We start from the raw sequence: 144,179 nt of genomic DNA on the forward strand, positions 1-144,179 counted from the left end.
ATCTAAAGGCTATCTAGGATTCTGCTCAAAATAAATTTAGTCCTGTTTCAGGAGAAAGTGTCCTCGTTACAAAGGCTGGAGCCTGGACCAGCACTGCGGCTCACTGTCCCAACAGAGCAGCGGGTGGCACATCCAGCCCCATCCCAGCGCTGTGAAAGTGGGGTTTTACTGGGGTGGGAAGTGGAGGGAGCTTTTCACCATCCCTGGGCACTTGCACCTTCACTGAGTGCAAGGACTTTTGTCTCCCAGGAGTGTCAGGATCTTATTTGTGATACGCTGCGAAACAGAACGTGAAAGAGAACGTGATTTTATGGACCCAGATTTCTGCAAAAATTGCACACATATTAAAGCCAACGGGAAAGATTTTGCAGGAACAGATTTTCATTTATTGCACTGACATAGAGAGTTACGGATGTGGAATTTCAGACAGATGAAAAAACGTATTATATTCCTCTCTAATGTAATCCCAAAGTCTAAGCATATCAGGAGTTCTGTGTTCCCCGCTGACGCCCAGACCAGCACCAGGATTTATCAAAAGTGTCTCTGCTCAAGGACCGATCCATCTGCTGCCCTGGCCAACACCAGCGTGACAGAGCAGCACCACAAGCCAGTAGCCTCCTCACTCACCTCGCTAGCCACAAAACGAAAAGTCTCCAAACCTACTAAGCTCTAACCTGGTTTGTTGTGCAATCACAACTGAATTACGTGTATAGCCAGGATGTTTCCAAATAGCTACATACTGTATGGCTTATATGTAGGTCCAGAAGAAAGGCTAAGAAAACAATGAAACAATAATAAACAGGACTAGCAGGTAGTCTGGATGCTTCCAGCAACATTTGTAAGTGAATTAACATGCTCTTTCACAGCACACCGGTAAACACTCCCTGTAGCAGAAAGAAAAGCTGCTTTTTAAGCTACCTTGTCTTTGACAAAGAAAATTTTCTGTGTACTCCTACACTAATCTAGGTGACATGATATATCTTTCTCCGAAATACTGCACAGCAATCTTATTTAGAAGGGGGAGAACAAATAAGTCATTTGCTAAATCTGAGAAGGGTTTGTAGCGTTTCCTTCCGCAGCAGGAGGACACACATTGCATTAAGACTTTTTCAAGTAGGTATTGTTTCACTGTGAGAGGTTACCGAAACTCAGAGTTTCAGAGAAAACGGACTTGATAATAATTAAATACATTCCAAGTAGGAATAAGCTTATCTCCTCTAAGAAATATAATAGTGTATTTAATTTCCCAGTTCTCAGGTTCCTTTCCAGACTATAATATGTATACTCCTTTTAAGAAGTCTCCGCTGGTTTGGGTTTTACTGTCTTTAATCAAGAAAATCCACCGCTGTATCAATTAAGACCTGAAGAATTAGCACTTAGTGTCATAAAAGTATGTATTTTAATTTCTTCTACAATGCATAAATTGATTACATAAGGCAATCTGCTCCCCTCAGCTTCTGCCCCTCTCCTGCCCCCTCCATCCTCCCATCTGAGTAATGTGGTTCAGAGCAGAAAAGGTTAGGATTTCAATACCTGTGTGAATGAGGTCTTTTTTAGTGTGATACAAGGTCTCCTTTTTTCGTGATTTGAAAAATCAGAATAGGTTTTTTCACGTCTCTTCCTTCACCACGGTCGGCTCTTCTTAGTGCAAAATGTGATCTATCCACGTTTGAATTATCTTTATTATTGATAACAAAAGCTTTTTAAAGGGAAGTTGAAAGAATGCAGAGATCCTTGACTGCTACTGGTGCTCTAAGCACAGATTTTCTGGAATTTCCCATAAAATGCCGGAGGGGGTTTACCTGTAAATGGTGTAAATGAATGAATGCCTGTATCTGCTGGCCAAATGGGTTGAAGTGAAGCTGCTTCATACATCTTTTTCACATCGGTCATTATGGTTTGGAGACTCCCTTTTGTTGCCACGTGCAGACCTAATATCTATTTTGCTAGTTGTTTTTCCTGTGCAAAGGTGGCAGTGAACACACAGAGATGGTATAAAATGGCATACCTGCCCTCACTCAAAAAGAAGTTGCTTTACATCGGCTGAAGATTTACTGACGAATGGCTTCTCCGCTGGTTTGGGGGAGGCTGGGTGGTTGATAACAACCAGAAAAAGAACTAGTTGTTACTTGTTTTGCTCTCCATTTTATCAGCATAATAATGCTTGTACTGTTCAAGGCTTCTCTTTCAGTCCTTTGCTGTCAATACATTTCAAACCCAGCATCTAGCGGTACAAGCCAATTAAATCCTAAATTCACTTGTCAGAGCATTCCCTCTATGTGTCTGCCATGTTCTGGAGCCAAGTTCTTCAGTTTCTTGGGTTTAGTCCAAGAGGAAACATTAACAATAAATAACTATGAAGATCTGTATGCTGGGAATTAAAACAATATCTATTAAAGGCACTCCACGAAAATGATCTCGAAATGCATGATGTGAAAATTAAATAAAACCTGTGAGAATATTAAAGCTCCAAAGAAATAAATGGAATGACTGCTGAGAAAAACAGAAAATGAGGTGCACAGTGTTTTTAAACTGTTCAGATTTTTGGCAACTTGCACAGTGAGTAAATGCTTTAAATCAGAAAAAATTCCAAACAACTTTCAATTGCCTTTAAGCATATTTTGGACTCAGTTCTCGGTGTGGACAAATGTCATAGAGGAGAAGAAATCTGGCTCAAAACTATGAAGTATGAGTATCGAAAAAACTTAAATATGCACAATATGTGACTTTCTATTATATTTTTAACAACATTTCAAGGTTGGATACATAATTCATGGCATTTTGGATATCTTGAGAGAAAGTACAGTGTTGTAAAATTTCTGGATCAGCATCTCTTGGCTTGGGAACGGACCCTACCTCTGAAACTTTTTCAGCTCCCTTAAAACTGTTCTGAATGTAAAATCTCCAATGCTGCAATTCAAAGCCCACAGGAATAAAATAAAACCCCTTCCCCTTCTTCCAGAATGTGCTCTGAATCTGCCCGCATTGTGTAAGGGAAGGGATTCGTTCTTTATCTGGAAGTGGCTATTTAGAAATATGAGGCAACAAAGCAGCATCCATTTCTGTAATTTCCTCCTTCAGAAAGAAGCAAACATCTCCTTGCAGAAGGGACCACACGCTTTCGGGGTCTTTTTTTGTTATTGTTATTGGTGGGTTTTTCCATCGCAGCGGCCGTCGCAATGGAAGGTGGGGTGGCAGGCAGCACGACCGGAGGGCACCTTTGGTTCAGCATCACGTCAAGCCCCATTTTTAAGGTGAGGTGTGGACAACCACTGCCTTACTCACGTCCTAAAGCCATGGCCAACTCCCACGCTTCCCTCGGGCATGACTCACTTGGGGTTCACAGTGCTGGTACCTCCCTCTGAGACTTCTCGAACCATCTAGAAGGAAATAAACCTCAGTGCTAGTGAACTGTGGGGTTCCCCCCCACACACACACACACCTTGGGTGGTTTGGATCCGTTCCTTTTTTCCTGTTGGAAATGAAAATTGAGTTGTATAATTCTATACATCTCCCAGTCACCGCAGCGCTGAGGTCAACCTGCGCTAAACCACCAGTGGCCTCTCCAGGCTGACCCAGCCAACAATCACCCCAAAGCCAACTGAAAACGGAGCCCCGCGCAACCACTTGAGCTGCAATCCCTTTCATCCCTGCTGAAAGGATTTCGGCACGGTGTCACTCGGTGCCTCCCGGACCCGTCAGGGTCTGCGGTTGTGCCGGGGCTGGCCGGCTCCCCGGGGCACTTCACCCCAATCCCCCCCAGCCTCTGAAAGCGCAGCATCCCCATGCCCGGGGTGCCCGCTGCTCGCCTCCCCGCGGGGGCCACCGGGGTTGCTCTTCATCATGGTCTGCTCGACAGTTGTCTCTCGACTGGAGAGACTCAGGGAGGCCCTTCAGCGCAAGACCTGGCCGCGGGATAAAAGCCACATGGTAAATAATAGGTGTTATTCTCCATCCTCTGCACACAGAGTTTAAGGCGGAAAAGAAAAGAAGAAAGGGAGAGCGAGTGCTGTGAAAATAAGTAGTGTACTGAGTGCTTAAGACTTAAAAAAAAACCACTGCTAGAAAAGAAAATAAAGAGTAGGTAATGTCCTCACCCTCAGCAATGAAATATTCCTTTAATAACTATTTTCCTTAGCTACTTTTACTGCAGTTTCAGAGCCTTGTGGTCTTGTTGTTTTTCATATATTGCTGGTGGACTAAGATGAAACGGGGCCAGTCGAGTCCACCCAAATCCTGTTCCTTCCTCCACATAATCCCAGAAGCAAGTCAGGGTCTCGGAGGACTTCTGGGCCACCATATCACTCCCTTGGTGCTCCCTGTTCTCCCCAATAGACTGATTTACAGCTGAGTGATGTTATAAACATCTGCCCGGGAGATTCTTTAATCCAGACCTTGAGGGCAACCGAACCCCCTGGATCTACAGTTCTTTGCAACGTGCCTTCTCTTTTTCTTGTACCGTGATGATAAGTAGCCGCAACATTCTCCAGGGCTCAGTCCTGCGTGTTGTCCCCTTGCGAAGGAGGTCACCAAGAGAACAAGCCAGTATGGGGCAAGAAGGAGATCACCCGTACCAAGATGGCTTGCGTGACTCTCTTCTAAATAACCTTCTCCTAGAAGTACTGTTAGCACTAGGCAGTGCCAAATTAAGAGCAATGCGAAATCTTTGCAAATGGTGACTAAATGATGGAGACAATAACAATGTAAATAACTTGGTAATTTACATAGCTGGTTTATAAATAAACCAGAGTCAATATATATTCCTGCTGGTCTCTAAAGAAATTAGACCGGTAAATTTCTGTGAATCACAATAAGGAACATATTTTGTGCATTTAAAATAAATCTCAAAGCTGCATGATGAAGTACTTTTAATTATTGTAGAGTGGTACAGGCAGCAGCTTTATATATTATATCTCTCCAATCAATAACAAAAGAGGTGCTTTGCAGGAACTGACGCTGTACTTTTGCAAGAAAATAAGTTGTACTTCAAAAGAAAAAGTCGAATGGTAACCTTAATTTGTCCTTGCAAGTCATTTTATTTGACATGTATCTTAAAATTCAGTTGGTTACCTGATGAAGGATCACAGTGCTTAGAAGAACGCAATACACCTTAAACTGGGTAAAAGTTTGGTGTGTTTTGCATTTTAGTTGTAGCTGATATGGAAAAAAAAATGCAGAAATACTTTTATATGACTTTATAAGCAGCATGTATGAAAGCAGAGATAATTTCTCTAAAAATTCTTTTTATTTAAAAAAAATATGAAAGGAACTCTGCAAGGTGGGTACTTGAGAAAGGTATTTTATTTTAAAAGAAATGAAAAAATGCTCACAGTAGGCAAAATCCCCAAATGGAGCCTGTAGCCCGTTGCATTCAGCGGGTAGCCTGGATTGTTAGCATAATAGTAAAACTCCAACAGTGACACTTGAAGCAAAACTTTATGCATTTTTAAAGACAGCTAAAAAAAACCCTGAATTTGATTCTTGCGTTCTTGTTTTCAGACATGCCACTGGAAAAATAAGCCAATATGTAGTCTTAGTAACTAATGTTAGCAGCCCAGACTTTGAGCAAGTCCGTGCAGCACAAACACTTGAGAGATATTGCTCCTGTTCAAGGACACTGCAGACCTGTTTTTCAGAAAACCCACCTTGCTTATAGGTGGTTTCATGTTTAGACAATGACATCTGTCCTTCTGTGGCCCTTTAGGATCATTCTTTTGCTTTGCAGTCATTCCTAAAGCAGGTTTCGTACTCCTCCTTACCTGAGCAAGTAGTGATTATGCTATTGGAAAGCAATAGCATCCTTTGAAAACTGTTTGGTGGCCGAGAAGCTCACAGGAGCACCTTGTTAATGTTACTGGTGACTGCGTTCAGGGGAATCATAGAATCATAAAATGTGTTGGGTTGGAAGGGACCTTTAAAGACCATCTCACCCAACCCCCCTGCTGTAAGCAGGTACATCTTTAACTAGATCAGGTTGCTCAGAGCCCCATCAAGCCTGGCCTTGAATGTGTCCAGGGATGGGGCCTCCACCACCTCTCTGGGCAACCTGTTCCAGTGTCTCACCACCCTCATTGTAAAGAACTTCTTCCTAATGTCTCATCTAAACCTACCCTGCTCTAGTTTACAACCATTGCCCCTCGTCCTATCGCTACAGGGAACTGGATGTATGCTTGGGGGTACCAGCAGAACTTCATCCAGACTGGCAAGACAGTGGCTCATCTCCAGACCTGGAGCTATGGTGCTAAACTGCATTAGTTTTCCTTCTCTTAGCAATGCAGGCCTTTTTCGCAGGAGAGCCTACAGCTGCTTGCAGCCAGCAGCAGAGCCCACAGCCAGAAGTGCTTGCTTAGCTCCTGATATCGATGTGTATTTTGTTGTCCTGGAAATGGCCACTATTAGCGATTCATCGTGCCATTTCACACCTTGGGTCTCTCTCAAGCTCCAGCTGTGGTTGTGGGTTACTTCAAACTCATTTAAATCAGTCATTGGCTCAAGACAGCTTCAAAGACATTTTCTCCATTTAACCACCATCGAATATTTTGGCACTTACTTTCTAATTTTTGTCATGTTTAGCACATCTGGCAGAGTTGTTGCCCTCATAACAGCTGACGTTTCGATGGCACCTCTGCACGAAGGTGTCCAGCAAACCTTGTGGAGAGTGTCCAGCTGCCCCCAGGGCAGCAGTTATCAGTGGTTCCCCAACGGCACCAGGCAGCCTCCAGCCTGCGCTGCAGGAAAGCTGGGGATGGACAGAATGAAATATGCAATTTCAAATTGACCCCAGGGCTAACATTACCCTGGGAGGGAGTTCTTGGTAATTTTAATGACCACAGCAACTCAGGAAAAAGCCTCTCTATTAGATCTCATTCCGGTGTAGCATCTTCTCAATGCTGCACTGAATAGCAAACGGCTGTGAGGAGGTGTCCTCTGCCCAGCACCTCTGTCCCAGCCCTGCCCCTGCTGTCCCTCTCCTCCCACAGGGCTCTGCGTGCCCTGACACAGTCCTTCTGGGGATGGGAAAGGGGTCGCCAATGGAAAAAGGGTCATAGGTGGCTCAAATATTCAGATACTTGCTCTGATTTTCTCTCCGTTGCCTGCATCTATATTAAATGCCTGCCCAGGTAGCTCTGCCAGGCAGGGGGGTGTGATTTCTCATCGGAGGGAGGGCAGCAAGGCAACACTTTCCCCAGGAACAGCTTGGGTTTTCACTGCAGCAGGCAAGGGCATTGATTTCAGAAGACATATAGGGACATCCACAGGAGCACCTTCCCAGCCTGGTGCATGAATCCTCACCCTCTGATAGAGACAGATACGCTGCTTCCAAGCGAAAGAGAATTATCTCCTGAACAACGGCGCTCGCTGCAGCTCTCTCTGCCTACGCAGCCTGCCAGCCAAACTCCTCGCAGAATAACTCTGTTTGGTTGACAAGAGCCGCTGTGATCGCAGTCCAAGGCGACACCTTTGCAGTTCGCAGGAAGCCGTGGGTTAAAGTACAGTTGACCTTCAAAACCCACCAGCACAGGCAGTGCTCGGCTGAAGTGAAATGCAAGGCTAATTTATGAATGGGGCAACTCATCAGCAGCATTTTAATGAATAAACGATGTGCCCATTCATTATTTTTCCATTTCCAAGTGTTAATAAACAGCCCAGTGATAATTAACTGAAATTCTACCTTTATGGAAAAGTGGCACTTCATAAATATCAAATTGTGCTATTATTGTACATATCTGCCGGGTTTCCATGAATATATAAATTCGGCAATTACCTCTGGAACTGTTTGCTAAAACGTAAAAGCAGGTTAGTGAAGAAGAGGAAAGTCATACAGCAATTAAAATTTGAGAAACAAACAAAACGTCCTCCTGATTCAAAAATTCAATGACAGCAAACAGGGCAATGCAATCAGGAAGGAAAGCCCTGTCCTAATCAGCGAAGGTGATTTTTCACATAACTGGAGATGTGACTGAGCGGGCGGCGCTGAAACCTGCCTGCAATCAGCCGAGCCAGGCTTTAAGGCACCGAGCATCCAAAATTCCTGCCCACGGAAGCGGAGCCTGGAGTCGCACAACTACATCAGAAGGTCAGCTCTCTTTTAGAGAACAAACAGAAGCCCCCGAATTTTTGAGCCTTCCTAGAAAATTACCCAGCAAAAGAAAAAGAAAAAAATAAGAAAAACAGAATTGACCTTTACCAGGGCTGGGTCTTGCACGTCGCTGGGAGAGGTGTGAGCTGCTTCCCCCATCTCAATGAGATGCTAATTCCCCTGCTCTCTTTCTGCGGGGAGACACCAGGCCCTGCTGGAGCAGGAAGCTGTGGGAGCAGGGTGGAAGTGGGGAGCAGGACCCTCCCGAGTGACCAGGAAAAAGGAGGAGGCGAATTTTCCTCTGAATTTTTTATGAATTGCAGGGCAGAAGGGAAAGAGCTCAGGTCTCATCGGATTGTGACTGCCGTCCCGGTCTGTAGGCTCTTGAAAACTAAGCAAGAGTAGAAGCTTGGAACAAGATTTCAGAAGAAAATAGGGAATACAGAACGCGGTGCTGATTACCAGAAAGACAAGTACAGCCACCTGTGCTGTTCAGCCGGCGTTGAACCAGAGATGTGTTTGGGCAGGAGCACATTGGCAGCTCTGGAGCCAGAGATCCCCTACGCATTGTCGGAGGCTGTGGCATCCCTGACTTCGTTTGTCTGAGCCTGCTGCAGCACGGTGCCTGGCTAACCCCCTGGTGTGACACCGAGACGCCATGGCCAGGTCCTTGGTTTGATTGGTTCAGCATCTCCATCGTCGGGTGGGGTGGTGGGGGACATCTACAAAGCTAGTGACTTGTGGCCAGTGACACCAGGGCAGAGGGGTGGCACAGGCAGGTTGGACTAGAGGGTTGGTGCTAGAATTTAACATGTGTTGCTCCCTCACGTTGCAGAGGTGCCATGCCCTCCCTCGGGACAGTGCTCCTTTAGCGAAGGGAAAACCTGGACTCTCCCACTGGTGGACGAGTGGAGGTGCCCGAGGGACAAGGAATAGCAGGGGAAGAGGGATTTCTGGTTTTTCAGACACGCAGCATGGCTTACAGTGCTATTTCAAGCTGCAAACCCAAATTCTGACGCTGGGGCAGGGGGATGTGAGCATGGGGACTCCCTCCTGCTTCGTACTTAGATGCACAAACTGAGCAGGACCGTGCTGCGGTCAGAGGGGTAGTGCTGAGCCCTCGCCTGTGCACAGCGGTTTTTCCACCGGCCTGGGCGACGAGTAGATTATCTTGCCCACAGCAGGTGACAGTGTTGGTTCATGGCTCAGCCAGCCGCGGTTGCTTAGCTATGCAGCTGCCATCCCCCAGCTTCCCACATCTCCATACAGTTCCTGAAGCCAAGACTACTCCAGCAAGGGAATGCACTGGGCCTAGAAAGGCAACTTCCTTTGATGAGGACCTTTCAAACCTCTTTGACCTGACCTCACTGACAAAAGAGCCCTTCAAAGAAGATGAACTGTTTCATGTGGCAGCAATTTCTCATGTCAATCAAAAAGATTTTTTTCTTACAGCAACAACTCTCTATCCTTTCCCCACAAAATTATTCATTTTAATACAGCTATCCTCCTCTCTACAGCGAACACCCTTGGGTAGCATCTTCCAGTGTCTCACAGACACACTCTTCAATTCAAATTTTCATATTTTATTTTCTTTGAAAAGGGGGGGAAAGGGAAGGAATTGAGAGCTTTCTTTGATTAAGATTCTTCTTTTGCATTTTTAAAACACACATCTTCTAAAGAGCAAGTTCCTGCATGAGATCTGGTGGTCTTCTGAATATCTTTTAAGAAATAGATGCTTAACTTCCTTTCTTTTTTTTTTTTTAAATGATAGAATGTTTGACCTGTTGGCCTCAAATTTTTAACTCTGTTTTCTGCCTCAAAATATTGCTGCAGCGGTATTTGGACTTCTCCGACATTGGGAGATACAAGTCAAACAAATATTTCTGAAGTTGAAGTAACTGTTAAACTTCAACGTGGATCCCTAGCCTTGAACCATATTTTAGCCAGGAAGCAGATAATATGGATGCACAACTCAGAAGAAGCCATAAAAGGTGCTTAAAATGGCCTACAATAGATTTTCAGCACATAAAATTGTCCTGCATTGAAAGTCCATTCTCTCACATTCCCCCCATCTCAGAGGGAGCCTCAGCCTCCTCTGTGACTCTGGTAACCTCTACATCTTTGGGAAGGAGAGGTTTCCTTCCCAATGATATGAAGCATCTGTCCTGGTCTTCAAGCAGGAAATACAAAAGCAATGCTCTAGTAGATTAGTTTAGAAGAAAAGCCTTAGTCTGTTTAGAGGTTTGGAACACCTCAAGAGCTTCAGCAGAGATGGATGGATTGTCAGGGAGTCAATGAGGTGGTCAAATACACACACATGAGTTAGTCATATTGTCAGCGCTCCAGGACTTCCCTCGCGGTTCCACGCTTCGCCATATGGCCGTCATTACCCCCAACGTGTGATATGCATATATGTTGAACATGTTCATAAACAAAACTATACGTAATGCCCGCAGTTAGGACTGTATAGCCAGTTCCACTTTTTCACCTGCTTCTAATTTTGTTCCTCTTGACCTCCTCCTTCGTAACTGCTAGTGCTTTCTCAATCCCGTAATTATTTATTTATCCATTTATTTGGAAAATGAGTTGGCTTAGGCATTTTTTAAACTTTAAAAAAACCCAATGCTTTTTAAAATGAGACCAAACCTGTCAAAACAAGCAGAAACTGGACGTTTTTTGAGAAAGAGGATGTGTAGGAGAGCAAAATGTGCTTCCTGTCAGCTGGTGGAAATTAGCTGTGATTTGAAAAAATGGTAAGATTTTTAAAAAAAAGTCCTTTTTTTTTTTTTTGCATGCTCTCTGCATTTAATAATGTGCTGTGATCACAGCCTAGCGGTTCTGTGGGAATGCCTAGTGTAGGAGTATGTAAATCACACCCTGCTTTTCTCAATGGTTATTGGAGTTGTATGGAAAGCTTTCCGCTGAGCTGCCAGAGAGACGCCTGTCACTGCCAGTGTCCAAGTTTCGTCCATGCAACTCGGGAAATTTATCCCTATAACTCAGGAAATTTTACATTAAATGAGGCAGAAAGTTCGGTCTCAGATTGTGCCTCCTGAGCAGCCCCAGGTGCCCTGGTGGTAACAGACCTGGGTACGTGGCAGAATAAGTCTATTCCTGTAATTTTAGAGAAATAAAAAAGAATCAATAGGAATTATCTTAAAAGATTATTAACGTAGCAAAATTAAAGGTTCAAAGGCAGGGGGAAAGGGTAAAAACGGCAGCTGAACTTTAATTCTGGTCTCTGAATTAGGCTTTTAATTACGCCATCAAGCAGTCCTGTGCAGAATCCCAGGTCGCTGTGAACGCTGAAACCTGCTGATTATTTCTCGCACCGTATCTGCCTCAGTTTTCCTCAGACACCGTGGCATGAAAGAGTGGGAGCCTCCCAACTCTGCAAGTCCCACTTAAAATAGGGAATACAGCTACGAGCCAAGGCTCGGACTGAGCCGTACAGGCAGCTGCAGTTTTTATAGACAGCAGCATTACTTTTTCCACGGCGTACCCATCGCTGAGAGAAACTGAGGCTGAGTTTCAGTTGTTGGTCTTTATTTATGCGGTCTTTATATTATATGCCAGAACATCGCTAACCTGAATATTTCTTTAAAGTGAAAATGAGCATTTGAAAGAGGCTATAGCCGAGACCTTTGGTCAGAGCTGTTTGTTGTACCTCTTCTTTGGAGAAGTTGATACGGGAGAGAGATTCCGATCCAGTTTTCCAGTTTTGCAAGGAAAAAAAAGCTTTAAATCTGTACCGCCTCAAATTCCACCCATCCCATCCCTCATGATGTCTTTAATCCACTGATGGTTGATGTAAACAAGTTTTACTGACTACAGCTCTCAGATACGTGAGTTTATTAGAAACTGTGAAAAGCGGCATCTGCAAAGGGAAGAGGAATCCAAGGAAATGCTGTGCTGGAGATTTCCTCGGGGAGGAGCTCAGCGGCAGGAGCAGTTATCCGTGGGGTTTGGTTGCCAGCTGGCCAAGCAGGAGGTGCTCACTGGCCAGCCAGTCGGCACCCTCATCCCTCGGGACCAGCCGGGACGCACAACGCTGCTCGGGCGGCACAGGGCATGTCAGAGAGATGACAGTGCTGGGGGAGGTGGAGGACGAGGGGACGCGGGGAGGATGCTGTGGGAGGGTATCAAGGCCATAGGGAACACAGAGAGGATTTGGGATGGTTGGTGGGGAGGAGGAGGGGAATAGGAATATAGGACACAGTTTCATAGTAAACTAGGCTTCGTTAATGATGCGGCTCTCAGAACTGCTTGTTTTCTAACTTGCAAAGAGTCTGTCAAGTGCCGCCTTTTTTTCTCTCTTAGACTTTTCTCCTCATTACTGTGTTCTTTTCTTTATTGCCATCCCATGCTGTGACTTTGATTCTCTGCTCTGAGTCACAACATATCCACTGCTGCTTTACATTTTGAAATGCCTTCACACCAGCGTTAATGTAAGAATGCGTTTTGGCATAATAATTGTATCCACTTATTGGCCACATAATCAATAGCATGGAGTTGGTAGAACCTTTGCTGCCATTTAAATCAAATCATTAACCAAAGCAATAAAAACCTAAATGTATAGCTCTGTAAACGGTCCTAACCGTTGCTCTATATTAAAGGGAAAAAAGTGACTCGAGTTTGGTTTTTTTTTTTTCCTCCCGGTCATATGTAAAGCTGCCAAATAAGATGATTTCATCCTTTTGTTCATGTCTTGAGCAACCCCAGGATTAGGCACACATTATGGGCAGTGTCAGGCTGGGCTTGCCCCGGGGGGCGGCAGGCAGCAGCGGAGGGGACCGCAGGACATGTCACGCCTGGGTTGCCCCGGCAGAGTGATCCGGGAGCCGCAGTCGCACGTTACACCCCGCGGACGTCTCCGGGAGCCTTGCGCTCACACTCGAAGCAAAAATCAAGTTGTCAAAGGCCGTGTGTGTGCTGCTAAATAAAGCGGGGGCCAGGGAGCAAGCTTGACTGCTGGCCATCCAGGCTACTTAGCTATTAGCTGTTAGCTCGCACCTCGGAGTGGTCTGGGTACGTGCCGGCTCTTCTCCCTCGAGGAGTGCTGGAATGCGGCTGGCCGTGCGCCCGGCTGGGTCTACCAGGGAGGGTGCACCAGGTTTGGTGCTCTCTGTCCTGTGGGTGTCCAGGATGCTCTCTCCGATGCTGTCCCCATGCACAGAGCCTGCAAGGGCTTCCTGCGAGGAAAACATCACCATGATGGGCTGCAGACCCTCGTGATTTATTCCCAAATACAGCAATGACACAACTAGAATGCCACATTTATATCTAGACCTGTGGTAACATCCCACAGGGCCCAAGGGACAGCTGTGCAGCTGGTAAGGCTCTGCCGTTCTGAGCCGCAGAGGTGGAGAACGGCTCCTGGACCTGTTTGATTTAACAGTACAGATACAGCTGCTGAGAGCAGGAGTGTGGACACCTTAGATGGAGGATACTGCTGCAAGGGTGCATGAGCTGGTACGAGGTGATGCAAGGAGGCCTCTCATCCCGTTTGCAAAGGTGTCTGAGCTTTATATTTTTTTTTAAGCTAAATCAGCCTCTCAGTATTGAATTTAATGTCTTAAATGAACTTAATTTTCAGACTGTTAATGCTCAGCATTAGGGAACCTAAGACCTTTTGTAGAACCTTTTGCCAGACATCTAGAAACTGTGCAGCCTCAACTCATCGCTTACTTTTGAAACTCCTGGCCTGAATTTCTGGCTAGCAGGCTCTCTTCTGTTCCTATATGATACATCATTATGATATGTAAGAATTTCTTACTGCTGTACTTTTTCCAAGAGCCTGACTCAGTTCTCGCTCATTCCAGTTTAAGGGAGAGTTACTCCCACTAATGGTAAAGGAGTTTCAGCGATGTAAAGTTTCAGTGCCAACGCACATGAAAGCAGAAGCAGAGGGCCAGAGTTTTAGGGGTGGAGAAGAAATCAGACTGGAGCTGGTACTCACCTCCCTGCACTCCCTGTCAAACTGATGGCAAGGCAGCGCAATGTTATTTTTCACTCTTTGTGGGGTGTATTGGCTACGGTGGACGTGTGCACATCCTTAAAAGCACCTCCGTGCTGCTGAGTCTACTTGTTTGTGTGGAGCGCGACAGGAAGGCTGTGTTTTTAAAAGGCTGATTAGAGGTATTTGAGGAAAGAGAAGACAATGCATTGCTTTGGTCCCTTTAAGTCTTCTTTTTATATAACAGAGACAAAATTCTTTCTTTTACCACAGCCATCCTTGCACTGTGAGCATTGTACCCACAGTTCAGGCTGTGTGGTCCCACCCCCTCAACTGAGATCTTGTCCTGATTATGAGCTCTCCCTCCTCCTCCCCTCCTTTCCCCACCTCCAGGGTCAGCTGGGCAAAAGTTACGCCACAGCCCAGAAGAAAGGAAAAGAGGAGGAGAAGTCCCCAGAGATGAGCTGCCTCACTCAGGGCAGTTCATGGCAACATCCCAGGCAGAGCAGCTCCCAAATGCCCCTCTCAGGTGCCTCTGTCACTTCTCGTCTCTTGGCCTCTCAGCCCAGGGCTGCACGAGTTTTTCACAATTCAGCTGGGGCTTTTACAGTCAAAGGGTGAAATCTATAACTCTACTGTTAATTTAACGTACAACGTAGTTGTAACCTGCAAGTGTAATGGAGAAGTTCAAAGGCTAGACCCTGATCTGAAACATTTTATAGGTGTGCTTTTAAAACCATAAACAAGACCGTAAGCGGTCCTCCCCTACCGGTTCACAGATCTTTTAAAAATCTGACTGCAGCATCTGCCGGCAATGTTGTCTACATATATGTAAGCTTTGTTTTTCATGCATATTCATGTGGTAGGTCATTTATACACAGCATAAACAATAACAGACCAAGGACTATGTCTGATGGACCCCAACAGGACTAGGCTGAAAAGAAGATTTAGTGCTTCTAGTAACAATATTTTGTTGGCAATTTGACAGCTTTGACCTAAGCCAAGTGACAGCGTTAGGTGATACACAGTATGCTGACAACTTATTACATAAAGTATCATGGTTGGCTGTCAAAAGCTTTCTTGGAATCCAGAAATATAGCTCTGGCCAATTTTTATGGCAGTGAAAATGTGTTCAGTAATTTCTACCAAGGCAGTTGTTGAGTGGGGAGGCTGAAAGACAGGACTGATGGAGAGTTATTTGATAACAACAACAACAACTTGTCCACCTGCAATCGGGCAGGTTTATCCACATGGTTTTGTAACCTTCTTGGCAGTGACTCAGTCATTATGACACAGTCCAGACAATTCCCTTTTTTCTCTGGGGAAAAACATAATCCCAGCAAAAGTAACAGGCTACCTATTTCATTTTTAATCTAAAAATGAATTGGGAAGGAGTAGCAGTGCATGGGGAAAATAAAGCAATGCCACTTAGATTCTGTGCCTCCGAAATACAGGGCGTCTCATTTTAAGCCTTGAAACTGCGAGGACTCTGAAGGCCGGCGGGCATTGCCCACCCTTGTATGGCCCTGGGAAGCTCAAGGGCACTGGCAGAGCCAAGGCTTTGGCTCCACAGGTCTCCTTTTTCAGTAATGATTTGGAAATACAACATCACAGTTCTTCATATATCTTCATATAGCTGAAGCTTTGCTTGCAATAAAAAAGGGATGATTATTAGACGCGAGGAGAAGGATTAATACGACAGGAATGGTCACTTACGGGCAGCTAAAGCCCTCAGTGGCTTTCCGGAGCATCCCTCCCTTTGCCCCTGTTAAGGGAAGGGATCAGCACAGGCCCAGGTAGCTGGAATGACATGCGGTGTTTCGAGAGGGGCAATAGCATCACCTCATCAGCTGAGATATCCCTCCTACCAGGTCTGTTCAGGGCTGGGCTGCTTCTTTTCGATCTGGCTTTTGCTACAGCGGTTGCATTCTCTGGGTTACAGGGGTTCCCATATACTTTTTAAATGCAAATCAAGTACAGCACGATAGACACACGCTCTTATTTAGAAATCGTAATCTTGTTTTGACCAACACAGCAATTGCTCTTGTGAGAATATTAGCCTAGGGAGTTAATTTAAATTAGCGCAATTTAGGCTGGGGAAAAATCCCAGGCGGGCCCACTGCCCAGGGATGCACGGATGGGCAGCTGGGCTGGCCACCAGCTTTGGCCCCTTGAGTTTGATAACTCTGCTTCGACCTGGCTTGTGGGATGCGGTAGGGAAGCAAAGCCGTGCAAGCCCCGACTGAAGGGAAGGCACCGCAGGCATCGGCTTTACAAAATGAACTGGTATGACGAGTGAAGCAACCACAGGCAACCGTTTTTTACCGCCTGCACGTGATCCGACACACAGACCCCTTCTTCTGGCGTGTCTGGCACAGTCTTAATTAAGCAAGTTGGGAGCTGGAGTTGAAAATACGGTATCACATTTCCCATAATGTGCGAATTGATGGTTTCCTACAGTCAGGGGCGACAAAAATCTTCCCTTCCTCCCAGTTCAAAGTAACTGTTGAATATACAGATGGGCCGTATCTACACCTTTCCCCTCACAGCAAAAAGTGCTTTAGATGATTAAGAATTTAAACTGTATTGTGAGCGAGAATCTTGGCCGTTTTAAGGAATAAGGGTTTCCTTAGAAACCGGGAGAAGTAGTTTAGGAGCAGACGTTTATGAGGGCGAATATGTACACCATCAATTAACACCTTGTTTCTTTCACAAGTTCAGTTATATTTACAACACTGCTAGGAAGCAGTGAAAGCAGACAGTTTTGTATGTGCATCAGGGCTGTGAAAGATAGACTCCGCGCTACCAGACAAACAGGGATTCACACCATATGGCTGGTTCAGGAGTTTTGACCGATTTAGAGCAAACACATAGTAATTTCCCACCGGCGCTGGGTTCGGATGAATATTAATACGGATCAGAAATGACAAACAGCGAAATGGACAAAGATTGTCCCCCGATTACATCCCCCACCCCAAATCTGATGCTCACTTTTAAAGCCGTTTCTTGGCAAAGCCAGCAGTTTGCACCTGATTTCCGTGGTACTTTACTTACGTCGGGTCTCCGTAGAACCCCACCAAGTGTTTCCAGCTCCAAGCGGCAGATAATCGGCTGCGATCTGATATCCGGAAGAGTTCATAGGCTGAGCGTGTTTAAAAAGCAGCCAAACAAGCCAAGAGCTCAACAGCTAACAATGTTGAGGAGGCTGTAGACACCGAGCTTGGCACCAACAAACGCTGCTGTCATTCCTACCTTTAGTGCCGGTTATATCCAGAGCCGGTTTTATATCAAGCATGGTGCCGGAATACCAGCACATTGCACATACGTATCCTGAGAGGCTGCTAATACATTACAAATCACACAGCAGTTCAGCTGACAAGCAGAAGAGTAAACTATTGTGGACCCAGCTGGCATAAAATTAACCCTGGTTTTATCTTGCTTTCACTGAAGGAGATTTATTCCCATTCTTTGCAAGAAGATAATTTAGAAGATAGTTTATAATTGCCTACGAGAGTCTCCTCAATTCAATTTCTGACCAGCTTGTGTGGTGGAAATAATGAATAATTACGTTTGAGACAAAACTTGAGTTCCATATTTGGCGCTAAAACTGGACATTTTGAGTCACAGTCCTCCACCTCTTTTTGCTTCAGAGATGCAGCGCTGCATCCAGCTCCGTGGAAAGCAAAGGTGCCGCCGCTTAAAGCACCATTCCCCAGCTACTGGAAGAAAGTCCTTTTGGAGTGGGTGGCTGAATGGGGTTGTATCCCAACAGCCGGGTGGATCCGATCTAAGTGCTCACCACCTGCGGAAACAGCAGTGTAAGCCCCAGCTACGCTCAGGGTACGTCGATCCTCTCTATGGACAGATTCTGTTTTCAGCTGACATACTCTAACCGTGTGAGTGGAAATTTTTCATTCAATGGCTTATTTCAGGATGGCTGAGCTGGGAGAATTCAATTAAAAATGACTCAGCTGATTCGGAGGACAGGTTAGTAGAATGACTGTTTTCCTATGTTAAAAAAATTCATTTATTTGAGGAACCCTCTCATGCAAATGCTCTGGAGTGGTGCCTTCAAATTTGGCAGGATGCATGACTTTCCTGTACAAGATTTGTTTTTTGCATTTATTCTGAATATTCTCATGCATGGGTCTTTTAGAAGCTGCAATTAATACATGCCCTCTAATATACAAGTCTGTTTTTTTAAATTGAATTATTAAGCATGTTGACATGTTTTTTTTCTTGTGACTTCTTAATTTTCATTTTCATTCCTTGTCTATTTGGATTTTGGGTACCACTGAGTTGGCGTATTCATGTTGTATGTATTTTACGTCCAAAGAGAATATATGAAGGAGCATTAAGTTATGAATTCAAAAGCCCAATTTTCCCTTGCCCACCCAACGTACATAACAAATTGGGTGAAGACAATCAACTATCTATCTCAGCAACTATGTGCAGTTTAATTTCCTCTCATTTGTTTGGCATGCTTTATTTTCTATATGTTGTTGTATTTTTGAAATGTCATTCACATTCTTGTCCAAAGGCAAATTTTCTGATTCTCCCATGGCTTGGAAGATGCTCCTCATGGGGTATATCTTCCTGTTCCAAATACAAACTTAATTTTTGCAACACCGTTGGCACCAAAGAGGACTGAAAAGACTACCACAGCCTGGAAACCATCTCCACTGCTTCATTACTACCCACTGCTTCCACAGCAGAAGAGGCAGAAGTCATCCAGAGACTCGCCTTTATCTTTTAGCACAAGGTTGTTTCAAAATCTGTTGGCTAATTGTAGCATCAGGCTTGTGGCAAAAAATGCAGCTGTGTAAGTAAGGCTTACTGCAGATAACTACAAGGAGTTAAAATTCAGGGTTTTTCAAGCAATCTCAGATGTTGCATAACCTGCTTTTTAGAGTTTGTTTATCCCGCCTTTGAAATAGTCTCATTCAATGGTTGTGCAACAAGACGACTCTCTATCCGTTAACAAAAGAAGAAAATGTAACAGACCTAAAACCCACATCCTCAGAAAAAATATCTGCACCGGCTTTAGATGCCAAAATGAAAGGCAATTCTAAGAGACCAACATTTACAATAACGTACGGGAGAAAAAAAAAAATAAAACAATGACCAGGCTATGGTTTCTTTTGAGCTACTGCAAATTTATTCCTTAAGAATAAATGCACGTAGAGGGCCTCCTCCTGGATGGGATCTATGTGACTGCATCTGCCGACCCTTTGCAAACAGGAGACCTCCGCTCGCGAAAAATACAGTGGGCTTAAAAACCTGAGCAGCCTATCGCAGTCAGGCTGAGACAGGCTCCGTGAACCGCAGGACTCGCTTTTCATTAGCGAGGCCGTTGTTCACCTCCTGAACGTTTCCATCAGCCCGCTGGCAGATGTGCTCCCGAACAAGCCCGCACGCTCGGCCCCGCCATGGCTTCCAGCATCGTTTGGCAGCGCCGCGGCAGAAGCCAGACAAAGATAAATGGAAGTGCGAGGGCTATATTTACCCAGCATTTAAACATACTGTATGCTGGAGATTGAAGGGCCTGCTGGTAGGTGACACTGCGGGTTTCAGTTGGGAGCACGTCTAGCAGAGCCCTTATGCCTCATTCAGGTCATGCAGCTCCCGTGGCTTTAAGGGGTGGGGTTTTTTGCCTGAAAAATAGGGGGTTTTGTGAGTAAAATCCAGACAATAGTGAACTTTGATCCCTTATCAAATGGCAAAGCAGGAACATTGCTCTCCTGGAAATGTTCTTCCACTATTCAAAGATCATCCAAATCTAAATAGGAAATAAATATGAAAAGGAACATGCACGGGAAGCACAGATCCAGCAAAAAAAGAGTTGCTTTAAGAATATGTTGATTTTGCTTCATAAGCCAAAGACATGGCGCAAGAATAGAAGTATTACATTAATTTTTCCATCATTTGCCATTCAAATAACATCTCCATTTGGCATACCTTTAGACATTAGTCTTACACTTCATAGATCGATAATATTAAAGCTGGAAGAGCATGTAGCTGCAAGAAGTATCTGTAACAAAACAGGTTTTCACTGGGATACGCCTTTTTCACATAATACCCACAAAACTGGAGTAAACTTAATGATATTTTGAAGACTGTCAATCCATTTTTGTCGTAGGATGACTTTGGAATTTTAGGTTGAAGACTGGCATAAAGGAGATATCAAGAGATATTACAAGATATGCCTTTAATAAACAATCTTTTACTACACAGATATAATGAAATCACCACACTTACCATGTCTCCTTTCAAGAAATCCTTTGATTCTGTTGTGAGTCACTGACGGAGAATAGACACTGTGAACGGCAATAAACACTGCGGTATAAAATAAGAAATAAATTTTCATTGTAAAAGATTATTTTAACCAGCTCTCCTTGGCTGGTGAATGGAATATTTATGGCACCAAGGCAGGCAAAATCTTGATGTGAGTGCTCTGCGAGTGCAACGGATGAAGGACTGTTAATGTTACTAGCATCTCTGGTGGGCGTTAAATACAGAAAGGCACGTGGGTCATGAATGTTAGTTGTATAAGTAGGGCCTCAGCACCTTGAAGAGACGTGTCCGTTGTTCCACCACAGCAGACGAGGTGGGATTCAGCTGCCTGGATGTTCCTTGCAGGAACCGTAAGGTTTGTGGGAACTCTGGCCATAGTCATGGGGTGTTGTTTTTTTCCCAGAAGCCAGTTCTGATGCTCAGAGGATGCTGTCCTGATGAGACTGAATCCCTGAAGAGATGTGGGGGGGATGAATATGGAGAGGACTAGCTGCTCCCCCAACGTATCCTGGGGGTTACGGCCCCTTCGACTCCTGCCATTCCTCCTGGCCCACAAAACTGTGCCTGCCTTATTGTAGTGCAAAATAATTCAGCAGAAATAAAAGTAAAATACTTCAACCAGATGAAATTTAAATAGTATAAAATTGTGATTTGTGAAGCAAAACTGCTGAATGAGTAAAAGAAAAAGAAGCATGAAAGATTTCGTATCATTTTTTCCATTTCAAAAGGCTCGCCTGTAGAATGACCCATCCAGCATTCTTCAGGCTTTAATTACTTAAAAGCAGGGAGAAAGTTAGGATTTTGGCGCAGGATAAATATTCCAGACTTGAACAGAAGATGTTGCTTTAATGACCTGGACACTATCCAGGAAGTACGCAAAGGCTAGCAGGCACTTCTGACAGCTAATATATCTGATAAAAAAGAGCATTCTGGCCAATTAAAGAACTGGGGTAGAAATAATGGTTTGTCACCAAGTGTGTAACTGAGGCCAATTGGTCCAGATTAACCAATGGGTTATCCTTTGTAAATGAATTTAAAGGTCACGATGAGCTGTCTTGGTGGGTAAAAGATAAAAATGTTAAATTAATATGGTGGCAAAAGATTTTCAAATGTGAGACGCGAAGATAAAAATTAGATTTGCAAATCATGCAAAATCACCTGGAGTGGACTAAGCAAATTACTCTTATGGCAGAAGGTCATTAAGAAAAAAGTGTGAATAAAAGTATGAATTTCCATCCGCCGTAGAAAGCAGAAGCTTTAAGTATTCATAGGCAAATGTTCTCCTGAAGGACTTTATTATAAACTAACAGCTGGGAGCGTATCCATCTGTACACGGGAAGATATAGGGCTGTTTTAGGGCAATCTAGTTTCTACCTCCTACAATAAAACAGCTGGTTATGTTATTGATAGCCGACCTATGCAATACTACTTGACCATGAAGAGATTATCTCTAATCTAGCTGTAAATTTCCATCGTGCTGACCGTCCTGGGGACAAGTCCCACCAAGGTGGATTTTTCCAGCATGCTTTTCTCTACAATCTTCCATTGCACAGAGACGTAAAGGTTGACACTGACTAGACGGAGAAGATGGTCACACAAGACCTATAGGAAGCTCTAGGATGTCCATGGGGATGGAGCTTTGGCATCCCTGGCGTGGCTATGGCAGCCCGTGACAGAGCAGAGTCACCAAGGTTATGTTGCCCCAGTATCTCAAGCTAAAAACAGGCACCTTGGGAGAGAGAACTGAAGCCAAAAGTTTGCACTCAGTGCTTGGGGCAGTGATTATCTGTTCCTCCCAGCCATGCTCTTGACCTTCTCTTTGCTCAGTCCTGCTCTATCCCCACAAACTGAAGTAGGTGGAGATGTGAGTGGCCACTAATGGGATGAAAGGACTTTTACACTATAAATGACCATCCAGCTTCCCAAATGCAAGACAGCCTATTTAGACACTGTGTCGTGTCCAATTGAGAGCTGAAGCCGCTCCGAACTGGACTGTCCCAGCAGAGGCAAGGTAAGATGGCCTGTCTTCATGCCTGCCCCATGCACGAGGGATGTGGAGGCAGCCTCGTGGCTCTGGCTCTCACTTGCCAGACCCGGGGCACACATCAGAGCACCCAGCTAGGTGGCTGCTGCTCGCCGCCAGCGAGCTGGCTGCTCCTCGTGAGCACCTCTGCCCCATCCATCTCCAGAAACTCTTGTTGTGCTGTTAATATCAGAGAGAGCCTGTCCACAAACCACTTCTGATTTTACGTGCATCACACCCAGCAACTGTATTCAAATGGCTCTGTTTGCTGCTACTTGAGAGTTAAGATTTCCAAAATAAGGCAATAAATATCCACAGTAGCTCTTGCTTATTTTTACAAGCACCTGCAGTGTGGAGGCCCCACATCATCACTGCAGTTCATAAAAATGTACGTGTTTATAACAGGCCAAGTCCAGCCAGCCCCACAGGGAGGCCTTTTGGCGCTCATCATCTCCCAGCTGTGCTTGGCACTTCCTTCCCACCTAGAGGGGATAACCCCCAGCCCCCACAACCAGGGGGGATGCCACTTCTGGGTTCCTCTTTCAAGCACATTAATAACGTGGGAAGGAGCCTTCCTGCCCCCCACGCTGCCCAGGCTGACCTGCTGGGGACAGGCTGGTGGGCACTTTCCTTGTCTTCCAGGGCTTCTGGTGAGGAGATGAGGAGCAGTGACAGCCTGAGTGCAGAAGCAAAGAGCAGGACCAAGGAGGCTGCAGCTGGCTGCCCCTTCCTTCCTGGCACGGTGCAAATATTTGGTTTTTACCTCCATTCTTCCAGACCCAGGTCTGATTGTGTGTGCGAACTGTTCTTCTGGCAAGATCTGGGTGGCTTTGAAGCCACAGAAGACAGGAACAGCTCAGAGAGAGCTCAAGCACTATTAAAAAGCCTAAAACTCCATTCCTGCACATAGCATTGAGGTGCTGGTGCCAGGCCATGAGATTTTGGGACTTCAGAAATGGGTTATTACAAGCATATAACCCGTGATCATAAATGGTATTTATTTGTCTTTATGTGAGTACCTAAAATACCCCAAACACACATAAAGCAGCTATTTATTTCTCCGAGGAGCATTTAAAATGCTTGTTCTTCCATGGATTACCCAGGTAAGTGAATGAACTCAAACCACTAAACAGCTGATTCTGAGCCAAATTTTCAATGGATATTAAAAAAGATGTACACATACCTAGGAAAGTGTGCGTTGCCACACGAGGTAAATGCATGCAAATGAAGATATCTGAGTACAATGGCCATAAAGCGTTGATGAAAGGTATTTTATTGACACTGAAGTAACCTTGTTGAATTGCAAATTTTGGCTTCATTTCCTTTTCTGTAACCAGTGCAAAAGCAAAGAAAGGATCTGATTTCCTGGAAGCAGGGTTGTCTTATCAGTTAATATATAGTCCCACCTTTTACATTGGGTTAATATATTTGTATGTCCTTGGCTGGAATAATTTGGGACAAAAAGGAGGAGATATCTTGATTTTTCAGAGAGAAGCAGCTATTTTGAGAACGAATTCTAGGGAAGTATTCTGGCGTTTCTTTAAAGAGAAAATGCAAAACCAAATCATGTCTAGTCACAGCATTAGCAAATTGCCCTTCTAGTAAAAGGAATTACAGTACTGAAACTTTTAGTATATCATTTCCTATAGGTTTTCCTACAGGTTCCACCTAGGTCTGCCTCTGTCTGGTGGTGTCTGTACAGCTGTGGTGGAGCTAGAAAGCTCTTCTGATACCTGCTGACGAGGTTGGTTCCAAGGCTGTGCTCATGTGGTGCCATTTCAGGTCCCATTGATTCCCAGTTCAATGCAGGCTCCCCAGTTCCCTACTCACTTTTGAAGACTCACTTAGGAAGCTTCTGAAACTTCAACCTTAAAGTCTCTTTGCTGACACCCTGAGAAAGTGAGGGAGCGTATGCAAGTACCCATGTAAAATAAAAATATACGTCTTTAATATTTGAAATTTCAATGGAACCGCTGTACTGTTTAGAGATAGCACTGTCCGTTCAAGTGCTAGAGTGAGAAGCATCTCATCTTAAACCCACAGAGCTGGGAAAATCTCCTTCTGAAATCACAGTATTTCTTTCATGAGATGCAAAAATCTGAGGAAATAAAGCTCAGTTGAACTTTTCCTCCACTCTTGGTAAATAACATGTAAAATAGAAAAAAAAAACCCTACGCAAACAACAAGCAGAGCCTTCCCGACCCAGCTGACTTCACTAGTTGGTGCCTTGTTTTTTTCTCTTTCCTTAGCTGTCATTGCATCTCGCCCCCTGTAAGCAGCTCAGTCTCATTAAAAGCCATGTGGTGAAACTAGCCACATCATTATACTCGCTTAGATGGAGTTCTTGTAGCCAGCACTTACCGTTCATAATAACTGCCACTTAGGATTGGTGAACCCCCTATCGGCACCTTCCTGGTGGTTTGGTGGGGTGGGGTGGGCTTTTTTTTTGCGTGTGTCTTACTTTGGAATTTACATGTCTTCAGAACAACTAAAATTCACAAGAACAAACTAATTAATGGATTCCAGTTTTGACAGCTACAAGAAGACAGATGAGAAAGTAACATGCTTCTGGCAGCGTGTTATCAATTGGGAGGCACCAGTGCATTGCCTCTATGTGGTACAGTGAGCTGGAACCGACACTGACAGATGACACAGCCCTTGACAGTGAAGCCTGTACGAGCTGACAGCTCCACTTGCACTCAGGCAGGTCCGGGCTCGGCGCTGGAACTGAACCAGCTTGATGTGCAGAATATGCTTGCTTTTATCTTCCCTCCGGCTCTACAGTGGGCCGGCTGAGCGGTGCTGCCAGGTGGATCCCGGGACCTGCCTTAGAAAGTCACAACGCTAACAGGTGCTATAGATTTTACCAGTAAAAGTAAACTAAAACAATTAAAAAGTATTACCTTCCGACTGGTGCTTTGCACTCCTTTTTGGAAGCAGGGTGGCTCCCTGGGACTATGGGATCCTGGTTTCCTATGGACCGGGGGGTGTCTCCTGGTTGGATTCTCAAGTGCCTACTAAGGGCTTGCTCCGAGCGAGCCTCTGCCGCAGCTGGGCACCCCGAGCCTCCCTCTGCCACGTGGATTTGCTGGTGTGGAAGAAGGGCTGGAGGCACACGCCCACCTTTCTTTCAGGGGGACCTCTCTTCTTTGGGGAGCTGCCTGCTTCACAGAACCAAAGGAGCTTGTGTCTTTGGGCCTATTAACTTGTCAAATTTGGTCAAAATTAGGTCAAGGCTTTAAGTGGAGATGGTGCTGAGGGGTGGAGAGAGGATGCAGACGAATATGCAAATACAGAGCATAGACCTAATACGCAACATAGACCAAATTTCCTTTGAAAACAAGGGTAATATAGCAAGGGTAGAGTTTCTTCACACTATACATTCAAGACATATAGCTACAATCTGAAGATTAAATTGACTGTGAGCATAGAGGCCTGGCAGCCTTGTCTAATTCTTCCCTAAGGGGACACTGATGCTAGAGGCACCTGCGTAACTGCTCCTTGCCGTGGTGAATTACAACCCTACAGCAAGTAACCCTTCACAGATTGCTATGATAGATCTTTGCTCCAATCCTCCTCTCTTAGTGTCCAGAGATGGTCTCAGGAAGAGATCGTACACTTTTAAAAGGAACAGAATACTGGAATCGATATACTCTCATGGATTTAAGAGAATACTGTCTTAATGAAGAAACAATCTGGTCAAATTAGCTTAAATCAGCCTAGATCTTCAAGAAGCTTCCTTTCCTTCACCTCTACAGCTGTATTTTTTTTCAGATCACATTAGGGAGGAACTGAGAGCCCTATTAAGGGGAAAAACCAAGTTTTATGGCTCCGGCGAGAGGATTTATTGCGACCAACACATCTCCCTCCCTTGCTCCTTACAGCTCCATGCGGCCCTTCTGCCTGCTTCCCTCCTGCTCATTATGGTCTCCTTTGGCCCCCCAGAGCAGCTGCCAGTGCTCCCTTGGCCTAACGCTGGGGTGACACAAGCAATAATCCCGGCAGAAGCCAGAATGGCACTGGGCATACTTGTCCTCATTCAGCAGCTGTCAACAGGAGCTATTTGAAAGATCGATGGGGGTTTATATGGCTTTGTGTGTGCACATGTGTCTCGGAATACAGCGCTTAACTAGGAGGAACATAATTCCACTCGCTTCACTGGGACTATCCGTATCCTTAATATTATGCTCATGTTTTAGGGACTTCGCTGAATCAGGACCTAAATTTGTGAAATTTGTGTTGTTTGCATGTTTGTCTGGATTTTTTTGTGCTGGGGCTACCCATGCATGCTGTCGTTTGAGCTACTCAAGAGCTTGGCAGTACTATGTAGCAGGAGCTACATTTCACAGTCTGTTTTCGACTGTTTTAAAGTGTCAGAGGAGACAAAAGTTCATTAAAAATTGGTCTATAAAAAGACAACTGGGCAACTTTTGGAAGTGTTTTTCTCTGTGAAGATCTATGAGGACAAAATTAAGGGTTTTTTTCCATATATTGATACTTTTACTTGCTGTTACACATCTATGCGATGTATAAATAATAGATCTACTGGAATTCTTCAGAAAAATTTGTTTAATGAGGATCAAGATTAACAGGGCTTCCCTTTAAGTCAAGAAGAAAGAATTTATATTCCTTTTTCCAGGTAGCCTTTGTGCATCACATTGCCTTTCCCTAGGAACCAAACAAAATCCACTGTCTGAGTGGCTCCAGCTTCTCAGGTGGCTCATATCATTGAAAAAACAGAAAAGCATGTAAGCACCATCATTATTTATCTTATGTTACTGCTTAGATACTCTTATTCCAACTTTACAGTCAAGGAACAGTGAGGCAAAGAGAAGCAATTGCCTAAAGCAATATTGTGGTCCTGTGTTGAGCCTTGTGAGCCTGTGTTTCCTCTGAAGCAATGGAAAGCCACGTTCTCATCTCCATGTGGTCCCTCTTTCTCCTCTGGAGGCAATCTGCCTGGGTAACCGCGTGACAGCTCACAGGCACCAGCTCAGTCAAGGCCACGCGTTGCATTGCAGGCACCGCCTGTCCGAGTCAGGCTGATGTTATGTTTTGAGGAATCCACAACAATTTATTGCCATTTAGACAATTATTCTCTCACCTGATGACCCCTCCCCACCTGGGAAGGGAAATTGGGGACAAAAAAACATGGAAAACCAAGGGCTGAAATATAAACAGATTTAATAGAATCAGACTAAATAATTAACATCAATAATACTAAAGAACCAATATTGATCCCAATACCAATTAAAATATACAAGGATTATAGTCAGCCCATTCTCTCAGCAGGAAGCTGTGCACTCCCAGCAGTGGGCAGCAAATGTCGGACACTGCGAGCACTGCGGCTTTGGGAGGAAGGGAAGGGCTCAGGGTGCCAGGGCAAGAAGTTCTCTGGATTGCCGCCATCGAGGAAGAGAGAGCTCCTCGGCAAACTTTCTAATTTATATAGAATGTGACGTTCATGGTATGAAATAATCCTGTTGGCCAGCTTGGGTCAAGTGCCTGGGTCTCGCTCTTCCTCCTCCTCCCCGCACCTGGCAAGGGTCGAAACACTGAGACCTTGAAACATGCATGCCATACCTGGCTTAAAAGTAAATATTTTCACAAATTCAGACACTAGAGTCTTCTAAAAGTGCATTTTTTCCAAGCATTAGAAGAGAAGTTAGTCCTGTGTTGCTCAAACCAGTATAGCTGGTCATGCAGGGGTGAAAGGCTTTAACATTGAAGCAGCAAGCTATACTGATGTTTGAGGAGACAGCTATCACCAAGTTCTTGTTTTCAAAATCTTACACCTACCTGAAAAGTTACCTTCTAGGAAGAAATTCAAATATCTCTTCTTAGCCTAAACCAGTTTGTAATTAACAGAATATAGAAAAACAGTGATTTCCTCTGGAAAATTCTTTTCATAGGCAAAAACATTGTATTTCCTGGATCCAGATGTTTAAACATCTATGTTGCACCAGATAATTTTTTACAGAAAAAGCTTATAGAAAAGATGAGCTAAGGACATGTGACCAGAGTTTGTTCTTTCTTATTTCACACCGATGAAAAGAAATTTTATATAAGCAAATAGAAAAACGTCACTGGTGTTCTTAATTTTTAAGTATTAAAAACAACCTCTGGGGATAAAAATATCTGATAGATACTGCTCCTGATTTAAGATAAGTCTTCCCAAGCACAGAATAAACATGCAGTGGGAGGTGCTCAACAGCATTATAACTGAGTGCCCTGGATGGTCTTCTGCAAAGGTCAATAGAAATAGCTATTTAGAAACCAGGCCCTCACTTCAATCCCTCTAATATGAAATTGAGCAGCGAATTGACTACCCTTCAGAATGCACCTTGCAGCAAGAATCTAGGGTGTTTGACTATTCTGAACCGAAGGTATTGTCCTTCAGGGTTTTTTTTCTTTGCTTTTTTTTTTGCTTCTGTGTTGGCTGCAAGAGTCACGTCCTTATACACTTACAAAACAAAGCAGGATCACTCAACAGGCAATTTGTGAACTCTGCCTATCTAGGTTAGGTGCTGAATCCAAATTCAAACTAGATCCAGATGAAATATTTATGAGTATGCACAGATAGATATTTACACAGAGAGACATGGATATAGACAAATTCAGATTATCTGTTTTTCTCCCCCATGATCAGGCTGTTCCTGGATTGCTCGCTTAGATATATTTTAAATGGCTTGCATTTATATTCATGGTGTTGCACGTATCTGTGTTCTTGCTGTTTTAGATAGATTTTAAAATATCATACTGAAATTTTACAGAGCCTGATAAAGTTGAATAGCAAACTTTCTTCAACAGAATGAAATTGTACTATCTAACATCATACAAGGCTGTCCAAGACATTCTTTAACTTCTTTAAATACAACATAGAGCATGCAATTCTTTTTCTTTGATATTTTTTGAGCAGGTTCTCTTCAAAAACCTCCATCATTTATATCCGCAACCCAAGAACACATGCAATACTTGTTTACAGCCTGGCTTACCAAGAGAATCTCTAGCAGAGGCAGATATGGTGAGACAAATTTTCTGGTGGTGTAAGTGGGGAAGCTCACTGACCACATGAAGGCTCTGGCAATTCATACTACTAGAGTCTGACTTTTCTGGCGTATCCACATTATGGAGATTAACAAAACATACTTAAAATTTCAGCTGAGTATGTACTGTGATACCGTCAGCATGAAAAAAAGCACATTCTACGCAAGGAAATATGAGCTTAAATTTTTTCTTTACATTTTCACTCCTTTGACTCCTTCCTGCATTCAGATAGGTAAATATAGTGTCTCTGACTGTTTCTTGTTTCTGTTTAGGAGCCATACATGGAAGAGAAATCCACCAAGGGCTGTTTTGATAAAAACAAAACAATATCTCTGGCTGAGAAAGCCCCTGAGATGCAAATTTGTGGTTGCTAGGAGAGTATTTTTGGGAAATATCACTATGTGCTTTCTCTATTCTCATGCTTTTCAGTAGCTACCTGCCCCTGGACACTGCTGAAAACAGGGTCTTGGGCTAGATGGACCTTATATTGGTTACAGTCAAAGAGGCCAGGAGAAGGTGTAAACTCTCACACGTTTAAATTTTCAAAGTTCTCCTATAAGTAGAAATTCTCGCTGGTACTCAGAGTGCATTAGATTCTGATAATGACATTTGCTCTTTTCTAGATGGGCCTGGGTCTTTTCCTCAGAAGTATATATTTGTGTTCCTTTCTCAGAATTCACGATAAGTAATCAGACAAACCCTATTCAAAATATCCTGCTCAGAATATCCTCTTGTCCCTGCCTCTTATATCCAGGAATGACTAGTGCTTTGCTTTTTGTCACAAAATCATACCTGGCCATATAAGAAATGGCGTTCCATTCTGCAGATGGATTTTGTGCTGTAACTCTGGAAGACAGAAATGGGGGGAGTTGAAAGTGGTGAGGGCAGCAAAGGGGAAAGAGTTTTACTCCTTTGAGAGCATTAAACGCTATGTAAGGAACTGGAACATTAATTTATTTTTTTAATGGTCATTTTTCACAGTAGATTAAGTGAGGAGGAGATTATCCAGTGGCTGAGTAACAGGGCTGAGATTCAGAGCGTGCAGCTTCAGTTTCTGCACTATCCCAGCAACTTCTGGCAGGTCTATAGGAGTCTGTCCATATTACTAGATGAATGGGGACCAAAAAAGAATTTTTCACTCTGGGCCCCAGTTATGCACCCTGCTAATTGTTATCCCACTCCTGGCTTTGATTTGGATCACCGCAAACAACTCATTCACAGACAAGGCACAGGTTCCTTCCCCATTGAATTCACTCTCAGGTCTGTTCCTGAAAGGCTGTATGGAGGAGATTGCATCAGGTCTGGCTTCTCCTGACTGGCAGTTTTCCAGCACTATTTCACCCACTTTGCACCCTCACATCACCCTCCAGGACATGCAACGCTAAGCCCTCAGTTTTGTAAAAACCAGTGTGTTGCAGCACAGGTTTCATATTATTCCAACAGTTCAAATGGAAGAAATAGATGGAGGGTGTCATAATTACACCTAAAATCTACAGAGGCACCACTTGGCCCCGAATTGATCTGGGTGTTATTTGGATGATCTGAAGAGAGATGAAAGGAGTATCTCCTTCTGCTTTCTTCCCTGAGAAGTCTGAGTCAGCAGCTGTCTTTAACAATATTTTTTAAGCAGTTAGATTAACAGCTGGAAACTCTAAACACTACTGCAAGCTTAGAAATAATAAAAATGAAGCTAGTATTTTGATAAAGTAGTTCTGGTAGGAAAGAACAAGATCTTCCGTTACTCTTCCTGAATGCGATGCCTTTAAAGGATGGCTCATTGGAAATGTATATAGCAATCCTGTTTCAAGACATGCTCAGTAATTTCCTTAATTAGCCATCCATGTTTACTGTACTTGTCCCTTATAATATGTGCAGTGTTATATTTGCTATCTGTAATCTCTTTGTTGATTTTGATTCTTCTGAAGCGCATTTTTCCCTCCAGTGAAAAATACCAACAGGGCTTTCATTCAAGAAAATATGCTCGGCATCTGAAAGTTTGGGATATGTGGGAGTCACATCCTTTTTGTACGGTTTCATTGAGTAGAGTGGGAGTTTAACTCCTGACCGTGTCCTGCAAAAGGAGGTTGAAGTTATGGAGGTTGCAACATAGGTGCTTCGTGGGGGAGAAGAAAAGGTTAAAAGGTTTTATGGGAAAGCCCAGCAGCTGCTGCTCTCCTGGAGGAAGGCAGACGGGAGGAAGGAGAAGGAGCTCTACCTGTGGTTGCAGCGATGTGTCCCGGAATGGCAGAGCATCGCTGTCACCACCGCACAGGGACTAGTGCAGCTGTACAGCAGCTTCAACTTTGGTACAACCGCACCTAGAACTTTGGTGCTGCATAGGGAGGACTCCCTGGAGGCACCTTCTGAGGCTGAAGGCCTCCACAGGGTTAACAGGGTTAACATTTTCAACTGTTAAGGATTGGGCATAGTATCTCCATGTTAAACTTTTACATAGCTCCCCTTTAATTTTCCAGTACAGTTCTGACTTTAGAGTCAGATTAAAAGCTCAAGATGATGATTAGAAAGTATTGGGTGCTGGAGTGGAAAGAAAAAAAACAAACCAGTATTCTGATTTTGTTGCCTTCTTAATTCTGGTTCATCTGCGGGCCACAGGGCCTCCTCTGCTCCCCGCCGTCTGTAGCTGGTCTCCTTTGACAACCTTGCACGCTGGTTATGAACACTTTGCACATTAAATACATTTTCTCACAATCACAAGCCACCATCTCCCTCTCTTGGCTACATTTGTTTATCTGAGGCTATATGGCACAGACATAAGAGCAGTAGAAATGTAGGAAATGTTGAGGCTGCAGCACCAGAGAGTGCTTCCTAGGTCCTGAGCTGGCTTAGCATCCAACCAAGGTCTGGACTGCACGGAAGCAAGAGAACTATGATGTTCTCCAGCAGGGTCGCTGAGGGCACCTGCCCTGTGGTAAAGGCACAGCTACAGGGGTGATTTACTCTTTTTGTACCTGAGGAATTGCCAGAGATCATTACAGACTTTTTACTCTGCAGAAGGAATATAAAAGAAGGCAGGAACCAGTATCTGGCTCACTGACAAAAAGATTTCAGGCCAAATGACTCATCTCTGGAGGAGTCAGACAAAGCTTTTCAGAGGACATGACTTACAAGGGAATTCAGTAGCTGGGATTTATTTATTTTTCAGGGCTTGTTGAGCTTTTTTTAGCTCTTAAACAGTAAATCTGCATACACAAAGAACACAGACTTCAGACTCATGAGGTTTGAGGACAGACTTCATAAATGGTCACTTGTGATTTATCCACAGAGGAAGAGAAAGCAGGTTTTTAGAATCTTATTGTTGTCCAGATCATAAGACCCTGATGCTTGTTTATGTGAAGATGGCAAGCTGAGCATATGCCTCTGGTTACAAACACATCATTTGTGAAAGCATCCATCCTGAAAGACAGGAGTTTGCTTCTTATGAGAACTGCCGCCTTTTTCCCTCGGTTCTTCAGTTGAAGCTTTGCCAAAGAGGTCAAGTAGACAGCGGTCTCACAAAACTGAGAGTCACCTAATGTACTTAGTGTATTCGTAACTCTGATGGTTTCTAAATATACTGCTAGAGAAGGACCAGAGTGTTCAGGAAAAGACTACACTGATAAAAATCCAGTACAAATAGCCAGACACAGAGTTAAGATGTAATACAATGGACTGCCTGGAGCATAACCCTAAAGTTGCACTACCTTGAAATTCTTCGTATTCTGTGCAATGGTTTATTCCTTAAGTCCTTCAAGCATTTACCGCAGCATAAACTATGTGTGTCAGAATAAACTCACAACTTACTCTGGATATCACTGAAAATTAACTGGTGTGTTTGCCTGAAATCAGGGATATTATCATACGTGGTAATTCTAATGAAATGTTTACTTTTGCCATAATAAGTGGTTACACCATGCAATTTTCAAGAAGAACCTCCCCAATGAATTAAAAGGATATGAAATTGCTTAACGTATATTGATATTTTTTCTGTTTGAGAAGTCACGTAACAGGTTTGTTGGGTAGTTTATTCTATAACACTTTGCATCTTCAGAACAACCTCTTTTACATGGGACAGAGAATGATTTGGTATCTGCTTGTGATAAAATTACAGGCTGCATATCATAGCTGCTTCACTAAAATATGACTTGAAATAGTTGGAATTAAACTCTAAAAACAACAGTTCCAGACTGACAGTTTTCGGGTACTTTGCAAGTCCATTTTTAATTAACCAATTCTGCAGTAGTTAATATAACTGCAAACAAAACACATTTACAGAAAGCTTTTGTGTTTAGAATTTTAAATCCACCAGTAAAAACCTTGCCAGAGCATTGAATTTAAAAAAAAAAAAAAAGTAAGTTGCATTTTTCTGCTCTATGAGGGTTAATTGGGGTTTCCTTGTTACAATGAAGGGTAATACAGAAGGTGATCTAAAGAAACTTCTTACAATCCACTGTACCAGTACTTACAGATGGCACTTTCACCGCTACTACTGGCCTAATTTACTCATTTCACTGGGTTTACACAGTATTTCTATGTTTATCTGTTGCAGAAGTGAAGAACAGTCATAAATAATGTAGGAAGTCTCCTGATTATAAAGAAAACCATGCGTAAGAAATTAAAAAAAAAAATTTTACCAGTGGACTACAGCTGCATTTTACAATTACCAGGAATTGCAATGGCTTGATGAGCTAAATCAGGTAGCTTGTCTAAGCACAACAAAGTGAGCTGGAAAAATCAAATTCTTTCTGCAAATAGTTCTTGTACTGGGACCAGATCTCATAGTCTACTACAAGGTAGAAACAGCAGCAGCAGAAGAGGATGGGTGGGGAGATGCGAGGAAGGTGCTAGATGCCCAAGAAGCTGAGGTATATAAAAATGGTCCTTTGCACGCTATTCTCCTGGCAGCAGCAGCCTGCAGCACTAGGCAGACACCTATGCCGCCTCTGTCTAAAGCCAGTTCTGCTCAAAGAGCTCCAGTTTTGTCAGAGCTGGGATTTTCAGCATTTCTGGGTTTGGAGACCTGAGGAAGGATTCAGATCAATATCAATAGACTTTTGTTTAGAGCTGCTGACATGGGTTTTAGTGGCAACCTGCTTGCACTAAGCCTCCAGCTGCGGGTCCAGAGGGCTGCAAGTTGCTCACAGCCCTGTAATACCCTTGATACCCCCTTAGATACCACAGAACTTCTCAAATAACACCAAGTGCCTGTAGTTAGGAAATTTAACAGAGCCTCACGTGTCTACACAGAGATTTCTACAGGTGATCAAGGTTTGTATTATTCCTTTGTAACGTGTGGAGATCTACTCTTTACAGTCAATGGAGACCTGAGTTTGTTCTCCATGGTACACTGACGGTATTGACAGGGTCTCTTACTGAGACAATTCTGGTTTAAATTCTGGGTTTTTTTGTTCTCATCGAAACCGGCTATTTTTTTTATTGCTGTCTAAATTGTCGTTATGTCCAAGATTTATACAGTTTGAGATTAAATAACCCATTAAGTCAGCTTTAAAGTCTGGTTTGATGGTGGCAGAAACAGCACATTCACCTGCAGCACACTGGCATCATGGTAACAACGTGACATACTTACTACAGAAGAATACAAAGAGCAAACTATGAATTAAATGTTAGTGTCCACGTTTTCTTCCTGCTGATGTGTAAAACGGACTGCTCCGGAAACCAGTATTGCTTTTAACTGAGCCTTCGCTGTTCTTCATTACAAGACAGCAAGCTCCTCTCAGCCTATCAGAACATGGGACCAACAGGACATGTAGAAAATGTTCTTTGCACTTGGTCATCTGTACGTGGCTCCAGCCAATTCTTTTCGTTCCTTAGCTCTATCAACACCAAATTGCATTAGAAATTTTTTAAAAAATATATTTGTCAAAAGTGCATTATTAAGGGATTTCTTAATTTCCTTCTGATGTTGTACCTGAGAAGACAAAAAGGAAAATGCGAAACAGTCTATTTCATCTAGGTACTGACTACAGATTAAAGAAAAAGCAGGAAGAAATAAAAAATGATACTGGACTAGGCTGGACTTGAATGATCTTGGCTGGGGGAAAAAGAAATGACCGTGGACAAACTTGGAAAGCTTAAAGACAGCGTACAATTTATCTAAGTAACTTTATTCACTTGGATTAAGCCTGCAAAGCTTGGTGCTTAAATAGGGTATATAGTCCCAAATTTGGGTGTTGTAATGGGCATTTATCCTTGGGTGAATAAAAATGAGGCAGAATTTGTGCCTCCTATTGCAAATACCTAAATATGAAAAGTTGGGTTCTAAATATTTGCCTTTCTGGCTCAGAACAATTACCAGACATTATATTTTAAGGAGTACACTTTATAGCTTGCAAATAACAGTCATGTGTTTTAATGTATTTAATTTTACTGGCTTGGCTTTCACATATTTTAAGAGCTCTCTACCTCTCCTTGGCAACATAAGAAATTTATCTTGCCAGAGGGATATAAAGGGTCTGTAAATGAAAATCAGGGCTCAGTTATTCCATTTCTGAACATCAAGGTCTCAGGTATTAGGCTGTTTGAGATGATTGTTACCTACCCTACCTTAATGTGAAAGTGGAATCATGCAATGAAAAATGTGCTGGGATGGGTGAAATATTCCCCCCTTCTGTTGTTGTGTTCTGTTTCCTTGCAGTTAAGAGAAGCATAAAATGTGCAATTGAATCCTGTTTGGTTGATATTAAGATAATAATTCCACGCACATACCCATACAAACAATGCTGCAATGAAAACTGAATACATTCCTGCAGCCTGTGAACACCCACAGTAAATAGCACTACTCTAAATTAACTAATAAAACTTTTCTAATTACGCATGGTAGAAAGGGTAAAGGAGAGTGATAGCAGGAAATTCCTTTTGCCTCATGCTACGGGTTTGGAAATGTGGTGACATCATTCCTATTGCCAGGCACTAGAGGAGATTATAATGGGATATAATTGTTGCTTGCTCGTTTGATTGAACTCCAAAACTATATCAAATAACACTTAATTATACACATAGAATATCATTACAGAAGAGAACTCAGAACTGAGAGCTCAGTGTAAGCAGAAGCATTTAATAATTATACAACTCCTGTAGATGCAAATAGATAACTTGCTGCTAATTAGCCTGGAATTTTACGCTCATAATATCCTAAGTAAATCTAGTGAAAATTAGTCAGGAGCCTGAACATACAGTTTTACTATAGCTCCATCTGGTACGTGCCCTCTGATTACCCAGCACGTTGGCTAGCCGTTTGAGGGACACATTTGATATCTGGCCAAGTTTAAAGGTCTGCTGGAGGTAAAACAATGCCCACCCTTTTACAAGGGGATCATTGTTGCTCAACAATAAAGCTCTCTGGCTTATTTGAATGTCAACAATTCAGAAAAGTTGATGTTTTGAGCCATCAAATAAAATGTTTTTGTGAAACAGTTTATTATTTCAGTGGTAATTATTTGAATCATTCATGGTAAAGGATGTTTGCTAATGAGAGCTTGGCTGCTGTAAATTCCAGGGAGACTGAATGCTCTTTGTGCTGACAAAAAGGCCCAAATCACTGGAGAGCGACTGACTGGACAAATCATTCATCTATGCAAATGCCAGCTGAAATGGTCAGATGCATTTATTACCCTCCTCATTATAGTAAACAAGGCAGGAATCGTGACTGGCAGTTATCAACTTGCCCTGAAGTGTGATTTGTTCTCTTACCACTATTTAAATGAGAGGAAGAAAGGCATGCCACCAGGGACTTTGTTGGTTTATAAAAGAGTAAATGTCACATAGCCCGGTGCTTAAAGACTTTTGATTGACAAATGTTTTATTTGACATATCAAACAATAATGGTTTTCATATCAAATAGTCCATATTTGTTAGCAGAAATTTAACCCTTGGAAGAGCGAGAACTGATTTTTCAGCCTGCTCTGAATCCAGATGGAAAGTTAGAAGTGAAAAGAAAGTCTAACTGGGTGGACCGGAAAGACTCACGCAGTACTGTAAAAAGATGGTTTTTAATGGAGGCTTCAAATGAACTGCTGTCTTAGTTGCATCAAGGAAGCATCTCACATTGGGAAGGCTAACTAGTGTATAGCAGAAGGAAATAAACCAGTGATTTTTTCCTAAAGGAAATACAATAGCAGTTTGAGACATGTAACCAGGACCTGCTTCATCCTCAAACTATGTTCCTGGGACATTTATGCTTGCATTTAGACAGGATATAGCCTGATTTGTTTGAGGAATGTACGGGTTCGATAACCAGAAATATTACTGAAAAAAATAAAACCAAACACAAAAGAAGCAAACCAGAACACAAATTAGAATTCATTTTAACAAGTACAGGTTTTCGTGTTGGGGATATGTCATTATTGAATATGAACCCATTATTATATAGGTGACTCTAAGACCCTGTATAAATATTTACAAAATCATATGTCCTCTGGTGTTAAACAAGAAATAAATTACATATGATTAAATGATGCTCCACATCATTTGCTGATGATGTCTTTTCACCTCTGTTAGTTGGTGCAAGGACCAGATTGAAAAAGCATGTATGCTCCATCCAAATGTGAATGTACACTTTGATTGTTTGCGAATGATCTCTTTCAGCTTTACAGAAGCAGGAGGACAAACTCTGAGTCAGATCCTTTAAACTATTTCCATCCAGATCAGTAAACTGGTTCTCAAGAATGAGATCCTGAAACTGAGGAAAAATGAGAGATTGTTAGGTATCGTAAGAGGAGAATAAAGCTCTTTGATGATGACTTTCAGGGAGGGGGGTGGGGAGCGATCCCACCTGCTTATATCTTCTAACCTATGCATACCGTTGAACTGAGATTCTGCAATCCAGGTAGCCTGGCAGAGAAATACTAAGTGGAAAAGAAGCTAGAAAAAGCGTATTGGAAAGATGCTTTGGGTTATCTCGTAAATACAGTGTGATTTTAATAATAGTATGAATATGAATAATACTGCTTATTAGCTAGCATGATAGAGGGAGGAATTTAAAACAAACAATGTCTATATAATGCTTTATGGCTCTTGCGAATCAAATGTTAACTGATTCATTTTCTCATTAGCTCTGTGAAGTAGTATCATTAATCCTCCTTTGTGATGGGAGAGCATCTGCATACGTAGATAGGTGATAGATATCTAAGGTCACTCAGCTGGCTGCAGCAGACCTAGGTGTTACTACCTAGACCATCTGATTTCCACTTGTGTGCGTAGCTATTACTGTATGCCAGGACTATGCACAGAGACACTTCCTACACGCTGAAAATGGATCACCACAGCATTTGCTTGTACTGCATACCTCTGCTATCAACATTTAAAGGTCCCTGCCTGTTAACATCATAAAAAAAGCACTTCTTGTCATTGTAGCTATCACTACTGTCATTAGAAATATAGGATTTTCCATTCTGATCTGAAATAAAAATTCTTAATTCCAGTATCCAGTGTGTGGAGGCAGGTTAGCCTGGCGCTTCAGAGTAATATCCTTGGCCAGTTGGGCTGTGCTGCCTTGCATATGGAAGGAATAATTCTCCATAGATATCCTGGAACCACAAGGACATCTGGTGAGATACACACCTTGCAGACAGAGGACTACAAATATTCTTGCTGATCACAAAATAATCCAACAGTAGTATTTGATTTTGTGACATCATACAAAGATATCAGAAGATAATTACTGCAAATATAGGAAAGAAAATATTCCCTTTTTTCTAACATAGCTTCTATGATTAGATTTAAGTGCCCTCTTGCGTTTCGTTCCTAATGTAGTCAGAATACACATATGAAAAATAAAAAGTCATTTGTTACCAGCATCCTCTTTATAGGCATTTTGAGATTACCCTTCTGTCTTGGGATCTGGCCAGCTCTTATTTATGGGAGTCTCTGCTGTGTCCCCATATTCCCCTTTTATCATCCTCATGCTCCTGATTTCTTCCTCAGTCTCTCAGAAGATGCCGTGCTTAAATGCTCCCATCGGTCTGCCATCAATCTCCTTCAGACCTGCCACGTCATTCCAGAGCTGTTGCTTCTGCAGGTCTTGAGGGTGCTGTCACAAGGGGCTGATTTAACGCAGTGGAAGAGGCAGACAAATGGTTAGCTGCAGAGACAGGACAGGCCAACGGAGCTTTGTAAAAGCTATAAATAGCATTCTTGGTTTCGAGGATTTTGCAACTGAAGAAGGCAAGGTGCTAATGAGGCAGGGAGGAGCACCTGCTCTTCGATGACATTGCTGGCCTCCACCTTCTCCACTGGAGAAAAAGTTAAAGGAGTTGATTAATATAGTTCAGGAAGGTTTCAGGATTAATTTTCAGGAATGTGAAGTAATCAACATTTTCTCAAGCAGTTAGTATGTTCAGTCAATAACAATGCCACCTTCAGGACTAACTATGTGCCCAGAATAAGTGATCATCAGGAAGACAGGGCCAGGACAACACTCAGTCTAAAGGGTTATAATAATAGGAGAGGGAAAAATCTCTCCAACAACACTGAATATCTTTCATTAATGCATACTGGAAGCTAACAGTAGGCAGCAAAAAAAACTGTTTCATTTTGCCTGTAATTCCAAGTAACTTGGTGTCCCCTGCGTGGAGGTGAGCGGGCTGCAAACACATAAGCAGTTTTCTGTGTATCCCAAGCCTCCTTAATCCGTGCAGGAGCTGCAGATGTCACTGCAGCTTCAGGCTTGGACTGATGATCCTTAGCTATGCCCTCCAAACAGTAAGGAAAGCTTTTGGTGCCAGGAAGCAAAGAAATCAATAGATTAAAAAAAACCCCAAACACGGCTCTTCTGGTGAAACTGCTGTATTTAAAAGCTAAGAATGAAATTGCGCTGCCATGAAAAACATATTCCAATGTTCTTAGCAACTGCACACTGTTACCTTGTTTTTAGATGAACTAATTAATTACAGTACCAGCAACTCACTGGCAAATCTCAGACATGATATGTTGGAGGAAAAAGCTCCAGGAAGAACTGACCTACCTACGATCTTCCTTAAGCGACTTTATAATGGAGTAATTCCAGTCACTTCAAAGGAGTTACCCTCATTCAGAAGTGTATAAATCAGTGCAAAAGTAGGCCAAATATTTTATATATATTTGTTGTCAAAAACTATTTAGCAGTCATAGTTATGTGAAATCATTGGCAGATGTGCTGAATAGCCAGAAACCGAAGGGGGAATGGAACAAATAAAACAAACTATGATGACATTTCTACATTAAAAAAAAAATGTTCCTTACACAGTCTGATCTGTATCCAATACCAAGATATTAATACCAGTCTTTTCATTATTCAGAAGTCTTTCAGCAACTGCATCCGAATTAACATAACCATCTATTTCCATGTGAGCAGGAATTCATGCTAATTGTACCTTAATTCCCCGGATGAATAATTGAGGTATCAGATGCAACAGCTCGAAAACCTAAATCTTGTTTAGTGCTAAAGTAACAAGGTCTAAGCCTTAAGTTAATCAAGAAAACTATACATAGGTCTTCATTAACATACCGGGAATCAATCCACAGCTGATAAAATCACAAACCATGCAGGTTTAACAGTATGCGACTCTATCATACTTAACTCAGTCTGAACACATCTGAGTCTTTAAAGTTTCACAGCGTTGGTAATTTCATAGCTAGGAACCATCATGTCCCATTATGCTATGAGTCCTCTTTCCAAAGCAATAATGATGTGTGGATGTGGAAAAGGGATTATTTTAAAATGATACCTAGTTTTACTTGTTTGGGATCAGCTAGCATTTACTCCTGCTTCACTGTATTTCTCCCTGGCAATGCTGCCCAGAAAACTTATATGTAGATGTCCGGCCCATCATGATTCATCTGCACACTGGTATGACAATATGTTGCTTGATATTGCTGCCTATTCACCCTCTCTCTGTAAATATTATCTAGATTACAAACCCGCTTCATCAACTATGTAAACCAGCCAAATTCTTGCAAGAAAATATGATAATTTCAAAAGCTAAAATATGCAAAATAGAAGGGAGCTAGCTAAATAAACTAAGACCTAAGAGTTGGAGAACTATGTGTAACTAACAGCACACTTGTTTCTGACTAGCTGTCAGACAGAAATAGAGCATTCAGCTCACTAAGGTAGAAAATTCCAGTATAATTAGTAGGCAAGAATGAAAAAAACCCCGAGATTCTTGGCTTTTATATTCTGATTGTTTGAATGCCAACACAGTACCCATGCATACTTCAGAAATGACTTAGTCCAGTGGTTTCTATTGCTGTAGCAAATTCATCACCAAACAGAGAATGCTTGGGTCAGACATACGGCTGTATTATTTTATATTTGCACTGTATCATACTTACGGGACTTTCACAAATTAAGGAGATCAAAAGCACTTCCTGCCAATGGGGCAGCGTGTGTGTGTGTGTGTGTGTGTGTGTGTGTGTGTGTGTGTGTGTGTGTGTGTGTGACTTTGAGCTGTTGGTATAGCAAGGAAAGGCAGGTGGCTACAAGCTTCTAGTCAGAAGCTGAAGCTCATTAAGTCTGTCCTGAAATTGGCTGCTAAAAGCTTATATATTTAGGGAAGCAACAGTCTCTTTTCTTACACATTACCTGCTGGAAACAAAAAGCTGAAAGAACACAACTAGTGACTTCTTGCCAGTTTTACACACCCACCCTAGCAATGAGTCCTCCTTCTCAATCCATTTTCTCTGTTTGCTCAACTTTCTGGAAAAATGCTTGAATGTCAAACTCAGTTGGATGACCTGAAGTCATTTATCCTCAACTCTGGGAGGCCTGAACTTCTGCTGATGAATAGACCTCATCTCTTTGAGAAGATAGGTTTCTTTTTTGTGCCCTTGCTTGCTGAAGAGGACTCATTAGGTTAACCAAGAGGTCATTAGGTCATTAACTGTCCAAGTTGTGGTAGATTTCCCATGACTTTTTAGGGCTTGTATACATTCAGAGCTCCCAGACTTTCCTTCGCTAAAATTCAGGAATAATTTGTTTTAAAAGAAGGCAGTGAAATAAGATGCTGAATTCTAATGCATATTCTGAACTCTTCCACCACAAAATAAGCTTTGCAATGTGTTTTGTATATTTCGTCTCCTTTCATTTGTTTGTGGTTTTTTGGTTGGTTGGTTGTTGGGCTGTTTGGTTTTGGTTTTGGTTTTTTTTTAATAAAACACAGCAAGCAGTAAAACCTCCTCAATTTTTCATGGGTAAATTTTCTTATATTGTCTTTTAATACATCACTTTTACTTTTTATACTTGTATGATATCTTTAGCAGTGATACTAAGCATATGGTTTTACTGTTGGCGTATTTATATGGCTGAAAGCAGCTTTTCTGCATGCAGTGGATGCACCTGCTATTTCTGAAAGAAAACTTTTGTACATCTGATCCATCACATTGGATGTCTAAGACATGAGTTGCAAAGCACCGCCATCAACTTCTCCATTCATTGACATTGATAACAATGCTCACATTGATCTGATTGGAACAACGATATGAGCTTCACAGTACTTCTTATAGTTTTCCAGGTTTCTCACTCTTGGGTGGAATCATCTTACTGTTTAGCATCTGTAACTCTTCAGCGCTGCTGAGCTCTGATTTGACTCATCATGCCATTGAAAAATGCGGCAGCAGTGGATGAGCCACAGGCAGCTTTGTAGCCATGGAGCACAACTGACCTATAAAAATATCTCTGGTCATATGAAAATATTATAAAGGGTTTAAAATAGTTATGTGATGTTTGATGAGAGGCTAACAATGTCTTTTTGTGAGGCTAAATGACACATCTGTATTGAAATCAATATGGCTCAGATCTGCAAACTCTGGAGTACTGCACTGCAGCTGTATCTATTCCCTTGGTTTTTGTGCTAAAAAAATGCACAGTGTGGACATTACACACATCTATCTCAAAACTACCAGTCATCTGCTCCTTGTTGCTAGTCAGTTCATACTGCCATTATGCAAGAAAATATGAAATGGCTGATACATTTCTAAAGAAAAAGTACTGGCATGATAAAGGAGACTTGAACTGATTAACAATTACTACCAATAAATATCATAAGCCTGATAAAATAGTCATGCTAATTGTTAGAACTTTCCTTTCATCATGAAATTACAGTAAGACCTTGTTCAAATGTACCTTGCAGCCCTCTAGTTGTTATGAAGAAGGAATCAATTGTCCCTGTTCCTTGAGCGTACACGCCTGTGATACTCTTCTGCACTCCTAGCAGGCTGCAAGGAAAGCCGAGAGACTAGAAGCAGCCAACAGTGCACCAGGAGCACTTAGCTTTAGAAATCTGACATTCAGAAGGTTAACGCAACAGGTCCGGTTTGAAGAAGGTAGGTGCTTTGCCAGAATTGCCTCTGGGAAAGTTTTTATGGCATAGACACCTAGAGCATTTACTTGTCTGCTGGAACAGAAAAATGGCGGTAGCCCAAGGGCTAAGGGAATTTCCTACTTATTCTTTCAATTGTTATTCAGATGTCAATGTTACTGTATATCTTGCTAAGATGTTATACAGGTTTTACATTCCCACTCTTAAATTTCAATTGAATGCAGTAACAAGCTGTGCAGTGTCAACACAAAAGCTTAATAAGATTGTATCTATCTCTGTCTCTTTAGATCCCTATATGAAGCCTATTTCTGGTTAAAATTAGCATATTATCCTTACTGGATCCTACTGCTGCTGACAAAGGATTCTGATTTAAAACTTGTCTGAAGGTTCTTGCACAACAACCTCCTTGTATACAGTAGATTACACTATCTCAGATTCCCTAATCCTCATTAAAAACCTCACGAAGACCTCAGTCAGCACATCCTTCCCAGGCTTTAGGATTATTGCTCATATTTCTGCAGAAAGACAAAAAGGAGAGAGGAAAGATTTTTAACCATGATATGCCCAGGTAATACGGTATTTTAATAAACTGGGCTTTTCTCATTCTTTATGCTTTTTCCTTAAAGCTTAATTACATATCATGCGGAGTGCTTCCACAGTAAGGGCAGTGCTTAGCCATTCAAACGCTGAAACTGTTATTGTTCTATAATTTGATAATGTATACTAGGTACTTCACAGGAGACATAACAAGGCATTGCCCTTGCCCCAGCAAGTCTATAGCCTAAATTGCGTGTGATCTACCGAGAACCAGTGCCAAACAGCACAGACACAGATGAAATACCGCAGTAGTTTAATCGTGTATAAAATTTAAGCACATACTTGTACTGTGGCACATTCTTCTCTTTATCTTTTAATAAAAATACAGGAAAATAAAGATAAAATGCAGCAAATATGATTACCTATCCAACATGCCGTTTTCATAGAGCATAGCAGAGAGGGGATGCTATGCAAAATATTGTTACATGGGAAAAAAACCTCATATGGAATAACAAATTTCCCCTGAAAAAAATAAGAGTTCGAGCTGCCAAAGAAACCAATGACTTGTTAGGCCCGGCTCATGGAAACACCTACAAATATGTTTAAATTTACTCAGTGAGGAGTTTCATTGACTTAGTATACTTTCTCTTCCACTTCAAAGAATATATGTAATTTCACATATCAAAAAGCAGTAATGCCAGTCCAAGAGGCAGTGAGATGTTTCCCATGCTGGGTTAATATCCTGGGATGCAGAGGAAGCCAGAGAGAACAACTCACACCAACGGCAACAGTGTTATGCATATGCATTCAGCGCTGCTTTGCAGTTAACACTTGGCTAAGTTTGTTGTATTAAAAATAACTCACAGATTAAAATGATGTCATTATTTTTGGGGTTCAATTTAACATGTTAAAATACAAAGCTTTGCAAAGTGATAACAAAATTCAGATCAGTTTCCTGCTGGGAACAGGAACTGGTGACTGGTTTTTTGCATGATTTATTTATTTAAAAAAATGTTTTCTCAACTGATATGTTAGAAATAGCAACACAGGCCTCTCTTTTTTTTGCAAACTTAACTAGTGTTACCCTGTTTTCAGGAGAAGCTGTTGACTAACTCCTTACCCAAGGTTCAGGTAAGCTTCATTGCTTAATCACCAGATTCTTCATTCTCACTAAAAATTGCTTTGCTATGTGTGCTTTTTTCAACAACCACCTTGCCTGGAAAAGTGGATCTGGACATCTTCTGGGAGCGTAGAACATAAAAGAGCCTTGGAGCTCCCAACCACCAGACACAATAGCTGTTGTGGTGGGATCTTTACCTCCTCCTATGTAAAGTTTCCCTCTGGACATTTTTATCAGCCACCACAATGGCACCTTGTGGTGACAAGTGAGTTAAAGTACCTGACTGTGGATCCAAGACCCAGCCACATGTCTTGGGAGTCAAAAGTAATTGAAATGTCACTGGTCGTATAATTCCCTTGCATGCCTTTGGTAGACACAGACATAACTTAATCACATTTAACCACACCAGTTATATGGCCTTCCCATTCTTCATACTTAATTTTGAAATTACAATATTCCTACTGAGTTCAGTAAGATTTCCCCCTAATGAGCAAGCCATAGCACTGCTTATCATAAGGACCAAAAGCTGAAGGAGAAGCAGGATGCTGTTAAGACATGAATTTGGTGATTACAAAGTTTGATTAACACACAGAAGATAAATCTCACTGTTATTTTACAAATGGAAGGTTTCCTGTACTGTTGTACCAGTGTATTTCATTCCAACACAAAGGACCCTTTTTGGAACATATTCTAGCCCTAGCTTTGTTGCTGATGTGTATGTAGAAATGGGTATAAAGTGTTTATGTGGCATAGCTCACTGGAAATTATCCGCCAGCTCCAGATGCGGATAACTGTTGAATAAAAACAGATCATCAATTGATTTTTACAAAGGCTGTGGAATGATAATCTGACAGTAATTTGGAGCACATCTTGAATGCACACAGCCTGGATTTGAGACAGCAGCCTAGACAAAAAGGACACTGTCATCCAATGTCATCTGTCCCCTTCAATAAATACTAGCATCTCCCCGTAGTTTTAAAAATGCTACCTGCTGTCGGACAACCTCTGTGAATAACGATGAAGTTGGTTCTGTAATTTGTCTAGCCTGGTATGGATGCGTTCAGAAATAGCACATCATATTTGCCATCTGAAAGCTTGGGGATAGTCTACACTAAGCGGAGAGAGGTGTACCTCCAAAGAGCAGTTATCTCTTGTGTATCTTAGGCACCTGTCATAGGAGTGAATGAGACATGGCTGGAGGCAGCCATGTCTCCCCGTGGGTTATAGAATAAGCCTAGCAGACTAGATCAAACATACAACCTTTACGAAGCTAAATTTAAGTGATAATTCCAGCATTTGTGAACTGGAGGGTGAATGGAGAGAAAAACTTTTCTTATCCTTCTATCTTCTGCACTGACACGGAACTCAATATAGTCTTAAAATAAACACTGTATAGGAATGATTTGGTCAAACATAGACTTCTGTACAGATACCTGAACTAGCTGCCTGCTTTCCCTTTGTAGCCAATAGATAGAAATGGATGTTCTTAGGTTCCTGTTCCTAGGTGATACATTTCATGCTAAAGTAGAAGTCTTAAATGGGTTAGATAAATTGTGCCTTCAAAGTGTCCCCTTCTCTTAATTGACCAGAAAGGGAGCATAGTATATGTACAAAAACCAAAATGAAAATAATAAAATAAACAAATCACAAAAATTTAGCTTCATATCTAACCCATTTTCTGACTCATCAAACTTATTCATAGTCTTATTTCTGATTTTATTTTTTTTGTATTATGAATTCAAATTTTGGGGTGGACACTGTCTGTGAAGGTAAGTATTGAAAGCACCTTTATAAGCACTCTGTAGCTACCCCCTGACTGTAGGGTAGGTGTGAGGCTAAGTGCCGCACAAAGGCACGCTACGCTGCTGCCACTGGAACCTGAAAAGCCTACCTTCCTCCTCTGTACAAGAAATGCCTTAAAAGTTGGGGCTAAAATTGCTATTTTAAAATAGGACAGTGGCTTCTAAAATATGTATTTCTGTATATTTCTGTGCGTGCAGGTACATGAATCGCCTACAAACCGGTCACCCTGGCATGTCTGCTTCTGGAAAGCAGGGTTGTGTAGCAGCCTGCCTGCCACTACAGTTAGCAACACAGAAGCACTCTATCCTAAATTTACAGATTTCTATACTTGGCATTTATGATAAATGTATAGAATTTATATTAAAGCATTATATCAAAAGTACCTTAGATGTCAAGTATTTTGAATCTTTTCTGTTTTTTTAGAATTATTTTTGACCACGTAGTCAAAGTCAGCATCACTATTTTCTACTGTAACTGAACGGTCCCAGGTACCATCTTAATGTGGAGCATCCATCGCCGGAGACAGGATGAGGCCAGACGGACTGACAGCAATTTTGTCGATCACCTCAGGAGCTGGAATCGGAAGTGGCAGTTGGGAGAGAAGGCACAAGTGCTTGGGCATGCGTAGCAAATTAGAGGATATGGAAGCAAAACATGACACTTCCTCAGCAATATGCCAGTTAGGGACCCAAGAGGCACCACAATTCGCTGGAGCAAGTGCTCATTAAGAGCAATTAAAATCAAGGCTGCCCTTATGACACGCCAGGGACTCGAAAGCCCCACGTTAAAAGCATGATCCGGTTGGGCCAGGGCTTAGGGTGAGACATAAGGAGGAGCTAAAAAGTGTTGTGAGGAACCAGGCCGGGGCTTGCCAAAGGGCAGGCGGCCTTCCACGGCCGCTGAGGGAGAACGAAACAAGCCAGAGGGGGCTTGAGCCACAAACAGTACCGGAACAATAACGGAACAGCAACACACACACCCCCCCCGCCCCCCGCTTTACTTTTTGCAAGTAAAATAAAGAACGGGCCACCGGGCCGAGCCCAGGCCTCCCGCCGGGGCCCGCCTGCCGCCGCCCTCAGCACGGCAACGGCAACGGCAACGGCAACGGCAACGGCCACCCCGCGCGGAGGCGCGGGCACGCGCAGCTGGCGGCCCCGGCCCCGGCCCCGCCCCCGCGGCCGCCCGCCGCCGCCGCCGCGCCTCTTCCTCCGCCGCTCCGCCCCCGCCGCCGTGCGGGGCTTCCGGCGGGCGCCTGGTACGGCGGCGGCGGCCCGAGCTGCTCCGCCCTCCGGACGGGGTAGGGTGGCGGCTCCGCGCCGGCGGGGGAGGGCCGGATCGCGCCGCGCCGCTCGACCGGGGCCCCTCCCCTCGGGCCGCGGCCGCGGGAGGGGGACAGGGCGGCAGGTGGCGGGCCCCCACCTTCGGCGCCCCCGCCCGGCCTGGCAGCGCCGCCGGCCCGCCGGTTATCGCGGCGGCGGGGCCGGCGCGGGTGTCGGTCGGAGGAAGTGGCCCGGCGGTGGTTGGCGGGGCCAGGGCGGGCTGTCGGCGCGTCGGGGAGGGAGGGGAGCCGGCGGGCAGCGGCGGCAGCGGGGCGAGGGTGTCCCCTGGGCCTCGGCGAGACCCTGGGTGGAGCGCAGGTGCCCGAGGGGTGCGACGGGATAGGGAGGAGAGGGAGCGGGGCGGGAGGAGCAGGGATGGAGGCGGAGGGAGCTGGGGCACCGCGGGCGGTGCAGAGCCCCGGGAGCGCCGGGCCCGCCTCGGTAGGCGGGAACCGCCCCGCGGTCCCTGTGGTGTTACACGGGGTACGTGTACCTGGTTACCCCATTGCCCGACCACAACACGACAGAAGCAGGGTGGGAGCTTAACTAGCAATATTTATTTTTATTATTTTTATTTTTTTTTTAGGTATGTACTTTGGGGTGCTTCACTTCGTGTGAGTTGTTGTCAGTGCAGGCTGATGAAGGGACAGTGGGAGGTAACGGCCGCTGGTGCAGTGAGGAGGCAGCTGACCAGCAAGTAAATACTAGACAAAATATGACCATATGGAGAGGTAGTACAACGTTGTGAAGCGAAAAATGAGCAGACAAATGCACTTAAGTTGCATATCGAAAGTAGTATTGAATAGGGATATATGTATGTATTTTTTTGGGGGTATGAGGAGGACGGTTTCACTATAGCTGGAAGGGCAGTTGTACAAAATGAAGTGGTGTAATGCTGGTGCCTTCAGGCTTTGCATAAAATGAGTCATTTCTAAAAGGGGCTACCTGATGATGATTTACCCATGTTGAGAAACAGTTTCTTGTTACGTGTGAACGCAATCTCTAGAAGGCCGGGTGGTCACCTGGAGCGTGTAATAGATGCCTGAGGAACTTTTGTCTCCATTACACCATTATGCCAAAACATGCGATGCGTTCTGGTCCTAGCAGGAAGGAACAGGCAATCAGTGAAGTAACCTGAAATTCTTGGATTTTGCATGTTTTGGTGCTCATGACAGCAACACAAGCAAGATTTTAAGTAGATAGAATTGTCATAATGTTCCTTTTTTTTTTTTTTTTTGAAACTATAAATTTTTAAGTTGCAAATACGTAAAATAGCTATCTTCTTAGTGCCAGAACACATTACAGGAATAAACACAGCAAGTAGGACCTGAGTTTAAAGCATACTGAAAGAGCTTATTAATTTTTAATTAATATTAGCTTCTAGTTTCAACAAGTTGAGTGTAGATGTTGGTATAATCTAGGTAATTAACAGCGAGAGATGCTAACCTGGGGTAAAAATACTCTGTTTTAGCCTCTAATGTAAGGATCCAGTATTCCCTCTGTGCATTAATGTACAAAGATAATTAAGAGATTTTCCATTTACCATCTTTTATCTAAGACGCATATGTTAAATTGCATTAATCTTTCTTCAGAGACAATACAATCTATTCTTTTTGTCATTTATATGTTCTTTGTAATTTGTCAATGTTGCTGTTTCTTTTATAGTCAAATGAAAGAAAACTCTGCACAGTACTCCCAAATGTGAGATTAGCAAAGCAGGCGTAAAGAGGAATTACTACCTCTCTGGCTTTAAAAATCAAACCTGGTGTATACATGACTTGTATATACAACATTTGCTTCTCTTGAAATAGTACAAACTCATGTCTAACATACACAATGCCAGGGATGGCTCAGGGACGAAATATGCCATCTTTCATTTTTTTCTGTGTGTAACAGCTGTTACTGGTTACGTTTTTACATAACGACCTTCACTTTGCAGCCCCTCCAAACCCCCAGTATTTTTCTGTATGTTTCCCACCTTTTCTCAGCAGTCTGGCTGGTGAATAACTAAGTACAAAATGAATATGTACAATAATCATTAACAGGAGGGGTTGCTTGGAAGCTGGAAAATAGATCTGTGTACATAAACTCCCAGTAAAAAGAGGCAAAATAGACTGAAGAGATCTAGAGCTTTTGAATGCTTTAAGTTTAATTAGTGCCTGTTCCAATGATATCTGTAGAGAAACCATAAGACATTTTCCTTTATCAAGGTTTGTTGTGTTTGAAAGAAGGAAATAGTGAATTACAGTCTTAGAAGGCTTTCTGTATGTATGAGAAGAAGGGGTTAATCATAATAGAAAAAGGGAATTTGCTTATGTAAGTGAAATAGTTGTCAATTAAATAATGATCAGAATAGGAGAGATTGTAAATAATGTGATGGGCTCTAATGTATTTTCAAAGAAGGTAGCCCCTCTCTCTCTCTTAGGCAAGTTTTATTCCAGGTCCAGTCCAGTCTGGTTCTCTGGAGTCCTGTCGGTCTTGTAAAACTAGAGGTGACATTTCCATGGCCCTTCAAGCTGGTCTGACTTGGGGCTCTTGCAGTTTTACTCTCCCCTTAAGTCAGCACTGACTTCATGTTGGTTCGAGGAGATGACCAGACTGAAAACTACACTTGCTTGCGGGAGTGGTTGGTGTCTGGCTGGAGGAGCCCCAGGACTCATCTGGCTCCTCAGCAGCACTGTCTGGAGAGGTAGCTGTGAAGCAGAGAGGGACAGGCCTGTGCAAGGCAGAGCTCAGGCAGCGCCAAGAGAGTTTGGGGAGTGGGATCTCGTCTGGAAGTGCAAATTGGGCATGTAGGCATAGGATAGCACCTGACAATGTCACTGTAGTGTGTTGCCTTATGTTTCTAACCAAACCGTTGTGCCATCTGTGGTGACCGCTGAGGGTCCTGATATTTAATAGAGGCATTTCAATCTATGTAATGGTATCTTGACAGAAAAAATATTATGATATGAAAGAAACCAAATAGAAGAAGTAGAAGGCTGCTGCTTGGGAGGATACGTTTAAAAGAAACCTTCATTAAGCTTCAGTTTGGCATAATTATGCCTGTACAAAAGAAAATGAATAATACGCAACAGGCCAAAGATGCTGACAGAGATTGGAAGGTGTAGTTGCATAGGCCCAAATGGATCTCTTAAAAATAATCAAGCAGTTTGGGGGAGAGGGGACTTTTCCACATAAACTTTGCATGTACATGAACTGCTCTGCTCCAGGGCTGTTTATCCTCATGCTTTGCATAGGCCTGAGTCTGGATTTTCATCTTTTTTTTGCAAAGTTAAATCCCTTTAATTGGAAATCGGGTTGACCTGTGGTAGTTCCTGAAAAAAACCTCTCTATATCATCTGGTCCTACTGATCTGCATTTAATGTAATTCTTTCACTAGCTTATTATCCTTCAACCTCCTGAGCAATTTTTCATTTGTCTTTTAACTACACACAATTCCTGATGCTTCTTTTAAAATGCCAAAAGAAGACTTTCTATTTCTGTTGCAGTCCTAATGCTTATTTATCCTTCTTTTATAATAGTTTTCTGTTTCCTTTTACTTGTTATAAACTACTAAATCCTATATTGCTTTTAACTCTTGAGAAGTAATTTTCTTCCACTTGTATTGCTTTTTTAGACAAATATGTTTTTCTGGAAACTGTATGCTTTGCCTTGTTTCTTCCTACTTCATAACTTTTGAGCTTGTTGACTGATGTCAGACAAAGTGGCATCAGTCTCAAGGATATCAAATATTTACAGGTTATATGAAAATCATCACGTTGGTAGCGGGGGAAGGACCCTAATTAATGTTTCTGCTGATGGAAAACCTGCAGCATGATTGCAAGTTATCTGCTCTGTTAGACCCGACTTAAACTGAGCAGACAATTCATGTATGGCTCTGAACCAGCCGGCGGTTATGCTGCCCTTTGACAAGCTGATAGGGAGCACAGCTGGGTTTTGCAGCAGCTCCGGGCTCTGGCCAGAAGCAGAGTGAAGTTTGCAGTGCAGATGTGAAGATGTGCAGGATGCGTAAATAATTTGCACCTGATCTTGAAGTACCCCAACTGAACGATTCTTAAAATTGAGCTCTGTAAAGCCATAATTTCCATGGAACAGCCTTCAAACCATGTTAATCAGTGAAATTTTGAGTTAGAAGCTGGTGTATCTGCTGGTTGGCACACGATTCCAGGGCTTGACAGCAGTAAGTTTGTTGAAGTTTAACGTCTGTTGGCATATTCTGTAAATGGTTTTTTTTATGTTTTAAGAGGGGAAAAATCCAGAAGGAGAATGTATTTGTAAGCTTCACTTACATCTTACAGCAGCTCCATGCTAAAAAGATAAAATACCAATTTTCAGTTTGGAGTTGGTTTTTTGGGTGTTTTTTTTTAAGGAGGAGAGATTGGGGGTTGTGCTGCTTTTTCCCCAGTGCCTTTTCTAAAACTTTGTTCAACAGGATGTTTGGGGGAAATGTGACATTATTGGGTTTTGGCATTCCAGGAGAGCTTGAAGTGGATCCAGCCTATCGTCTTATGCATTCCCTTCTGCACTGAGTGTCAGGAGTAATTCATGTTGTTGACAGCTATGTCAACATGTGAAACTGAGTGAAGGACAGGAACTAAACAAAAAGCTAATAATAGAAGAGGCAAGAAAGTGAGAAGTGAACACTTCGTTAGTAAACTTTCTCGCTGTCACGAGTAAGAGGGTCAAATAGTGGAGCCTGTCCTTATCTGTTACTGCAAGCTCCTTCTTGCTGGCAACGTTCAAGCGAAAGAGCTGTTTGTACACCTCTGTGCGTTTTGTAAGTATTGGAAACAAGCAATCTACCCAAGAAACACGCACAGTGGATACAAGAGTTACTTCGATTCATCTCTATTTTTTTAATTATTTACCCTACTTTAAGCTTATGCTTCCAAAAACTCTATAAAGTATAATCTCACTTGTACCCATTGCAAACATTAAATATATGGTTTGTCTCCCAGGCAATGTAAGGCATGATGTTAGTTGTTGTTTCATGCAGCTTCTGCAATAGAAGAGTAATTTCTGTTGGTTCAGTGATTACTATACCATGTATCCCATGATTAACAGGCAACTCTAGTACAGGCTGTTGAAGAAACATTTATTCTATTTTGAGACATGCTTAGTCATCCCTGTTTTGGCCTCTAACAGGTTACGGGCGTTGCTCCTTATTCTTTCCTAGTAAATCCCATGGACGGGCTAATCCAAAGGTCAATTTGTGAGAAACAGTCTCTGGTACTGGAGGATGGGAATTCTGGAGTGCTATGTTACTGCCCAAGTGTCTTGTGTATCGCTAGCAGAAATCGGAGAATATGTTCCATGTTTCCTTGTGTGTTGGTAAATCTAACAGTTTACATCATGCAGGTATGGAGCGGCTGCTAAATATGGGACAAGCATATGTAAGAGGATCTTTATTAGTAGGGAATATGATACAGCCCTTCTGTGTCCTAAAGGCAACATTCAGATATAAATATTTGTTCACCGTTGTAAATAGAAAACTTTAGTAAAGAGGCTTACCTTTAATTTGTATTTTTCTAATCATTAAGCCTGCTTGTTTATTTGTGTTACTTGTTTATTGGTGTAGGCAGTGTAAAACACATTCATAACCTTAATTACCTTAATTATTAGCATGTTTTGCGTTGATTTTTTCAGGTGGTCTTGTGTGCATCTCTAGTACATTTTGCGTCTAACTGAATTGTTACATAAATGAAAATATTTTCTCTTGTCAGAAATAAAATGCTTTCTATGGGGACTTCTGCTTCCGGTGCTGGGACTCTTCAGAAGGCTTACTTTGTTGCTTGGCTTAAAGGAAGATGATGTTGTTAATGAATTATGAGCATCCTTCAGGAGGCTGGTGACCCTTCTGTCATTGGTGAATGCTGTCATGGACAACTTCAAAGGGTAAAGACAATATTTTTGTGAGATGGTTTCAAGCTAGTGCTGTGATACAGGAAGCGGTGGGTTAAGTTTTTGGTTTAGATTAACTGCCCAAAACTCTTTACACTCTTAAGACCATTCACAAATCATGGGAAGAAATTAAAGGAAACAATTTGTTGGAGTAGCTGTCCAATTTCTATATGAGCTGTCTTTGAAGGGCGTATTTACTTTTCAGCTCATAACGTAGTATAGATATACTTGAGCTGGCTTGAAGTGAACTAATTTGGGTCCTGGGAGATGTCTTGTTGCAGAATACAAGCAGTGAAGTAACTTGGGTTTTGTTGAGCTGTGTACTGCTGCAGCATGACCTGAATACTTTGTTTACAGCCAGTTTGTTTTTTTTGAAATACAGTGCAAGTATTTCAAAACTATACTACAAATAATTTTATCTGTACCTTCAGATACTTTACCGTTGTTTACTGCAAGGGCTAGATTTCATTTTATACTTGATTTCATTTCCATAAGTCAGTACAAGATTTTTTCTTGTTGTAAATCCCTGAAAATAATGCTTAATTTAATCATTAGTCTTTTTGTTGTTTGAGGGCTAGTTTTGGCTAATGTTTCTTCATAGTCATCTTTTTTTTTTTTTAAAAACGTAGTAAATGGGAAGCTACACTTAGTAGCTTCCAACTAAATAAAATGTAATAGTTTATTAATGTGTCTTAAATGTAATAGTTTATTAATGTTTTAGTGGCAGTATTTTGTTTAAGATGATATTTGAAAGTGTATAGTTTGCTTTCTAATGTCTTATCTGTTCACTATGTTTATGCATTCTGTGTTGTCAGCTCTTTTCCAAAACACCACAAGCAGTTAATGCACTTTATAAAGGACTCCTGACCTTTTGCATCTTCCTAAGTCATATCTAGATGTCACCAGTGTTTCCCATGTTAACAGTTCTGAGCATGTTTTACTATATGTGCCTTCGGCGCCGAGCTAGGACAGCGACGAGAGGAGAAATGAACAGCCGGAGGGCTATTGAATCAAACACCAGAGCCTTACCTATCAATGTTGAAATAGTTCAGTACGCCAAAGAAGTGTTGGATTTCAGCTCTCACTATGGTAGTGAAAACAGCATGTCATACACCATGTGGAATTTAGCAGGTATTCCAAACGTGTACCCGAGTTCTGGTGACTTCACTCAGACAGCTGTCTTTCGAACTTACGGGACCTGGTGGGATCATTGCCCTAGCGCTCGGCTGCCGTTCAAGAGGACGCCACCCACCTTCTGTAGCCAGGACTACGTGGAACTAGCTTTTGAGGAACCAGTTTATCCCACTGCAGTGCACATTCTGGAAACCTATCATCCTGGAGCTGTAGTTAGGATTTTGGCATGTTCTGCAAATCCTTACTCACAAAATCCACCAGCTGAAGTAAGGTAATTTTTTTTTCTCGTTTATGCTTTCCTGTAAGATGTTGAATACTACAAATAATGCTGTTTAGCGAACTTCTTCATATTTCTCTATTTTATATCTGACCCACTAACATTTTCTTTATTTCTGTATGTTTTTAAAGCTGTGGTGACATGTTTTTATAGCAGCTTCAGAGATGTAGATTTTTTTGGTAGGAATTAATGCAAATCCTAATATCAGATGTGATGCGTGTAATGATAGTTTTTGTGTTAGAATTTTTATGAGCGATAATTATTACATATGTACAAAAATCACTTGTGAAATGGCAGTTCTTCTGAGTTCTTCTGCAATAAGAAAGGCAAATCGTTTAGAAGAGGCAGTGGATTCATGGTTGCTGTATCATCCTGCTTCAAGTAGCCATAAACTCTTTCTTCGCTCTGCATGCCTTAGGTTTTATGCATAGTACAATCAGGCACTATAACTATTCATGTGGAAATGAGGCTAAAAACAGAAGCACAGAACAGTCAGACAAAAGGTAATACCATTTGTATTCCTGTAGGACGTTGAATACTACAAATAATGCTTTTTCGCGAACTTCGTATTTCTCTGTTTTATATCTGACCCACTAACATTTTCTTTATTTTTGTGTGTTGTCTTTATTTCTGTGTGTAACAAAAGGTAATACCATTTGTCTGATCTTTATTTTTGGCTAGATAAAAGGGTGTGAGCTGCACTTCATTTTTACACTTGCTTCATGGACTAAAAGAAGCTGATTTCATCCTGTTGGTTTTCCTCATAGCAGGAACTCCTGATGAAATTCCAGTTGGGGGGACGGGAGTATGGGGACCTGGGGAATGGTGAGATAATAAAGAAGAACACTCTGTATAGTAAGATAGTATGCTGCGGGGCAATACAAGGATATAATTATGAGTAATAAGCTAGTGATATTTTATGAAAATGTCTGTTCAGATTTTGGTTTGTAAAACAATACACTTCTTTTAGTTTTGTGTAAAGACCAAGAAGTGTTGAAGGAAAGCTCAAGAAATGTTAACTGAAGGAGTTATTTAGTCAGGTGCGTTTAAAAAAAAAAAAATTATTCAAAGAGCTAAAAGAAGATGGAAGTGAAAATATTAATGTAAAACTTTCTGGGATGTGCTTTATGATGCCTCTTGGGGTGTGGTCAGAGTGAGAACTCAGACTTTGCCTTCTTCATAAAAATGGACGAAGTTTCAATGTTAGAAGTGTTGTAAGGACTTTTTTTTCTGAACACCAATGTAGAAAGGGCAGGTCTTTAGAAAGGTTCCTTTTCACCAGCACTTACTTTGATATAAAAACCACCATTTGACCATCAAAAATGGTGAAGGAAAAAGTCTATTGAGACTTGTTTAAATGTTATACTTAGTGGATTACACTAGTCCAGCTGAGTAATCTTTTTTCTTCCTCCTTGTTTAGTATTTAAAACACCAGCTCATCCAAGACTTTGCTGTGTGCAAAAGCTTCTAACTTAAAAGAGGCTCTGTAAGCAGTCCATGCTCAAGAGAACTTTATATATTCTTGTAGAAAAATGGCTATAGCCCACATAGTTGGACAATGTGTTGCTCTGTTGCTCACTTTATGCTTCACTTGCATGAAAGAACCACTTATGCACGTGGTCAGAATACGGTCTTTAGTCATGTTCTTCTGGTGCATTGAATACTGCTATCAGTTAACAGCTTTGTATGACACTGTCTTTTATGCCAATTATATATGCCAATTTATTTTTCTTTATTTTAACCAACTTCCAGCAATTTGAGGATTCTCTGTTCTCTCATATCTTTTTCTGCTTTAAACACAGAAGACATTACATCACTCTCCTCTGCATAAAACAATTTTTAAAAATCATAAATGTCAGAGAAACTGCTGTCTTTGCACATGGAGGCTTTTTGTGCTTTTCATCAGTGCAACTCACACCTTGACTGGTGAGAAGCATTTGGTAATTTCTTAAACTATGGTAGTATCCATGTACGAATTTCTTATATGCATTGTCTGAGTGCAGAAAATCCACGCAAAAATAAATAGCCTGAGATTAAGGGAATATTGTAGCAGATAGTCTCAGTTTTTATATGGCAAAGAAATCCCATTGTGTTGTATTGTGCTACGATTACTATACTGGTGTAGCCTTGAGATTTTGTACTGTGGTGCACATTCTGTGTACTTAGGGTTTGGTGACAACGATGAGTCCCTCTTTGTCCAGTGGAAGAGGCGGAGCTCCACACAGGCGTGATGGGGACACTGCACCTGACACTGGCATGAGCTGAACCCAACTAAGAGAATTTTATTTGTTTCTCATAGTGTATTAGATTGATGGACAAAGATACAGCTAGCTTCTGTGATGAGGAAAATGTTTTCTTTCCTGGTTTTTTTTCCCTCCTCATTTACCCAGAAGGCTTACTCTTGGTGATTCCCTAATGGCTGCTTTGGTGTCAGCCCTTTTGAAACATTCTGATACTCGTAATAGCTGCTGTCAGAGAGGAAGAGTTTGTGTATTTTTAAATGGGAGCTTTCAAGTCAGAAATAACTTTTTCAGAAGTTTTTCAACTTTCTTCTTTTACGAAAATATCTTTGCTTCTTAAATTTGGAATATAAAAGAAAAAATTGGTCCATGTTCTTCTTCTGTCATGGTCTTTTTTTAACTTGACAGTTTCTCTTATCTCATGTACGTTATAGTGACACCACATATTCATATGCTTTTATAAAAGCTCAAAAACAGAGATTCCTAACTAGTCTGGGATGGGTGGCTGTGCTTGGGGTGGTGTTTCACAGCATATGTCCTTACTGCTATGTGATGATGACTTTTTTAGTAGATTGGAGATTGTTTTGTGATTCTTTTTTTTCTTGTTTTCCATAGATAAAGTACAACACTGATGAGGTTGTTTCTTGCAAGTGAGATACCATGATCATTTGACTGGCTGGGAGCAGTTCCAAAAGTACCAGTGGCAGCATTCTGCCTTTTGTATTCCCGCTACTTATTTCCATTTAATATAATTTCTTTAATGTTGTTTAGAATTTTGTTAGATGCTCTTTTGAGCAAAATTCCAAGTTTGCTTTGTAGGTGAACGGCTTTGCTCAGTATTTCCTAGCTTAGCTGTGTTTGCTGCATGCAAGTTTCCTTACTCTTTCTGAAGGTCTTGAAGCCTGTAGAGGCAGAAGCTGCTGCAACCAGAGGAGCAGGCTAAGGAAGATGGACGAAGTAGAAGGCTCCTTCTCCTTCCATTAGGAAGTTCATTGTATTTAGGCAATAGGCGCTCTCTCTGAAAGTCTAATCCAGGTGGGAATGTTGCAGATTTGTTTGCTGGCAGACAAGAATTGGGATCCGAATGTTTGATGAAAAAAAAATAAAAAATCCCCCGTTCTGATAAAAGGAGTGAAACCAGAAAGGCAGTGTACTGAATGTAAAATATCGTGAGTCTCTCGCTTGTAGAGAGCGGCATTCAGATGGTTCTTTTGCTTTACCTTTTGTTCCCTGTGAATCTCAGATGAAGGCACCCAAAATGCTGCTGATACCATCAACACATTAGAGTGTGATAAGGGACCTTCAGGGCTGAATCTCACCTATGTGTAACACACAACTTAAGTTCTAGCCATTTGCATCCTTACTTATAACTTGTTTTGACATCTTCAGGGAAACAGCTTTTTCTTGTCCGGATGACTGTCATAGAGGAATGAATTCTGGGTTCGTGGGACACAGTCATTTTTGAGAAACTCATGAAAAGTTCATGTGGACAGGGCAGTTATTTGAAATATCTTTTGCTATTTAAAATGCCCTGAGCATTCTTGGAGTCCTGTCTGCTCTCTGTGCTATTTCAGAATTGAACTCTCAAAGTAGGAATGAAAATCTGCAGCATACTCCCTCATAGTAGTTAGACTGCTGTGAATTTACCACCTTGATCTGAATGGTTCTAAAACTGTCCTCATGATCACTCTTCCCTGCCTTTTGTATTTACGAACTCTCAGCTGTGGCCAGGGGTGCACTTTCCAGGTTATGTTGAACCTAGGGTGCTGAAGCATCCCTGGCATGTTAGCAGGCAGGAGGTGCTTTCTTGTAAGTAATCTACAGATTATTTACAGACGCTTGCTCAGATAAGAGCGGATGGGATGTATCACATATCGCAACTTTTGCAACAATTATAATTACCAGTTCAGCAAGGGTGTGGTCATATCATTTTCTGAGTTTCCTTACGTTCTCCTTGTTGGCCTATCTGAAACTTTCTCTTCTTTTGACCTTTAATACAGCTAGAATTTTCTTGGGACAGGGCATTTAAGTTTGGTGCTTGAATAGCACCTAGTGCTTTATTCACTTTCTACACCAATCTCGATTTTACAATGCAAGAAATCTCAGCAGATTGCAGGCAAAGTTTAATCTTGTCTTGCTGGAGAGAAATCTGATTACTTTTCCTAGGAACCACTTTTCCAAAGAATTTTTCTTGTTATATATTTTCTTCAGAAGTAACCAGGTCTACTCAGGCATCATCTTAGCCATTAAAAAGGTTTCCAACAGCATTAGGTGAGCAAAAAATTAAACAAGCATTAAATAGGTGTTCTCATCTGTCACAAACCTTGCAAGCATGTTTCTCAGCCTAAAAATCACTAGACTGTATTTTCCTTCATGGTGAGGGAATGAGAATGGGAATTTATTCTTTTCACCACATAGGCATATGGAGTCTTTAGTATTAGAAATTTGAGCAGAATGAGTTCCTGGATATCTTCATGAGGTAGAGAGAAATCTAATGGCAAAACCGAATCCATTAAAGCTGAATGGAAAAACTTAACCTGAAGTGCTGATTTTCTTCAATCGTTAGAGAATATAATAAAGATGTTGCTGCCTTGCATGGCAGCGTAAAGACTGAGGCTTTCTAGCAGGTTTCTGGTGAAACTGTATCTTGAGGACAAATTATAGGTATTTGTTGGGATTCAGTTTCTCTTTGTTTTGGGTTAAATAGGTATCAAACATCGTAAGCTTGGAACAAATGCAGGCAACCTTATTAGGGAAGCTGATTTTGGTATGCACCCTCAAATCAGGACTGGCTGTCAAAATGCCTTACTTCTGAAGGATTTTGAAATGGATGGCCATAACAAAAAAATACTTCAGAACAGAAGAAATCTTACTGAAGCCTGTTGGAAATTCAGATTTTTTTGATCCATTTCCAACTGTTGGAGTCTTCATTCCCATTTGGATTACATGTAGCCTATTTAAATGTCAAAGTGCTGATTGTAGATGAAGAGACCACTTCCAATTGCAGTAATGGGTATATTATGAGTATGCCTACACTCAGGAAGAATATACCAGCCCTGACTCAGAGCAATTGCTATGGCTTGTTCTTTTGTGTGGTGCCACCACGGGAGAGAAGAACATCAAATCAACCTGGTAGACTTGAGGTTTTCCAGTTAAACCAACAGTGAACTCCTTTAAAGTTAGATTGGTGGGCTGTTGATGAAAATAAAACAGTGTGACAAGGACAGTGAAAAATAGTCACCAGTCCTGTTGTTCATAAGCACTTGGCATGTAATGTGGAGTTTCACAAGACTGTAAAAAGTTGTGCTCCGTGTCTTTCCTTTACTCTGCTCCAGTTTATTACAAAGACTGGGAACTAGAGACACTTCTTGCTGGAGGTTATTACTCTGCAATTTGATGAAGCTAGACCTCCCGTTGCATTACTTTTTTCCGGAGCTCTGCTACTGCTAGATAATCCTCTCTCCAGGGCACCAAAGGAGAAGTCAATAACTGAGACATGTTCTGTTAAATGTTGATGGTCCAGTGTGTGCTAAATTAGTGAAAAAATAGGCTTGAATTTCCTTAGGGATAGTTTGAGTGGGTACATGAAAGTGTCTAAGCAAAATGTCAGATGGTGATCTGGATGTGTTCGAGAAAGGTCATGTGCATTGCCAACATTATTTGCTCGGGGAATCGACCTGCGTGAGAGAGTGTGACAGTGGGACTACACCTGTTACTTTTTGCCATGAGTTGACATTCGTTTCCTAAATGATTGAAATCATCTCTTAGTAATAAGTCTCTCTTGAAAAATTGTTAACCTTGGAGAAGAGTTGTCTGCTCTCCCACATTGGTACTTTCTGATGTGCCATATATTCACTAGTCCTGCATATTTGTTTTTGGTTCATGACTTTCTCTTTTCCTTTGACAGAAGACTTCTGCAAGCCTCCCATTCTACTGTAAGGTATTTGTGGAGAGTGGCATGATGTAAGATAGGAAAATTTATCTGTTCCCTTGTGAAAAGGAAGTTTCAGCTGATACAGATTAATTTTCCTATCCTTGAAACAGTAGCAAATATCAAGCTTCTAAGCCTTACTTATACCATGTGCTGTGTTTAACGGAAGTCCTTACATATGTTTTACTTTTTGTCACAGTGGACAAAGTTTAAGCATTTGGTTCTGGAAAATAAAGCATGTTTGATTAATATTTTTTTTTTTTTAATTAATTCCCCCCCTACCCCCCATGTGTTGTGCAGCATATGTCGGTGTTGAGCAATACTTGTAACTTCAGAGTAGTGGTATCTGGTAGGGAAAGCTGAGATGCTAAGGAGGAGATACAGCGTTTCTGAGACCCATGTGACAAGATAAGTACCCTGACAGAAATCCTTGAAGCTGGGATTAGGGTGATTGGAATGAGATTGTGTAGATGTGAAGGTGTCTGAGTTTTGCACATGGGATGCAGAGACCGCTGTAAGCATGTTGTCAAGGGGTGTAGCAGCAGTGGCTGCTGGAGGCTTCCTTCTTTAGGAATTAACTAGACTTGAGGGAGGAGAAGATGAACATCAGTGACTGAAGGACTTCTAAAATTCATTCACGGGATGAGGACCAATGCAGATATAAAGAGAGAGCATCTTTCTGTTTTCAGGCCTTTTGACAAATTTGTGAGCACTCGAGACCTAATGAATATAAGATTTGGTTCTCTAGATTACTCAGTTGGCAGCAGGTTTCACTGGAGAAGTCTTGAGGTCTGTGTGTGAAAGTAAGGATATGTGTATGGAAGTTTTGTGCATGGCCTGAGCTGCCTCCTGTCACTGGACCAAAGAGGAGAAAAACTTTTCAGTTTAGCAGTTTGGAAATTCTCATGCTTTTTTGCAAAGGACCCTTTCAAAAATGACTTGAACATTCTATATTTGCTTTGGTAATTTGACAGTTAATTACTTTTAAAAGGAATAGTTTGCTTGCCTGGACAGATAAACAAAGGAAAGTTTAGATTATTTTTTTAATAATTTGCAATGCTGCAATTTGAACAGGTCTAATGTTAAAGAGTCTGAGCTGTGGGTTTTTTCTTTTTTGTTTTGTTGTGAAAACCTTCTGTGGGAAATACAAGAGGTGAGCTGACTGTATATTTGGGTTACATGGCAAGACTGTTCCCTGCATACTTACACTAACATGCCATCATTGTGAAGGCATCTGTAATCCATTTGTTAAATTACCTGTGAGATGTTAGAATAACTTGTGCGTGAATAACACTACTCTAACACAAGTGTGTGGCGATGAATATACAGCCTGTTTTGTTGGTTAGCAACGCAGAGAAAATATGCTAAGGTCATGAATTAGTCTACACTCTTAAATTCATCCTTAGGATATTTACCAAATCTAGGGAAAACATAACAATTTTCCTTGTCTTTTCAGCCATGTTTCTACTTGTTAAATACTTCTGGCAGAGAAGCCTCTTACTGCGTTCAGGAATTGCTTTAGTAACTTTGATTTTAATCCCTGTACTGTCTGTGTGTGCAATTTTTCATTCACAGATGGGAAATCCTTTGGTCCGAGGCACCTACAAAGGTGAATGGTCCTCAGGCTCGGCAATTCACACCTTGTATCAAACAGATAAACTTTCCAACAAACTTAATCCGGCTGGAAGTGAACAGCTCTCTTCTGGACTATTACACTGAATTGGATGCAGTAGTACTACATGGTGTGAAAGAGAGACCTGTGCTTTCACTTAAGACTTCGATGATTGATATGAACGATATTGATGAAGACGAGGATGAAGAAAAGTATGGTTGTGGAATGGACACCCTTAATAAACAGTTCAGCATTGTTAACCTCAGGGAATGGCCGACTAACGGATATTTTGATAAACTGCCTTATGAGGTAAGAAAAGCACGTTTATACTCAGTGTCTTTGTCTTGCTCATTAAGGGTGCAAAGGTGCTTTATAGGGTACCGGTCAAGATTCTTGTTTTTCCCAGTTAGAGTTCCTTGTATTCTTTTGTGCATCTCCTGCAGTTATTGCATAGCTATGCCTGAATTATTTAAGTGTGTCTACTTCCATGGATGGATATTAGCAAGCCATTTTGAAGGTATTTGCAGTTGTTGTGCTTTTGTTTCTGAAGAATCTGCCCACTCACACACGGTTTTTGCACCAGTTATTCTGGGCTTGAATTTCCAGCTCTTGAACTTAGAAGCTTCTGGTGGTTTTCCAGTAGTTTTAGTCCTCGTGCTTGACGAAGAAGGTATCTAAAAGAGATATGAAAAGATTGAATCGAGATCTGGAAGTGGAAATAGTTTGTAATAGGCTAAAAGCTTCTTTTCCTGTTATCTCTCTTACAAAATCCCAGAACTTTGTTCTTGAAACTGCCATGATATTTTCATATTACTATGAAATAAACTTCTTCCATCCAGCTAAGTTCTGAATCATGGTGCAGGTAAAAAGTGTTCTAGCTGTACTTCTGTACACTGTCTTGTTGTGATGTTTGCTATTTTTTATTCTATCATTAGCACAGAAAATGGTTGTGAAGAAACTTCTTTCAGATCCCCTGGCAACGGGGCAGTTGCAAGTGTGTTCAGTGTCAGTGTAGATAAATATTTTCTTTCCAGTAATTTCCATTATAATGAGATTGTGAAGTATGATTGCTGAATATTGTGTGCAGGCCAGGCAATTGTCAGTGGGGTGTAGCTGTTTATGGAGGCTAGTACCCTACTTAGAGTCAGAATTGACAAACAAAATAATTGTCTTCACCTTTCCTGAAATAAACTGGGTTTGCACGTAGGGGAAAGGAGTTTTTACTTACCATTCAGACCTCTGGACTTGGGCAGAGGCATGATATTGTTCCTGCTCTTCAGTGCACAGCAGTCTGGCAAAAGAAGCAAACGTTTGTTTACTGCGGTAACTCATCAAATGTGCGGAGTGCTTGTGGCTCCAATCAGACTTGCTTTTGAAAGCAAAGGGAGGATGGTGAGAGCTGCTGTCACTTGCAGAAATACGTGATCTAATCAAATAGTGTTTTGGTTTTGTCATGTCTGTTGGCTCTAAGTACTCCAGTTCGGCATATGAGGGCTGTGGTTGGGTGACTGATTACCCTAGCAACCTGCAGAAGTTTGCTGTGCTTGTAAAGAGGAAAGAGAGAGGAAGAGAATTTAACAGTTCTCTCCATCTTTCTCCTGTGTATTTATCTTCTCTTTTAAGTCTTCAGTTCTTGAGTTTGGGTTGTTGGGTGTTCTTTTATTTTTGTTTTTGCTGCATTGGAATAATAAATGAGGATACTGTGTTAGCTGTAGTTTTGCACCCCCCCGCCCTGAGTCTATATAGTGTTTAATATATTTTACTGTTGGTGCTTGTATATCAGTACTGAAGTAAAGAAAGTACTTTGCATATGCAAAGGTTGATTCCAGAATATCTTAAAACATATAACTGTTTCTGAAAGTTTGAAAATGTGTTGGTTTTAGTCATTCAAAGAAATTAATTGTAGAGAAAACTTGATTTAAGTCTAGGAAGTCTTGCTTGAAAAGGCTGGATAAATTGATTTATAGTATAGTAGACTACCAGAGAGATTGATTAATCTCTCTTCTGTTCCGCATGATTATATGTATTAAGATTATAATTCAGGAAGTGTTTGTGTTGTCTGTTACTCTTAAGAACTTGTGCCTCCGTGTACTTTATTGTGCTTTTCTGCTTTCCTGTTTACCAGCTTCTTTTTTTATCCATTTTTAAACATGTTTGGTTTCATAAATGCATTTATGTGGTCTATCAATACCAAGCATGTTTTTTTTTTTCTTCTGCTTTGATTTAAAGAAACTGAAAATATGGGTGGAATATTTATCAGAAAACTACAAAAGACTATTTCTGGACTGGTTTTGTGACAGTAGAAATGCCAGTCTCCTCCTTTCTTGGTCCAGCTGGAAGGTTTGGGTACCAGAACAACAAAAATGTTGTACTTTGTAGTATGACAATTTTTTATCGCATCAGATACAGGAACAGTACTCTGCATGCTGTCTTCAAGACTGACAAGTGTCAGATTTTTCTGTGTAGTGTTCGAACCTTGTAATGATGAAGTAAGGCACTTGCTGATTCCTTCCAGTTTTGATTGATACATTGCATGAAAAGTTGTATCTTTGATACTTTTGTGTTGATGGTGAACGCGTAACTGTCCTAAGGCTCCGTACATATGTCTGTTCTTTATTTGAGCTGTTTTGGGTTTTTTCATACTACCCTCTAAAATTAACAAAATACACAAGCTGAATGGTCATCTTTGCTAATCTTGAAATAGGCAGCAATTCTTCCAGCCTTTGTTTTGCCTTCATTGTCTTTCTGAAACTTCTATAGACTATCCTTTCATAGACTGTGTTGTTTCTCAAAATGACATTAGGAACGGCTTGCTGCAGTGTGAGCTCTAAAACCATTTTAAGAGTCTAGATTGCTCTTGCCAATAAAAGAGAAAAATGCTCAACTCCTGGAGCACAAACTTCCTTAGAAGAAAGTGTGAAATCTTGGATGAACTAGGTGAGACAATTTTCCTTCCCTGCTCATGGATGGTGTTAACCAGCCCTTAGTAGCTGTGAAGTACTTGTACTATCATCTGTTCTCCAGAATTACCTTAAAATTGAGGAAGGATTTTCTAGGAGACACTTCATGTCCTTGTCTTTCTTCCCAACTACCTTTGACTAACTTGTGCTGCTTGTGAAGTGAAAGGAGTAAGGCTTTAGTCTTAGTTAGCTTTACAGGAATGCTTGAGACCTGAGGGCCTGAACAAGTTAAAAGCCTTTGAGAAAGGTGAGGAATACCTGCCACAGCATACCTGTTGTGCAGTTTGAGACTCACCGAGATGTGCCAGGTACGAAGAACCTAACTTTTGTTCTCCAGAGAGGAGAGTCAGGAGAAATCCTGCATACTGCAGTCAAAAAGATATTTTTAATATAAATTTTGCTATAAAAAGATATAAATGACATCTTTTTCATTCCTTGAAGCCAATTTTTCCTGAAGCTGCCTACAAGATTTATGAGCTGTTCACGTCTACTGGGGAAGTGAATTTCACCGCTAAATGTGGATTTGGCACCTATGTTCCAGGAAAACGGGTCTTGAATGTAAGATCTACATACCTTAAATGGTACTTAGATAGAAGAGTCGGAGCAATAAGCAGAAGCATTTTTAAGTGTCCTACACTTTTACCCTCAGCAAACTTAAATCTTTCCAGAACAAATCATAGAATGGTTTGGGTTGGAAGAGACCTTAAAGATCATCTTGTTCCAACTGGCTGCCATGGGCAGGGATACCTTCCACGAGACCAGGTTGCTCACAGCCCCATCCAGCCTAGCATTGAACACCTCCAGGGATGGGGCATCCACAACTTTCCTGGGCAACCTGTTCCAGTGCCTCATCACCCTCACAGTAAGTAATTTCTTCCTAATATCTAATCTAAATCTACCCTCTTTCAGTTTAAAACCGGTACCCCTCATCCTATCATTACACTCCCTGATAAAGAGTCCCTCCCCATCTCTCCTGTAGGGCCCCCTTTAAGTACTGGAAGGCTGCTACAAGGTCTTCCTGGATCCTTCTCTTCGGCAGGCTGAACAACCCCAACTCTCTCAGCCTGTCTTCATAGGAGAGGTGCTCCAGCCCTCTGAGCATATTTAAGTCCCTCCTCTGGACTGGCTTCAACAGGTCCATGTCTGTCTTATGTTGGGGGCCCCAGAGCTGGATGCAGTACTCCAGGTGGGGTCTCTCTCACCAGAGAGGAGTAGAGGGGCAGAATCACCTCCCTTGACCTGCTGGCCACGCTGCTTTTGGTGCAGCCCAGGATGTGGTTGGCTTTCTGGTCTGCGAGTGCACATTGCTGGCTCATGTTGAGCTTCTCATCAACGAACACCCCCAAATCGTTCTCTCAGGGCTGCTCTCAATCCATTTGCCACCCAGCCTGTATTTGCGTTTGGGATTGCCATGACGCATGTGCAGGGCCTTGCAGTTGGCCTTGTTGGCCTGGTCCATGATCTTTCCAGGCACAGAGGTGAGACTGGCCACCCTGTAGTTTCCTGTGTCTTCCTTTTTTCCCTTTTCAAAAATGGGGGTTACCTTTTCCAGTGAGCAGGAACTTCACCAGACTGCCACGACTTCTCAAATGTGAAGGATGGTGGCTTAGTAACACATCTGCCAGTTCCCTTGGGACCTGCAGATGCATCTCATCAGGGGACCTGATACACTTTCAGGTTCTTCAGATGGTCTTGAATCTGATCTTTTCCTACAGTGGGGGGTCCTTCATTTTCCCAGTCCCTGCCTTTGCCTTCTGCGACTAGAGCGATGGAGCTAGAGGCTTGCTGGTGAAGACCGAGGCAAAAAAGTCACTGAATACCTCCGCTTTCTCCATATCCCAGGTAATCAGGTCTCCCGTTTCCTTATGGAGAGGGACCACATTTTCCCTAGTCTTCCTACCTTCCCTGCCTCTCCTCCTGTAGAGGCTTTTCTTATTGCCTTTGACGTCCCTGGCCAGGTTTAACTCTGTCTGGGCTTCAGCTTTCCTAACCTGATCCCTGGCTGGACAATTTCTCTGTATTCCTCCCAGGCTACCTGCCCTTGCTTCCACCCTCTGTAGGCTTCCTTTTTGTGTTAGAGTTTGTTCAGGAACTCCTTATTCATCTATGCAGGCCTCCTGGCGTTTATGCCTGACTTCCTCTTTGTTGGGATGCAATTGCTCCAAAGATTTGTAGGTTTTCAGATAATCTGCAAAATTTTACGCCTCTCTTTGGAAAGAGAAACTCATGAGGGTCTTGGAAATCTGTCTTAACAGCTAATAACCACATGGCACCAGATTCCCTTCAGTTAAGGGCCAATATACTGCCAGCTGGTATAGCTATTGACCAGGGCTCTGAGCAACGGCACGTGGAAAAGATCTCTCCAGCTTTAGTCCTCTTGGTGTCTCGATTATTTGATTGTGCAGCCTGTCAGTAAGATCCTTTTTGGTTCTTTGGATCAAGAAGGCGCTTAAAACCTTTACAGCCTTTCATTGCTGAGAAGTTCAGAGCTTGTAGCCTGGTGATGGAAAGACCATTCTGCCAAAGCACGTTATGCGAGTAGGATAAAAAAAAAAGGGAGACTTAAATGGTTGTGTTTTGTGAAACGGTTGCAAGACCAACTTTTCACATGTTCAACCTGCATTATTTAATGTGTACACATTTGTTTGTGCGAGCTATAGGATTATGGAACTAGGGACTGTGTTTTCTTTGAGCACTGTCAAAAGCCCTAGAACACCACTTTCCAGCCTTCTCTCTTTCCCTTTTTGTGCACGTATCCTTTGCCCTTTATCTGAGAATGCCTTAGTATCAATTCTAATTGAGTCTAAGCTGTGGCAGCAGAATGAAGTATTTTCAAGTTATTCATTTGCGTGTCTCTCAATGATCAGTTTGTGTAGGCCAATGTATTTTCATATTGGAGGGACTCAGACTGAAGAACTGAAAGAGGAAATTTGTAAAAAGTGCAAATATTCTAGGTTTGACCAGTATCCAAGCATTATTTTCTGACTAAATCAAGCTCTGCATTATTGTGCTGTAGCCACAGAAAATATTTTATTGGGTACAAATGGTTATTGCTTGCTGTTATTCAGCAAAAAAGCTTTAAAAAGCTGGAAAAACTTTTGGCTAGTTAAGTACTATTAGGAGCTACACCATTGGTAAATTTTTGCCTCATGTATTGAAGAGTGATGGAGATCCTGTCTATAAGTGAATTTTGCAGTGGATGAGATGTCTGGGTTTTTCGGATGTTGTATTTTTTAGTTGATAATTCAAAATATAGGCATATATGTAAGATGCTGCAGTTGGGGACTATGATCATGATAAAACACAGATGGGTCAGGTATGAATCAGGCTCTTTTTGTGTGCAAGGAGCACGCAATGAAATTGCATACTGCTGTTTGTTGAATTGTTGTGGAGAATTATGATTTGGAAACCTCCAGGTTTTGGAGGTTTTTACTGTTGTGGGTGTTGATTTCATCACATCTCTAAAGCTGACAAATGTGCCACGTTTGCCTTGGAAATGGGAGAGAAAGCACTTCTGTACTTTTGGTCCATCATAGCCTAAAAAAGTGATCAGTGTTGTATAAATCACATTTTGTTTTCCTCTTTGTGTTCCTTTGCATTGGTTTTCCAGTAAGCTTTCTTTGTACTGATGGATTTATAAGAAAGTGTGAAACAATAATGGCTGCCATAATTTTTCATAAATTCAGAGTAAAAACAGTTAGTGGGAAATGGTGTTACAAAATTCATTTTCAAAGCAGATTCTCAATTCTGCAGCATTCTTGGAATGACCATGAACACGGCACAGCGCAATACAGCGCATCACGTCACATACTCATTATGTATCAAATTGGACTTTATGCTAGGATACACATACATAAAAAGCGGATTTCTGATGGACACCAGACTCCAGACTAACAGTGATTAATGGTTATTAGCCTGCAGGTTTGGGACCTGTTATCTTTGTTTAATCAAAAGCCAGAAAAAAAAGTACTGTATATCTTAATGTCATAGTAGTGACACTTCATAATATCTAGAATGAAAAAATATAATGAAGTAGCATAATCTGAATAAAAACTAAAGTATTATTTTTTCTGATTAAGATATTCATGTGGTAAAAGATTTCATCTCAGGCACGGAAAGATTGCAACATCCTGTACGTTACAAAGTATTCATTGAAGTCATCAGTTAGCGTAAAGGGACATTGTTGAGGCATTTGTAAATTCATTCACCATTATTTTACTGCTCAAAAGTTGCAACATAACTTTGTTTTCCATTGAACAAAATTTGTGTTACTTTGTTTTTATCAGATATTATTATGCCACATTAATTGCAGACTTAATTTTAGCTAACTGTGCAGCCTTTGCTGAGCTCTCCGCTTTTGAAAACTTACTAAATGAGTGTGGGAAAAATCTGAGGGAAAAGACATTCATAAAATACATATTTAGGTGGCTTACAGAGTGTGTAATGGCTGAAAGATTGCAAAATAGTTTGAAGCCGTCTTTCAGAATATTGAAAATTATTTAAAGTGAATTGATGGCCTTAGAAAAATAGGTATATGTTTAGGTTAGAATGACAAGCAAAACTTTACTAAGCAATTTCTAAGCTGAAGTATGGGTCTGAGCCAAGCAAAAATCAAGATATTAATTTGGGATTATATTTCTTAGCTCCTAGTTAGTTCGCTGTCTCTCAGATACCAAAATACCAACAAACTAAATGTCACGAGCAAACTTTGTTGATTATAATATATTAACTGCAGATTTATATATTTTTTTTATATATATATATATATATATATATATATATATATCACTCTCTCTAATATCTATATCTGTTGCACTGAAATGCCTGTGCAGATCCTCTGCATCAAGCTAAGGTCAGAGTTCCAGGCACCTGTGGAGACAAAAAGCTTGGGCTGTTTTTAGGGGGAAGGAGAAGGGAAGAGGGAAGACTTGAAATCAAGTTTGAGAGAAACCAGAGTATATGCAAACACTGTATTTTGGCATTGAAGTTAAATTTTTTTTTGAAGAGTCGTAGATGGTGTTTGAAATCCAAATACTAAATCTGGAGCTGAGTAGGAAGTAACATTTTTCATTTTGCAGGAAGTTGGATTGTTTTCTCATTTCTTCCCTTCCAAAAATGAAGGGGGGAGGAGGGGAGGCGGAAGCTAGCTGCATAAACTGGTATGTTGGAAGTACAATCTGTTTGGATCTCACAAAAAACTTCATTTTCATTTTATGTCAAGCATTTTGTTCTCATTTTTGGCGGTTTTGTCTTATGAATCCTTACAAGACATTCAAATGAAACATTATGGTATATTGAAAGGGCCACAGGATTCTCTTCATTTTAAGCTGGTTTGTGGGTTGTTGTTTTTTTTTTTTAATTTACACTGATTCATTTCAGTGAGCTATTGTTTCCCCCTCCGCTTGAAAACACTTAGTCAATTTTAGTTACATAACTTGAGTGAGTGCTTATAGCTGTAAAAAAACAGCTAGTAAAGTAAACATTAATTTTTAGATTTAATTTTTCAAGTGCATTTTTTCTCTGTTTCTAAGCTAAAGGAGATTTTTTTTTGAGCATTTTTGCTATTTCCTAAAGTGAGTATTTATGCGTCTGTGTGTGGTGATCTTCCTTCTGAAAGGAAAACAGAGCATGATAGGAGACAGGCTATTGCTTAATTTCTGAGCATGAGTCATTATGAAAACATATATATTGGTGCTAGTTCAGAAGGGCTGTTCATTATTCTCAAACCGAGATGATTCAATCTGGTAAAAGTAAAAAGGGGTTTTGCCTTTGAGTTTGACTCTGGCATAGAACGAAAGTGCTCTCAAAGTATCACAGCAAGAAAGAGACTACTTCATAAAAGAAGGTCTGAATATGTTGAATTTTTTTACTAGTTGCATAGTCCAGCATGGATGGGAGAGGATATAAGGTAGAAGACAAAACACTGATTTTTAAAGCAGGAAGCAGATGAATAAATCTGAAATCAATTCAAGGTGTGGGGAAACTGGGACATGGTACGGTTTTTCCATGGTACGGTCTTAAAAACCAAATCCGGAGAAGAAAGAGGATGCCAATTCAGTGTTCTGATAAACGGCAATGCAGACATTGTGAAGGGAAATATGTAAACATAGTGTTTACATATGTATCGCTGTTTAAATTAGCATGGGTAAAGAAACTTCTAATTTGAAAGCTTCCTGTCACTTTCATATGCTGATCTGCTTTTTCCTTGTTTAATATGTTGTCACATTGTGAAAGCAGTGCAGTCCTATTTAATAGTTAATCGATGATTTATTCGAGAAGTTACTTTTAAGTAAAATAATTTACTTTTCTTTGAAGTTAGAACATCTTTTCTTATTCCTCTGCAGTTTTCCCTTAACATTTCAAGTGTTATATGACCATCTGTGACTTTTTTCTGTTTTTAATATAGCTCATCCAGTTGATTTTGAGTCACCTTACAGTACCAGACCTGTGTAGACTAGCGCAAACTTGTAAGCTACTATATCAACATTGCTGTGATCCTCTACAGTACATTCATCTCAGTTTACAACCTTACTGGGCAAGGATTAATGACACATCTCTGGAATACCTACAGTCTCGCTGCACTCTCATCCAGTGGCTGAATTTATCTTGGACTGGAAACAGGGGAGCCATCTCTGTTTCTGGATTTAGCAGGTCAGTGCTAAACGTTCAGAAGTATTTTGACAAGCTCTGTTTGCAGAGCCTCTGCACCAGTAGTTTCAGTAAGTATTTGAAACCTTATTAAAAGACAAGAAATATCTTTGACTTACTATAAAGGGTGTGATTGTTATGATGTAGGAAAAAAACAAACAGCTAAAACAGTACGAGATAGTAGATATAACAGCAGAAGTCCATTTCGGTATGTAGAGCCTACGTGTGCCAAGCTGCCTGTGACTGAAAGGCTTCTTCCAAGGGGAGCAGCGTTTTGCTTTCTCCTGTGCTTCTAAAAGACTCCACTAGAACCAAGCTGTCAAAAGTCCGTCTCACGAAGAAAATGTTTGCGGTTGTTCTTTGTACAGATGAGTCATCAGTAGGACTGTATTAGAATGGCTGCGGTAATAAACTGATTACAGTGCATGCTTACAAGGTATGGGCCCTAAGTAATCACTGGAGTGCAATGTAAATGCAAATATTTTCATAAAAATGATTTAAAACATTAGCCTTGTTGGGAAACAGGGGGTTTGCGTGTGCATCTTCCACTGAGCTGAAAATATGACTGTGCTGTAGGTCATTAAAATAGCAAATTTGCAGGGATTCTTCTCTGTATAACAGCCGTGTTCTCTGCTTTCTTAACATATCATTTCTTGCTTCCTTGCTCGTTTGCATTAGTTAAACAGCATCTATCAATGCATTTCATTTAAGCAAAAATTGCTGCTTCAACTAAGAGGTAATTAGCAATGGCAGGTGAAAGCAGAACTTCACTGATAAGACACAGAAATGTTTAATATATCTTAAAAAAATTGTCTTAACTCTCATTTGTTTTCTGAATAAAGAGGTTAAATCAAGTATTCGAACATTTTCTTTCCTTTGGTGCCTGGGTGCCTTCCCTGGGGAAATAAAATAATTTGAAGAAATAGCTTGTCAAGATGAGAATGTCGCTTTCTCTTTTCCTGGCTTTCCAGTATAATCCAAGAGCTCTATGCTCTTCCATGCTTGTTGGTAGAAAAAGGAGATAGACATCAGCTGGTTGTTGAATGGGGTACAAGTCCTTCTCCTAAATTTGGATTTTGTATTGGATACATTCTGCAGAGGATAAATATGCAAGCTTTAATTGAGAATTCAACTCTGAAATCATGAAGTGCTTGCTTTCTGATGCTTAGCTATTAAATCTGTCTTTTGAAAACTTCAAGTATGTGCATCTTCATGGCAAATTTTTTTAATTTTCTTTTGAACATACAGTACTACTAAAAATTCTTGTTGTTTTGAAAGAAATTAATGTCCAAATTCAGAGAATTATAAACTTTGCGGTTCTGGCATTTCTGACTTCCAGTTAGTTGAAAACGGCTTTATTGATAATGACTTTTTTCTTTACTTCAGTGCTGAACTGAAGCAGCATTTATGTGTGGTCAGTGCTTCTAAAATAATAAATATTCATTGTTTGACTATTAATAATCTGTGAATAAACATAGTCAATTTATATTCATTATTACAGGTGATATTTATTTGTAACAGAGGGAAAAGTATTCTTGGACATTGATACAATTTTGAAGTTACCTGTATTTCTAGGAAAAAGTATTTCTTGGAAGTGATGCCTGCAGTCTGGGAATGGAAGATGCAGTTCAATCAAAAATTTTTGAAACAAAGTTGTAAACTAAATAATTTTCAGGTGTGACTTTTGCTCAAAATTTTCACTCTGAATCAAAAACTCTGCACTGTAAGTAGGTCTGGTTTTCAAAGTTTTGTTTTCGTAACACAGAAATAATTTTGCAACTCCTTGTTCTGTAGAAGTTTCTTTTCTAGTAGAATTTCCAAACACAAATTTTCCTTTTGACATTCTTCATCAGCAGGTTTGTCAAATTTGCTGGCCTCCAGGAAAGGAAAATTTCCTGCTGCTTTGCTATGGAAGTATCTATTAATACGGAAGACTAATTAGAACAACACTTGCTTTTCAAAAGCATTAACATAACTTTCTTCAAATAAGTAGCTTCCTGTTAAGAGATACTGTTCCTCAAAGGAGAAATCTGTCAAGTAATGTTTTAGTTTTACTGCCCTGGCTGTTATTAAGAAACCGCCACCATGTGGATGTTGTAGCAGCCAGGACATGTAGTCATGAACTCCCACAATTTTTCCTTTTGGACTTCTAGATGTTCCTCATGCAGCCTGACTTTTGGGAGATACTATGCAAAACAGAGTTGCCCAAGAATGGAGGTACCTTGCCTTCCCTAGGAGTTTTATTTCACACTTACATTTTCCTTCTAGTTTACTCTTCAGAATATGAGTGTTGCAGAGGAGGTCCTCAGTTGGCTGAGGAAGTGCATTGCTGCTTTTATCAGTTACCTGCTGATGTTAACTGTTACTAAAAACTTAATCAGATTTTCAGACTGTAGTTGCCTTTTGCACAAATTAAATGCTTAGGTATTTCTGTCCATCTGTATACGTAACAGTAGAAGACACGTACCACTACATTTATTAGTGTAAAATCTTCTCTTGCTGCCTACTGCGTGAATGTTTCTGAATCAGTTTGTTGGTTTTTCTTTATCCTGCTCGCTTTGGCTCCCTCTCTGGTCTTGGTGTTCTCTCTTTCTGCAACAGATTATTTTTTTTTTTTTTAAATAAGACAGTGAGGTGTGCCTACAGAGTACCTAGCTGCATCTTTTTTATTTAACTGGTGAAAAAGTCTTCTTGCAACTTGAGGTTGAGTTCAAACGAGCCTAAATTGATTATTCCTATACTTCAAGTTTATAAATTTTGTGATAAGTTGCTGCATGAGCGACCAGGAATGGCTGTCAAGGCAACTACTTGGAGGTGTTGAGAATTCTGCCTAGAAGTTAGAACAATTTGAAGGACTCCCTTATGCTGTTTTTTAAAAGGCCAGCATATATTTGTCAATTAGCAAGGATTTGCTAAATGAAATTTGTCAATAACTTCACAAACGCTACAAATTGCTGCACTGTAGAAACAGCAAAATGCTAGAACCAAAATACTTTATCCTCAGCGATAACAGCATTTCACTTTTACAGGGCCTGGTTTTTTTGTTTTGTTTTCTTTATTTTTGCATTTCTCAGCATTTGGTGTTAAAGTTGGCACTGTTGAATTCAAAACTTAGAGTTAGTTTCATTCTTAGAACTATACAGTTTAGGTTATGATTTCCGCAAGTCAGGGCATGTTTAAATGCTACTCTTGCTTAAATTTCATTCTGGCAAATGTCTTCAATGTTTTTGTCTGTGGTTTCTTACAACGATCTTAAGAGAAGCAGCTTGTGTAGATTTGTGTTGCTTTAAAAGGTTCATGTAGACATGATTATAAGAAATAATTGAAAATATTTTTTTTCTTCAAAAATGTATTAAAGTAGAATATTTTTAAAAAGAGTAATTTTAAGAAATGTGACTGAAGGCAAATACTGTATTACCATGAGAAGATAGAACGCTTCAGGCATATGAACATCCTGAGGCAAAGCTGAAGGTATTTTAACTTATTGATAACATCTACTCCTTAGGGCTAAAAATGGCTATCATAAATTTTTCATTTCAGCATATAATATAGATTAACTAAACTTTATCATTTAGATTGAACTAAAAGTATACGGAAAAGTGAAAGACAAATGAAATGAGTACCTGAGCAGTCTCAAGTGTCTGGAATGCAAAGTGACAGGGAATAATAAACAAAGATTTCACAGCAAGCATTGCTTAAGCCGCACTGCATTTCTCTTGGCGTGAGAGGTAGGGTGAATTTCTTCATGCCAGGGGAATATCAGTGTAGGAGGAGAAGACCTACATAGGAAAAGGGAGGCAAGTTGACTGGAGATATGCTAAATATTGAGATGCTGAATAAATGCTCTGAGGTTTAAACAGCTCAAGGACGATGACAGTTTAAAAACAGAGTTCTGCATGCAGATTTCTGTGTGACACTTTCTCTGATAACGTCGTTAGATTGTTTAAACTCGTTTGCTTTAAATATGAGGTATTAGGATTTTTATTTACTTCTAACATTTTATACTGTGAAAATGAATAAATGGTGTTTTATTTTCAGGTTAGTGATGCGGTGTTTGCATGTCAAGCACATCCAGGAATATTTCTTTAACAATTTTGTTGCTGTTACCATTTGAAGGCTTTAGTTGCTGTGTAGTAGAGGTGTATTTTGACAATGTTTAACTTGGTGAGGCTTTGCTACGAATCAAACTAGCAGGAAGGTCAGAGGAATTACCGAAACACGAATCAAATAGTCACAGAGAATAGGAGTAATGCGTGACTTGACAGGGATTCTCAATTTAAAAATCACGTCTTTCTCTCTCTTAATTTCCAGTTTTTAGTAAAACCTCGGGTAGCAGTAACTGACATTAAGTAGTAATGTTTGGTTTGCATGTTTTTATTGAAATAGCATTATCTGTGTTGAGAAAAGCACAAAATTAGATACTTAATAGTCTCCTTACTCGCATGTAATGTTTTAAGGTTTGCTGACAAAAAAAAAGAATTAAGAAGCTAGAGTAGAAAATAACATTATAACAATTAGAATGTCTTAGAGGAAGGGAAGGTGACTTCATTTTAAAAACAAAATTATGTTAGTCGGTCTCTTTCATGCGTGCATACTCGGATGCACCAAGACATCCGATATGTGTCCAAACCAATTTATCCAGCGTGTAGTGTCGCCATTCTGTGCCACCTCCATCCTTCGTCTCCTAATGTGCGTGTCCTGAGAAACTGCACATACATATGTTCAAGGCTCTTGATGATCTGCTAATCTAACTTCCACTAACACACACCATTCTGTCAGCCCCCATGTTGCCATTTGTTCTTTCTCGTGCTTCTACACCTGTGTGTTCCCATTCGTTCTCCAGTCATATCAATCTTAACGTTATCTTTTATTACAATTATCTGTACTATATGCTGCTGCTGTTGTGTAACACAGCAGTCCTGAAAGGAAAAATGTCATTGTGAGTATAAAAATATCTGGACATAACTCTTAAGAAATACGTTAAAATGCAATTCCACAAGCCAAATATCATTTTTTAAATTAAATAAGTAAATTTATCAAAGTTCTTTTATATCCTCAGATCTTTGCTGTAGGGCGGGTGTAGCATGATATGATCCAGAGTCAACTAGGCATTTGTAATTTTTTAATACTAATTGCACTATCGGTGCAGAGACCATGATCCCAGAAGTTGGTGTCTGCTGATGAATAGAAGTATCAATGGCTGTCATGCAAATACGCAGTCACCACGACTTTGGAAACCACCTAGAAAGAGAATAACTCACTGACTGAAAGGAGGAGGAATGTGCTTCAGTGTTTGGGGGTAGAAAATGGAAAAGTAGGTGAAGTTTTACATAGAACATTAGGGGTTTATTTTATTCAAATATGTAAGCCTTCTGTGTAAAATAAGTAAACTGTCTCCTTAATTATGAAGACTGAAGGGAAAATAGAAGATTTTAGAGCAGTAGACAATAGAAGCTACCAGGGATATAGGAGTGGTACCTCTGGTATGCCTTTGGATTAAACGTAAGACTGTAACTGCAAGACAGGTTGGGATTTTGAAGATCTCTGCCAAGTCTGTGTGAGTAATAATATTGATAGAAATACAGTAAGAAAGAAAAGACCTCAAGATCTTGGAAGTGAAATGAGGAAGAATAAAATCCAAGTACTTCATTTGGGGAGGCTTTTTTTTTTTTTTTTGGACGTTATTCTTGTCTGGTGGCAGGCTCTGGAAAGCAGGAGACCTGAGTAGACAGAGGGAGTCTGTAACTGACTTGAAGCAAACTGCAACGGTTGTTTTAATGAAATACTGGTTATAGGAAGACGGTACCATGGAGGGCTAGGCGAATGGGGCAATGTTGTATCTGTCAAGTAATGGAGGTAGCATCTCTGATTTGGATGGTAGCATATGCTAACACTACAAGGGAAAGCGCTGAATTAAAATAAAAATCTGTCCAACCCTGTGTTGTTTGTAAATGGAAGTTGCTTCTCCTCCCTAGCCCGCCACACTCTTTGGCCAGCAAATTCAGTGGTTTATATGTCAGTGACTACAAAATGAGCACCAAAGAATTCCATTGAAAATAGATTTGGTAATGTCAGCATGATTGAAACCTGTTGGGATAATTGTACTAAAGGAATATAAAACTAGGTAGCTATTAGTGTTTAGGAAAGATGAGTAGATGAGAGAGAACTGGACTGTGATCCCTGCTTCTTGTAGACTTCAGTAACTTTGGGTTATCAAGTAAGTGGGGTTCATTATGCTACCAGTGAAGGGTATGTTTTGGATCCAGTGCAGTTCCATTAGAAACCAGTGAAGCAAATGTGATACCTCAGTACCCTCGTACGTGTCTAAAGGTATTTTGAGGATTTTGTTTGGGAGGTTCTTATGCAGCCAGTTCTGACATGTTGGGTGCTTTCTCTTGTGCCTTGATATTTTAATTTTGGATCTTCTTTGTCTGAGGGGGTACGCTTATGATACAGACACAAATTATAAGATTGGAAGTTGTTAATAGACTAAGTGACCCCACCATCATGATGGGTTTACAGCATGAGTAAATAGCATCCTAACTGCTAATAGATATACAAGGGTTTCACTAGGACCAACTTACTTCCTAATGAGGTTTCCCTGGAGCCTCCTCTTCTCCAGGCTGAACAATGTACGTGTTCACATTATTCTAGGTTGTTTAGTCAGTCATATTTCATAACAAACACGAAGGGATGAAGGGAAGTCACTTCAGAAATTACGTGTATAAAATATTGATAATAAAAACAAAACTAAAGGGATGGATGACTGCAGAAAGGAGGAGAGACTAAAAACAGGAACCAGTCAGTCCTCAGTGATTAAAGGAGAGGTATGTGAAGAAATGTTGATTTGGGTAGAAAGTGCTTTTTTGGGGGTTGTTTGTTTTCAAATGAGCTAAGTCAGAGCCAGGCATCCAGTGTCTGTTAAGTCTCAGAAGTATGAAGGCAATGCCACCTTTTTTCTGAAATCATGAGAATCCATGTTCTGTCTTGCCGTATAGCTTTGGAGATCCATGTGGAAAGACGTTCGCAAAAACTTCTGTCCTGAGCAGCCCGTTAAGTGCAAACAAAGACTGGGGTGCCTCAGTCGTTCAGAGAACTCTGCAGTTCTGCCTAATGTTCTCATCCCGGTGCTGGTTGGTACCTTCCTCAAATTCCTCTTTCTGTTCATCTTTCTACTTCATACCTGTCAGCTCGTTTTTGTCCCTGGCTGCACGTCCCTTGTCCCCCTTGCCTTTCTGTTTAATGTCTCCTGAATAACCTTTTCCAAAAAAGCCGCAAAGCCATGACTTGCAATGCTCATTGTTATCGCTGCGTTTGCTCTGCCTGTGTGTTTCAAGTGTAATGAATTTAAATAGAACATTATGAGGATGATAACTCCTCAAGCTGGTGAGCCTGGAGTTTTTCTGCAAGTCTAGGGGGTTAAATGAGCCTTTCCTTGACCTGGTAATGTTAACTTTTAATAGTCCTAGAAGGAGAAAAGCGTTAATCTGTACCAACATTTATAACAGCCAAGACCGGTTAAATTATATGGCAGTTAACCTAACATCCATTATTGTAATGGAGTAATTCATAAAATATTTATCTGTTAGCAAATTAAAAGCTAGAGGTATAATAAGTGGCGATTGACAAGGTTTTATGGAAAATATCACCATTCAAACAAACCTGATAATTTGTTGATGGAAGCAGCTGTGTGAATGTATTGTTAAAGCACTCATTAAATAGAGGAATTGGCTAATTGGCAATCAGCAATGAATCCATGTCTCTACTCTGATTTCCAGGGGATTTCTATCCTACGTTTCTCCATGGCAGTGTTGAACTCTATTACTAGCCTAAAATAGCAGTCTAATGTTTGAATATCTGATGTTAGTTTTTGGGAATTTGTCATTTCAGCTCTGACACTTCCATAAGAAGACTTGCCAGTACAGGTGGATTTACTGTGTCCAGTATGAAAACAGCAAATAAACGCTTGGTGTTTATAAACTCTGATTTTACAAGCTAAAATAGATTCTAAAGAGAGACTGCAGAGTTAGACAAAAATAGTGGAAGAGTAGATTTCAAGGCAGTACTTAGCAGAACCCCTGTGAATCTGGGATTTATGTCTCCCCTTTCATGTCTCAGACCCTCTCTGTTTCTGTTTGCATAGCCTCATAGAAATGTTGGATGTTAGCGACCTCTGAATGTCGTCTGCTCCAAGCTCCCACTTGAAGTGCCAGTGTCCCCAGTGCTAGACCAGGTCAGTCAAGGTTTTAGGTGACTCCTGGAAACCTCCAGGGTTGGAGATGCCACCCTGGAATCTCCTTTCCCCTGCATATTACATAGGATCTGCACAATCAAACCAAGGCCACGTAACGTGCAAGATGAAAGGAGTAAAGAAAGGTGATGATGAATGGCAAGTATGACTTGAGTGAGTAATGAAAAAATAAGGAAAAGAGAAGGTTTGAAAAATTGGATCTTGAAAGATGGGCTTCAAGTCCTTTGGTACTGTTAGTGTCATTGAGGAATGCCTGCCTGAATGTGTCTGCTTTTAAGACCAGCAGCTGTTTCATCCTGAATTTCAGCTGGATCAAAGTTTTGGGAAGGCTTGTGCCTCTTTAGTTTTAGCAATAGGAGTTTTTGTGCAAGCGGAAACATCATGTCTCTCTGGCATTTCTATTGTATCAGTTAAACCCAAAAAGTAATGCTAACTTTGCGGTGAAAGTATCAGAACCTAAAGCTGCTTTGTCTGCATGAAGCTTTTTGTAGGATAGAACTGGTAATAGAGCAGATTGCAATATTTATTATGAGAATCTAATTCGTGCTCCCTCACAAGTAGCTCCATTATTCTAGGAAGTAACACGAGGAACTCATTGCAGCACTGCTTAGGAACTTAGTTTTTTCTGCTGGAGAAATTATTAAATAAAGTATAAGCAAATCACAGCAAACATGCACAGGGTTTTTTCCTATTAAATATCAAACTTAAAAGCCTGGTGATTGATTTACACTTTGAAGGTTATCTTCGCAATAAAAGAGGGACGTATTTAATTAAAAACATGTGCTTTTAGTTAAAGCTTTTGTTATATGTAATAGAGCTTGAATTTCTGACACGATCTCTGACAGAAGGTGGAATTCATGCAAAGACCATCAAGGTTTCTATATTTCGGATGTTTTGCCTTCAAATATGTTAAATTTTTATAATTCCAATGAAAACGATGTGAAATAGTCCTTAAGAATCTCTGTGTCTAGAACACAGTTCTAGACCAGCTGAAGTGCTGATTTTGACTTACTTGTTAATGAAAGGAATGAGGTGTTTTTCTGAAAGTCTTAAAATACTTCTCCAGAATATTTCATCCATTTAAAGGTATTTGTTTAACCTCATTTTTACATTTGCAGATTTTTCTGAGATAAAGAGAAATAAGAAATTATTGGTGGCCATTGTCAAAATTAGCTTTGGGGACTGTGTAAAAGCATTTCAGACACTATCTGTGTTGTACTTTGCTCCATTGTCTTGGGGTAAATGGCAAGAATGAAGCACGTTCCAACTTTCTTAACCAAACAGAGTTTTCAAGACTAATGTTAATTTAATAAAAAGCCCTCTCTGTACTGTTCTCACCCCCAATGAATCTTTTGCAATTTGTTTTCAAGGTAGAATTGCTTTTTAAGACTGCTTTAGTGTCATTAGCCTCCTCATGCCATGTACAGCGCTATATAGCCGCCTGTGTGTCTTAAAATGTAGTCAGATATTCCTTTGTACAAAACATTGTATAATATCTAGGTTATGTACAGTATCAAGTTAATATTGATGAAACAGCCCTGACTCTTAGACTACCTTTGGTTTTTGAATATTGCTCTCTTACTGGTTTGATCTCTTCTGGATTTGTACAGATGTGATCCAGAAGTAACTTCTTCAGAGTGGTTATGATTAATTTACTTGGACCTAATCATGTTTCCTGTTAGTTAACTGAGGTGACCTAAGAGCTGTGGTCTGTAGGCTCTTCATTGCTGAAAGGAACTATTTCCTGGTTCACGTGCTTAAGGTTTTGACAGTGTTCAGACTCTTACCTGAAAGTACATTTATATTTCACTTAAAATGTGTTTTTTATACAGGTTCTTGAAAGTTTGTGGCTCTGAACTAGTCCGTCTTGAGTTGTCTTGTGGCCATTTCCTCAATGAAACGTGCTTGGAGGTCATTACTGAAATGTGTCCAAATCTGCAGGAATTAAATCTGTCATCATGTGATAAAATACCACCTCAGGCTTTCAACCACATAGCCAAAGTGGGCAGCCTAAAGCGTCTCATTCTCTACCGAACAAAAGTGGAGGTAGGAACAAACGTTTTTAACCTTTGTGATAAATACTTTCAATCTGGTAATGTTGTGGGTTTTTTCATTAATGAAGAAGTAAATTAAAATTTTGCACGTAAATTCAAAGGTAAATTCAGAAACTTCTATGACTTTTGAAACTACCTTTGGATTTTTTTATTTATTTTCAAAATAGCTTCTGGATTTAACAAAAAATAAATAAAAAGTCTGCATGTTTTAGCTTGCATGGAAGATTGGTGACTTTTCACTAGCTGTTTTAAGTAATGTAGTGAAATCACAAATGTGAAAGCTTTTCTTTTGTTTTGAAGCGTACTCCAGACAGACTGCATTTGGCAACACAGTTGGGAAATGATCCTGTTTAGTAACTTACTGTAATTCTTAACATTCTGTCCTTTAGAATGACTTACTAATTACTAGATCCCTGCTGTCTTTATGTATTAGCAGCATTTGAGTCGTGAAACACAAATTTTAAAAAATACTTTTCATCTGCAGTGTAAAAATTACTTCTTTATACCCTTACCCAACTGCCTGAATCAGGGTGGTGATTGTTTGCTGCAACGTATTTCCTATCTGAGACGGAATGGTTTTACATGCTACAGTTGAGAAGACTGCTGTAGTTTAATACATTTTACAAATGTGGTATCCTAGTAAATTCAGCAATTCGAATCAGAAGCAATTCCATCAGTTCTCACTACCTACATTACTCATGTATTGCAGCCTTACTGCTCTGTTTTACATGGAAGCTCTCATAGTTGTGCTTCTCTTGTTGCAAAAGCTACTACTTAGTAGAGCTCCAAAATGGGAGGGAAAACAACTCTGCAAGGTTTTTTCTAGCTTTTAGTTCTAGGTTAAACATTTTAAGAAGAGTTTGCTTTTGTGTGTCATTTCTGCGTGTGCTTTTGGCACACAGAAGTGAGGTTATGACACTGGATTGTGTGAGGTGTTAAGCCATAGTGTAATAGAAGAACTGAAGCTGGAACAGTAGGTTCTGTCTACTAGACGTCTAAAGGGCACCTGAAGTTGTAGTACCTTATCTCATTTATAAGCAGTTCACACCGAACACGCATGCTGCAAAGTTAGTTGCATCTTGTTGTGCTTGTTTTGGTAAATCACGTGTACGTTTGTGTCCAAAGTCTAGCTAGCAGTCTGTAACAGTGATTTGGTACTACAACGTAGTTAGATTAAAGGGTAGGCTACCTGGAATGACCGGCATCGGCTGTGGGGTACGCCGGCAGTCACCATGAAGCCAGTGCACCTTGGTAACTTCTTACTTTGGGGTAATTGCTCTCTGTACTGAAGCAATTATTATTCTCTTCAAACTAAGAAAGAAAACTGGTGAGCCCGGCTTTGAAGTGCCTATTGTATAGAGCTGAATCGGTGCCTTGGGTGTATTTCTTCTGTTTCTAGCTCGCTAATCTTTCTGTAAATCTTGGATATAAGTCTCCTTACCCCATTTTGACTCTGGGCTCTAATTCAGAAGACCTTTCAGATCCAAGAAAGATGATTGTATCAGAGGTAAAGATTGTATAAGGTTGTTTTTTTTTCTGTTCTTGATTGATCATAATCTTCTCAATTCTACTCAGGTAACTTCAGAAGTTTGAGACTTCATGCTTGTAATAGTGCAGCAGCTGAGGTACAGTCTGCAAATGATTGGTAACTGTCATTTCTCAGCTATCGCTTTGCTGAACAGAGCTTGAAATTAGATTGAATGTCGGTGGTAAAGATTTCCTGACTTTGAAGCCCTTAAATTGTGAAGATTCATTTCTGCCTTTCGTGTGTATGGACATGTATCTGCTTGTAGCTGACAAGATCATTCATTCATAATCAAGCTTACTTAAGGTCGTGCTTCTATTTTATACATAAGTATAAGCAAAAGGCACTGTTCCTCACAAACCACGGAAGAGAAATTTCTAGAAATTTAAATACATAAATTGGAGAGGATGCTTTTGTGTATTCCTTAACATGAAGCCACTTAACTGTATACATTGTGCATCACAGGTGGAAAAATAAAAGGGAAAGAATGAAGATGTAGTATAGGATTTGAATTAGAGGATTAGAGTTACAAAAGTCACAAATTCATAGAAATCACATTACCTTTCTTGCCTTTAGCTTCTGTTAATGCAAATCTTTGTTTTTCTGTACAAAACTGGCTGCCATTGTCTCTGCACTCTTCAGCTAGTTCGGAGATGTCAAGAGTAATTGATGTCTAGATACAAAAAAGATGGGATAGATAAATTCATCAAGCATGCTCTGAAGTGATTTAGACTTCTCAAATTTGTCAAAGAACTGTAATATTGTAGTGTTCTTGACTTTTGTGAAATTTCTGCTACTACTACTGCTTCTTCATTGTTGGAGCTTCGAAGGAGCAAACAAGGGAACAAAGCTAATGTTTATGAAGAGCTTGGCATTGTATTGTTGCCAAATGGGCCTGCTCTGAGAAAAGAATCTGAGGCCACGAATCCACTAAGGAAAACTGCTAACTGATAACAAGTATGCGATTATGAAGAGAAAGTAAATAAGAAGGGTAGAAGAACAGAGCTGATGTGTGTGTTATGGTCCTCTGTAAAAGTCCTGTCTTAAAATAAAAAATAAATAAATAATAAAAAAACCCAAAAAACAAAAGAAAAATTAATTCATTTGGTTTAGCCCACTGTTTTTAGCTCACTGTTTTCCTGAGTGAATCAGTGGGTTGATTTTTTTTTTTCTTAAAAATAAACCAAATAACAAACAAAGCACCAAGTCTCTTGATCTAAATTTTCTTCTTTGCACTATATTCTAGAATGGCAAAGGTACAAGTCCTACCATAATTATCAACGTGTTGTCATTTTTTGTGACAGAAGGACAACATCCCTGTTCATCCTGTGTTAATGGCCTTGATGTAAAAATGGGGCAGTATGTTTCTGATATTACTGGGGATTTTGAGGTAATTACCAAAACGTGAAGAGGGAATGAATATGCAGAGAGCAAGTAGGTAAAAAGTTGACCAAAATGAGTTCTCCGATGGGGTATCAGAATTTTCTTTGTGTGTGTCTTACTGCACTAGAGTTGAAGCACAGTAAAACTAGATCAAATGAGGAGGGGAACTACTTTTTATGCTTGTAGACACTCTGATGAATTTATTGTTATGGCTGATCAAGGTAAACACGAGTTATTTAAGTGAAGTGATCATATTTTAAAAAAGAACAACACTAAAGAGAACAAAAAAAGTAAAAAAGGACTTAATGCTCAACTTGACTTTTAAAGGAGGGCCTGTCTCTGCATGTTATTTGAGATACCAGTGAAAAAGGGGTCATTTTCCTACTCCACAGTTGTCAGCCTCTGTTGAAAATGCATATGTTGTGTTAGAGCACATCTGGGTAAATAGTACAGCCTGTTCTTTTGGGTGTGTGATTAAATAGCATAGGATATAGGATGAAGATTCTCCATTCCTTTTGTCAGTATGTTGATAAAGCTGTTTGTGTTTTTGCATGATACTTTACAAAGTACAGCATTAACATTTCAATAAAATAAATGGTATTTTGATTAAATGAAAGCAAGCTCCCAGGTACCTGCCCAGGTGTAGAATCTCCCTACTCTTTCCTTTTATTATGAAAGTACTTTTTCCTTTTATTTCAAAAAAGAGAAAAAATGCATTTAAGGTTTAAAGTATTAGTTGTACTTTTCTGTTTATGTGATTATTATGATACTAATTGATGAGTTCTGAGGAAAACACTCTGCAGAAAATTGACTGCTGTTAATGATTTGTACCTGTTAGGTACAGAAGAACAGATTTTGAGGAAAACAGAAACTAAATAAAATTAACAACATGTTATGTAATCATCTGAGCAATTGTTATGGCAGTTTTTTTGTTATTTTAGCTGTTTTCTTTGAATAGGTTTTGCATTTAAAAATATTCCCATTGTCTATGTAATCAAAGCTCCAAAGTATGTTTTTGGTGTAATGGACAATGCTGGTATTCTGCTACTTAGACACCAGAAGCACTGTGTTGCTGTTCTGGAAGATAGCTGTACCATCTGGAGGAGTTTATGGTCTTTGGTTCTAACCCTGCTGATTCTTAAGGCCAAATATAATGTTATTTCCTTGACATATTGAGTGCCAGTTTCTGTGTACAAAATCAGTTTCAAACCTCTGAAGCGAAGCTTCCAACATCCTTGAATTATTCCAGCCTCTCTGTTACAAGGAGGACAGTCCAGTGACTTTCAGTAACTTGTTCCAGGCCAAACAAGAAAAATAAAATAAAGAAAAAAAATTGTCCTCATTGCTTTAAGTTCATTATTAAGGATTTAATTCTTAAAGGTTCTTCAATTCTGTATGTGCTTGGAATAATCTGTAACTTGCTTTGAGAAACTAATCCCAGCATTTTATAAATGTAATTTCTGCTAGCTCAAGACTGCTATTATACTTGTTGGATTTTTTGTGCTGGTGGTTTTGGTGTTTGCTGATACATGACTCCTTAATGTTTATTCATTGAGAGTGTATTCACAGCATAATTTAAGCACTTGTGGCATTGATACATTTAAAGAATACAATGAACAATGAAGGTATTATTGTATACAGTAATTGGTAATGCACATCTTTATGGTTTGAGTATGAATATTATCTTGATTTAATGCTTATTATGAAGTATTCCATCCATATAAACAATGCAGCCAAAATTATATTTTAAAGAAACCAAAGCCACAATTACAGTAGAACTTGACAGTCTCCTTATTGCTGAGTGTAAATTTTAATGTAAGATAACGTATTTCATGTTGTGTGATATTTTGAATTCTTTATAATGCGTGAAGAAAAATTTTTTTTTTTTTAGTTTGTGTTACAATTATAATTAAAATACAGAATGAACTAAACAAATAAAAAGAAAAAAAGAGACCTGGGAGTCCTGGTGGACAACAGGATGACCATGAGCCAGCAATGTGCCCTTGTGGCCAAGAAGGCCAATGGCATCCTGGGGTGCATCGAGAAGAGCATGGCCAGCAGGTGGAGGGAGGTCATCCTCCCCCTCTACTCTGCCTTGGTGAGGCCACACCTGGAGTACTGTGTCCAGTTCTGGGCTCCCCGGGTCAAGAAGGACAGCGAACTGCTGGAGAGGGTGCAGCAAAGGGCTACCAAGATTAGGGGACTGGAACACCTCTCTTATGGAGAAAGGCTGAGGGATTTGGGTCTCTTCAATCTGGAAAAAAAGACAAATGAGGGGGGCCCTTATCAACACTTATAAGTACCTAAAGGGTGGGTGTCAGGAGGATGGGGCCAGGCTCTTTTCAGTGGTGCCTGGGGACAGGACAAGAGGTAATGGGCACAAACTTGAGCATAGGAAGTTCCACCTAAACATGAGGAGGAACCTCTTTCCTTTGAGGGTGGCAGAGCACTGGAACAGGCTGCCCAGAGAGGTGGTGGAGTCTCCATCTCTGGAGACATTCAAAACCCACCTGGATGTGTTCCTGTCCAGCCTGCTCTGGGTGACCCTGCTCTGGCAGGGGGCTTGGACTAGATGATCTCCAGAGGTCCCTTCCAACCCTATGATTCTATTAAATTACAATGGAGAAAGGATTTTGTTTTGCACACATTTTAAAGCAAGTGTTGTATTTATAAATTGTATCTCTGATGCCTTTGACCAAGAGCAAATTCGGAACTTTAGCAGCTGTAAGAGAGGACATTGGAAAGTTTAGATACCAAGAAGAGGCATAAGAATCTTCACAGTAAAAGTAACAACTCTTATTTTCTTATTCCAAGAGCAGTGAAAGAGTTAATGCTGCCATAAAATCATGCTACAGTTTTCAGAAATAACCTGTTGCGGGTTATGTTATACTCGTGAGAGCTATTGTCTGTGGTTTTCCATCTTGGACAAAACTTCATTGGCTTGGGTACAAACCTTTAGGATTAAGAGTTGCAAGCAAATAGTGGGGAAAAAAGTGAAAGCCTCTAGCTAGAAAATAGGAGGTTGAGCTGGTGACTAACCATGCAATACAGAGCTTTGATGGTGCCTTCTGATCCCTTGTCAGGCTCATAGGGCTGAATTTGGTCATTTGAGCCCATAATGTGAAGAGTGAGGGGCAAGAATGAAGGTGTAAAACAGATTTGCAGGCATAAGGGAGGGCATAATTTGACCAAATGAAGCAAAACCAAAATGCAGTAATTGAATTAACTACAGAGACTACTACTTTCATTTAATTAATTCAGTAATTGCTGTGTTGCTGTGTCCCGGTCCCTGCTGTGTCCCTGGCACTGTCAAGTAGCTGTAGAGAACAAAAAGGTGCCCCTCTATGTCCTGAATCCTAGCTTGCAAATTAACACTGTGACGATTTGTGAGGAGACAAGTGTTTTGCCTTTTGCACTCAATAATAAGGTTCATTCCATTTTCATTTCCATATTCTCTTTGTTACCTTACCTGATGCTCATACAGTGTTCATATTGCATCTGTTTTTAAACCTGTTGTGGAGGCAAAAGTTTTATCACAGTTCTTCATCTCAAAAATGACCCAATAATCCAAGTACATTTGCGGGGGAGAGGGGGCTGATTTTTAACAAATATAGTCCAATTTTCACCCTTTTCGTTATGTTTCTTTCCATTTTGTATCTTTCAAGGTGAAAGCTGACGGATGCTTGAGGGAGAGTAGGCTTCCTGTTCTAGCGTCAGTTTATACTGTAGAGGAAAATGGTTTTGCTGCCATATTTATTTTGAATCTATAAATGAAAATTTTCTGCATTCACATCTTTATCCAGAAGGCATCACTTAAATATTCTTGTGATTGTGGTAATAAGAGCAGGGCAGGGTTCCCCTTCGGCAAGCATTGGCTGAGAAGGTGTGAAAGGGGCTGGCTCCTGCATCTGTTGACAGCCTTTTTCCAGTCTGATTGGAGAGGCCAGCTGAGCTGGAGCCAGGTAAGCTGGGATAAACGTTCTCCAGAAGTCCCCTCCGACACTCAGCTCTTCTGTGACTTGGTGTTGATGCTGCTAATTGAGGACTTAACTCATGAGCTTTGTTCTCCTGATCTGTGACCAGGACAGTGCCCAGTTGTGAGGGGCAATGTTTCTGTATGCCACACTTTTCCCATCAGTAAAATTTACGTAATAGCAACTTTCTCATTTTGTAGCTGTGGTACGAGGATAAATATACAGGACGCTTTGAGGTTCTTTGATATGTATATATATAGGGTACTCTACATAGAGGTGTGTTTAATGACTTGGAATGCTGTCACTTGATAACGTGCTTTTCCAAGTTGCAGGAAGTTCTGTTAGTTACAAAGCTCAGCCTTTTTCCTCTGGAAAAATTGAGGAAAGGATGGCTAAAGAAAGCTTGCTTAAGAAGTGTAGGCATTTTTGTGAACTAAATGATTGCAGACTTCCAGTGGTTATCTCTGTCTGGGGCTACAGGGGTATCTTGTTCTTCCTGAAGACCACAAAAACTGCCTTGTAAAGGATGAGGTGACCTCTTCTGTTTGCTTCATCATGAAATGGCACAAGTTAGCTCAGGGAACTGAAGGAATTAAGCATAAAACAGATTTGGCCACCATTTAGTTCTAATTTGGCATATGATTCCCTGCCATTTTCAGCTTGTAGCATGAATAACTGAAAACTAACATACAGAAAAGTGAAAATAGATGAAACCAAAAGAAGGTGAACAACTTGAATAGCTTTGTAGACCTCTAGATCCAGTTTAAGTTTCCAGAAACAGTATATTGTGTTTTTTGTGTGTTATTGAATGTTTGTGTACTATCCCATTCTGTCAAAAGTAAAATACGGAGGATATGTATTTATCCTTAGAATGCAAAATCTTGGAAGTAGTCTGAAAATGAGTGGTTTCTGGGAAGCCAACAGGTATCAAAACTTTTCCTGAAAACCGAAGCTAGCACTTTATCTAACATATCTAAAGTTCTTTTTGAATTCTTTTTTAACTGGTTAAACCAATGACTTTCATGTTTATAAGAACACACATCCTCATCTCTCCAAACCTCTCAAATTCCTTCATATCTATAACAAAGTTGTTTCAAAGTAGCATAGTACCAACAAGTACATAACTGTGAAATTATCTTGATGCCTTAAAATACTAGGGGGGGGAGAGACGAAAAAAAAAGACGACCAAAAGCGTATTTTACGGTTTCTTAGCTGCAGCAGATTTAGATAAGAGTTGTAATTCACCATTACCCTACCTTTTGTTTCTGCATTATTAACATATTACTTTTTTCTTTCTATGAGAAGAATTGCTTTTTGAAACTATTGTAGGTTGATTGTAGGTTGGTGTTTAGATGCCAAGGTATAATACCCTGAAATTCATGAAGTAGATTTTTTTTTTACCTTTAAATATGCAATATTGATTTGCCCTGTTGTACCTTTCAAAGTGAATGGTTTAATAGAAGTTTACAGAATTCTGGCTTTTCATTTCGTGTGTTTTTTAATTGCTGTATTAGAATAGCAGATGCCAAGTAATTTCTGATATAGTTCTTTCACAGACTGTGGCAAAAAAACCCACACCCAAAAAAAGTCAATTTTTGGTTTTCTTCTTGTGCTGTATAATGCCAAAAGGGAGGGGAAAAAAAGTATTCTGAATTTACATTGATTTGGAATTAGTTTTGTCAGTCTTAACAAGATTAGCTTTTACATTTGCATGAAGTGTTTGTAATTACAAATATTTATAGCAATAGCAACACTCAGATTGAAATAAAATTGTCTGCTTTCATCTGGGGTTTTTCTTGGTTGGTTAGGTTTTTTACCACAGGTGGTGAAACTTTTTTGGTGCAGTACCTGTGAAGTAGAACTTCACTGGCTTAATTAAGATAAAGACTGTGATAGATTATAATTGTAGATTTTCAAAAGGTTGATGGAAAACACCAATAACAATGTTTCTGCAGTATTTTTGCTACCAGATGCCAAAATTGGAGGGAAGAACTTTCTCTCTGTTGCTGAGCTGTGTTATTGGGGAAGGAGGAGTGGTTGTTGGGGTTTTTTTGGGTTTTTTTTTAATCTTTCAAGAAGTCTTACTAGAACCTCTTTTTATCCAGTTTTACATAATGGAAATCAATTGCCATTCCAAAGCTACCTTAGTCACATATAGTAATAGCTGTAATCTAAAAAAAATGAATCCAGTGATGTGCTGCCATCAGGATTCCTTATCTCCACTTTATGCAGGAGCACATAGCAGTTGCTATTCACTAAGGTATTTCTGGAAATCCGAAAGCTGAATTAACATTTAGTTAAATGTTTCAGTTATTTTCCCTGAAATTAGATATTTTGGCAAAAGTTGTAGATGTCAGATTGTAGTAAAAAGAGGAGAAGCTGATGTACGAAAGAGGATGGTTCAGGATGTTTCCTTTGGTTGGTGTTCTGAGGAGGAGCTCTCTCTCCAAAGCCTTGGCAGTAGACCGCAGCAGCCTGGTTGTGTCTGAAAGGTTCACATTGAGAGATGTGGGGCTCAGCAGGAAAACTCCTCCTGCCAGCCGTTGGGTTAAGTGTGCCTGCCCCAAGGGAGGTGAATGGGCTTCAGGAAAGCTTGCTCTCCATGTGGTGGGGCCGTGCCCAGCTTCAGCAGCGCCCCACTATCTGTTGCTTCTCTGGCCATTGCTTGAGCTCTCCTGCCAGTCATCTGGTATTTTGCTGGGCTAGCCATCATTGTTACTCCGTTTTCCCGTCCTTCACCTTTGATCGGTTTGTCTGAGTAATCTGAGGAGGATAGTGATAGTGATGGAGATGTGACTGCCCTGAAAGAGGCAGTGAGGGTGTTCTCTTTAGGTTTCTGTCAAGTGTTCAGTCTTGCAGATGAAACAGCTGAATTTGGTTGGTGATAAAGCAGTATTTCTTGTAAGAATTCAGAGTGGGTGCATGTACATCGGGACTTAATGCACACCATTGAAATACCCAGAGACCACATACAACGTGGATGATGTTTTAAAGCCAGCTTAAAAGCCATGACATCTCTCAGGAGATGGTCACATCATATGTGTGATCTGTCTGTATTAAACCAGCATGTATTAGGTCTCTGCACGTGTCCCCTCTGTTATGTTAATTCTTATGGTGGAAAAGTGCTTTGCTGCCCACAGAATCACTAACCGCTGCACTCTTTAGAAACACATCCTTGGTGAAAAGCAGGGTGCGGCTGTTGTTGAGTGGGACGGGTCTTACCAAAGAAGGTTTGAACTGTTGGTGTGAAATTGGGAAAGGAATAAACTTGTAGTCGCTCCTCTGCCCTTCCAAAAAGTTTGGCCTCAATTCCAGTAGTCAGGCCGCTTTGTAAAAACTTCCAGATACCCTTTAGATTCAGGTTACTTGATGCCGATAAATAACCTGTGTGAGACCATTATCTCAACGGCAAGTGGTGAATACCACAGGTGTGACTTCTCTTCTTGATTTGCCAAGAGCTTGTTTGTAATGTTTGTGATAACTGTGCAGATCTTGTTTATTATTATTTTAAGGAAGGAGTTCTTAACCTGTTTGGCATGTTAACTTTCTAATTTCTGTATCATCTTTACTTTGTAGCTACATCCAGAAAGATGTGATTCAGACTTCTTATGTCTTTTGTATGCGTGGTATGTCTCATTCATTCTCCAACAGGAAAATTCTAGTCTATGGCGTGCTGCAGGCCTTGTGTTACCTACAGCAAGAATTCCCAATGTAATTTCATACACAGTAATGTGTATGCAGGAATACTTGTGTGCAGGACAAGGCGGGTGTGCAGAAGGAGGTTTTTATCTGTGGCAGTAGAAGTGGCACTAACGATGCGTGTGCTGAAGTTTGAGATGTTTTGGTCCAATCTGTTCCCACAGTTGTGAGATTGTATGGCTGAGTCAGCTGATCCCAACCTCCCTTACTGTAAATTTAAACCTTTTTGGAACAAAAGGGAAGCTCCTGCCCAGACCATGAGCAGAGGAACCTTTTCTGTGCAGTTTTGAGAGTATTTTGATTTCTCTCATGAGGGATTGGCTTCTGAGAGTATGGATGTGATTGACGGGCCGAGAGAGACATGGAAGATTTCATTGGCCTGACGTTAGCCTGTAATTCTCCAGTTCTTCTTTCCATCTGCTTCTCAGGTTCCAAGAATTTTAAGGAATTAATTCGAAAGTCATTGACTATGATTTTTATTAGGAAGACAGAATACTTAAGAGTACCCTGCAGAGTTACCTCCTCATTATCGCATTTACCCCTCCTCATTCAGGCACAGTTGAACTTTCTGTCTCGGATTTTCACTCATATAGTTAGTTGTTACTAAATGGAATAATATTATCAGGTGTACTGTCAGATAAATAAGCTCCCGAAACATAACTACAGAGTATCAAATATATACTGACTGATGTACTACAGTAATTGCTTAATTGCTGTATCAACTTTTAGCTAAGTGGGTTGAGAAATGTAAATTTGATTTGCATACAAACAGCATGTGATACCTATTGATCGGGTACTGGGTATTCAGGGTTCCACAATTCTTTACTAGCCATCTGATTGAATCTTTTGATGCTTTTCCTGTTTGTGTTATGAAAAGGTGATTATTTGTGGAATAAGCTTGTCTAAATAATCTTATATAGTACAATTGGTTGATGTAGTCCTAAAGGCCCTGATTCTAACCTTAAAGCAAATATTTTTTTACAATATTTCAACATAGATCTGTACAGTAAGATGAAAATGCAACATAGAAACATGGGTAAATACTGTGGTAGAACCCCTTTTTAAGTATAACAGCCCCATAAATTTATATACAATGGCAACTCGCCACAAAGACTCTTCAAGATGCATTTTTTTTTTGATGGAGAGATAAGTAACTGAAATATGAAAAAGAAATTGTGGTCTCTAGGAATGTTGTTATATTAATTCTTTGATAGTATGGAAAAATGCAATATTCTCATTGTGGTGAGCTTGCAAATGTAGGCATGTTATCTGATATCTGCCTGCAACTGATGTGGTTGAACGTAAGTGGAGACAACAGGGTTTGCGGGGGGATAGGGCAGGGAGGGCGGGAGATGAGGTTGTCATTTGGAAATGATAAGAAAAAATAATACAACTTTGGTTGTCCTCTCATGTAATGCAATTGGGGAGGAGAGTAAAGGAGTTTTTTTTTCTACCCCTAATTTAAATTTTTAATGTTAAAACCCCAAAATTTAAGTCTTACATAATTCAATATTTTTTTTTTTTTGACAAAGTGGTTAAGTGGTGAATTAGTAACTAATTAAAAACAGAGCAAGGGAAACTATATTTAAAGATGGGAGGAAGCAGTCTTTAATGGGACTTTAAGATTACTTTCTCTCACTATTCACTTTATTGAAAAATTAGAAGAAAAGTCTTGTAAAAGATTTATGCTCTCAAGTTGTTTCACTGAGAGGCTGGAAGAATTCCCAACTTATGTCAGACACAGCTCTTCTGAGAAGGAGAAAAAACAGCCCATTGTTTGTTCCCAGCATAAAAGGTAACAATTTTAGAAGTAGTTTTTAAGATTTCTCTGTAAAAAGAAAGTTTATAAGAAGATGCAGGCTGTTTCTTCCCTATCCCAACCCTAAAACTTTTGAGTTTTTTCTGAAGCTCTTCCTTTAATCTTCCAGAGGCGCACTGTGGTGCACTTATTTTCATGCCTTTTATTATAGTGCAGCCATTATGTGGTAGACATATTATAGTGCATCATTTGCATTTTTAAAAACCTTTTGTATTTATTTATTTTTAATCTTGACTATTTGACAATGAAACTGCAATGACTAAATGTTAAAATATTCAAAGTGCATCTTTTACAGGTGAGCCCCATCTGCCACAGACAGAAGGGTTTTCTGTTTGAGGAGATACTGAGCTCAGGCTCAATGTTGGATGCTTTCCTTATCATACTAACATCAGAAATTATTTGCACTTCCTACTAAATCATGAATGCAAAAAGTCCTGAAAAAAGTCAAGCAAGATTCAGTCTTGCCAAGTGTATTGCTCTGGCACCAGTATTTGTTTTCTCCACTAATGGGATATATGTTCAAACCAGCAACACTCTTGCAACATGTCAGACTCTTGCAACTGAAGTCAAAACTGAAGTGTGACGTCTAAGGTCTTCGCAGAGACAGGCAGGGTTCAATTTAGTCCAATATCAGCTATTTGGTTGAAGTATACACAATGCATAAATGTCTTCCAGGCTGGCCTGTGTTGCAGAGTTGAGGACTTTCGTGTTTGGGCAGACCTTTCAGCTGTCTCATGAGGAGTAAGTTAGGATTTCAAGCAGTAATTTCATCTCTTCTCTTGTCCAAGGCAGGATCAGTTCTGATGATGTCCTTTCTTACAGATGTTTGTCTGACCTGTTCATAAAGTCTTCAGAGACTCTTCAGGCAGGCTGCTTCCTTTTTTCTGAGGTTTAGGACTAACTGCCATGCCTTAAAATATTTCTGTAATCTGCTCCGTCAGGGTGCGTTCAGCACCAATATCGTATCCTTCTGATCAGCTTGATGTCACGGTCTTCTCTCTTAAAGCAACTCCTGTATGGTCTTAGCTGTATGTTTTCCTCACCTGAAAACACCTTTCCTGGGATTGGAGGGGTAGGGTAGACCATTTTATTTGGCCCCTTTGGACTCTTCCTGTTGTCTGTGCCATCTGATAAAAACTGATTATTTTGGTAATTTTTTCAGACCACTGAAGCCATGCCATACATTACTCCATAAACAAGTAATTCTTACCTTCGGCTTGTTTCGAGGGTGTTTTGTTTTGTTACTGTTTGTTTTGGGGGTTTTTAATGATGCACTCTCTTCTCAATCTGTGTAAAGGGGAGCAGGTACAAAGCCAAAACTTACCTGTGAAACAGGGAAAACTCAAAAAATCTCCAACTATACATGTCTTGGCTACTCGCCTTGAAAAGAGTATTACATGGGTAGTCTTTGATTTGACTGTCTCTGCTTGGCTGAGAAAGTGAAATTAGACTCTCTCCAAGTGAAATCTTGCTGATCCAGAATCTAGGTGGCCTCTTAGCTCCTCTTGCAAAGCACTTCAACGTCTGAAGTTTGGCCTGTGTTACAGCTTCAGGGTCGGGTGATTGCCTTGCTCTTCTCCTTTGCTTAAATAGGAGTGTTATCACTCATCTTGTATTGCAAGTCAGAGAGATGAATTGTACAGACAGATGGCTTGAAACAGACAGGTTATTACAATGATAGTCCTTCTATACGTAGTGCATATGGATTCTGTGAGCTGCCATTCTCTCCTGCTATTTTCATGTCCTTTGCCACCTGGATTCTCAATTGACTGAGGCACAACTAGGCAGGCACAAAGGGTTTTTCTTCTTTCTTGACATATGTAAACCCCACCTCAGTTACAGAATAACAGTCCCTGCTTCTGAAAGAAATCTGATTTGTTGTGTGTGGGCATGTACGCACACCAGAAGATGAATTAATATAGCTGCTATAATTAATGTTGAGTAAGTAGTTGTTTACTCTTGGGCTTGACTTGCATGATTTATGATGGTACAACATGGTGTTCTACCGTGCTCTCTTCTGTTATCCACATGCCTAGTGCTTTTTTTAAATTGTTTGGATTTTTCAAAAAAATTGTTTAAAATAATACTTCAGGTTTTACAGGTTGTGGGAGGACCTCTGAAAATGTGGACTCGGTACACATCAATACAGGAAGGACTGTCTTAAATTAGAGAGGAGCTAAAAAAGGTGCTCTGAGAGATGCATCAAATTCCTGTTCAAGTTAACAAAAATAGTTCAGTTATCTAATCAAGATAACTATGAATATTAGTCTTCCTACATGTTTCACCCCTCTCTGAAGAAGAGGAAGCATGGACTTGATCTCATATCCTACAAGCTGGCCAGAGTGCTGTTTATGTCAATTAAGGAAAGCTATTACTGCTTCCCATCCTTTCAGGCCAGTGTTTGAATTCCAGTCTGGAAACCAATACTAAAAACCATAGGGGAATGCATCAGGTATTTGGCTTTTCTGTGGAGTCACCTGCATACGTGCAGAAACCCTGTTTAAAACTGCGTGTGCAGTCAGAGACCGATTTATTTAGCTCCGATATTTAAGGTTTGTAGAGAGGGGCTTGGGGATTTTGCTTTGAATTTGTGCACCTGAGTAGGTTCTAAAGCTCATAATTTCCCCTGAGTTAAGTAGTAAAGACTATGTCTCATTCTCTTGGAGTTACTCATTTATTCAGGTTTAATGATCCAAATGAAGCATTTGCTTAGTAAGAACGTTACTTAAAATGTATTGGATATTTACACATTTGCTAGCTTTAAAGTGTTCTTAAGTGTTACATCTCTAATAATGACTTTTTAATGTTCTTGTGTTTAATTCCCTAGCTACCTTTTTCTTTAAAAATGAACAAAAGTGAAACAAGCAAGTGGTCATTGCCTTTGTAGGACCTTTGCTTAGATATGTGCTATGCTGGACCTTGTTCTCACCAATAAGAAGGGGCTGGTGGGGGTTCAAGGGCAGCCTTGGCTGAGGTGACCATGAAATGCTAGAGTTCAAGATCCTTAGGGCAACGAGGAGGGCACACGGCAAGCTCACTATCCTGGACTTCAGGAGAGTAGATTTTTGCCCTCTTCAGGGATCTGCTTGGTAGAATACTATGGGATAAAGCACTGGAGGGCAGAGGGGCCCAAAAACTGAAAGAGGGTAGATTTAGATTAGATATTAGGAAGAAATTTATTTACTGTGTGGGTGGTGAGACACTGGCACAGGTTGCCCAGGAAAGCTATGGATGCCCCGTCCCTGGAGGTGTTCAAGGCCAGGTTGGATGGGGCTTTGAGCAGCCTGGTCTAGTGGGAGGTGTCCCTGCCCATGGCAGGGGGGTTGGAACTAGATGATCTTTAAGGTCCCTTCCAACCCAAACCATTCTATGATCATTATAAGTGAGGAAGGCTTACTTATACCATGTACTTTTAGGCTGCCTTTGGGAAATCAAGTCTTAGAAGGCCAAGTTGGAAGCTGAGGCACCATATATGTCAAGTGTTGTGTGTTTCTAATTGCTTCTTGGAGACATCTAAATTAGATTTTTGAAATGGTCTCCGTGAGTACCCCATGCTATGTCCCTGTTCTGTGTCTGTCAGCCTTCCAGTGCAAGGGACCAGATATTTCTTGACGATGGTATGACAAAACATCATGTTCATGCCAAACTTGATTAGAATATAAAAAAAACTGAGGAAACTAAATGAAGCATGTTACCCTAAACTTTCTGAAAACAAGTAAATTTATATTTAATTATATATATATAAAAATTATACTACTCCTGTGTACAAATATTGTTGACTAATGTTCTTGTAGGAATTCCACTTATTAGCAGTAGATTATGTTGTCCCTTATATATTGCTTGAGGTTTTGTTCATTAGAAACTCTTGTATATCCTGCAGATATCCACAAACTTCTATTGTTAATACGTTGTGAAACTTCTTCCTGGTTTCAAGCTCATACAGATTACAAAGTCCTAATGAAGTGGTGAATATTTTAAGTATGATGCACAGCTATTTGTGAGGTGAATCCCAGACTACATTCTTCTTTGCCCTGTGTGTATTTCCAACTACAGAACAAAATATGGCTACAGATACTGCAGAAGGGTCTTTTCGGTATCTTAGAAACACAAATAAAAACCCGTAAAGTTTCCCTTGTGTGGAACAGAGCTTTACAATTTTGTAAGATGTATCTGATGTTCCAGTCCAATTTCAGGCTGAGCAATGTGCATTACTTTCTGAAAAGAACGACCATGTTAAATGGCAGGAACATGACTGTAAAATACACATTATATCTGTTTCGATCTGTATGCGAGTAGCGACAGGTGCTCAATGGTTGTCAGCATCCTTGTCAACAGGGAGACTCCTTTGACATTAAAGTCACCAGCTCGGTCCTGATGCTGCGCGTCTCTATTGGCAGTTCCATCAGGCTGCAGCCGATCAGGGAATGTCAGAGCCTCCGCTGTTCTCCTGGTGTGTCGCCAGCCCTCTGTGTTTTCGGGCTGGCCTTGCCTGGCGTTTGAACTTGCCACACTTCTTCAGCAGCTTTCCTGTGGGAAATGAGCAGATAGGTCATGGGTGTGTAGGTATCTTCAGGGCAATGCAGAACCACATCCATAGTGACTTGCATAAAGGTTTGTAACGATTACCGTTGCTTTAACCCAATCAATGTGGAAAGTACCCGGGGACTCATTAAGTGGCATTTGTGGTGTCTGTAACAGAGTTTTGAGCTGTATTTCAGGAAATGTAGTGACAGCCTTTAATGTCTAATTGACCTCTTCTCTTTGTTTCACTTTCTGTATTTCTTTCTGATGCGTTCCCCTGTGGCAGCAAACAGCCCTGCTCAGTATTTTGAACTTCTGCTCGGAGCTGCAGCACCTCAGCCTGGGCAGCTGCGTCATGGTGAGTACTTGCACCACGCAGGGGGGGACTGTGTGTGTGTGTGCACACGCTTTTGCCTTGGGACTAGACCTGGGTTTATGTTTCACAAAGACGTGTTAAATGCGAGATTGACGTTATACTATACTCTCTTGAAAGGTCCAAGGTGAATGCAGCTTGGTTACATACTAGTTTAGTAGGCCTAAAACACAGCTTGTAGGCTTTCTCATACTTCTTCAGACTCTTGCTAAATTTTGGGGCATTCTTTATGTGCATAATAGCTTTTTCTTTCCAAAGCTATTAATCAAGACTTATTTATTTTTATTCAGACCAAATCATCATTCCTAGCAAATTAACGCTTGTGTCTGACCCTACAGTAATAACCATGAGAGAAATATTTTCAACCAGAGTTGTTTGAGTCATAGGCTTGCTGGGTGCACTCATTGATTTTAAAAAAATAGAATCCAGGGACAGCAGCGATTCCTTCAGGGCACTTGTGTGAGGTATATTGTGTGTGTGTGCCGGAGCTGTGTGTAGAGGGATTCTGGCTTCCCGCTGGCTCTGGTGGTAGGCATAGAATCATAGAATGGTTTAGGTTGGAAGGGACCTTAAAGATCACCTAGTTCAACCCTCCTGCAATGGGCAGGGACACCTCCCACTAGACCAAGTAGATATGCCGGATAACTTATCAGGGAGACGTAGCTGACCTTCCTTGTAGTTCAAGAAGCAAGAGACTAAGCAGAATTTCTCAGCCTTCCCTGTTTTGACTCACGGACAGAAGAGGAAGGCAGTGTGACTACATTTTTCCAACAGTCGTAGTCTTCCTGTGGTTTTTGATAGTGGATTTCATTCCTTCTGCCTGTACAGCGGGACCCTGGTTTAGTCTCTTTGGATTGCCCAAGGTAACTAATAAGGCTTCCATAAGAAGATGCAACGACTGATCAACCTAGAATGGAAATAAGCATATTCTTCAATTGGCATGTGCTTATGGTTAGCAGTGCTTATGGTCATAAAAACATTTTTAATCATCTTTTGAAGGAAAAGCAACTGTGCAATAAAAAGAATGAGTTTTCAAAGAAAATTAACTTTTTGCTGCATTTTCACTGATCTTTAGAATTAAGTAAATTTAAGAACACCTATGTCTAGGGGTTGATAGGAAATTTATTTTATTTTTGTCTTTTGTAAAAGTAGACCTCACTGTGCTCTACAATGAATAATTTTCAGAGGTCTTCAGAAATGACAAATGCTGAAGACAGATCTGTAGGTATGTTAGCAAGCAAATCTCGAAACACCTATGTATGTCTGGAAAGATGGTATACATGACAAAGTGTTTGCTTTCCTTGCAGATTGAAGACTATGATCTCATAGCAAGCATGATGGGAGCAAAATGCAAAAAGCTTCGGAGTCTGGATTTGTGGAGATGTAAAAACATAACTGAAAGTGGAATAGCAGAATTGGCTTCAGGCTGCCAGCTTTTGGAAGAGCTTGATCTTGGCTGGTGCCCGACGTTACAGAGCGGTACAGGCTGTTTCACAAACCTTGCACGTAAACTCCCGAACTTGCAAAAGCTCTTTCTTACGGCCAACAGGTCTGTGTGTGACACAGACATTGAGGAGCTTGCTGCTAACTGTACGCATTTACGGCAGCTGGATATATTGGGTAAGAAAATGTAGGGCTGTTGGTGTGTTTCTTACTGCGTCTCAAAAGCCGTGCAGTTATAAAGAAGTCCTTAAGACAGAACTGTCTTCTAGACATATTTTTCAATAAATATTTCTTAAAATTATGGTTTAGCATATAAAAAACAACGGAGGGAAGTTTTACTCACTGCAGTGAGTTTCTGACTCAGAATCCAGTAGATTTATACCAACCATGTAATTTGACTGCTTAGTATGAGTTGCTTTAACTGAGATTTAAGTGCAAGATCTTTCCAATAACTTTTACTTTCACGGCCATTAGGTTTTATTTAACTAAAATCTTTCTCTTTTGACTATCAGAAGATCCAGTCGTCTTCTTTCTGCTTTTGTTTATTGTTTTACTTCTGTGAAGTGTGACAAAGTATATTTATGGTGCAAGTCCGATCAATAAACAGATTTTTGCTTTTGCACAATACAGATACACAAAGCAATATTGAACTTCTTTGTGCCTTTTACCAGGAAGTGAATTTGACTCATTAAAGAGGAAAAAGTAATTAACAGCAAAACTTAAAATGGACTTTTTACTAAGGTGGGAAAGAAGAGATGAGTGTCAAAAAGCATAGCAAGTCTTAAATTTCTAATCCTCTGCAGCTTCTATAGTTTAAATATTTTTAGAAATCTAAAATAAATATACTTTGGACTCGAGTAAGGAGGTTGAGAAATGTCGTTTTGCATGATATGGAGTTTATTCTTTTTGTGGTGGAATATCAGTTTTTCTTTTTAAAATAATGTAGGAAAGCAGGGATACTTGTGACATCAACGTAGGAGAAATGTCTTCATGCTTTTACTGACTTATTTTCACAAGGTTTCTTGAAAAAGGAATGTTTAAATTAAAAGGAAGAAAGCAGCTGCACTGCGTATTTTTAATATTTATTTTTTAAATTTAATTTTAATTTTTAAATTACATTTAATATTTAATATTAAATTTAATTTTAATGAAAATGTTACATTTGGGTTGAGAAGGGTGCTAGAAAGAACCGAGACCCCCTTAACTTGAATAATGTTCCAAGCAAGTTCATGGCTGTCGGCATTTCTAATTACAAAAAAGTTACCATACGGCTTCAGATTGTCACTCCAGTATAGCTAGTACATACTCTTCTAATATGAAATGTGGTTTTACTCATCTCTGACTGAGAAAGTTTTCTTCTGACCAACATGGAAAAGGAGGATGAACAGATAAAAACTTAACTCCACCTAGTACAAATTGTAGAGACATGGTGTATATGTCCACAGGAGGTAATGTGTTTTGCCTGTCTTTAAGGGAATCTGTTTTGTAGTTAGATTATCAGGGGCACATTTCCCTAGTCAGACATGAGAAGTTTCCAAATGGCATAGTTAATGAAGTCTTTCATAAACACGTATGTTCTCCTGACCACCCACTTCCATCCATTTCTATTACAATGGCGTTGTGTCTGCCCACAAAGTGGTCTGACCTTTTCACTGCACCAGAGGCTGCCCAATGAATAGTTCGGCTGTGTCAAGCCAGCAGATAGTCTGCTACTTCTGTTGCCTCTCTGCTGGCGGTGAAGGTTTGTCACCACACTTCTCCTTTAGCGTTTGAATTCAGTTTAACATCTTATTGATGTTTTTGGAAAAATAACATGTGAATGTGGAAAAGGAATCTGTTCTGTTCCCTGCGTGCTTACCAGTATTCCTGAGTCAAGTAGATTTGTAGTGAGTCTTTCCCAGTGAGCCTGCACGTTTGGTTCTCTCTGGAGGATATCCAGTTGAATTGTCTACAAGATGTTACCCAAAACCTTAATATCTACCTTCCAGATCCTGCTTTCTTCCTTCAGAGGAATACTTAGTAAAGGTTGTCTTCTGCTGTAGATGAGTCAGTACAAGGTGATACGATATATGGGAAGGAGTTACCCAGCTTTTATGGCAAGAGCAAGGCAACTATGTTCATTTCTTTGTCTGAGTGTGGGAACCATTACAGTCTGTGGTTAAAAGAAAGAGTTGTGAAGTAGAACCGCATCGGGTCATCTGGAGGTAGGGTTTCCAGGCGTTCCCATGTTAAGTGCAGAAGTCACTGTTGTCTGAACTAAAGAGCTTTTCTGTCACAGCGCAGGAGTACCAAGGAAGTCTTAAATCTCTGTATGTGCTCTAACTTTTGGTGGCTGATGTAGGGCCAGCCTGTGGCTATCAGCTATACAAATGCTTAGTATGTTTTTATCCTTTTGAAGAAGTGCGACAACAGGTCTGAAGCTGTTAGAGGCCTGAGGTCAGTGCTCAGCTTTGCAAGAGTAACCTTGAACAGTGGGTCTTCTCTATGATGTGAATGAACGAGAGGTACTCTCGTATCCTTTGTCATCTCCCAGGTACAGAAATGTCTGGCTCGTACATGCGTTGTGAAGGGTGTAGAAGTATTGCTGCTAGGTTAGCAGTGCATGCTGTATGGGAACTTCTTTTGCTTCAACAAAGCTGTGTAAAAGCTTGAGGTTTTTCACTATATACAGGCACTTACCTAAGTAGGGATCAGAATGTCTTACCTTGCGCTGCAGTCACCAGCGTTGACAATACTATACTGGTTTCTCTCTGCAGTTGTTAGAACTTACGAACTTGTCGGGGAGAGCTTCTTGTTTCAGTTATAGATTATTTATCACCACAATAGTTTCAGGACTGGAGGAGTCTAAGCTGCTGAAAGAAATCTTGTTGAACCGTGTGTCATTCAAGTGTTACAAAATGAATGTTGTATGTACCCTGGATGCTGTTTTCAGGTGGTTGGTCCTGCAGCTTGCCACCCATCTGTCCTTTACTTGGTCTCTCCATTATCGTTTGGCAATTCCCTGGTTACGGATCAGAGGACTCTGTAGAAGATGAAAAAGGACAGTTTTCAAGGGCTCCATAACCTTATTGGCCCATGTAAAGCATTCTTTGATGGGTGGCTCTGTCTGCGGTGGGTAAAACATACTTCAGAAAGTAGATTTCTGTTTAAAAAATAAATCATGAGTTGGATCCATATCTGCTATTATAATACAGTTTGGAAGAGGAAGCATGATGTAAGCATGTCACTGAGTACCTGAGGGTGTGCTTCGTGAAGTTTTACTTCTGAGCTTTCTTTTACCCATTACATACTGAGCTGCCTGCTTACAAGTTTCGTTTCCTTCTCTGCCCACATCTTTTCCGCCGACTGACATGGTGGGTTTCCACTCTGCAGGAGGGTGGTCCGGCTGTGATCATCTGACAGCTTTGTAGTGATGGAGCACGTCACCCAGTGCTATCAAAAGTAAAGCGGACACCTCTAGACCTGTAGGTAAAAACTAGTCTCCGAACCATGATCAGCATTAAGCAATGTGACGAATCAGATGACAACCTGAATTGGCAGTGCCAAAAGCTTTTCTTGTACATTATATCAACTGCTTAGTTACATTGCTGTGGGGCTGCCAGCTGCTCTCAAGGATGAAGAATAAATCATCTTAACCTCGCCTCCCCAAAAGTCCTGACTGCCTCTGTCCTGCACAAAAAGAGTAATGAAAAGTAGACACCCTTGTTACCGCAAAATTCATGTATTCCTAACTACATACCAACACCTCCCACACCTTCCTGAGCAACAGAAAACCTAACTGCCCCCTTGCCAGCTGTCAAAATTTTCAGCTTTAGCTTGAGAGCATCAACACGTAGTTAGTCAATTCAAACATGAAAATGTGTAGCATGTTAAAATTCAGAATTTGAGTTCTGTGCAATATATTGAATAAAATGTTAGGAATAAAACGCTAGGCCTACGGGAGGAAAGGAAATGTAAGACTGTTTGAGGGAATAGTGCTAGTTATTTTCAGGGTCTCTGCTCTCAAATATTATTTGGTGTGTAGTAGTATCCATTGCCCTAGAAATTGGGGCTCTGGCAATTTTTATAGCCATCACACGCAGATCTCCTGAACAGCTCTAGAATTTAAAGCCTTGGATATATGATAGATATAAATGAAATCATTTCCAGGTAATAAACATAATTGTTCTAGCAAAGAAATCATTACTCAGAAGTGCCTTTTACAAAGGTGATACCAGAGAATTTTACCAGGGAATAAACTGAACAACAAAATTAAATAGCAGATTTTAATATGCCAGTTCTATGTTTATTCTGAGAAATAGCTAATTAGTCTATGTAGATAAAATTGTAGTAGGTAACAAATGTCCAAAAGCTTCCAAACTCTAGAAGAATGCACTATACAGGTAACTAGCAGGATACCATGTCAGCCTTTCAAAGGCAAAGGAAATTGTGCTGTATTACGCTTCTGAAATGCTCTCACGTGTGCTTTGAAGAAATATATATCAATAATTATACATTGTATAAATAAAAGTAAGGCTGCAGGTTATATTTGCTTATCCTGTGATGTGGATAACCAAACCCCAACTAGATTGCTGGCCTTTTTGGCTTTTAGAAAAAGACATTTCCTAACATAAAAATTTAAGTTGGAGGAGGGAAAAAGAAAAGGTGTGGTAAAGCATGCAATTTAGGATGGCCTATTTACTTACAAGTCTATTAAAAAGATCTTAGTCTTAGATGAAACGGTAGGAAAACTGTTGAAGTTCAGGTAGGAAGGAATGAAGAACATCCTACACAAAAAAATCTGTGGTGAGGCATCTAGATCTTGCATTTCTGTAGAAACGCACATTTGGATCTTGAAGCGGAAAAGCTGTGATGCGTAAATGAGACTGGTTATAAATGAAGGTGCCGATGCAGTAGCAATTTTAAGGCTTGGTGGAAAAAAGATGAGTAGCATAATGGGTTGTTCCTAGCGTTTCAGTTGGAATGGTGGAGCAGATCCTGCTGGTAGGACAGTGGTACTCTGGCAAAATTATAGTCAAGTGAAGTGAATAACTGAAGAATGTACAGAATTTCTGTGTATGGCCATAGGGACTATCACTTCAACCACTAGGTGGTTGTGGTGACAGTGATGATACAATGATAAGGGAGTTAAGAATCACAATAATAATAATGACGAGCTTTGATTACCTCCACGTAGATGAAGTAGAATTTGGGGGCATGATAGCAAAGACTGTTTATGTGAAATGATGTCTCAGATCTAAGAGCCTACCGTAGAAGAAGCGAAGACCACACTTAGACACCCCCTTGCTTACAAGGAAGAATAAAGGAGACTAGTGACAACAGAGGCATCTTTCTGGGGATGAGTCCTGATCAGAGAAGGAGAATAGGGAGATGAACTCTAGAGAGTGAAACAAAATCACAATAGGCAGAATGAGATATTAAGGAACTCTTGGCTAAAGGTAAATGCTAGAACTGTATTTCAGATGCGTTAGAAAAAGTTTACAGGAGAGTTGCTGAGGTTGGTAGATACACCAGATGTAAAGGATCACTCAGATACGAGAAAGCCCTAGCAGGAGAAATGTTGTCTGTCCATTAGTGTTCATGGCAAGGGCTATCAAGTGGGCTACTATGTCAGAGACATTTTTTCCAGGAGATTAGCCTGGAAAACTGTCTTAAATTGGAATGCCGATACAGAAAGCTTTTGAACAAATCAATATATTGAACAATAATAAATTGTTAGGACTAAATGGTATTTATGCAGCGGTTCTAAATGAGCTAAAATACAAGGCTGTGGAAATTTTATTTCTGGTGTGTGATCTGTCACTTAAATCAGCCTCAGGAGTGAAGGGTTGCAAACACGGCACGATCTTTTGTAAAAAGTACAGGTTAGAAGCTACAAAACAGTACGTTTGTCTTTTGCTCTGTGTAAACCAGTTGCAGCCATGAGAAAGTCAGTCGGTCAGAGGACATGAAGGCTATTTTGATATTTTGAAGGAGAGCTGCATCCCTGTGAGGATGGTATAGTTATGCCTCTCCAATCTTTTAGAATTTCTTGGACTTCTTGGTGAAGGTGAGCACTGATACAGTCCACAGAGGACTGGATTTTCAAAAGCTTTAGCCAAGGTTGCTCTGCTTTTGTAACTTAGCTGTCTTCTGGATTGTAATGAGTGTTTCAAAGGCAAAAAAGAATAAGAACCTGTCATCTCTTTTCACAATTAAATTACATCAGTACTGTGGTCATCAAGTTGTCTGTATTGATCTGTATATAAGTAATCCAGGCAAAGGGGTGAATAATGCTGTACCAGAGGGTAATGCACAGATATTTGGGGTAGAAAAGTCTTAAGCTGAAGAACTGAACACTGAAAAATTGCAGAATGATCTTATGATAGTAAACAGATGATAAAGGAGGAGGAAAACTGTTCCATCAAGTGCAAAATAATCACATGAGGCAAAATAACATTAACTAAGCATATGGCAGGTGGCTTTATACTAGTTACTGTTTTGTAGGAAAGAAATCCTGCGGCCAGTTTTCTGAAAAAAATCAGCTCATTGCTCAGCAGCATTACATGGGCAAACAGGTTTGAATTTCTTAGGAAAGAAATGGAGAAATCACCTTCATTGCGCAGTTACTGACTTTGTGCTCGGTGTGCTGTGTGGTTCTGGTCATACGATTTCAAAAGTACTAAATTAGTGCAGAAACAAGACAACAGGGGTCATGTGAGATACAAAAGAGTCTGGAAAACAGCCTTGAGGGAGATTATGAGTGATGTGTAAATAGTGAACTGGGAATGATCTCTCACTGCTTCTTTATGATTCATTGTCCCTTAGTTATTGAAATTAATAGATAGTGGGTTTAAGGCTGATTTTTTTTAATATTATATAGTTAAACTGTAGAGCTCATGTGAAGGGGCAATAAGTATAAAATAGTTCAGAAAAGTAGTAGCATTCACAAAAGGTAGCTTTAGAAATCCCTAAACTGATCATTTTTTTAAAAGCTGCCTTAAAAAGCAGCTTTTTTTTTTTTTAAAGTATTAATGGCTCTGGCCATAGACAAGATCCTGGGCTAGGTGTTTTTTGGGGGGGAAGTTCAGTTCAAAATGTGTACGTTGAAGTGTCTGCCAGCAGGTGTCTGCAGTCGTGTTGGATGTATAAACTCTTTAGAGTCAGGAGAGCTTGGTGACCAGTTTAGCCCACTGTAGACATCCAGACTTGGTTCGCTTGTCCATAGTAACGTGCCTGGCTTCCAGCCATTCCAGTAAGGCATGCGTCTCCGGTGGGTCCAGCGTCCTGTCTGCCAGCTCTGTGTGGGTGTCCTACGCAGTGCAAGGAACCCCAAGGGGCACTAAGAACTTCAGGCAACTGAATCATACCCCTGTGCCCACTCAGGGGAATCATGTGCTAAGCACCGTTGACTGTACTGACTGGATTTCCATCAGCTATAATGGGTGTGTGGATGCGTGCTTAGAAACACCTTTTTTTCTGACCCTATGGTGACACTTCAGAGTTCAGCCACCGTGGTCACATTTATGGCAGGGGAAAATAGCATGTTTTCTGTTACAGTTAGCATATATAGAGAGATGTGATTCATAGTCCCTTGAACAGCTGCCCCTGCACGTGCATAGTACCCGTGCTCACTCTAGAGCCCTGGAAGCCTTGCTGATTTATTTGGAATTGGAGTAGCCCATAATAGCTTGTGTGCTGTGCTGGTCATTGCAGTCAGCAAGAGAGTCATGAGGACATGAGCGTGGCATACTGTGTTGCTTGTTGCGGAAGCCTAGCATCTGGTCACTGGGACATTTTTTGGCTGCGGGTACTTTGGGTCAGCTTCGGTAGTTAGAAATTCTCCTTGAAGTTGTAAAGTCGCCTCCCAATAGAAGATGATGGGATTAGTTAAGCATTTGGGTTAGGAAAATACAATAGGCTGCTTAAAGGCAAAAATTCTGCGCTGTTTCTGAGTTTCTCAGTTGAAATCTAATGGAAATAATCTAAATAAAGTTGCATTATAGTAACATTTTTTTTCATGACACGGTATTAGCAGCTTTAAAAAAAAAAAAGACTATTCTCAATAACTTTACAATTTGTTTTGTTTCTTCTATTTTGTTTTTGAACAGGAACGAGGATGGTAAGCCCTGCATCTTTAAGAAAATTGCTGGAGTCTTGTAAAGATCTTTCTTTACTCGATGTGTCCTTCTGCTCACAGATTGATAATAGAGTTGTCCTAGAACTGAATGCCAACTTTCCTAATGTGTTCATAAAAAAGAGTTTCACCCAGTGACTCACTACCTATGCTGCTGTGGAATTCATTTGACGGAGTTGTTTCCTGTGAATTTGTGCTGACTCTTTTTAAGAAGAATATAGATCCCCTATGAAATAGTGGAAAGTATTAATTACCTACACAAATGGGTAAAATACATTTAAATATATTATACATTTCTTAAAGAGTTGATATTGTACCTAAGAACTTATTTACGCTGTGTTAGTTGGTGGCACTGCATGTTTTTAAATACCAGCCATATGTGTGGCTTTAATGAGAAGAAAATGAAAAATGTCTTCTTAAATGTCCCTTTATAGGGTCTTACACACAATAAACGATGTTAATATCCAGGTGAAAGCAGAAGTTCAATATTTAGCAGTAAGAAAAAGATGGGTGCTTCCTTTTTTATGTATATGTGTTTGTGTGTGTATATATAAATGTATACAGATGTATTTGTATATACATACACAGATACTGTAGCATCCTAGTTTGGCCTGCGACATAAGATGTTATGGTCTGGCCTATAATTAGTTGTTTGAAAAGCTGTTTAAGCTTCTGTAAGAATGGATTGAAAAGACACTTTGTCATTTTTTTTTTTTTTTTGGCAATGAATTGTATCTGATACATTTTTCTCCCTTCCTCCACCTGAAATAGATGTAGTGATGTTTTACAGTCCAGCTTAAGCGACACAACAGATAAATGCAAGAACCTTCCACCCGAACTTAGAGCAGAAACGAAAGAGAAAATTGCCAGCTGCCTCTTGGTGTGGGATGTAAAGTTTGAGACAGGTACTCAGTGTCGTAACTGGTAATGCGTAGAAAACTCCAGAGCAATTTTTTTTCAAATTTCTGTCATGGTCAAGACTTGATTTATGATACATTTGGTTGTCATGCAAAGTACCATAAAAATATAAAAAATAAAACTTAAAAAATAGAACATAAAAAAACCTACCATAAAAAATTAGAACTTAGGGTAACGCATTAGCACCTGTCCCTTACACTGGCATCAAATCCACTATCAAGTGTAAAACCAAACATCTTTGTTCAGTAAAACATCAATGAAAATACAGCGGGTTTGAAACAAGGGCAATATGATTTGATGATTTAATAATCATCAAATCCTAGTATTGGATTTGGTTTGGGTTCTGTTTTTGTTGTTGTTGTTTTTCCAAGAGGTGATTGCTCAAAGTACTATTGTACTCTCTCTTTAACACTGTTTAGCCTCTGGAGAAGAAAAACTATGTCAATGGACAAATTCTATAGGTTTCTTCCTTTTGCACTTCCTTGGATGAAGTTTTTCTCTCTCTTTTTTTTTTTTTTTTTTGTTTTTCTTGAATACCACTGCTAGAGTGTGTTGCTATGTACAGCCTGAGTTTAGAATTTTACCTTTTTAGCCATTGTTGATGAATATGGGTCATGAAATACAACCTGTCATTTGATATTGGCTCCACTATTATTCTATTGATGGCACTCATTACCTACTGGAACAAGCAGGAAAATATCTTGTCTGGCAGAAGTACGTTATTGCAATGAAGATCACTGGCAACGAATACTTCAGCTTGTGCAGTAAATAACCAACCGCTACTAGAGGACTGCTATGAATCATTAAAGGTTTGACGATCTCTGCGACTCCTGAATGAACGCTTTGAACTCTATGTGCTGGTGCCAATACTTTATAAACCATGTCATGAAACAGCTACAGAACATTTATCAGATTTTATAAAAAGACCTTTTTCTTCAGATTTTTAAATTTTACAGAATCTTTTGGGAATTCCAGATCCAAAGGTCATGCACAGTTGGCTTTTTGATTTATTTTTTTTTTTCCTCCACACAGATGGCACTATGGGATTTCCAACTAGATTATGCCATTCCATTTTTTTTTTCTAGAAAACTGAACATTGTCAGAGATCTTTAGATTTCATATTTATTTATTTTTTCCCTGCTGACAGATGTCAGCTGTGGTGTGATTCTGTGTGAGACCTCATTTCTTTTAGTCAGGTTTGGGTTGATTAATTTTTTTGGGGAGCTTAACTTTTAACTTTTTTTTTTTTAATCTACAAGTAATGTTTTTCATTGTAACCAAGTATTAAACATTATTGTCCTAGTTGTAGGAGAACACAGGTCCAGATAATGGGAGTTTACAAAGAACGGTATTTCAGAACAAATGTTTTTGTTGTGAAATTCCACTTCTCAGGGTGCATCTGTGTTTATCTCCTTTTTTTTTTTCTTAGAGATCCTTCTTGTTTGTTTTTCACTGTAAATAGAATGGGATGTGGATGAAGTGATAGCCATTGTGCCTTCAAACTGGTAAACTTGGTAAATAATAGTTTCACTTCTACAGCGTCACTGAATCAAATAAGTGTTTCTGTAATCATATATGTGTAAAGGATTTCATTCTCTATTGCTTTTTAGGTAGTATAAAGGAGGTTTAAATTGTCGTTCATACTAAAGGATTTTTTTTCTTATGTTGTGCCTTCTGTTTGAAATTGTTTTCGTCAAGAATTCTCTATTGTCACTTGAAAGATAAATTGCAGTCTGCTTCTTGTTTGGACTATTTAAAACTTAGCTATTGCTAACGCAATTAATTCAAATAGCTGAGAAGTAATTGGGAAAGACTTCCATCTGTAGTTGTAGACTTTAACCTTCAATCAACAGGTAAGAAGCTATGGACTTTATGCATCCAAGAAGTCTTCCAGCAAAGAGAAGATAGACTGGACTTGACATTTCTAATATTTCCAGGATGAAGAAAATAACATGCTTTCCTTATATGTAACAAAGAAGCAAGAATAGATCACTGTCTTTTTAGTTCTGCTATTTTATACTTGTGTGTGTATATCTATTTATACATAGGTATGTATAAATTATATATATACGCACATAAGTTTGTGTGTATATATGAAAATTTTTTGTATGTGTGTACATACTTACACATATATGTCTAAATCTCAAGAGTTATTCATGTCGGAATTACTTTTGTGAAGTGAATGTAATAGCAAAAGGTGTCTCACAGCAGTTCTGTTTTCAACTGTTGTTTTACTGTACCCAGAGACTGAGTTCCTCTCCACCCGTGCAGCCGGAAAAGCCTGGGCAGGAGGTGTGCTGGATTTCCTGTGTTGCTTTGCCCAAGTGCCTTTTGGTTTGTCTGCGTGTGAAAGGTGTTACACAGGGTATGGCAACGTGTGAATGCAAAGTCCGATAACTACTGTGGGCTGCCTCCTTGTGAAGCAGTCGTATAGAGGGAAATTTATTCCAGTTTCATTTAATCCAAGATAAACGGCAATTCCTCAGTTGGAGGAATTGAATTATTCTGGAATTGGGTCGTCATCTCCAACACTAGACCGTCCCTCAGTCATGTTATCTAAATTCTGCTTTTAAGGATATTCCATTTTTTTTTATCATGTCATTTGATCTTGTCTGCCTTTCTGAAGCGTTGTAAAAGATGTGCTTTGGCAACAGATGTTAAAAAAACCTGGCTAACATGTCCAGAAAAAAGAGGCTTTCTGTGAAGTGTTCCTTGTTCTTAAACTAAAGGGGGGCTTGGGTACTATCTGTATGAAATTGGTGTGGGATGGCATGTAGGTAGATACATCATTCTTTTGGTCATTTTAAAAATTAATATGATAATTTTAGCATTTAAAGCATCTTCCCAACTCTTGAAGGCTTCAATTCAGTAGTGTACTTGCATAATCCTGAGCTGTCTGGCTAGATAGCTCTATGGAAATGGATGGGGTTTCTGTTGTTTAAATTATGCACGTAACTAAGTACATTTGTGAGCAGGACTTGTGTGGAAGAACAGTTTTTGCATAGGAGTTTGGACCTTAAAATTCCCATGTACTTGGAGGTCCAAATTTCAGACAAAAAAAAAAAAAAAAGAGCCTTGTATTTACTGCCTGATTCTTTCCTTGGGGCTGTCATCCCAGCTCTTCCAGATACAAGATGTCTAGTTATCATGGTACACAGTGAGTAGAATTCATCTCTCTGAAAGTTCGACATGTAGTTTAAGGGAGGAATCTGGACGTCTCTAGAGACCTGTTTATCTCCGCCTAAGATAGATATTTAAGGAAAGCAGAATGAATCATTTTTCTGGAGAGCATCTCTGGAGACTGTGGAAGCTTTGATTTAGCTCAGGTTAGATACTTGGCTTGAGAATACTAAAATGAGATTAATTCCATCCAGCGTTGTACTACCTGTCTTGGAATAGCAAAAAACAAGACAGGAACAACATCCATCCCTAAACCTCAAAACCCTCCAAAATCCATCCAGAAAGAAGCAAATTAGAGATGCTGACAACTTGGAAAGTCAGTGTTCTAAATGCCACTATCTGCTTCTGCCCCTGAGTCTCTTGCCAATGCTGGTGATGTGTCTTTTTTTTTTTTTTTTTGGGTGAAAATGCATCCCCTTTCCCTGTTCTGAAATCTCATGTACCTAATTTGCTGTATGTATAGTTCTGTAAATGCATGACATGAACGGGAAAATGTAATTAATGTATTGCAGCTATTTTGATAATCTTTTGTATGGCTATAATTAGGAGTATGACTAGTTTAACTGCTCTCCTGTCGTCAGGAATGTTACCCACTGTGCATTTGCAAAAATGGTGTGGTTTAGTCTTGATTCTCACTGTGTGTACTTACTGCATCTTACAGGGTATGTTTCCCACGTCACATCTGCAGGACTAATACATCTATAAAAACTAGATAAAATGTAGCATTTTATTATATGGAGTATGGGGGTGACTTTGTGTATTGATTTACACGTTCATTATTACTCTTTTGCAATGATTCCGTGAGTTGTAGCTTTTGAAGTTACTAGGCTAGAAGTTCCTGGTTTAAGGCATCTGTACATGCTGTGTTAGACACAGTCAACATTTTTCCCAAATGAAGGCATTTGTCCTTCGCCAAGATGGTGATTTCTGTGATTTTCAGATTTCTGTCTTGATGTGAAATCTGAGAAGGGCTCTTTATTAAATACTACCAGGCATGGGACAAGTTGTGAGAACTGACATGAGGAAGGGCTGAGGCGTGAGTCGTGCGTGTTACAGATCCTCGTGATCGTCAAAGAAGGGCCTCGGCAAGAGGTGGCTCTTTTGAGGAGGATTCAGCCTCAGTAATAGCAGGCAGTGGTGAGATTTTCCTTTTTACCTAATGGACTAAGTACTGTTATTATAGATTGAGTTACGTAGCTCTAGTTTCTCTCTGTCTTCTTTTCATTTAAGAATGATAAATGGCACAGTTCGGACAGACGAAGTTAGGATCCTTTGTGAGGAATGAAGTTTTTCTCTTGCATGTTTTGTTCGACTTTTCTAAAAACAAATAAAAACCCCTCAACTATTTGAAAGCGCTCTCTTTTTCCTTGGATACTGAAGAAATGCAAATGTCAAAAAGTTGAGAAAAGAAACAAAGGGGACTTATCCAGATTTATCTGGAAACTCACGAAAGAGTGGCCAAAGCTATTTATAGACATGAGAAAGTAAGTGCATTGTTCTGGATCACCTGTTATCTTTCCCAGAAGTTTAGTTTCCCATGTAATTTCACATGCTCACACTTCTAAATTGAGATTTAGCATTTGGATGCTCTTAATATTGACCTTTCATGTATGTGCTTGTGCAGTAATTCCTGGTGTCTCTTTGTTTCATTTTTATGAACTACATAAAAATATTTTTTCTTCACCTACCGCTGCCTATCTGTATTTTTTGTTAAACTCTTGAAGTGGTCTTGTGCGTGTACACACAGATGCATGTAAGACTTAATTGCTTGAGTTTTTTGCAATTGGTCCCTTTTTTAAGGACAAATAAACTGCAGTTTCGAGGTAAAAATGGTAAAGAGAAGGCTCTGGAGAAGAGAAGGATGAAGGGAAATCTTATCAATGTATAGGGATATCCGATGGAGAGGAGCGATAAAGAAGAGGGAGGCAGATTCTTCTCAGTGATGCCCGTGGACAGGAGAAGGGCAATGGGCACCAACTGAAACACAGGAGACTCCGTCTGAACACAAGACGACACATTTTATGGTGAGGATGACCAAGAGAGCCTGTGGAGTTTCCATCCTTGGACATACATACTCGGAAACTGTCTGGGCACGGTCCTGGGCAGCCAGCTCTAGGTGGCCCTGCTTGATCAGGGGGCTGGGCCAGATGGTCTCCAGAGATCCCTTCCAACCTGAGACTTGGTTGTTCTGTTTGCTTCAGTGTACTGATTGCTGAAGGTGTTGGGGGGGGAGAAAGGAAATAATACCTAAGAAACTTGCAATGTTGAGAACAGTCACAAGAATCTTGTTCATTTGTTCATTTCCTTTGTTTTGTTTTTTGTTTGGTTTTTTTTTTTTTAAGGGAAGTCATATTTTTCTTGGTTTAGGTTAGTAGGAAAATCTAAATGTAACTTATTAAAAATTTGATACTGTTTTCGACATACAGTTCTGTAATGTACAAAACACACATGATTAGTTTACAGGAGTACTGTCGTCACTCTGAAGTCTGAAAGTTAGACCAAGGACTAAGATAGATATCCCTGTTCTTGGGTACTGGCAGTAGTTTCTGTTTAGAAACCAAATTGCCTATCCATTAGGAACAGTTTAGTTCGCATAATTTTAATATTTGTTTACGTAGCTCTTAGAATTAATTTGGGTTACCATGGTTTAGATGCCATTTGTTTCTGCTTACTCTATTGGAAACCGAGTATAGTGGTTAGCTGCTCATAATGTCAAAAAATGAAAACTTGAGTTCAAATGAAAAAGAGGACAAAGTTTATGAAATGCTGAACTGCCTGAGCATTTTAGGGAGATACTGTTGTATAATTGTGGTGAGTTACCGTCTTTTGTGCATTTATTTGCCATTATGCCATTGTCAGGAGCTGTTGGGTAGTACAGTCAGTCTTTGGCTCACCATCAGGAGATGGTTTCTCTCTACCAGACCTTGGTATCTTCAGATTTATTTTTTCCCGGGCAGTGCCACAGGTTTCTGCACATAGACACTGTTCTGAAACTGATAAAGGCAAATTACAAATAGCTGGTTTAGTTGCGATTTGGAAACTAATGGCTAGTCAATGCATGGAGTTATTTTGGAATAGTTACTGGAAGTGAATTAAAATAACCAGGAGTTGGTGTGTTTGCAGGGGGGCTTTGTGATTTAACTTTCATATACAGACAAGTCCTAATTACCAGCTGTCCTTTGAACCACCTTAGCGAAATCCATGTAGATGGTCTCGCCCTCGTTCTTCCTAACGAGCATAAAGCCACTACAACTCTTTGGCAACCTCTGGCTTTTTGCATTCATCTCCTTCCCAGGCAGGTAGTGGAGCTGCGGTGTGCGGGAACTGGCCTGATCTCTCAGGTGCGGGAATTGCCTGGGGAAATTTCCTGCTCACATTTACTCCTACGTGTGGGTGAGAAGGAATGGCATCTCCAGGCCTTCAAATTTAGATACCCGAACCCGGCGCCTGGTTTCATTTAAAAATAATAGGACTCTCCCTGCCCCGCCTCAAATAACCAGCAACAAAATACTTGCACTGTATTTGTGATTTAATGGTATGCTCCATTTTCTGCCACAACAGTTGGAGTTTGAGTAGTGGTACAACGGACTCCTACTGCGTTACCTTTTAAAGGGACCAATTTGTAGAAAAGGTGGAAGAGCGGCAACGGAGGGAACAGTTCGGGACACTGTAAATAGCTCTGCTACTCATGCTGTGCCAGTAAGCACCAGAAGCAAGTTATGCCTGTTTTTTTTTTTAATAACAACTCGAGAAGGACAAAAGGGATAAGATAATTGCCTTTAAGCACATTTTCTATAGCTGGAGGGTATTTGTATCATCTAATTTTAAATATCTAGGGTAGGTACTAAAGTTAGCAAATGAGTCTCCTATGATCCCTTTACTCTGGAGAGGGAGGTTCCTCCCCGGGGTGATTCAGATCAGGAGGTCAATCTTAAATTATGGTCCTGAAGTGACCTCTGGAGAAGCTGAGGTCCACGCAGACTGTGTAAAACTTCCTTGGGAGATTTCAGCTTCCTGAGCCGTGCGTGGTGTCCTAGGGCGTGTGGATGCAGAATTAGATACTCCCTGTTAGCCCCCTCGTTTCTCTTGCTTCTGTCGAAGGCCACCGCTTTCTTTGCTCTGGTGGTTGAACTGCATCTGAGTACTACCTACAAAATGTCTTGGCTGAAACTAGGAAGCTTCTTTTCTAATAGCTGAGTGTTTAAAACACCTTTTTCTGTAAACTTCAGAATAACAAGCAGCAGGTGGGAGCACGTTGACTGTTCAAAAGTCTTAATGTGAATTAGCATAAAGGAGGATAGCCACTTCCGATTGTGTTCCAAGGCTCCTTGACTTTTAGATAACTTCACGACTGCATCCAAAAGACATCCAAACTGAGGTGGTTTATTTTTGCCTCATAACGGTGGTTCAAGCCCGAAAGTATAAAACGTTACTGTGAACATCTGAGAACATGCAGGTCCTGACTGGCTTCAATAAAATTCCTAACTAAGGTCTCAGAGGAGAAACAAGGCGTTGGAGGTTTAGATTAGAAAAGCCAATAAGAGCACGTTTAAAGCGTGGTGAAGGCAGCGATTAGCAAAGCCAAAAGCGGGAGGTGGGGGCAGGGCTTCACGGATGTGTTTTTCGTGGCTGTATCCTGATGTTAAGCTACGTGGGCCCATGAAGCTGACAGCCTTGCAGTCCTAAGTATGGTCAATATTCCAAGGGCTGTGTCTGTATGTGCAATCTTAGGTCCCAAATTTCTTCTCTGTGCTGTCATTCAATGCCATACACCTTCAGCATTAACCCCATTTTTCATTGTGTGCTGCTGTTAGTGTACTAGCAGTGTTTACCTTAGCATCTTCTCTGTATTTGTTTTTAATATTCCCCTCTGAGGCTTCTGCATTTTTTTATACTTGCGCAAATACTTGATGACATCTCAAAATTATGGGGTTTTTTCCTCCCTCTCAGTATTCTGCTTGACCAGTAGTAAACGGGAGGTTATTAGTGTACCACTGTTCGGATTTGACGACTGCGTCTTCTCTCTCCGAGTAAGCCCCAAGGTCTCTAGTGCCCGCGCGGACCCAGCGCAGGCAGAGATCTGGCGCCTCCTCGTTGGAACACCTTTGTCTTGTACCACTTACTGCGTATTTGTGGTATAAGGTAAGGGTTTACTTGGACGCATGTAAAACAGAGGTGTCAGCCCCCTATTTATAAATGATTGCGTTTATTATGGAGAAATCATCTAATGCCTTATATTGCTAACTGGACGGTAGTTTCTTTTTGTCTTAAAAAGTTAATCGCATATTCACACGCCAGTTATTTCTGTTTAGTAAATTCAGCCTGTTTTATTCCGCTGCATGGGCTCATTTAAAATGTCATAGTACTGTGTTGTACCGTTTTATTCTGTTCCTGCCAGTATGAAGAAGTTGAAATTAATGTCCTCACTGGGTCGTCAGTGTCTGCTAATTCAGAGATGACAGAAATGTGTTAAAATGTATTCAACCGGTAATATTTATCTTGCTTTGCACTTAATTTGTTTCCCTTTGACTGTGTTGCAAAATACCAAGTGTACATAAAATAATGAATAAATAAAACAAAAATAAATTATTTGTCTACATTCATTGACCTTTTGTGCCTTCATTTTAAAAAACAGTGAAATAAAACACAAAATGTGATGCATTCAGAGGAACGGTTTGGGCATATTTTTATCACTGTTAGTTTTGAAATAAGTTACCCTGGATGTTTTTAGAGACGGATTTGTAAGCTTATTTATTTATTTATTTATTAGGAAAGAGTGGTGTTGTTTAATGTTTATCTTACTGTAGCCCTGTGAAAGCACATGGAACTAGGTGCGTTACACAAAATAAACGTTTTGCTGCCTGAAATGGCGTGTGATGTAGGTACAGAGCAAGAGACAACAGATGGATACAGACAGACGGGATCTAGAGCGGAATACGGAGATTGCAATGGGCCGAGACAGACCTCCGAGAAAAAAATAATTGTTGCGTTTCTTTCAAGGATTATTTCCTACACTAACACAAATCCTGTTACCATAACGTATTTCTTAATCTCTTTAATTATATAGGTAGCGATAGAGTTGTGTTTAAATGCTGTGGAACTTAAGTAACAGGATAAACTCTAAATTTAGCAAAGATGTTACGCAGTTCTGCCGCTTTGAAAATGGGAACCAGAAGGCGACACGTAATGGGTTGGACTCGACTTGTCCAGAACAACCCGGGTATTGAATTGGAAACCAGTAACTGCTTTGCTAGACGTTGTCCTACCTTTTTCATTAATTGTCTGAGCAGTTTGTTTATTGGTTCAGAGTTACTTACCCAACCGGTATCGGTGTGATTGGTGCCCATTTTCTTCTAGGTAGAGTTTATTAAGTGTTATTCACCTGAAACTGTTCCTTGTTCAAGCCAACGCTCTTACTAAAACAAATACAAAGCTTCGAGTTGTCTTATTGCATCTCTAAGGAAACTTAAGACTTTTAAGACTTACGGAAAATTGAAACTTTTCATCTCCAGCACCTACCGAAGCGTTCGACTTCAGTATCACAACTTTGCCTCAGGCCGGTATTGTTTCAGACGTGCTAAAACTACCTTCTAGCACCAACTTACAGCTCCTGTTGCTTCCGATTATCGAGAAGCAGAAGGACAAGACTGGACCCGGCTTTTGTGCATCTTGGGCAAAGCGCAGCTGACTTTTGACACGTGCAAAGGACGGTTTCAGAGGTCGTTTTCTCGCTGCCCTGTTTCTGACAGGTGCCTGTTTGTCAGGGCTGCCTTCACGGTGTTGAAACATCACACGCCTCCTCCGTGTGGCACTTCTGATCATGCAAACGGTTTAAAAAAACCACACGGATAAAGCCAGATTGCAAAATATATCAGGATTTCCAGACTTTAATGCCTGGGAGCCTATAATACACTTTATTACGTTGTTGTTGTTATTATTTGGCAGGAGCGCGTGATTATTTGGGGAAGCGAAAGCAGTTACACGCTCTCAGTACTCGTGGTTTCACGTGCGATATGTCCAGTGGGAGGGGGTAAAGTGTAGCGTTCTGTGAAAACGTTCGAAAATGGGAACTTATCTCTGTTACTTTAAGATGCGATTGGCAGTCTTCATTGAATTGAAACAGAACACTGGAGACCTGATACCGCACGTGCTGCGATTGTTTATTCACTGGTAATATCAATGTCATCGTATACAATGCAGGCATTTGTTGTGTTAAAAATCCGTTCGTAACAATACTTTCCCTCACAGTTTCAAAGAGCTAGAAAGAAAAAAATGCCCGGACGCGGTGACCGTGCAGTTTTGAATTGCGAAATATCTTTAGGAGTTAAAATAAGTTTTCGTAACAAGGTCTTGCCCATCTCTCTGGCCGCAAACGCACAAACCATTTTAAGTTCCGACTTCAGGCCGGTGGGTCTCCCAGCGCGGCTGGAGCCCAGTGGTACAGCCCCCATAGCTGCTTTGTAAGAAGGATAAATGGTGCTTAGAATTAGCCTTGTTAATTGGCTGCAAGCTGGAACAAAACCCACCACAGGCAAAAAGAATTAAAAAATGAAGATAACAGGCATTAAACAGTCTATATTTAAAAAAATACGCTGAATGCGAGAGAAAGATGCAATTGGCGGGCCGCTTAGTTTATTTTTTTCTAGTACCTGTATCCAATACTAAACGTAACAATTTGGGCAGCTGTTAATTGAGCACAGGAGGCCTCTCATACAAGGACCAAGAGCACCTTGTCTAAATCAGTCATTTCAACAGTTGCTAGAAATTATCAAAAGCAGCTCAGAGCTAATGAAAACTGGAATGGGAATTAAAATAAAGGGACGCGTTACATCTAAGAAAGTGTGATTGATGCGAGCAATTCTCATTCTTGCTTCGAGATGCTGCTGGAGATGGTTGGGTCTGGCGTCTGCTGTCGCTTCCCAATGCCTGTTCCCGGGCTGCTGCCGCTGCTGGGAGCAGCTCTTCCCTTGCAGTGACTACAGCAAAACATCAGGACCGATAAACTGCTTAATCGGGCACTTTGGAAAACTGCTATTTTTGGGCGCGAAATTAATCTGACCCATCCGGAGGGCTCATTGAAGGTGACTGACAAGCTGTTTTCAGCATTCGTATACTTATTTTCCGTACAATGCATCGATAGACTTGTAGGATGCCTTGGAGGAACTGCCGTTCCTCCGGTAGGTATCTCATCCTTAAGGTCTGCAACCGCTACCTGGTGTTGAGCGTGAGATAACTCATCTTTTGTAAGCGATTGAGGAGGGGGAAAGAAAAAGTGGTGGGTAGGTACCGAGACTTCAGGTGGAAGCCCTGGGCTGTGTCGTTGTCAGTGCTGTGCCTGCCGATTGACCTGGGGGTGAGTTACCAAACTTGCAATTCGCTTTCCGTGTGATTGTGTGATCAGGTAATATTTACGGTATCTCATACTAATGACATTCATGAAGAACTTAAATGTTGCGCAAGAGTAAAACATTATCTTTGAACTGGCTGAGAGAAAGGATTTGTAAGAGCGAAATACAGCGGGTACCAGTCAGACCTAGAGATCTACAATGCCACTCTGAATTTTATTTTTTTTTTTATATACTTTTAAATAATTCAGTCTCGTCAGAGAATGGCAGCAGCTTTCAAGTCAAGGTATTGATCCACGGGTGTTCTGCTGCTCTCCAAAACGCGCAAAGGCTTTCGCACCTGTGCCTCCACTGCTCAAAGTGGCACATCTTCAGAAAGGAGGCACGGATCGGGATTAATGGTCTCCAGCTAATGATCAGGGGCTATCTGTCACCTGAGAGCGAGAAGTCAGTTGCGGAGGGGATGGAGTGACAACCCACCTTTTTGCATTTTCCTACATGTTGAGTCCTTTGGCAGTTTTTACATCTTTCCATTGGCAGGAACTGAACCTGAGCCCCGGTCGTTGGAGCTGCCACATTCAATGGTGGCTTCGGACTGGAGCAGTTTAGCGCCACGCATCAGCAGATGGATCACCTTCATGCGTGCGGTTGGTCTGCGGCATGTAACGTGCCATACTGTCAATGCTACTGCGGTTTGCCATCCAAAAATGTTGAACAGGGTTTTATTAATAAAGAGATTTTTTTTTTCCTAAACCTAAGAGACTGAGTGAAAACGTGCGCTCTCTTCTTTGCAAGAGAAAAAGCGTACTGCCTTGCTCCCTAGCTTTTTTTTTTTTTTTCCTCAGAACAACACTGTCTTATAAAAACGCTTTTTCCCAGAAGTCCCTTACAGGTGATGGGTTTAAATTTGGAAGAGTGAGGGAACCACAGTTCCTTCCCTCATCTTTCCGTCTGCCAGACGGTTAGTGTGTGTCACGGCCCCGCTCCGACGGAACAGCAGAATCTGTCCAGGGAAGGCAGAGAGGCCGTTCCTTCTGGTCGAGAAATAGCAACGCTAGATTTTTGTCTCAAAACTCACAGAAATGAGAAAAGGGGCCATATATCCCTTGGGTATCAGGTAACAGGTTGGAATTGTGGCGTTTCGATGGGGCTGTTACTCGTGTTTCACAGCGCTTGCCCCTGTCACAGCCGCTGCCTCCAAGGACTCCTGCAAACCCCACAGCGCGTCCTTCTTACCCCGGAGTCCCTGGGCGCTGCTGAATTTGATCTTAAATAGAAAGCGCTTGGGACATCTAAACAAGAGGGCTCCCCCCTGCCCGCAACAGCCCACGGCCGTGTGTCTGGGCTGGGTGTTTAGGACTGGTAGGCGCTGGGCGCCTACTGCAGCTCACCTTATTTTGACCTGCTAAGCGGCAGGTCCAAGCCTGGTGGGAGAGCATCACTGGGATGTGGGAAGCCTTGGATTCGGGCCAAGGGGAAGCGAAGGCGCAGCTGAGGCGTAGCCGCTGGGTTGCACGGCGATGCCCCGGGTCAGCCCCCTTCTGCCCTTCCGCTGGAGACACAGAGGCCGGAGGGCGAGAGACACGGTGCTGGGCCAGGCGGGGAGGAGGGAGATGGATTTCAGCCTCGTAGGTAGGGCCCGCGGGCAGGAGAGACGTGAAATCTAACCTGGCCTTATGGGTACATAGCTCTATGGAGATACGCGGTGGGCTGGCCCCTGCTGTGGGTGCGCCTGTATTTGTGAATGGTCAGCTGGAGAGGTGGCAGCACCCAAGCTGAATGGGCTGGCTGCCCTTCCACGGGTCCTCTGAAACACCTCCATCCCTCCCGTAGTCAGCTACGGAGGCACGTAGGCAGGCTGGGCTGGCCATGCTTTTTCTTGCCCGATTTGAAGTGCCAGGCATGCATAATTTTAATAAGGGATTGCTTAAGTTAAGGGCCTAGATTTTACCCCAAATTAAAACTGTCTGGTTTGGGATGTGATTTACACGCTGAGGTTGTTGAGCAAAATTAGTACGCAAAAGGTCAATGTTATCCACTTCCCCAAACCCGTTAACAAATAAATCCATCCTTACTTATCCGCCCATTTAGGAAGGGTCCCTGAAACAAAGCCAGCTTTTCCCTTTAGAGTCTGAACCTTTGCCGTGGCTTTCTGCCGGCTGCGAGGAGAGCCGTCTCCGCAGCTAGAACTGGCACAGGCTTGGTCTGTAGCGGAAGGTGCAGCCACTGCTTACCTTTCCTCTTCCGGCCGCATGCATGCCATCTTATTTCTGCGAGCTGAACAGATCCACAATTGGTGTTCAGCTGGAAAAAAAAACATTATTTTCTCCCACAGCTGCTTAGTGCTACGTATTGGCTGTCTGTAGTGCGATTAGTTCTGTGCAGAACGCTCATTTCTTTCTAAAACTTAATCTTTCTTGGGTTTGGTTTTTTTTTTTTTTTTTTTGCTTTGTTTTGTTTCAGCTCAATTTGCTTGTTGAGTTAGCAAGAGACTCTGAGATCGTGATATGTCACTTATCTGTTTTCAGTGCACTACAGTCTGCTGCAGCAGAATGTCTGAATGGCTTGGGCTCTTGATATTCACAATATTTTAACGTTTTCAGCGCTTACTTACATAGCACGGCAAGCGGGAGTTATGGAAGTGGTAACATTGAAATAAACACAAGGCATGAACTTGTACAGTCTTACTAACCAGTGCCGCTGCTGGGGTCTGAGTCCCGTAAAGACCCCTGGCAGCTGCTGGGCGGTTTGGGGAGGGTGTCACAGTTATGCCAGGAGGCCATCGTGGTGTTGGATAAAAAGAGAGAGCACCAAAACCCACCAAACAGCCCCACGGGAGACTGTCTCTGGTTCGCTATTCCTGGGAAATGAGGGTTTCACCCAAATGGGCAGGATTTTCAGAGTGGGATTTTCGGTTTGGTTTTTTTGGGGTTTTTTTTTTTTTTTGGATGGTCTGGCATCTGGGATGATTTGACTTCATCAAGAAGATAAGCCATTTGGTGAAACGGTGGGATTTGAGACACACACACACACATACACACACACCGTGGGCTCCACTGATCTTCCTTCCCCCGGGATTCCAGCCCCCCCGTCGTCCTTGCATCCAAGGAGAGAGAGAGGGCTCGGAGAGGAGGAAGAGGAGGGGAATGCTCCCCTGCCCTTCCCGGGGGAGTCCCCGAGGCGGCGGTGGCCGCTGGGGGGAGCCCGCACTCCACGCGTGGCCGTGACCGTGGCCGTGGCCCCGGCTCCGGCTTCGGCTCCGGCCACGGTCCCGTCCCTGGGGCCGGGGCCGGGACAGGGGCCGAAGCCGAAGCCGAAGCCGGGGCCGGTGGCATCTTCCCTGGTCCCTTCCACGGAATGGGGCGAGACGATGCTCTGCGGGAAGGAGACACAGAACCCCTCTCCCCCACCACCAAAAAACCATCATCCCCCCCCCCCCAAAACCCCACCGCTGTCCCCCTCTCCCTTCCCTCCCCCTCCCCACCCCCCTCCACATCCCCCAACCCCGGAGGGGAAACTCGTTCCCCGGCCGCACCAGTCGTTTGTGGGAGTCGATGGGGAGCCCGTCTCGCCCCTTTGTGCGTCTTGCGGGATTTCTCCTTCGCACAGGCAATTGGCAAAGGTTAGGAAGGCGTCTTTAGATCCCCTATAATCCCAGTTTAAATATTAAAAGTATAAGAAGCCTAGGCCCAGTATTTACCTATGTAACTCCATAGATTTCCCTCCAGACCTGGACTTCTAAGAATTTACGGGACGGTTTGCGTTTCTTTTTTCTTTTCCTTTTTTTTTTTTCTTTTTTTTTAATGTTTTTCCCCCCCCACACACCCCTTCGTATTTATTTAACAAACTCGCAGGACGAGGAGGGAGGGGGGAGCAACACCAACAATAAAAGCAGTGTTTTTACGACCGAGAAGTAGCCAGTCTCCCTGCCTGTAACGTGAGAGGAAGGCGAGATTCCCTCCCCGCCGCCTGCTTTGTCACCGGCTGGGTTTAAGTGGCCGGCACATCAACACAAAAGGCAAAACCACACACACACACACACATCCCAAAACTCGACACAAAACCTCTATTGGCTCAATAGTGAAGATGGGTAATTTCGATAACGAATTAACGTCCCTGCTCTGGTGGGGGTCTGGGCTCCGCTTCGTACCTCAGCCGCACTTAAAACGGCAACGCCACGGAAAAGGCGGGGGGGGGGGGGGGGGAATCCCTCAAAAAAGTGTTTAAGAAAAAATAAGTCTCAAACGGGATTAAGGTTTTAATTACAATTCCCTATCGAAGTAACATAGTTGATGAACGGATCTTATCAATTAATAGTAACCTTAATTTAAAACTTAGGAAATAGATTCGCAGAAAGTATACCTCAGACTTCCCTTTTTTTTGTACAAGAAAAAAAAAAAAGTAAATACCACATCCATAACTAGCAGAATAAATTGTAAAGAAGGAACGTGCTGCTTTGGCTAGAAATAATTATTTGCGATCGCTTGGCGGGGAGGAAAGTGTCTATCTGGCGGGACGATCTATAAAAAATGGAAGCTCTTTTAAGAAGGGAAAATAGATGAAAGTTTCCGCCCGTCAACGGTTTCATTTCATCATATTTTTGGCCCGCGCTATATTAAAGAGAAAAACAAGGTAATTGGAACATGCATCAACAGTTTTCCATGAAATAAGAGTTAAAAGAAGTAATAGAACTAATCACTGTCTCCTCAAATCAAGTAGAAAACATTTCAATGCACTAATTAGAGTAATTAGAATAATAAGACTGCCTATATGTGGTAAGACAATGTGTACAAACAACTTTATTTAATGTATACTGGTAATCAGCGATGCGTGCGTGCTTGAATGCTTAGTGCAATAAAATTCACCCCCGTCCGCCCAAACAATCAAATACAAATTAGTTTAATGATTGTGCCTGCTTGAACGTCTTAGAAATCCACAGGCAGAGGGAAATAAATAGCACCATCCTTGTTTGTACGTCTCCCCTACTGACCAAGGAGCTGATGCCTCCATGGACTTGGCAATGAATGACTGCAGACATGAATGAATCAAGGAGGGAAAGGGAATTAATGAATGAGTCAGGCTGGCTAAAAACAAGTCCCAACTTTTAGACGAGCGCCTCTTACGACTCCGGGGACGGGAGGGGACGGGACGGGACGGGGGAGCGGAGGGGAAGAGCGCTCTCGCCATCACTTTTACGAGCTGCCTCTCTCTGCCCGGGTTTTCCTGCCAGGATTTACCGCCCTGCGAGGAGGAGGGGAAGAAACACCGGCCGCCAACTTCCTACCGGCCTACCCGCTTTTTAATCCTTAAAAATTACATCTTCGCGGTCTCCCCCGGGGATACAGGGGACGGTACGGCCGGGCCCGGCCGGGCTGGAGGCTGCGGGGCCGCCGGGAAGCCGCAGCCGGGCCGGAGCTGGAGCTCGGCGCCGGGGCCGCCTCCCCGGGACACCCCGGCCCCTCCGTGGGAGCGGTGGGGTCCCCCGGGCCGGCACCCCCACAGCCCGCACCCCTGGCGGGTAGGAGGCAGCCCGCCTGCCCCGGACCGGCAGCGGCTCTGCCCTGAGGGGGGAGAACTGATCCCGTGCGCGGACGGGGCCGGGCAAACACCGGCCAAACTCGCCCCCTACCCGGGGCGAAGGGACGCCAGCCGCCCCCCTCCCCCCGCCCGGGGCAAGGGCACAGCGCCCGCCGCCGCCCCGCCGCGCCCCCCGGCAGCGCCGGCAAAGGGCTCCCGCCGCTCCTTCAACGCTGCCCTCGCCCCATCGCTCCTCTCCTTTGCCCGCCGACGGGGGGCCAGGATGCGACCCCCGCGGGAGGCCCGGGCCTTGCGGGGGCGGCGCGGGGCCGCTGCGGGGCCGGGGGAGGAAGGGGGTGCGAGGGGAAGGGGCTCCGCGCCGGCACAGGCGGCCTCCCCGGCCCCGGGGATGCTGCCTGAAACCCCGGCACTCCCGGAACACGAGTTTCGGGGGTATTTAACGCGGATTTGGCCGGGAGGGATCTGCGGTTGGAGGAAAGGGACTTGCGGCGTGGGTCAGGCCACGGGCTGAGGCCGGGTGCGGCGTGGAAATCCACTTGCTGCGGCTCGGACTAGCCTGCCGAAAAGCCCACTTTATTTAGTTTATAATTTGATGAGAAGTCGGGTCTGAGAAGGACTTCTTGCTTTTTGTTTTACCGTTTCTGCTCAAGCACGCTTTGGGTTTGCTCTAACTCATTTCCCCCTGAGAAATGCCCGCTCCTTCAAGCACCGTCCGGCCGAGCCGGGGTGAAACTCGCCGTGTTGGGAGCACCTTCCTACCTCCCCGACGACAACCTGGCCATGCCCCGACCACCAAGTACCAACTTAGCGCCCGCAACTCGGAAAAATTGTTGTTTCTTTTTCCACCTCGAGATTAAACCAGGAGCGGCAGCCCAGGCCCCCCGCCCCTTCCGAAACACAAAATAGATAGATGATCCCCGCAGGAGCGGCGGACGCGGGAAAGACACGTTTTCCAGGACAGACCACAACGCCCAGCCTCCGTTTTTCAAGGCAGCAGAAGGCCGCCGCTGCCCTATCCACCCGCCGAGAAGCCGCAAACATCTTCCCCCCCCCTCCTTGCTCCCACCCGCAAAGCTCTGCCCGGGCTCGGGCTGGGGCGACACCCCCCGTACGCGACCCTGCTCATGGCTTTATCCGAGCCCAGAGAGTTAAGCCGGACTAAACCCAGCGCGCCTGCTCGCCGGTGGCCGCTCTCCCCGTCGCCCACCGGGGACCGTCGCCTCCTCTCCCCGGGCGGGTCACCCATCCTCGGAGAAACCCCGCACCGACAGCGCCCGCCGTGGGCCAGAAGCTCGCCCGGGGGACCGGGCACCGGAGAGGAGGGTTCGGAGAAGGGGAACCCCGAGCTCCCGCCAGCAAAAACCCCAAGGGAGAGAGAGACACGACGGGGCGGAGCAGGGGGCGAGCGGGGCCTCTGGTCCCCGTCGGGGCTCTCGCAAGTTGCCCGAGAGCAGGAGCATCACCTGGCCACGTACCACCCCGGCCGCCCCGCAACCGGGGGGAATAGCCGGATTATTTCCCTTTCCCCCGCTCCTCTCTTTCCAGGCCCCGGCCCTCGGGAGAGCTGGCGGGGCCGGGCGGCGGCGGGAGCTCCCCGGGGCGGGCGGCACCGACCGCTGCCTCTCACCCCCGCGGGGACGGGGACACGGGGGGGAGGCAATCGCGACTCAAGGGCTTCGGGATGCACGGTCTCCTCCCGCCTTCCCGTTTCGGCCTCCATCAGAGGGAGCGAGCCGAGGGAACCGGGCTTTTGTTGTTGACATCTCGTCTACGACAGTGAGTCCCCGCTGGGGATGAGGGTGGGGGAGCCCCGGGAGCTGCCGCTCATCCCGACATCCACCTGCAGAAGGTGCATCCTACGGCCGCTCCAGTTTTCCCTCTTCTTTCTCTTAAAAGAGAGATAGAAAGAGACAGGGAAAAGGACCTCCCAGCCGGCCGGCCTCCCCGCAACCAGCCGGGAAGGACGAGCGGAGTCGCTCCCATCTGGTCAGCCTCTCGCTGGGCCGAGAGCCCCGGAGGAGCCGCCCGGGGGCCCCGAGCAGCGGCGGGGGCGCGACGCCCTCGCCACCGGCTGCCGGCGGCCATCCCCGCGGCGCCGGGCCTGCCACCCCGAACAAGGCACCATCCATCCATCCATCCATCCATCCATCCATCCATCCATCCATCCATCCAAGTCACCTCCTCCTGCCCACCCGACCACGGGAGCGCTCGCCGATAGCAGGGGCCCTGTCGTCAAAGGCGAAGTGTCTCCCCCGGCGCCCGCCCGAGTGTCCTGCAGAGGGCAGAGGCTGCTCGCTTTCCGCAGCCGGCTCCGCCGGCTATTGACCAAGGACTTTTAAATCCATACCCGGCTTCAACATTTTACCCGTCAGCACGTCTGCGGTCACAAAACACTTCTTCTTTCTGTCACTTCTCTTCGAAACTATTGATAAGATCATTTAGCTGAATCTGTTCGGGATGAGTGTAATATTGACTAGGAGTTAGAAAAGATGATTAAATCTAATAAGCCTAGAAACTACGGTGAAGGAGGGGAGGGGGGAGAAGAGCAGGATCTCTTGCCCTGAGGAAACCGAGCCAGCCAAAAAAAAGGACCTGAACACACCGCCGCATGTGCGAACACTGCTCAGTTCGATGTCGCTCGCCAGCGCGCCAGCCCCGCCGGTCCCCAGCCGGGACCCCTCCGGGTAAAACCGACCGGGTCGTTACACACACACACACACGGAGCCGCAGACGTCTAACGGGAAAGCCCCGGCCCTTCCCAGCTGGGAGCCGCCGCCGCGGGGCCCGGGGCCCGGCCCGGCCCGGGGGTGCGCAGCCCCGCCGGGCAGCCGCATCCTTCCTCCCTGTTTTTATCAGTACTCTCCATAATTAAGCCCCGCCTTTTTGTTTTTCTTTTTCTTTTTGTTTTTCTTTTTTTCTTTTTCTTTTTCTTTTCTTTTCTTTCTTTCTTTTTTTTTTTTTTTTTTTTTTTTAAGGAGTCAGACCTTAAATTATCAAAAGGGAACGAGGAGAGCCTAGTCTCTTCCCCCCCACCCCGGCCATGCTTTCCGCCAGAACATGCAACTAACTGGCGAAGCAGCTCTCCCCACCAGCATCCAAGGCAGGACACCCCCTGCCCGCACAGAAATCAACGCTTCCAAACACACGGCTGCGGTTCCTCTGCGGAGAGGACACAATGAACACAGCTCCTGAGGCTCTCCTTCAAGACCCTGGAAGTTACAAGCGTGGAACCTCTCGGTATAGGCATCAAATTTATTCCAAAAAATTCCATGAAATATAAAGGAATGGCGGTGCTTTTACACAGAACTCAACTCAGTATAAGTACTGGGGTTGTTCTCCCTCCAAATCTTAAGAACTATGCAAATCTGTGCTATCTTTAAAAATAAAATAAAGATATTTCAATAATTAGAACAAACTATGAAGGTATTGTGCATTTCTGTTTTATGTAGATAATAAAATATTACTTTAACATAAATATATAAGGATCTCTGCGTTTTTATTTTTCCCCACAAGCACATCCAAATGTACCAAAACAAAGTATTTTTAAAGAGACTGAACCAAAAAAAAAATTACATCCCATATAGATTTTGTTCACCTACTCATTTAAAGCTACAGAAAAACAGTTTCCAGAACCTGTTTGCTTTAAAAGAAATAAATATACATTGAGGCAGGCCACTTAAAAATGATATGAAAATATTTCCCTGGGTAGCATTAAAAAAAAAAAAAAAGAAAAATAGACAAAGAAAACATTGAAACTATTTCTGCATTTCAAAGGACAAATATTAAACATATATACATAGTGGTAAGGTTTGCGTGGTAACTTTTTTTTTTTTTTTTAGTAAACCTATTTGGAGTTTGAGGCTTTTCTCAAACATCCTCTCGACTCCGTTTTCTGACCTTACGCACGTATTAATAAGTGTCTGAAAGTTCATTTCCTCCCTTTACCACTGGATCTGCCCTGATCTGATTCACTTCACTAGGCGCTAGTCCTCAACACTTTAAATAACAAGCAGCTCAATACATCCAAAAAAAAAAAAAAAAAAAAGAAAGAAAAGAGAAAAGCTTGGTGCCCGTATCTTTGTAACAATTGTTGGAAAACTAGGAAAAAGGCTAATGCATGTGCCTCTTAGAAATCATCATCTGTCTTACCAAGAAGAAAGAAAGAGAGAGAAAGAAAGAAAGGGAGAGAGAAAGAAAGAAGGAAAGAAAACCCAATGTCACAGGCGCTTTAAAAGACAATGAGAAACATACTCTAAAGCCTTAGCTACTGAATGCAATATTTATAGGAGAGTTCTGCGAGAGAATGCTTCACTGTTTTTTTCTCCATAATTGTCCAACACTCAACTAAGTAAACTTTTAGATTATAAAAATGCTTTGTCTCTATAGCACCCGTTTGTGCTGACTAAATGATCCCTTTATGAATTTATAACTATCATAGCTTAAAGTCGCTCTAATGTATATGCATAGCTGTGTGTGTGCATAAGTACACAAACACACGCACGCAGACACACGCACATACATGCGCTGCTCCGAGGTCCCGCTCCTCTGCTTCCCTTTAGAGCTTTTTGTTTTGCTTTTTTTTTCCTTTTTTTTTTTTGTCCCCGTTGGGTTTTTCTCTTTTTTTTTTTTTGGAAAGTTAACTGTTTCCCATCGAGATAATGTCACGAAATGCACTTTAAAACTATTAACGAAGAGGGGGAAAAAGACGGATTGAAAAATGGCATGGTTTGTTGTTGTTTTTTTTTTTTTTTCCACACTTCATTTCATTCCCCAGTGAAAGACACAAGGCTGCCCAAGTTAAAACTGGTCCTTTCCTTCAATAAATTATACCGCAATCTGACCAAGGCGGGAGGGGGGAAAGGGGGGAGGACGGGGTAGATACGGATAGGGAAAAAAAAAAATAAAGAAAAATAAAAGCGAAAAAGAAACGCACATAGTCTCTGCGGAGCGGGGTGGGCAGCGTGTGTTTACACGCAGGTGTAAGCACCCGGGGACACCCCCCCCTCCCGGGCCCAGCAGCTCCTCGGGCTCTCCCCGGCTCTGCTTTGCTGCCAAACTGCTCCACGAAAGAAAGTTTGGGGACCAACGTCGGCACAGGCTGCCCGGGGCGGTGGGACCGGGGGTGGGGGGGCGTGGGGGGGGTGGGAAGCCAAAGGCACGCACGGGGAGCCTCGGGGGGAGGAGGGGAAGGGCAGGGGGCCTGGGGGATGGGGGTGAAGCTAAATAATCCCCTGTCCCTCTCAAGGAAGTGCCACTTTCTCTGGGAAAACTCTGGAAACGTGTTGTTTTCATCTCTGCTTTTCCCACACCGGGCCTTGCTCGCCCGCACTGACACAATCTGGAAGGGCTGCATATATATATATATATCTTTTTCTTTTTTCCTCCCCCTCTGGCTGCGCCTCGGCCCCCGGACACACTGCCTGAAAATGAAGTTTACTTTGTCGATTTGCATTATCCTCCCTTCTCCAAACTCGACTCTTGCCGTTGAAGGCGTATATTAAGCAATTACGAGAGTCACGTCTCTGGAGAATGGAAGCTGGCGGTGCATATATATGTGTATATATAGAGATTATAGATATGTGTATATATGTACGTCTATGCACGCATGCATATGTATACATACATACAGATATACGCATTCTTTTTTTCTACGGTAAAAGGAGAAAATAAGCGTTACACGTATTTAAGAAGACTTTGTTTATAACAAAAGTTCACATATACACATAAAGCAAAGGCTAAAACACAGTAACATATTGTAGACCGGTCACCGGTTGACTAACGCTTACCGTGGAAAATGCAAGTCATTTGCAAAATTAAGGTCGGAAAGGAAGGAGAAAAAAAAAAGAAAACCAAATAATTTGTTTATGTAAACTTCGATTTTCTTGCAGTGCAAATTTGTACTGTTAAATACTGTCTACATCAAAAGGGATAGCTTTTCCTTTCTCTTTTTTTTTTTTTTCATATATTCCTACAGGGGATCCACAGAAAATAAACACAGCAGCATGTGCCAACACCGAGCGACATTCCACAATGCAATCTGCCTTTGTGTGGCGGGAGGGGGCTGCGGAGGGGACCCGAGCTGGCTGCGGCCCCCCACCTCCCCCTCACCTCCTCCTTTCCCCTCCCGCCCCCTCCCCGGCCGGGGCAGCGCCGTATTTTTATCGCCAGCGAGGAAGGGAGTTTTGCGCGAACCGCTTCGCCTTGCCGGTGCCGGTACCTGCCGCTGCCCTGCCGGTGCCTGCCGCTGCCCTGCCGGTGCCTGCCCTGCCGGTGCCTGCCTGCCTGTGCGCGGTACTCGCTCCACTCCGGTTGCAGCCGGAAAGGTCAAAATACAGCATCGCACCCGCTACCGTCTAAGGGACAGTCCGGTGCAGGTGCTTTGTCTGTCTGTCTGTCTGCCGTGATTCGCGCTCGCCCTCTCGCTTTTTTGTTTTGTTTTCTTTTTTTTTTGCGCGTTTTTTTTTGTTTTTTTTTTGTCTTTTTTTTAAAGATAGGAGAAAATAATAATAATAATAATAATTAAAAAAAATAAAAACCGAAAAAGAAAAAAAAAAAAAGAGGACAATCAAAAGTTGGGGGAAGGAGGAGAGGAGGAGGAGGAGGAGAGGAGGAGGAGGAGGAGGAGGAGGGGCCGGGCGCCCCCGCCGCGAGTTCACTGCACGGGGGTCTGCACCCCGTGGTGCGGCGGCGTGTCCCTGCTGGCCCCGTACACGTCCTCGGCGCCCGGCAGCGTCCCTCCCGGGGGAGTCATGCGCTTCTCTTTCTGTCTCCTGTTACAAAACCACACTCTCACCACCTCCTTCTCCAGCTGTAGGCTGTCCGCGAGCGAGGTGATCTCCTGGGCGGAGGGCTTGGGGCACTTGAGGAAGTGGCTCTCCAGCGCGCCCTTGACGCTCACCTCGATGGAGGTGCGCTTTTTCCGCTTGCGGCCCTGCGCCGCGATCTTGTCTATGCTGGTGGGGCTGCCCGAGGAGGAGTCCGCCTCCTCCAACCACTTGTTCAACAAAGGCTTCAGCTTGCACATGTTCTTGAAGCTGAGCTGCAGGGCCTCGAAGCGGCAGATGGTGGTCTGCGAGAAGACGTTGCCGTAGAGGGTGCCCAGCGCCAGCCCCACGTCCGCTTGGGTAAATCCCAGTTTGATGCGCCGCTGCTTGAACTGCTTGGCGAACTGCTCCAGGTCGTCGGAGGTCGGCGTGTCCTCGTCCGAGTGCGGGTCGTGGTGCGGCGGCGGCCCGGGGGGAGCGGCGGCGGCGGCGGCGGCGGGGGCCGGCCCGGCCGCCCCGGGGTGGGGGCCGTGGGGCGGCGGCGGGTGCTCGCCGCCGTGGTGCGGCGGCCCGGGCGGTCCCGGCGGCGGCTCTTCGTGGGCGTCGCGCAGGCCGTGGTGGTGCAGCCCGGGCTGCCCGGCGCCCAGCATGCCGTTGACGGTGAAGCCGGGCGGCTGGGAGTACAGCAGCCCCGCCTGCGCCCCGTTGGCCGCGGCCATGCCGGGCGGCAGGTGCGCCGCGCCGCCCGCCCGCCACGCCGCCGCTGCCGCCGCCGCCGCCGCCGCCGCCGCGTGGTGCCCGCCGCCGCCGCCGCCGCCGTGGTGCACCAGGTGCGGCGCCCGCCCCGGCGGCGGGTGCTGCGGCGGCGGCGGCGGCAGCTCGTCGCCGCGCCCGCCCGCCTGCACCACCGCCGGCTTGATGTCGGGCTGGCCCAGCGCGCCCGCCGACCAGGGCGCCTCGCCGCCGCCGCCGCCGCCGCCCCCTCCGCCGCCGCCGCCGCCGCCGCCGCCGGGGCCGCCGTGGGACAGCGCCGCGATCCACTGGTGAGCGTGGCTCAGCGGGTGCCCGTTGCTCTGCAGCGCGTAGTCCGCCTGCACCAGGGCGCCGGCGTCGCGGTAGCCGCCGCCGGGCTGCATGCCGCCGGGCGGCTCGGCGTGCACCATGGGGGAGCCGGAGGCGAGCAGGCTGTAGTGGTTGGAGGCTGCGGTCGCCATGACTCGCCGAGCCGCACTGATCGCGGCGGTTAAAGGCGCCGCGCATTTGACAGCTACTTTTTCGCCTCGGGCGCCGCGCGGCGCCCGCGCCCCCCCCCCCCCCCCCCCCGCCTTTTCCCCCCCTCCTCGGCCCGCGCGGCGGGGCCCACTGCGAAGGCACGCGCGGCCGCCCCGCCCCGCCGCCGCACGCCATTGGCTGCAGGAGCCCTGACGGACGCCGGCGCCCCTGGCAACCGCCGCCGCCGCCGCCCACCATTGGCGCGCCCCGGCGGCGGGGACACGCCCCCCCGCGCCACGCCCCGCCCCCTGGAACACAACTCCGAGGGGGAACCGGGCGGCGGCGGCGGCGGCGGCGGGAGGGGATTTGGGGGGGGGGGGGAGGCTCCGCCGCCGGCCCCGCCCCGCCGGCCCCGCCCCGCCCGCCGGCTCCTGTTGCTCAAGCCTCTGCGCGGAGCCCGGCCGTGCTGCCCCGGGGCGGCTGGGGGGCGGGAGGGGGGGTGATGCCGGATCGCCCGCCCCCAACTTTCTCATCCCGGCCGCCCCGGGGGCGGGGGAGCGGGTGGACACCCTCCGTCCCTACCCGTCGGGCAGCCGGTGCTCTCCCCGCAGCACAGCGCGGCGGTGGGGCATCGCACCTCGGGGCTGCGGAGGCGGGAGGTGGTGTCCCGCTCGTCGCGTCCCGGGGGTGCCTGCGGGTCCGCCTCAGCGGCTCTGCATCGGCACGGAAGATTTGGGGAGGCGTGGGGGGGGGCGTGACGGATAGGGAAAAAATTATAGGAAAAAGAGCGGAATAGGGAAAAAAGAAAAAAAAAAATAAAAGAAGTTGCGGCCCGGACAGGAAGGAAGGAGACCCTGGAACTGGATCCGGATTTCCTAGGAATGAGCAGCGCCCGGGCTGGCCGCCGCGAAAAGAGTTCGCTGCCCGTTTTTTTTTTTTTTTTTCTTTTCTTTTTTTTTTTGAGCTGGAAGCCATAGCTTTGTCTGGAAAATAAACTGCTCACGGGGGTAGGTGCGCGTCGCAGGCTCCCGCTATCTTCATCGAAATAATAATACAATAGGGCGGACCGGGGAATTTATTACTACTAACAAGAAACAGCTTTCTTCTGCGAGTTGTTTATAAATCATCGTATTTAACGTGAGCGCTGGAAAGGCTCCTTGCCTGGAAATATTCCTCTGCGTGGGGGGGTGTGTGTGGAGGAGCGGGGGGATGGGCTCCCGCACATAAACATATACACAGAAGCAGCATAAACAGGATATCCAGTGCCCTGAGACAAGGGGCGCAGCAGGAGTTACCTCGTTTCGTTAGTTTAGAGGCGTATCAAGAGCTCCTTCTGCCGGGGGGTGGGGAGGGAGGGAGGGAGAGAGGGGAGGAGGAGGAGGAGGAGGAGGAGGAGGAGGAGGAGGGGAGGGGGGGAAGCAAACTTTGTCCATGGAAGAGTGGAGATTCTTCCTAAGGGTTGGGGTTTCCCCCCCCGCCCTTTCTTCGACGTGCAGGCGAAGGGAAGAACAATACTGCCTGTTCCGCGAGTGTCGCGGGGAGGGAAGTCAGTGCCTCTGAAGTGAAGTCAGTGCCTTTTGTTTCCCGTGTGGAAACAACTGGGGACCCAGGAATTTTATAATTTGATGCTCATTTTCTCGTCTCTCTCCTCCCAATTAGGTGTAGACCAGTGAGTTGAAACAAAACAAGAGGGCAAGCCCGCAGCAGGCTTCTGCCAAAGCAGAGCGGGGACCGTCCTGGGAGAGCCGCCCCGCTCCCCCCCGCGCCCGGGCCAGCCCTCCCGCTCCGCTCCCGGGGCCGCCGAGGCTCCGCCGGAGGCGGCTTCCCCGCCAGCCCACCTGGAGGGTCCGCTGCCAAAAGTTCCTGCGTGGACGCGACACGAGGGGCCACGCCACGCGTCATTATCGGGGCGAGGTTTTCACGCGGGTGCCTCCAGTGTGCGGTGCTCGGCCTGCACGGACCTATCCCCCGCCGACCGCCCGAGGGGGCTCCTGTGTGCCCCGGCCCCACGGCGTGAGCGCGTCCCACGGACAGGCTGTCCCCGTGGGGTGCCGGCAGCGCAGCGCTCCCCGCGGCTCGCCACGACGAGGAGACGGGACGCGGGGATCAGCGAGCTCCAGACATCACTTTTTTTTTGGGGGGGGGAGGGGAAACCCCTCCGAACCCTGCCCCGGTCGTGCATCTCTCCCCCCTCCGTCCTGCCCGGTCGCCCGGCAGGTGATGCTGGCGGTCACCGTCCCGCGTGCCTCTTTCCCCGCCACCCCAGCGGCAAATCTCAAGGGTTAACGGTAATCAGACAATTACCGAAGTGGCAGCGCGGCGTGAGGAGGCGGACAAAACCCGGAGCCCCGTCGCAAAGCCCCTCACCGTCCCTCCTACCCCCTCCCCGGCTGTGAGCGCACGCCCATGGAGTCGCAGCTGGGAGCAGCCAGGAGCGCGGCCGGTGCATTCAGAGCCGCCGCAGACTCCACCTCCTCATCCTCCCCATCATTGTTAGCCCTGTCATTAATACCGCTCCTTAAGCATCCTTCGCTCCCGTCTTCCCCCGTGGAGGGGGAGAGCCCGGGGAGCGGAGAGGGAGCGCCCGACCGACCGCCCGGGCTCCGCCGCCGCCTCCCCGCTGCCCGCCGCCGGCTCCGGCCGCCGCTCGGGGACCCGGCTCGGGTCCGAGGAGCTCGGGATGTGAAAGAGACAGTCATGTGGCCCCTTTCTGGCGGAGCTGACCCCGCGGGATTAGAGGTCTCACCAGCCTTTCTTTCCTTTTCTCTGCTCGTATAAAAGCAGGTTGAAGGTGATGCGGTGTCTTGGGCAGACACTGCAGTGTTTTGATTCAGCTCAGCCCTTTTCACTGTTCAAAGCAGCTGTTCAAATACTAGGGCTGCTTACTTTGACGTGAAGAAGATTTTCAAACAACCCCAAAAGCTTTGAACTGACAGGCCTCCTTGATATCTCCTTCATTGCGGTGCAGCTACTCGAGAATATTCGCTATAAAATACATAGAGCGCCACTTAACTGGAGCTCTCTCCTGGCTGGGAGGCGAGGTGCTGCATACACATCAGGTGCATGCAGAGGGACGCTGGCGAGCTCCGGGGGCCCTCCGGTAGCCTCACGCCCGGCCACCCTCCTCGCCCGGGGGGGCCCCTGCCCGCCGCCCGCCTGGGGCTGCTGCAGCGGGCGAAACGTCGGGCTTCCCTTGGCGTTTCAACTCCGGGGGCTGCCGTAGAGAAAGCTGCATTTCCAGCAGCAAAAGGCGAGCACGGCTGGTTCCCAGCGAGCCTCGGCTCCCAGCCACCGCTCCTCAGCCTCCCCGGCTCCGGGGCTGGGGCAGCGCTCGTCAAACGCACGCTCTTGCCGGCGTTTGGGTGCCTGCGTTTGCGGGGTGGCTAAAATATATTGCATATGCCTGTTCCGTTCAGAGGCGGAAAGCTTATTTTAAACTCTGGTCTCGAAGCCTTGAGATAGACTCAAGCAGCTAAAAGGAAAGGGGGGAGGGTGGACTGGGGGGGGGGGGGGGAAATCCCCGCGCCTCCTTTCTGCGTCTCTATTATCTTCCCATTAGATGTTGTTTTTAGGAGGAAATGCGCCAGGAGTGCAAAGACGCGGCGAGTTGCTCAGAGAATTGCTGGGTGCAATAAACGTGAGGCTCCTGGTGCTGCCTGTAAAGGCCAACTTGGAACATTTGTGCTTATTGCTGGGGCGCATTTAATGCACCTTTTGTGAGATGGGATTGTTTTGATCTCTGCTTCCTTTTTAACCTTTCTCTATGAGGTATTCAAGCCTACACTTTCGTGTGGCTCTTTCCAGTGTTGCTCCAAGGAGTCTGATTCGGTGGAGAGACCCAAGACATGAATGAAACTTCAACTTTAAGGGCCTGCGGAGAGACAAAACTGAGGCCGGGGCTTCACAAGTGATTGCTTTAAAAAAATCCAATCTACACAAAGAGGCAGCTGGCTGCTTTAATGAAAACTGCTTAAAGCTGCAAGAACCGCAGCCTCAGGGATGTATTTATAAGATGACTCAAAAGCTACACTTTCAAGTTGCTTCTCCTCGGGGTAGATATAACAAACACATTTAACTAAGAAATCTAAACAAAAAGGACAGAAATTGATAACTTTGATTGCACAAGCTCACATTACCCATTGAAATTAAAATCCGCCGTCTAAATAGATTTCTCCACCTATCTCCAGAGGAAAGAAAATCTCTCTCCCTGCTTATATAGACATACACAGACACGCGTGTAATATCATATACAGTTTTTCCCTGCTAGAATACTGATTGTCCCAGAAGATAGAAAAATGTAGAATTTAAAAAAAAAAAAAGTTCCCGTAAAGTTTATATTAGTGCTCATTTCCAACATTCCCCGCAACTCTATTCTTCCGGCCACTTCATTCATCTGAGACTCTGCTATTTTATCTACATCACTGTTTAAACTAGTCGGATGTAATGTTCTAAGTTCAGTATTTGAAATTAAATTATTTGAATTCACGGATATTAATCTTTTCCCTTCATCCTCCAGTTCTGAATCTTGTCATTAACAATGATCCACCCTTTGTAGTCCGCAAGTGAATATTTTATAGACAGATACCGCGACGAAGACTTCTAACACAACGTCAACCAGTCAGACTTAGCTGTTGCAGGGATTACTTTGAGTAATTTATCAAAGGCAGGCTGCTAAATTTTGAGTGGTGAATATGAGGCCTTGGGGGGAAAAGAAGCAGAAGAAGCAGAAGAAGAAGAAGGAAAAATAAGACAAATTCCATCAGTCTACGAGATAAATTCTGGTTGGAGTTAATACAGCTTGTTTATTGAATTCTCGGAGACAGACCCAGATGCGATTGGTGCTGCGGAGTTTGCAATTTAGTGTTCAAAAGCCTGGCTGGGAAATGACCGCCCCGCGATGGAGCTGGAAGGGCGTTTCTTCTGGCGTGAAAAGCAGGTGAATTGGTAGGAAAAGGGAGAGGGGAGGCGAGATCCAACCTCTCCGGCACGGGAAAACGGTTTCAGCAGGCACTTTCCAAAGCCTGCGCTGTCCGGAGAATTGTCCGGGACACAGCAACAGATTAAAAAAAATTTAAAAACAATAAAAAAAGAAATAAAGGGGGGAGGGGAGAGAGAGAGAGAAAGTGCTCAGGCTTCTCTGATAAATCTAACAGTTGCTTTTTTGTTTGTTTTTGTTTAGTTCAGTGATCACGTCTGACGGAGACACGCAGACACCCCGGGAAGAGCTCAGATAAATCGTGTCCCTGCCTCACCGGGGGGACATCATCCTCCCTCTCCCCTTCCAGCTTTTCGGGGCACTTCTGGGCACGACTCCGCTCCTTTCCCGAAGCGCCTTCTCGGAGGGCTCTGGGTCGCCGCTGCCCCGCTCCGCCACCCGCGGTGCGAAGCCGGAGCCGGTGCAGGCCGGGGGATGCTGGTTTTCGCCGCCGGAGAAACGAGCCTGGCAGCCGGGGGCTGAGCACCGCCGGGGCTGCGGGAGGCACCGCGCACGGACACGGGGCTGAGGGCGGCCCGGGGCTGTCCTGCCAGCCCCCCAGCCCCACACCACCCCCTCCCCAAACCCTTCCAGCCCAATGCAACGGGGGGCATTCTCCCCCCCCCCCCCCCCCCCAAGGCAAATATCGCCCGTCCCGCCGGCTGGGGAAAGGGGGGACCCCGGCTGGGGGGCGGCTTGTGTGTGTGTCCCACCGGCTCCCACGTGGGGGTCGGCCCGGTCCCGGCGGGGCAGAGCCCGGGGATTTGCGCAGGAACCTGCCCCGGGTGGGGGGAGAGGCGAGAAGGGGGCCGGGGGCGGGGGGAGGCGGTCTGGAAACTTTCTTTGGCTCGGCGAGGAAGAAGAGGAGGGAGGCGAGCAGGAAGGCTGGCCCATTGTCCACAGAGGGTGCATTTTTGTCAGGCTGGCGTTGGTTGCTATAGTGAGGAGGGAAGGGGAGAGAGAGAGCGAGAGAGAGGAGGGAAAGGGAAAGAAAAAAAAAGAAACCACCACCCAACCCTAAACCAAACAGAGGAGCACAGTTCGCCTCCCTCCGCTCTCCCGGCTCCAGCCGGCAGCGCTGCCCGCTCCCAACCAAAATAAGAGCGCTCCGCGGGCCGTCCCGGGCTCCCGGCGGAGCGAGGAGCCTCGGCGGCCCCGGGTCCCTGCCCCAACCCCGGTCCCGGCCCCGCGGAGCGACCCTGGGCGCCGTCCCACACCGCGCCCGCCGCCGCGCCATCCTCCGCCCTCCCGCGGGGAGCGGCGGGGTCGGGGCCGGGGTGGGCCCGGCGGGATCCCGGCGCTCCTGGCTGCGAAGAGCTGCCAGAGCCGAAGCGCTGCGGGACGCCCCGAGAGTCACACAGCCCAACAGCACACCTCACCCAGCGCCCACCCACCCCCTCACGGTGGCTTCGCACCCCGCAGAGCATCCGCCGCACTGGTCCTCACACCAGCTGCGTGGGGGTTTGTGGGGTGTTTTGTGTTTTCTTTTTTTTTTTTTTTTTTTTTTTTGTGCCTGAATAATTTAAAGTAGGGGTGGGGGAAGAACTTCTTCCGATGGAAATGAACATCTCTGTAATTTTAAAAGAGACTCTTATTTTGCAGCAGTGTTTTTTGTTGCCTTGCTATTGAACTTTGAAAATAGCGTGGCGGGGGAAGGCAATAATGAAGGGTCTCGAAGGCTTAAGATTTAGTTAAGCGAGCGACTCAAGATGGCAAGAAGAAAGTTAGTTACTTAGTTAATTGAGAATTATTCACCTTCTGAGATCGGCGCAGCAGTTTGTTCAGATGACAGCGCGAACTTGGGGCGGGGGTAGGCAGGAGGCAGGAGGCAGGCAGGGGAGGAGGAGGCAGATTTCACTTTTTTTTTTTGTTTCCAGGACAAGTTAAATTGCAGCTGAAGGAGAGAGGTCAGTATCTTTTCAAATCAATCTCTCTGTCTGTCTGCCTATGTCCCCATCTACTCCCTGTAAAGGGAAAAGCTCCAACTTTGTTCTTCCATCTGTTCTGTATCATCTGCAATCGACAGTTCTTTAGATTGCATGCACTTTTGCTCCCGATGAAGTGAAACTTTAAAGGTGTATAGTCACTTATCTGAAATAGGGAAAAAAGGCAAGGTGTCTTTTCCAATCTTACAGGAGAATTGTTCTCTTCCCGTGCAACTGTTAATTTTCTCTCTCTCTCTCTTTTTTTTTTTTTTTTGGTCTCATTTTCGAATTGTAGTTGACAAGTTTTATTTAAAAAACACTTTACAAGCCACCACTTAATGCATTATTCACATTTTTAAAAAATGCTTGAAAGAAATCACGTTAATGAAGAGAACATTTGTAGTAATTTGGTGATAATTATCAGAATCACCAAATATTCGCAAAGGCTTTAAACATTACGTGTTGGAAGAAAAGCAAAACACATTATTTTAATAGTCTGATATGCAAACTATGGACCATTCAATTACATGGCTTAATAATGCATACATGATGTGATCTTGTTATTGGGATAGGAAGGGCTGCAGTAATTCACTCCAAAGACCAAGTGTGCTCTTACATCCAGTAAAATCCATTGCCATGGATCAGGGGGCCCTGCCAAACTACATTTAAGAGAATAAAAATTAATGACTGAGAATTTGAGCGTTAAATTAACATTAATTATATGACCTGCCTGCTGGAAAGATTAAATTTCTTACGCCCTAATTAGATAACGTCTCCTCATACATCAAACAATTTCCATTTCCAGATTTCAGGATTAAAATGCAGACTGGGGAGAACCAGGCTCCTTTCAGTCGCCGGCACCCGCCGGCCGCACGGAGCGCTCCGGGCCCCGTCCCGCTCCTCCCGGGGCTCACGGGCAGCGGGCCCGGGGAGCAGCTGCGGGTCAACCTCGCCTTTAACTGGAGTG

General features: G+C 42.7%; 2 protein-coding genes and 1 long non-coding RNA gene across 5 annotated transcripts; 1 reads left to right on the forward strand and 2 right to left on the reverse strand.

Moving 5' to 3' along the window:
* Positions 1-37,257: 37,257 nt before the first annotated feature.
* On the reverse strand, positions 37,258-48,272 carry LOC128907130 (uncharacterized). The gene is made up of 3 exons (XR_008465480.1): positions 48,173-48,272; positions 47,556-47,745; positions 37,258-39,647 (listed from the first exon to the last, which is right to left on the reverse strand). It is a non-coding gene; the product is annotated as an uncharacterized LOC128907130 (long non-coding RNA).
* Positions 48,273-48,395: 123 nt separating this feature from the next.
* FBXL4 (F-box and leucine rich repeat protein 4) lies at positions 48,396-116,140 on the forward strand. Of its 3 annotated transcripts, XM_054194146.1 has the most exons (11): positions 48,422-48,469; positions 49,078-49,188; positions 52,233-52,674; positions 54,218-54,389; positions 55,211-55,800; positions 63,553-63,898; positions 72,956-73,200; positions 83,281-83,494; positions 100,710-100,781; positions 102,104-102,416; positions 110,330-116,140. In XM_054194146.1, the coding sequence occupies exons 5-11, from the start codon at positions 55,292-55,294 to the stop codon at positions 110,491-110,493; spliced, it is 1,863 nt and encodes a 620-aa protein (XP_054050121.1). In that variant the 5' UTR covers positions 48,422-48,469; positions 49,078-49,188; positions 52,233-52,674; positions 54,218-54,389; positions 55,211-55,291; the 3' UTR covers positions 110,494-116,140. The 3 variants fall into 3 exon arrangements, with proteins under 3 accessions (XP_054050120.1, XP_054050121.1, XP_054050119.1); XM_054194145.1 differs by lacking the exons at positions 49,078-49,188; positions 52,233-52,674 and adding an exon at positions 61,954-61,986 and having other exon boundaries at positions 48,396-48,469; XM_054194144.1 differs by lacking the exons at positions 48,422-48,469; positions 49,078-49,188; positions 52,233-52,674 and adding exons at positions 48,656-48,809; positions 61,954-61,986.
* An 18,817-nt stretch (positions 116,141-134,957) lies between these two features.
* Positions 134,958-136,317, reverse strand: POU3F2 (POU class 3 homeobox 2). The gene has a single exon (XM_054196139.1). It carries the CDS (start codon positions 136,312-136,314, stop codon positions 134,989-134,991), a length of 1,326 nt encoding a protein of 441 aa, XP_054052114.1. The 5' UTR covers positions 136,315-136,317; the 3' UTR covers positions 134,958-134,988.
* Between the last annotated feature and the right edge of the window lie 7,862 nt (positions 136,318-144,179).

The sequence above is a fragment of the Rissa tridactyla genome, chromosome 3 (genome assembly GCF_028500815.1).
Source record: "Rissa tridactyla isolate bRisTri1 chromosome 3, bRisTri1.patW.cur.20221130, whole genome shotgun sequence".
Lineage (NCBI taxonomy): Eukaryota > Metazoa > Chordata > Aves > Charadriiformes > Laridae > Rissa > Rissa tridactyla.

Coding starts and splice junctions, on each gene's coding strand:
- FBXL4 (XM_054194145.1), top strand. CDS start 55,292: ATGTCACCAGTGTTTCCCATGTTAACAGTTCTGAGCATGTTTTACTAT. Junction 63,899..72,955: donor TTGATAAACTGCCTTATGAG/GTAAGAAAAGCA, acceptor TTTTTAATATAG/CTCATCCAGTTGATTTTGAG. Junction 83,495..100,709: donor TCTACCGAACAAAAGTGGAG/GTAGGAACAAAC, acceptor CCCCTGTGGCAG/CAAACAGCCCTGCTCAGTAT.
- POU3F2 (XM_054196139.1), bottom strand. CDS start 136,314: ATGGCGACCGCAGCCTCCAACCACTACAGCCTGCTCGCCTCCGGCTCC.